The sequence below is a fragment of the Salmo salar genome, chromosome 19 (assembly GCF_965601325.2).
Source record: "Salmo salar chromosome 19, fSalSal1, whole genome shotgun sequence".
NCBI lineage: Eukaryota > Metazoa > Chordata > Actinopteri > Salmoniformes > Salmonidae > Salmo > Salmo salar.
In genome coordinates, this window is record NC_138309.1 from 6769917 (window position 1) to 6902060 (window position 132144).

At 42.0% G+C, this 132144-nt stretch overlaps 1 protein-coding gene across 5 annotated transcripts; it reads right to left on the reverse strand.

Moving 5' to 3' along the window:
* Nucleotides 1-18996: 18996 nt before the first annotated feature.
* Nucleotides 18997-118394, reverse strand: tdrd1 (tudor domain containing 1). 5 transcript variants are annotated; one of them, XM_014157065.3, is made up of 26 exons: nt 118162-118393; nt 117458-117615; nt 101639-101685; nt 101470-101527; nt 101019-101136; nt 100542-100605; nt 89144-89230; nt 88633-88812; nt 88380-88523; nt 84981-85149; nt 84506-84589; nt 82906-83082; nt 71357-71464; nt 70993-71163; nt 70431-70694; nt 58368-58502; nt 51390-51497; nt 51076-51246; nt 37858-38274; nt 32958-33074; nt 32695-32811; nt 23955-24122; nt 23153-23614; nt 22718-22786; nt 22556-22596; nt 18997-19925 (listed from the first exon to the last, which is right to left on the reverse strand). In XM_014157065.3, exons 1-26 carry the CDS (start codon nt 118215-118217, stop codon nt 19863-19865), a joined length of 3753 nt encoding a protein of 1250 aa, XP_014012540.3. In that variant the 5' UTR covers nt 118218-118393; the 3' UTR covers nt 18997-19862. The 5 variants fall into 5 exon arrangements, with proteins under 5 accessions (XP_014012540.3, XP_014012539.3, XP_014012542.3 ...); XM_014157064.3 differs by having other exon boundaries at nt 84957-85149; XM_014157067.3 differs by lacking the exon at nt 32695-32811 and having other exon boundaries at nt 84957-85149.
* Between the last annotated feature and the right edge of the window lie 13750 nt (nt 118395-132144).

A 132144-nucleotide genomic window follows, 5' to 3' on the forward strand; every position in this document is an offset into this window, starting at 1 on the left:
CTACAGCCTTGGTAGACTCAATAACCCTGAAGCTGTGGGAGAAACCAACACTCTTTAAAAGAGATGGGATTCACCCTAAATGCAGGGGTTCCATGATTATCCCCATCAACATAGCGAACTGTTTAAGAGACTGACGGTCTGGCTTTGTTAGTGTTCCAGTCCTCCCCGTCATAAAAAGCAACATTGGACATGGTTATCGTATTATATCCTAAACGTAAGTAACCTAATCTATATTCCTTTAACTGTTAGCTACGAGTGTATTGTCTGCAATAATCATATGCACATATAATTAAATACCACTACTTGCACTGATATTGTCTGCCTTAGGAAGAAGCCCACTGGACTGCCCACTCAGTACCATTGACTCAAATGTAAATGTCACTGACATGTTTACCTCGGATCAGCCTCTCAGAATAGCACTAAAAACAAACAAGCAACCGAGAACAGGACAAAAAAAGCTCATATTAACATATGTAGCCTGGGAAACAAGGTTCATGAAATTGAGAACTTATTAACAACACGAAGCATGAATATTCTGGCCATCTCTGAAACACACTTAGATAATTCCTTTGATGCAGCAGTAGCTATACATGGTTATAGAATATATAGGAACGATAGAATTGCAAATGGTGGAGGTGTTGCCATGTATGTCCAGAGTCATACTCCTGTTAGGCTGAGAGAAGATCTCATATCAGATGATGTGGAAGTAATATGGCTACAGGTTCATCTGCTTCACCTAAAACCTATTCTCATAGGAAGTTGCTATAGACCACCAAGTGCTAAAAGTCAGTATTTGGACTATACAGTACCAGTCAAAAGTTTGGACACACCTACTCATTCAAGTTAGATTTTTTACTATTTTCTACATTGTAGAATAGTAGCAAAGATATCAAAGCTATGAAATAACACATATGGAATCATGTAGTAACCAGTAAACAACCAGAATTACAATTTCATACTCATGTCACAACATCCATAAAGCTAGCCAGCTAGCTGGCTAATGTTAGCTAGTCAGCTAGCTTGCTAAATCGTAATTTTCGTAGATTAACCTCATGACAAAAAAATATGCATAATCATTTGTCTACATTAACACATTTCTCTAAACTGATTTTTTTTGCAGATTTCGTTATGGCGTTATAATCACTTACATTTGCTTCCATCCTAGTATTTTTTGTCAGCCATCTTTGCTGAAGAAAGTCTCCAGCCTTGGGTCGCATAGCGTCAAATTTGTCATGAGGACCACTCGATATGATTGGTCGCCACTGGTGATTTGCATTAAGTTGGGAAAGTTTAACTTTTTCACCGACTCCCACACCGCCTCCCCGCTTCCTGCCGCCCAAAGGTCCTCCGCCCTCTCCGCTTCTCACCACTTTCCTTCCATTGAAAATGAATGGGAGTTAGTGTTTCACCGTGTGGCACCGCTTGCTAGTGAACACCGGGCATTAAAGTAATGATGGACTGTCGTTTCTCTTTGCTTATTTGAGCTGTTCTTGACAAAATATGGGCTTGGTCTTTTACCAAATGGGGCTATATTCTGTATACCACCCCTACCTTGTCACAGCACAACTGATTGGCTCAGATACATTAATAAGGAAAGAAATTCCACAAATTAACTTTAAACAAGACACACCTGTTAATCGAAATGCATTCCAGCTGACTATCTCATGAAGCTGGTTGAGAGAATGCCAAGAGTGTGCAAAGCTGTCATCAAGGCTATATATTTTGATTTGTTTAACACTTTTTGGGTTACTACATGATTCCATGTGTGTTTTGATGTCTTCACTATTATTCTACAATGAAGAAAATAGTAAAAATAAAGAAAAACCCTGGAATGCGTAGCTGTGTCCAAACTTTTGACTGGTATTGTATGTTAGCTAGCTAGCTAACGTTAGTTGGCTACTAATACGTCGAACTTGCCAGTATATTTAACTATATGCTATCCAACTACCCAACATTTATTGAGTTGATTATTCACGTAATTCTTAGCTTAGCTAAATGGTATAGTCGTTGCACGTTCACAAGGGACATTGTTAAATAGGGTGCTTCGTAAATTCGCTCTGGTTATCTGCTCCGATTACAGAGCACTCATCTGAATGTGCCATTTACGAACGCTCAACACCCGTTGAATATGGCCGGTGTGAGTAAATGTCAGTAAAAAAGCATAATTAAATTGTTGCCAGCAGCTCAATTACAGTCACCACTTTAGCTAGCTTGCTAATTAGTTTGGGTGTTTGACTGCCGTTGTGGGGTCAGAATGCTCGGATCAACCATGCTCCTCGGCCAGAGAGGGCAGTGTGTGGTCTGAACAGTCTGAATTTACGAACACACCCGACCAAAGTCATAAGTTGTCTACTTAGTCATTTGTTTTGCTAATAAGCTAGCAAGACGCTGCATAGCAACAGTATCAACTTCCGGTAGAGAGGCGAATTGCTAGGACACTCAACAGAAAGGTTACCGTTCATTTACAGTATACTAAAATGAACTAATAGTATATAGTATATACTCATTAAGTATGTAGTATACAGTATGTTAGTGTCATGACGTTGGCCTCTTTGAGTACAGGGAGGACAGTTGACCCCCTTCCCCCTTGCACCATCCCCCAACCTACCTTCCCCCACCCAGTCCCTGTGGGAAGGAGTGGTAACATTCCAGGAGAATCTCTTGCCACATGGCCCATAGAGACACAGGAAATTCTTCCAACTCACAGAATTGGGGAGCCAAGCGACATTTGTGTTCTGGAGAAGGTATGGAAGATTGGTGAAGAATCCAGCTACGAACTGGTCCGCTTGGTACAATTTTGTGATACTCAGAAGAGACAATATAGCCATATTACCATAAAACGGTTTATATAATAGCCTCAGCCTTGAGACTTGCATACACATGGTTGTATAGAATGTATTAATAAGGATAAAGCTATTTGTAATACATTGAGATGCTATGTACTGATGTTAATGTGATAGAATTATATTTCTGTACCAAGCTTAACTCAGTCATCGGCACGCCCCCAGGGACACAGACGTCATGTGACATGTTCACTATAAAACTATACTCTAATCTACTTTCTTCAGACCCGGCCTCCACTCCATTGCGAGTTGGCCAATAGGTTTGACCATCCAAGTACTCTACTGAAAGTGAACTATACCACGTGGTTAACTTTTAACCTATTGATACCGACAGAATAAGAACAAGTCTTTGATATTAACTATTAGTCTGCAGCTAAGTAAATTATATCATTGAACGCGAAGACCAACGAAACATCCATTCTATGATGACATTAATGAATGTCGCTTTGAAAGATCCATTCTAACCGAGAGAGAGAGAGAGAGAGAGAGAGAGAGAAAACTCTCCAACCGAACGACGCTCCAACAAGGATCCCGACGACACACTGAGCGTAAATATATATTGATTGCAGTTGTTCCCGAATGAGTGAGCGTTCAATTGTCAATTGTTAATATTAATGAACTCTGTGTACCTTCTCAGCTGCCATTTATGACCCATTGTTAACAAGACACCAGCCATGCCTGTTTTAGCTCACTAGGGCACATTACTCTACCAATTCTTTGTGATGATAATTACTGTTTGTATACTTTCTGTGAATTAATTAGTTTAGTAAATAAATGATTTTAAGACAATTGATGTATGGATGACTCTTAGTAAAGACTGATACAACAATTTACGACGTTTGGAATGAGACTGGACGCGAGGTAAAATACACCATTTAAACCAGAAGATAATCGCCCTATACTATAATAGAATATAATATATAATGTTATAATATAGGAAAGTTATATTAGGAAAATTATAACTTTGTAATCTGAATATTTTCCTTGGTGCCCCGATCTCCTAGTTAATTACAATTAAACGATTAATCAGTTTAATCGCGTGATAATAATTACAGGGAGTTAATTGATAAACATGTCTTCAGTTTAATGGTACCCCAAAGACACGACATTAGTATGGGTATTCGAACACAGCTTGGGTATGTGAGTATATTGATAAAATGTGTACGTATGTTTTGATGGCAGGCTTGAAACCTGTTATCAAAACGGATATTGAGGGAGTAGAGGAAAAAAACTGAAGCGTAGTGTGAGGGGTCATTTGTCATTGGAGAAGTGAGTGTACTGGGAAAGGGAGGTTAGGAAATTGGCTAAGTTTTCGACAATAAAATCTATTATATTTAGTGGGGTAACAGGCAGAATCGGAAGCTATACAACTACTACCCATGTCTCTGACCATAGGACCACTAACAATACCCTGATAATGTTACTACATGGCGCCTGGTGTGAAACTAATTTTGGGGTTGGAATAATCTAATCGAAATGCCAGGGGAATGGATTCTAAAATGTAATAAGTGAAAGTGACCAGGCCTTGTGAGTCTCAGAAATCCTTGGGTGGGTTTTAATCTTGTGAGACACTTTATAGATTTATAGAATTGATGAAAGGGAGGAGGGGTCACAAGAAATTAGAGTGGAGTTAATATTGTGAGTAATTGTATGTAGAGTTTTGAAAAATAAATTATGTCAGGCACCAGCATTGGGGTTGCCAAACCTAAAATGACCTTTTAAAATTTTTGTTCATGAGCACGAAGGGCATTGTAGTGTGGTGGTTATGTAAAATCATGGAGGAAAAGAGAGACTAGTGATATAAATGTCTAAGTGTAGTACAGGCTACATAAAGGCTACATAAAGGTTAGAATGGATTAAAATATCAAACAGTTAATGAGTGGTGGGAGGACAGTGGACTCGCTGTGAACCGAAGTTATCATGCTTTGTTTTTGTCTGTAATTTAACAAACTTTTTGTTCACCTGGTAAAGTAACATTAGACGGAAAGACAGAGGTAGAGTATAGTAGAGATTGTAGAGGGAAACAAGTGTTAAACAAGTGTTAAGTGGAAGAGAAATGTGACTCACACCTGGATTCGGTCTTATGTAGCAAATTTGAAATTGTGTTTTTTACATTATATAAAAGTAGCGACTCAGAGCTACAAAATGATATCATACACCGCATTTGAAGAACAATGGGAAAGTAATTTTGCTTTGAAAGTTGATCAACTTGTAAACTCACTCTTGAGAAAAATCGCCTTTGAATGTTTTGCTATCTAGTTCACACCCTCATCCTAAGCTTTAGCCCCACCCATCTCGTTTCGCTCTCGAAGCGCACATTTGACACTCTGGCCGATGATATGTTTACCTCTGCTGGCAACAATTTCATTAAGCTTTTTTGCAGACATTTACTGACACCGGCCATATTCAACGGTGTTGTACAAACGTCACGTAACGTTAGCTAACAAGCCAGACAGCCAACGTTAGCTAGTTAAACAAACAGTACCAACAATGCCACAGTGCTGGAAACTAACCAACCATGTTCAATGTTAGCTAGCTAACATTAGGCTCTAACTAGAACAACACATGGCTCTGGGAAACAAATAATAATGTCAGCTAGGGAGCCAGCCATCTAACGTTAGCTATTTTTTACGTTCAAATGGCTCTCCTGTTAAGTCGTGACTTGCGACATATGCCTAGTTTCCTGAATCGGGTTACAAATGTACTGGGAATTGGTGATTGAGAGGGCTTCTGAGTTAAAGGAAACAGATATGTAGATTAATTGGAAAGTAAATTGGATTAAGATTTAGCAAAGTGAAAACTAACTAAATGTTTTTTCTCTATTAGGAGAGGATGGGGTGTCCCTATCGCTCCCTTTGAAAGTATGAAGGTATCCGGATCTGGCTGTTGAGGGAGCTCCCAAATAAGTAAGGGAAAGGGCCATGGGTTTGTTTGTTTTTGCCCTACGTTTTAACACACACACGAGCACACGCACACACAACCCACCAGTTATGAATATTTTGTTAGGTGGTGTTAATACCATGTTAGATTTATTGTGAGGGGTCTTTTTCATTAGGTTGTAAACCGGTTAAGCAGAATGATGGACATGTTTTACTTGTTTTAAAATAGTTTCAGAAGTACAGGGAAAGAAAAAGGAACGAATATACTTAACCTGTTATGGCTAGGGGGCAGTATTTTCACGGCTGGATAAAAAACATACCCGATTTAATCTGGTTACCACTCCTACCCAGTAACTAGAATATGCATATACTTATTACATATGGATAGAAAACACCCTAAAGTTTCTAAAACTGTTTGAATGGTGTCTTTGAGTATAACAGAACTCAAATGGCAGGTCAAAACCTGAGATTCCTTTACAGGAAGTGGCCTGTCTGACCATTTCTTGAACTTCTTTTCCATCTCTATCTTTTACTAAGGATCTCTGCTCTAACGTGACACTTCCTACGTCGTCCATAGGCGCTCAGAGCCCGGGAAAAAACAGAATGTCGTCATCCCAGCCCCAGGCTGAAACACATTATCGCCTTTCTCAAGTGGCCGATCAAGGGACTCTGGGCTTAGGCGCGTGACCCGACCGCCCCCGTCTTTGTGATTTTTTCCTCTGTTTGCCGAAAAGGAGATTCCCTGTCGGAATATTATCGCTTTTCTACGAGAAAAAGGGCGTAAAAATTGATTTTAAACAGCGGTTGACATGCTTCGAAGTACGGTAATGGAATATTTAGATTTTTTTTGTCACGAATTGCGCCTTGCGCGCGACCCTTCTTTACCATTTCGGATAGTGTCTGGAACGCACGAACAAAACGCCGCTATTCGGATATAACGATGGATTATTTTGGACCAAACCAACATTTGTTATTGAAGTAGCAGTCCTGGGAGTGCATTCTGACAAAGACAACAAAAGGTAATGAAACTTTTATAATAGTAAAGCTGATATTGGTGAGTGCTAAACTTGCCGGGTGTCTAAATAGCTAGCCCGTGATGCCTGGGCTATGTACTTAGAATATTGCAAAATGTGCTTTCACCAAAAAGCTATTTTAAAATCGGACATATCGAGTGCATAGAGGAGGTCTGTATCTATAATTCTTAAAATAATTGTTATGCTTTTTGTGAACGTTTATCGTGAGTAATTTAGTAAAATGTTAGCGAATTCCACCGGAAGTTTGCGGGGGGTATGCTAGTTCTGAACGTCACATGCTAATGTAAAAAGCTGGTTTTTGATATAAATATGAACTTGATTGAACAAAACATGCATGTATTGTATAACATAATGTCCTAGGGTTGTCATCTGATGAAGATCATAAAAGGTTAGTGCTGCATTTAGCTGTCTTCTGGGTTTATGTGACATTATATGCTAACTTGAAAAATGGGTGTCTGATTATTTCTGGCTTGGTACTCTGCTGACATAATCTAATGTTTTGCTTTCGTTGTAAAGCCTTTTTGAAATCGGACAGTGTGGTTAGATAAAGGAGAGTCTTATCTTTAAAATGCTGTGAAATAGTCATATGTTTGAAAAATTGAAGTTTTTGTATTTTAGAGGAGTTTGTATTTCGCGCCACGCCCATCATTGGATATTGGAGCAGGTGTTCCGCTAGCAGAACGTCTAGATGTAAGAGGTTTTAATGGTGTTGAACGACCTTTGTCCTGACTTTCTGGTGAGGCCTGATCAACCTCACTAGAAATGATAGAGACATTGGGTGAGATTTAAGTATAATATGAAGAAGTGTATTGTTGTTGTTGTTTTGGTTGTTCTTGTTCTTGTCTTTGTTTCAATACAAATCTCACTAGATTGGGTTGGGATTTCTCCCTAAGGGTTAGCTCTCTAACTCCCTGACCCGGTAACTCTGCGGTGAGGTCACCAGTATGATAAGGGAGTATAAGCAAATTTGAAAAATAGTATCAACAAGTGTTTTGTTATGCTCTTTGACATTTATCTTAGAAATGTTGGTATTAAGAAAATTGGGAATGTAATAATTTGTCATACGGTGAATAGTTGGTCTGGATTTCCAGAATAAGAAATGTCTTAAACTGTTGTTTTGGTCTGTCCTCTCTCAAAGTTATGGCGATAGTGACTACAGACGGTATCTTGATGCATGGATGGAATAAATCAACAAAAACTGTGTCTTCCACCACTTCTACTGTGAGACCTGAGTCCGAGCCAGCAACCTGTACACAGCATCCAGTCAAAGCTATCAACTGCCTTTTCTCTCATGCCTTTTCTCTCAGGAGTGTGACATGAGTCCACGTGGAGTGATTATGGAGAGAGATCCCGTCCAAAGGAGATCCCGTCCAAAGGACAGTTGCGACTCAGGTGAGAGACATTATAAATGGACATCCACTTTGAACATGTGCCACTGGGAGGACAAACAAACACTATCTGAAGCAGAACATCAAGAAACGCCAGAAAAAGACTGCCGGGAAGGAGGGGGGTGGTCAACTTTGCCTGTATATTGATTTAGTGTTTCCCTAAACTGTTTATTTGGGGTATCATGTTGATTTTGGAGGTCGACACACTGGGAAGCTTATTGTAATTTAGATTACAACGCATTGAGATACCGATCTGTAACCCACGACAGTAAAACAGGGACTGTAATGAGAAAAGTTAATAATGGTAATATATGGTCCATTTGTAAATGTACATTCTAACATCCTGACCAAACTGGACATGGGCATGCGTCCGAGTGTGCCATCGCGCGTGCGTTATTTTGTTCACCCACACCAGAAGCGATTAGGACACGCAGGTTGAAATATCAAAACAAACTCTAAACCAATTATATTATTTAGGGACAGGTCAAAAATCATTAAACATTTATGGCAATTTAGCTAGCTAGCTTGCTTTTGCTAGCTAATTTGTCCTGGGATGTAAACATTGGGTTGTTATTTTACCTTAAATGCACAAGGTCCTCTACCCCGACAATTAATCCAAAGATAAAATGCTAAACCAAATTGATTTCTTGTCATCGCTCCTCCATCCTTCAGGCTTCTTTTTCTTATTTGGACTTTATATGGCTTTTCTTTGGACTTTATATAGCGGTTGGCAACCAACTTTACAGCATTACTACAACCGACCGGAGTGTGGACCTAAGTTCATCTTTCAATCACCCACGTGGGTATATGCTCCTAAAAACCAATGAGGAGATGGCACATGGGTATATGCTCCTAAACCGGACTTGCAGCGCATTGAGTGTCACAAATAGAAGCAATTGGCCACGCAGACGCTTGTGAGCAGTGTGAGTGCAATCATTGAATAACATATACAGTTGAAGTCGGAAGTTTACATACACTTAGGTTGGAGACATTAAAACTCGTGTTTCAACCACTCCACAAATTTCTTGTTAACAAACTATAGTTTTGGCAAGTCGGATAGAACATCTACTTTGTGCATGACAAGTCATTTTTACAACAATTGTTTACAGACAGATTATTTCACTTATAATTCACTGTATCACAATTCCAGTGGGTCAGAAGTTTACATACACTAAGTTGACTGTGCCTTTAAAAAGCTTGGAAAATTCCAGAAATTATGTCATGGCTTTAGAAGCTTCTGATAGGCTAATTGACATCATTTGAGTATATTAGAGGTGTACCTGTGGATGTATTTCAAGGACTACCTTCAAACTCAGTGCCTCTTTGCTTGACATCATGGGAAAATCAAAAGAAATCAGCCAAGACCTCAGAAAAATAATTGTAGACCTCCACAAGTCTGGTTCATCCTTGAGAGCAATTTCCAAACGCCTGAAGGTACCACGTTCATCTGTACAAACAATAGTACGCAAGTATAAACACCATGGGACCACGCAGCCGTCATACCACTCAGGAAGGAGACGCGATCTGTCTCTAAGATATTAACATACTTTGGAGCAAAAAGTGCAAATCAATCCCAGAACAACAGCAAAGGACATTGTGAAAATGCTGGAGGAAACAGGTACAAAAGTATCTATATCCACAGTAAAACGAGTCCTATAATCGACATAACCTGAAAGGCCGCTCAGCAAGGAAGAAGCCACTGCTCCAAAACCGCCATAAAAAAGCCAGACTACGGTTTGCAAGTGCACATGGGGACAAAGATCATACTTTTTGGAGAAATGTCCTCTGGTCTGATGAAACAAAAATAGAAATGTTTGGCCATAATGACCATCATTATGTTTGGAGGAAAAACGGGGAGGCTTGCAAGCCGAAGAACACCATCCCAACTGTGAAGCACGAGGGTGGCAGCATCATATTGTGGAGGTGCTTTGCTGCAGGAGGGACTGGTGCACTTCACAAAATAGATGGCATCAAGAGGGAGGAAAATTACGTGGATATATTGAAGCAACATCTCAAGACATCAGTCAGGAAGTTAAAGCTTGGTCGCAAATGGGTCTTCCAAAGGGACAATGATCCCAAGCATACTTCCAAAGTTGTGGCAAAATGGCTTAAGGACAACAAAGTCAAGGTATTGGAGTGGCCATCACAAAGCCCTGACCTCAATCCTATAGAAAATTTGTGGGCAGAACTGAAAAAGCGTGTGCGAGCAAGGAGGCCTTCAAACCTGACTCAGTTACATCAGCTCTGTCAGGAGGAATGGGCCAAAATTCACCCAACTTATTGTGGGAAGCTTGTGGAAGGCTACCCAAAACGCTTGACCCAAGTTCAACAATTTAAAGGAAATGCTACCAAATACTAATTGGGTGTATGTAAACTTCTGACTCACTGGGAATGTGATGAAAGAAATAAAAGCTGAAATAAATCATTCTCTACTACTTTTCTGACACTTCACATTCTTAAAAAAAAGTGATCATAACTGACCTAAGACAGACAGGGTATTTTTACTAGGATTAAATGTCAGGAACTGTGAAAAACGGAGTTTAAATGTATTTGGCTAAGGTGTATGTAAACTTCCCACTTCAACTGTATGTGTACATTTATTTTGCAACGTTAGCACACGCGACGTGTCCGGTCTGGTCAGCATGTAACCATGTCGGTGTGTGCTAAATTGAAGGTCTTGAATTTGAGTGATAGACTCAACATTAATTACTAAGGACTGTCATTCTACATTTGGGTTGTATAGCCATGATGGGGACATTGATAGTAGGGGTTTTGTTTTACCATGTTATCAGAATTCTAATGTTGAAGTGCATCAATACATATGCTTTCTGGATGATACAGTACAACTAATTACGAACAAAGACAACCGAGGTAATTTACTATTGGAATGTACACTACCAGTCAAAGGTTTTAGAACACCTACTCATTCAAGGGTTATTATTTTTACTCTTTTCTACATTGAAGAATAATAGTGAAGACATCAAAACTATGAAATAACACATATGGAATCATGTAGTAAGCAAAAAAGTGTTGAACAAATCAAAATATATTTTATATTTGAGATTCTTCAAATAGCCACCCTTTGCCTTGATGACAGCTTTGCACACTCTTGGCATTCTCTCAACCAGCTTCATGGAGGTAGTCACCTGGAATGCATTTCAATTAACAGGTGTGCCTTGTTAAAAGTTAATTTGTGGAATTTATTTCCTTCTTAATGCGTTTGAGCCAATCAGTTGTGTTGTGTCAAGGTAGGGGGGTATACAGAAGATAGCCCTATTTAGTAAAATACCAAGTCCATATTATGGCAAGAACAGCTCAAATAAGGAAAGAGAAACGACAGTCCATCATTACTTTAAGACATGAAGGTCAGTCAATACGGAAAATGTCAAGAAAATGTCCATCAAGCGCAATGATGAAACTAGCTCTCATGAGGACTACCACAGGAATGGAAGACCCAGAGTTACCTCTGCTGCAGAGGATAAGTTAGCGATACCAGCCTCAGAATGCTTCAGAGTTCAAGTAACAGACACATCTCAACATCAACTGTTCAGAGGAGACTGTGTGAATCAGGCCTTCATGGTCGAATTGCTGCAAAGAAACCACTACTAAACGACACCAATAAGAAGAAGATACTTGCTTGTGCCAAGAAAAACGATCAATGGACATTAGACCGGTGGAAATCTGTCCTTTGGTCTGGAGTCCAAATTTCGATTTTTGGTTCCAACCACCCTGTCTTTGTGAGATGCGGTGTGGGTGAACGGATGATCTCCGCATGTGTATTTCCCACCATAAAGCATGGAGGGGGTGGTGTTATGGTGCTTTGCTGGTGACACTGTCAGTGATTTATTTAGAATTCAAGGCACACTTACCCAGCATGGCTACCACAGCATTCTCCAGCAATACGCCATCCCATCTGGTTTGGGCTTAGTGGGACTATCATTTGTTTTTCAACAGGACAATGACCCAAAACACACCTCCAGGCTGTGTAAGGTCTATTTGACCAACAAGGAGAGTGATGGAGTGTTGCATCAGATGACCTGGCCTCCACAATCCCCCGACCTCAACCAAATTGAGATGGTTTGGGATGAGTTGGACCACAGAGTGAAGGAAAAGCAGCCAACAAGTGCTCAGCATATGTGGGAACTCCTTCAAGACTGTTGGAAAAGCATTCCATGTTAACCTGGTTGAGAGAATGCCAAGAGTGTGCAAAACTGTCATTAAGGCAAAGGGTGGATATTTGAAGAATCTCAAATATATTTTTATTTGTTTAACACTTTTTGGTTACTACATGAGTAATTTGTTATTTCATAACTTTTTATGTCATCACTATTATTGTACAATGTAGAGGAGTACAAATAAAGAAAACCCCTTGAATGAGCAGGTGTTCTAAAACTTTTGTCTGGTAGTGTATTAAGTGTAAGAAAGTATTTCCTTTTCCCTCTTTCCAAATCATGTTAATGCTTGTTTGATGACAATGCTTGTAAGTCATTTTCTATTAGGTTGAGAATTAAGGGAGGAAATGTCATAGAAAATGACAAAATTAGACACACTATGCTGTCTTCGATCTCGGTTAGTTCTGATATAATTGCCACAGGTCTCAGGTATGTGCAATTCAAATAGATTTACCGACTGGACCAGTGCTCTGTTAATTTAATGTGTGAGCTGATGAGAACTGCGCAAGCGTTTTCTGTGCCAACCCATTGCAACACAAAATAAAATGTCCAGCTGAAAATGGTTCCAGCCACTCACCTCATGTGATTGCATGAGGACTTTTTTAATGAAGTAAAACAAAAGTTAGGCGACAAAGGTATAGTGAAAAGAAGCCAACAAGGGGATTGTCCTCAGTTGGACAAGTTGTAATATTGTCATGGGCAAAGATGAGAAGAACGTTGGAGCGGCCAAATGGACTGTGTTTGTGCAACTCGCTATTCAGGTTTGATGCAATTTCAGCATTAACACTAGAACCACTTGATTTTGGCACACAAATGTTTTCCCCCAAAATAAATAACTACAGTGGCAAGAAAAAGTATGTGAACCCTTTGGAAATACTTGGATTTCTGCATAAATTGATCATAAAATTTGATCTGATCTTCATCTAGGTCACAACAATAGACAAACAGTCTGCTGAAACTAATAACAAACAATTATACGTTTTCATGTCTTTGTTGAACACACCGTGTAAACATTCACAGTACAGGGTGGAAAAAGTATGTGAACCCTTGGATTTAATAACTGGTTGACTCTCCTTTGGAAGCAATAACCTCAACCAAACTTTTCTGTAGTTGTGGATCAGACAAAATGGTTTCAGTTCAGCAATATTCTTGGGATGTCTGGTGTGAACTGCTCTCGAGGTCATGACACAGCATCTCAATCGGGTTGAGGTCAGGACTCCGACTGGGCCACTCCAGAAGGTGTATTTTCTTCTGTTGAAGCCATTCTGTTGTCGATTTACTTCTGTGTTTTGGGTCGTTGTCCTGTTGCATCACCCAACTTCTGTTTAGCTTCAATTGGCGGACAGATAACCTAACATTCTCCTGCAAAATGTCTTGATAAATTGAATTCCTAAGTTTTCCATCGATGATAGCAAGCTGTCCAGGCCCTGAGGCAGCAAAGCAGCCCAAAACCATGATGCTCCCTTCACCATACTTTACAGTTGGGATGAGGTTTTGATGTTGGTGTGCTGTGCCTTTTTTTTTCTCCACATATGTGTTCCTTCCCAACAGCTCAACTGTAGTTTTGTCTGTCCACAGAATATGGAACATCTAGGTCCACTTTTGCAAACTTCAGATGCGCAGCAATGGTTTTTTTGGACAGCAGTGGCTTCTTCCGTGGTGTCCTCCCATGAACACCATTCTTGTTTAGGGTTTTACATATCGTAGACTTGTCAACAGAGATGTTAGCATGTTCCAGAGATTTCTGTAAGTCTTCAGCTGACACTAGGATTATTCTTACCTCATTGAGCATTCTGCACTGTGCTCTTGCAGTCATCTTTGCAGGACGGCCACTTATAGGGAGAGTAGCAACAGTGCTGATCTTTCACCATTTATAGACAATTTGTCTTACCGTGGACTGATGAACATCAAGGCTTTTAAAGATAATTTTGTAACCCTTTCCAGCTTTATGCAAGTCAACAATTCTTAATCTTAGGTCTTCTGAGATCTCGTTTGTTCGAGGCATGGTTCACATTAGGCAATGCTTCTTGTGAATATTTAACTCAAATTTAGTGTTTTTTATAGGGCAAGGCAGCTCTAACCGACATCTCCAATCTCGTCTCATTGATTGGACTCCAGGTTAGCCGACTCCTGATTCCAATTAGCTTTTGGAGAAGTCATTAGCCTAGGGGTTCACATACTTTTTCCAACCTACACTGTGAATAGTTAAATGAACTATTCAATATAGACAAGAAAAATAAACTAATAACACACAAATTATTGTAAGCACACTGTTTGCCTATTGTTGTGACTTAGATGAAGATCAGATAACATTTTATGAGCAATATATGCAGAAATCCAGGTAATTCTTAAGGGTTCACATACTTTTTCTTGCTACTTACTGTACATCCTGCTCCTTCCCTGACTTTTCCTACATGTTTGTATTTTACACTGATAATTTGTCAGAATTTTGAAATCACAAACAGAAAAGTATTTCGAGCCTTTTGACCTATTTTTCCCCACACCAATTCCCAACTTAACCTGCCAAGACATTGTGCTGTAGGGCGTTGGCACCCAGCCAGGCGCTGTGTCTCTCTACTCACGGAATGAATGACAAATGGATAAATGTGCGATAACTGTGCACCTTACTTAACAATGTAATTTAAATTAGGCCTAACTGAATGATGAGGGTGAAGAGGTTGATTTAATTTAGAACAACAATAGTGTAATGATGAATTTGTGTTATGCCTAGTTATCGGCATTTGCGCTCATTTGAATAATTTTGACCTTGCGTCTTGCAGGTTGATACAATTCTCTTTGGCGGTTTACTTTGTAAAAATAAGCTGTCACAGGACTGTTTTATTTACTATAACTCTATTAATAATCACATTTATTGTAAGGGAAACGAAAACATGCTACGTGTTGCAGTAGGCCTTTAGAATAATGCAAAACATATGCTTGACTCTTTCCAAGTTGATGAGCGGGAAACAAATCCAGTCAGCCAGAAACTACACCGAAACTAATTACACACATGAGAGTTAGCCTGTAGACAATATAAAATGTAAAATAATCTAATGAGTGACAATATCAGTTGTCAAATTGTACACGAAGAGATGGGCACATCTTGTAATTGACAGATGCACTTTATCAAATCCTCCTTCAGAGTCACATGCAGGTAAAACATTGAGTTCCATATACATTATACAAAAATAAAAACGCAACATGTAAAGTGATGGTCCCATGTTTCATGACCTGAAATAAAAGATCCCAGAAATGTTTCACACACAAAAAAGCTTATTTCTCTCACATTGTGCGCAAATGGTTTACATCCCTGTTAGTGAGCATTTCTCCTTTGCCAAGATAATCCATCCACCTGACAGATTTGGCATATCAAGAAGCTGATTAAACAGCATGATCATTACACAGGTGCTGTGGACAAAAGGCCACTCTAAAATGTGCAGTTTTGCCACACAACACAATGCCACAGATGTCTCAAGTTGAGGGAGCGCGCAATTGGCATGCTGACTGCAGGAAAGTCCACCAGAGCTGTTGCCAGAGAATGTAATATACATTTCTCTACCATAAGCGGCCTCCAACGTCGTTTTAGAGAATTTGGCAGGTACGTTCAACCGGCCTCACAGACAACGTGTCTGGCATCGTGTGAGAGCGGTTTGCTGATGTCGACATGGTATGGGAAGGCATAAGCTACAGACAACGCAAAACTGCATTTTATCGATGGCAATTTGAATGCAATTTGAGACACCATGACGAGATCCTGAGGCCCATTGTCGTGCCATTCATCCCCCGCCATCATGTTTCAGCATGATAACGGATGGCCCCATGTCATAAGGATCTGTACACAATTCGTGGAAGCTGAAAATGTCCTAGTTCTTCCTTAGCCTGCATACTCATTGAGGAATGGGACAATATTCCACAGGCCACAATCAACAGCCTGATCAACTCTATCCAAAGGAGATGGGGCGGCAGGTAGCCTAGTGGTTAGAGCGTTGGACTAGTAACCGGAAAGTTGCAAGATCGAATCCCCGAGCTGACAAGGTACAAATCTGTCTTTCTGCCCCTGAACAAGGCAGTTAACCCATTGTTCCTAGGCCGTCATTGAAAATAAGAATGTTAACTAACTTGCCTAGCTAAAAGGTAAAAAAAAAAAAGTGGCTACGCTGCCTCAGGGAAATGGTCACACCGGATACTGACTGGTTTGCTGATCCACGCCCCTACCTTTTTTTTTTTTTAAGGTATCTGTGACCAACCGATGCATATCTATATTCCCAGTCATGTGAAATCCATAGGTTAGGGCCTAATGCATTTATTTCAATTGACTGATTTTCTTATATGAACTGTAAATCTTTTAAATTGTTGCGTTTATATTTTTGTTCTTTATAGTATCAGAAAGAGCATATTCTGCAGTTTCTATGACACTTTGTCAAATAACTCAACATTCCAGGAGGTGCAGCCATTTCTGCCTCGCCGCAGACAACACCAAACAGAGCCAACTTAGACAGTGATCCCAACTGCCACAGTGAGACAGGAGTCTGGGAGGGATGGCACGGTTTGGTAGAAAAAAGTGAAGAGTTTGTGACATGCAGATGTTGCTGCACGTCAGAGATTGTACTGTTGCTTATGCGCACAGAAAAGCAAACAGTACGTGGGAAAGGCACACCTGTTAAATGAAATGCATTCCAGGCCTCGTGAAGCTGGTTGAGAGAATTCCAAGAGTGTGCAAAGCTGTCAAGGCAAACGGTGTCTACTTTCAAGAATCTCAAATATTTTGATTTGTTCAACACTTTTTTGGTTACTACATGATTACATTATTTCATAGTTTTGATGTCTTCACTATTATTCTACAATGTAGATAACAGTAACAAAAAAAAGGAATGAGTAAGTGTCCCCAAACTTTTGACTGGTAATGTATATATAAATAAAAACAGTCAGTTAGGGGAAGACACTGAAAATAAATGACCAATAACGTCACGCTGTGAGATGTTAAGTTACACTAAAGCTAGCCTAATATGATAAACAGAGATCAACCACAGACAACACCCACACAAATGGCCTCAGACAGAATCAGTGTTTAAACATCTTGTTACACAGTGTACTTTCTATACATTACAACCCATCATAATTGGCTTGATTTCATTTTTACAGGTAAACCAAGAAATACTTGTGCTGAAGGCCTTGTCTCCTGTTAAAAGCTCTGTTCTTGTTACCCCACTGTACTTGTAAACATAATCATGTTTGAATCACCCCTGTTCTCTGGTTCTAAATAATTTAACCACGATGGGCGTAGTTAATTTCACATATCTGGCTATTATTAAAACCTTTTGGAAAGGGGAGCAAAGACAATGTCTTAACCCCACACACTCGCTCACTTCCAACAGACACAAGAGACAACCTATTGTCTAGTTGTTTGTTGGTGGTTTCAAACGGGTTGGTCTGATCACAGGACAAACCCTTCCTCTCAGCCTTGAGTGCCTAAACTAACCAACGTCTAACGGCACACACAAAACCTACATAAAAAGTGCTTACATACAATGCAAGGTGACCACTTGGTTACCTATTTTAATTACTCCTCAGGACAAACCCCTTCATAAATCGAAGTTTTAAGTAGAGTTCGATGCAAACCGCCCTACTTCTACTACAATATAGAATGGGGTCTAGAGAGGCGCGACTTTGATGTTGAGGTAACAGTGAACTAACAATGTTTATGCAGATTTAGCCTTGGGTTTGAGGTGTTATCTACTGTATACCATGAGTGAAAAGACCATTCAAAAAACAAACCACAACCAACCCATACCATTTCCTCTCAAACCCTATCCCCTGAAATCAGACCCTCACAAACCCTGTTTACAACCGCGGGTGAAACCACCTGGTTATGTATTTTAAATTACCCAATTTTATTACCACCGGACACCTCCCCATCATAAATCAATTCAGTTTGACACAAACCACCCTACACTAACTACTGTGGCAGCCAAGGAAAGTGTTTTGCCCCACTTTACCCAATGCTTCAACATCCCATAGGCCCATTTTTTTTTTACTTTATTGATCGGATTTCGTCAATCGGATGGGATTCAATCTTAGAATTGGGTAGTTCAAAACTGAACATTTTATTCTGATTATTCAATGTTGTAGTTGCATTTTTCAAAACTCCAAGGTAGTGTGATTAGGTTAGTTTTGATGCAGAAAATCTGGAAAATCTTGATCCCACTGGAAGGGTAGATTCAGGGTGGATATAGAAAGTTGAAAGCCACTAAAACCGAGGATTTTAAATGTAACTAAAAACAGGGACATTCTTACATCTGAAAACCAAAGCTTACTAATTTTATTAAAATATTTAATTGTTAAACTTATGGGTATAAGTCAGTTTTTATATTGACAAGTGTCAAAGAAATGAATGTACTTACCGTTTCTTCTGTGCTGCGCAGGCTACACAGAGAAGTAGCACAAGCTGGTAAGGGAAACCGCTGGACTTGCACAAAATGGAATATAACGTTGCGGATGAAGTTCGGAATCACATAATTGCATGTGTACAACATCTAAAGACCTACATCACCATACAGAGAGCGTGTGTTTCTAAAAGCACGTGGGTCTTTTTGGACACCCGCACACTGCACAACGAGCAATGAGGAAGTCTATCACGACTGGGGTTTCTCAAAAACAAGTAAAAATCACACAAAAAAAAGTGTCTTCACCCTTTTATAACATTCCATTAACATAAAAAATACAGATTAGGTTGAAAGAGAGCAACATTCTCCGTTAAAGGTCTTCAACTCAAAATGAACATTGATAATTTGACAAAAAGTAAGATCTACAAGGAGCAAATGAGGGCCCAAATATCTAGCGAAGTTATTTCACACACAGGAAAATAAATATTGTCGTCTTCTTACCTTAGATCAAGCACTAAAACACATTTCTAATTGGCATGTAGTCTGTGACCCGGCTGTTTGGTTATCCATCAAGAAATCCGCTCAAGTAAATGCTTTCCTTTAATGTCACAAAGCCATTCCATATCCCAAACTGAACTTTAATTAAAACAAGTAAATGAGAAACCATGCCTCTTCAACAGATGGTGGAACACTAAATGAGAAGGCACATAATCATGTAATGTTGCTGTGACTTGAGCAATGGGAACAACCTTAAAGCTTGGATCTGAATTCAGAGCTGGATTCTGGATACAGTATATTGAAAAGAAGACTATGGTACCTAACATTACTGATGCATTGACCACATGGTCACAAAACAATAACATTTCCAAGATTGCTTACTTCTGTAAAGTACAATTATGATATAGTTTATGATGAAAGTGTAAAATATGATTAGATTAGCAATTTTAAACCAAAGTTTAAAACTAAGTCCTGATCAAGAGCTGTTCCAACATATATCCATAATGTAAATACTTTTCACAGCCAAGATGCAACATTCACCCACCAAAAACCCTTGAGAGAACATCCCAACTGAACTGCAAAGCATAAATCCCTTAAACTGAATACCTACATGTATTCATGAATATTCCTAGAACATAGAGTTGTGTAGTCGTTGTGTATGGCAGTCACTTTGACCATCCACCTATTTGCTTCATGAGGAACAGAATGTGCTCTTCCAGTTGGTCAATCTGTGAAAGAGAAGGGGGTTCAAAACATGTTGGTTCTACACTTTGGTCAGAAGATGGTCCTTAACACTAGAACCGCCGGGCCTCGAGGCATACTCATCCAGGCCAATGTCACACCCTTGGCGTGTCTATTTTAACAGTCTAATAAATCAATTTAATATACACCATCACAAAGAAACTCATCATTTCGTTTAGGCAGGTCTTAAGAAACAAACTCTGTGGTATCGAAATTCTCACAACGTAAGTGTGTGAAAGACTTATTTAGGAAAAGTCAAGGACGGAGGGTGACATGACTAAAAATGGCAGCAATATTACAATTGTTAAATCACATGACGCTCAAAAGACCATGTTCAAAAGACGTTGGCGGTTCTAGTGTTAAAAGAGCATAAGGTTCAATGAATTTGAGATTTCACAGAAACAAATCAAATCAGAAACAAGGGCCAAATAAACGGATAGCCAGTGCTCAAAAATACATTTCACTGTACAGGTGCATCAAAGCTGGGACTGAGAGACAGAAACTGATTCTGTCACCACTAGCCTTAATCACTGTTCTAGCCCGGCTACCACTCGGTACGCTACCCTTCACCTTATGTACATAGTTATTGAACATTGGTCACTTTAATAATAATGTTTACATTCTGTTTTACCCACTTCATATGTATAGACTGTATTCTAGTCATGGTTCATCCAAAACAACTAGTGCTGCATACAGCTTTTCTAGTCGTGACCAAAAGTTGAGAGAATGACACAAATATAAATTTTCACAAAGTCTGCTGCCTCAGTGTCTTTAGATTTTTTTGTCAGATGTTACTATGGAATACTGAAGTATAATTACAAGCATTTCATAAGTGTCAAAGGCTTTTATTGACAATTACATGAAGTTGATGCAAAGAGTCAATATTTGCACTGTTGACCCTTCTTTTTCAAGACCTCTGCAATCCGCCCTGGCATGCTGTCAATTAACTTCTGGGCCACATCCTGACTGATGGCAGCCCATTCTTGCATAATCAATGCTTGGAGTTTGTCAGAATTTGTGGGTTTTTGTTTGTCCACCCGCCTCTTGAGGATTGACCACACGTTCTCAATGGGATTAAGGTCTGGGCCGTTTCCTGGCCATGGACCCAAAATATCTATGTTTCGTTCCCCGAGCCACTTAGTTATCACTTTTTCCTTATGGCAAGGTGCTCCATCATGCTGGAAAAGGCATTGTTCGTCACCAAACTGTTCCTGGATGGTTGGGAGAAGTTGTTCTCGGAGGATGTGTTGGTACCATTCTTTATTCATGGCTGTGTTCTTAGGCAAAATTGTGAGTGAGCCCACTCCTTTGGCTGAGAAGCAACCCCACACATGAATGGTCTCAGGATGCTTTACTGTTGGCATGACACAGGACTGATGGTAGCGCTCACCTTGTCTTCTCCGGACAAGCTTTTTTCTGGATGCCCCAAACAACTGGTAAGGGGATTCAGAGAAAATGACTTTATCCCAGTCCTCAGCAGTCCAATCCCTGTACCTTTTGAAGAATATCAGTCTGTCCCTGATGTTTTTCCTGGAGAGAAGTGGCTTCTTTGCTGCCCTTCTTGACACCAGGCCATCCTCCAAAAGTCTTTGCCTCACTGTGCGTGCAGATGCACTCACACCTGCCTGCTGCCATTCCTGAGCAAGCTCTGTACTGGTGGTGCCTCGATCCCGCAGCTGAATCAACTTTAGGAGACGGTGCTGGCGCTTGCTGGACTTTCTTGGGGGCCCTGAAGCCTTCTTCACAACAATTGAACAGCTTTCCTTGAAGTTCTTGATGATCCGATAAATGGTTGATTTAGGTGCAATCTTACTGGCAGCAATAGGAAGAGACTTGGTGGTTCCAAACTTTTTCCATTTAAGAATGGAGGCCACTGTGTTCTTGGGGACGTTCAATGCTGCAGAAATGTTTCGGTACCCTTCCCCAGATCTGTTCCACGACATAATCCTGTCTTGTAGCTCTGCGAACAATTCCTTTAACCTCATGGCTTGGTTTTTGCTTTGACATGCACTGTCAACTGTGGGACCTTCTCTCTCACCTCCACAGCCAGTAGTGCCATTCCATAGCTGGTAATTTCATGTAAGATGGTCATTTAATTTTTTTTCTCTCCATTTAAGAATAATAATATTAATAACAAAATGTGGAAAAAGTCAAGGTCTCTGACATTACTCGTTCTGATATTTCCTCATTTCTTATTTTTGGGGGAGACTATGTGTGTGTTTATTTTATTGCTAGGTATTACTGCACCGATGGTTCTAGAAACACACTCATTTCAAATGTACCTGCAAATTTGTATACACGACCAATAAACTTCGATTTGATTGAACAAAATAAATCTAATTCTGGAGTCCTATTTTGAGAGTAAAATATAGCAACAATAGCCTAAAATGAATAACTGGTTTAGGTTACATATCAAAATATCTGAAATCTTTCTTGGATATGTCAGATTAAACAATGTATTTATTGACTTGAATCATACCATCTCATTAGCACTGTGAATTACTTTATACGTTTTTTTTCTACTGCGTGACAAAGCAACAATTACTGTGTGACCAAATCATGGGCTGGTGCCACCACCAGAATATGTTAGTAGCAATAGTGGAAAAATGTGTTTCACCTTTTGCACCAAGTCCCGGCAGCAGCATGGAGAGGCATAATCTGGAGAACAAATACTGGAGTCAGTGCTTATCCAACTTGGAAACCAACAGCTGGGTAAAATGTGCCAATAATGTGTCAAAGTGATCAAGTAAGCAGTATCTGATGAGTCATTTGGACATACCATTCACGCTCTTTGAGCAAGTTAGGCTCTGTGGTTCCTTGGGTTCGGTATTCTTCGGTGCAGCATAATCTGAAAGTACATAAGATTTATATATACAGCTCATCTAAAAGGTTATGTGTAATATTTAATTAGAAGATACTACAAACACAATGAGCAAGATGCAAAAAACAAAACAAATGGTTACATTGCCACAGTGCGGTGACCCTGGAGCAGTGTAGGGGTTAAGTGCCTTGCTGAAGGGCACAACAGCAGGAAATGGCATCTATGATACCTAGAAATACCACCAGATTTTCCTGTCACACATGGGATTCGAACTGGAAACCGTCCAGTTGCAGGCCTGCCTTTCTAACCTCTAGGCTACCTGCCACACACTACAATATCCCTTTGATACTGTCTATTAGTACCACAAGAACACGGATGTCTGAACTGACACACCAGTCACTGGAGCTGTGGCCGGCGTGACTGGAGCTGTGGCCGGCGTGACTGGAGCTGTGGCCGGCGTGACTGGAGCTGTGGCCGGCGTGACTGGAGCTGTGGCCGGCGTGACTGGAGCTGTGGCCGGCGTGACTGGAGCTGTGGCCGGCGTGACTGGAGCTGTGGCCGGCGTGACTGGAGCTGTGGCCGGCGTGACTGGAGCTGTGGCGATGATGGGGGTCTTGGTCTGGCCTGGCTCCTGTCTGGGGGTGGAGGTCTTGGCGCTACCGGTTTGTGTGCTCTGCAGCCCCTCTAGGATCATAGTGTTGAGGTGGCCCCCGCCTCGCTCTATTTGCAGGGTGACTGACAGCAGGTTGGAGTTGCCATCGAAGTCCTGGACAGAGGCCAGCACTCCGTCACTCAGCAGGGCACTGAAGAGCTCCAGGACCTCCACGGGCCACACTGACGGGAAGTGCTCCTTACCTACAGCAGGGCCAAACAGACAGACAACATGACACAGACTGACAGGTATCATCTCAGAGCACTTCTTAAATACAGGGATGAAGACTCAGAAACAAGACGGATCAGTCACACAGGCAGTTGACAGGAAGACACATATCATAGATCATATCCCTTTTTATGTACAGAAAATGAGTGCCACAGAAACTAGACAGACCAGTCACACAGACATACAACAGACACAGATCACATCTCAAAGTTCTCCTACAGGCCCAGACAGACAATGGGACAAGATCACAGCTACAGGGCTAGGCGTTAACTTCAGACTGTGCAGTTGACTTCTGCCATGTGTGGCCCCTCTTACCTGTGAGGGCACAGCGGGCAATCTGGAAAGGGAGCTCCAGGAACTCTGTGGGAATGGGCAGAATGCTGGCGAAGGGGAGCTTCTCGGAGTTGCCGTAGTCTGCATAGATAACACTGGCCTCAGTCGCTGTGGTCTCCAGGAACACGGCTCTGTACCAATTCTTATCACCTGAGGGGTAAAACAACAATAGCTTTCCTCATCTAGAGGAATATGGTCTACATGTACAGCGCTAAAAGGCCACTGAGATTTTGTGTACAAAAATGAGGGATTGAGCCATCCGTTGACAGGTGATGGACAACAGAGATGACTGTCCATAAAAAAACTCAATATGTTTGCCTTTGTACCGTATGCAGCTCATCCAAAAATAGTTGACTTGAAATTAACTTTTGAAGGACAAAAAGAGAATGATTTCATCCATGTTCATGTGGCTATAGTCAAAAGGAATGTGTAGTCCACATTTCATACAATCAGGTCAGTACTTCACACACGCTAGCATCCCCTATATCAGATGTAATATTCAGAAGATTCTGATTATTAGGGATTTTCACATAATCTGAGAATTCAGTAGCTTCTCAGTGCGTCACATAATGAAACAATGGCATTTCAGCTATTAAAGACTATTGGAACACACTTTTGTTGAGAGTTTTTAAGACTATTCACACTTTACCTTGAGTACTTTGACTTTAACATTAGCATTCAATCCCAACCCAGTAGTTACCTGCGCAGCGGAATGCACTCTGCACTCACACATTGTGTCATTACTTCACTATCAGACATGAAATTACCAGCTTTGGCCTGGAATGGCCACTGGCTGTGGAGGCGAGAGAAAGAGGGACAAAGAGAGAACAGACTCTGGTCTTTGATAGATCACCTGGTCTGTCCAATTTAGGAACACCTACCTGTAAGGTGCGTGTACGTTTTGGCCAATTAATATTTCCTATAAGACGACAAGATTAAAAAAAAAACGAGTGAAGTGTAGTTCCTCGTTTATTTAATTTGAATCTGAAAACAAAACAGTATGCTTTTTTGCTTTCATTGTCTAAAGGAAATATTGGATAATGATAAACAGAATAACGAATTTATTATTCAAAATGTTACGTTTTCAATGATCAGTTCTGGTTAAACCCATGCTCCGTAAGTTGTGGCCTTGTGGGTCAGGTGACCAGTCCAAAATGGCCTAGGTCAGTGAGACAGCCACTTCCACAACTTTTACAATCTTTTGCACAAATCAACATGTATCCTACATTTACAGTGCATTTGGAAAATATCCTGACCCCTTGGCCTTCTCCACATTTTATGTTACAGCCTTACTCTAAAATGGATTTAATTAAAACATTTTCCTCAATCTACACACAATACCAAATAATGACAAACAAAACAGGTTCAGAACTTTTTGCAAATGTATTACAAATAAAAAAACAGAAATACCTTATTTAAATAAGTATTCAGACTCTTTGCTATGAGACTTGAAATTGATCATTCTTGAGATGTTTTTACAACTTGACTGGAGTCCACCTGTGGTAAATTCAATTGATTGGACATGATTTGGAAAGGCACACACCTGTCTATATAAGGTCCTACAGTGCATGTCAGAGCAAAAACCAAGCCATGAGGTAGAAGGAATTGCCCGTAAAGCTCCGAGACAGGATTGTGTCGAGGTACAGATCTGGGGACGGGTACCAAAACATATCTGCAGCATTTAAGGTCCCCAAGAACATAGTGGCCTCCATCTTTCTTAAATGGAAAAGGTTTGGAACCATTAAGACTCTTCCTAGAGCTGGCCGCCTGGCCAAACTGAGCAATCGGGGGGGGGGGGGGGGGGGGGGGGGGGCATGGTCAGGGAGGTGACCAAGAACCTGATGGTCAATCTGACAGAGCTCTAGTGTTCCTCTGTGGAGATGGGAGAAACTTCCAGAAGGACAATCTCCGCAGCACTCCACCAAATCAGGCCTGTATGGTAGAGTGGCCAGGCAGAAGCCACTCCTTAGTACAAGGCACATGACAGCCTGCATGGAGTTTGCCAAAAGGCACCTAAAGACTCTTACACCATTAAAAAAGAGATTCTCTGGTATGATGAAACCAAGATTGAACTCTTTGGCCTGAATGCCAAGCATCACGTCTGGAAGAAACCTGTCACCATCCCTAATGTGAAGCATGGTGGTGGCAGCATCATGCTGTGGGGATGTTATTCAGCAGCAGGAACTGGGAGACTAGTCAGGATCGAGGCAAAGATGAACGGAGCAAAGTACAGAGATCCTTGATGAAAAGCTGCTCCAGAACGCTCAGGACCTCAGACTAGGGCAAAGGTTCACCTTCTAACAGGACAACGACCCTAAGCACACAGCCAAGACAACGCAGGAGTGGCTTGGGGACAAGTCTCTGAATGTCCTTGAGTGGCTCAGCCAGAGCACAGACTTGAACCCAATCTAACATCTCTGGAGAGACCTGAAAATAGCTATGCAGCAACGCTTCCCATTCAACCTGACAGAGCTTGAGAAGAACTGCAGAGAAGAATGGGAGAAACTCCCCAAATACAGGTGTGCCAAGCTTGTAGCGTCATACCCAAGAAGACTTAAGGCTTTAATCACTGCCAAATGTGCTTCAACAAAGTAATGAGTCTGAATACTTATGTAAATGTGATAATTCAGTTTAGTATTTTTAACACATTTTCAAAAATGTTTAAAACAAACGTATTTATCATAGTCATTATAGGCTATTGTGTGTAGATTGATCAGGGGGAAAAAACGATTTAATCCATTTTAGAATAAGGCTGTAACATAACAAAACGTGGAAAAAGTCTTAACACTTTCGAAAGGCCTATTGCATTTTGCACACATCCAGCCTATACTGTCCATTGCTTGGCCTTTTCATGTTTTTTTATTTTATTGCTATGCTGTGAAATTAATCTTATCTAAATCAACATGAGCCCATTAAACCGGCTCACAGGAAGACACTTTCGGAACAATTGCCCGACATCGCAATTCAGCGTGAAGAACTTGTGCTGACCGTGTCACTCCAGGCCTGGGTTGATACCAGTTTTGCATGGTGCAGGCCTGCGGGGCGAGAGACTGACAAGAGTAGAGCTTTGATCCTTAACCCGTCGGACCCTAACAATATACAGTGCCTTCAAAGTATTCACACCCATTGACTATTTCCACATTTTGTTGTGTTACAGCCTGAATTTAAAATGGATTAAATGGGGATCTTGTGTCAATGGCCTACACACAATACCCCATAATGTCAAAGTGGAATTAGGTTTTAAGACATTTTTACAAATTCATAAAAAATTAATCTGAAATGTCTTAAGTACTCAACCCCTTCGTTATGGCAAGCCTAAATAAGTTATTTGTCATAGAAACTGCAGAATGATCTTTCTGATACCATACTGAACAAAAATATGAAAACGCAACAAGCAACAATTTCAAAAATGTTACTGTGTTAGTTCATATGAGGTAATCAGTCAATTGAAATTAATTAGGCCCCATCTATGGATTTCACATGACTGGGAATACATAGATGCATCTTTTGGTCACAGATACCTTAAAGAAAATGGGCAATCTGTTCACAACGTTGACATCAGCAAACAGCTCGCCCACACAACACTATACACGTGGTCTGCGGTTGTAAGGCCGGCTGGATGTACTGCTAAATTCTCTAAAACGACGTTGGAGGTGGCTTATAGTAGAGAAATTAATATGAAATTCTCTGGCAACAGCCCTGGTGGACATTCCTGTAGTCAGTTTGCCAATTGCATGCTCCCTCAACACTTGAGACATCTGTGGCATGGTGCTGTGTTACAAAACTGCACATTTCAGAGTGTCCTTTTATTGTCGCCAGCACAAGGTGCACCTGTATAATGATCATGCTGTTTAATCAGCTTCTTGATATGCCACACCTGTCAGGTGGATGGATTATCTTGGCAAAGGAGAAATGCTCACTAACAGGGATGTAAACAAATGTGTACACAACATTTAAGCGAAATAAGCTTTTTGTGTGTAAGGAACATTTCTGGGATCTTTTATTTCAGCTCATGCGAACAAGAGTGATGCACCGATATGAAGTTTTTCGCCGATACCAATATTTTCCTTGCAAAAAAAAAATAAAACGATACCGATATATACAATTTTAGCGGCCTTTTAAGCTTTCTAGTAGTTAAATAGTTAACATAGACGGATGCAGCGGTCTAAGGCATTCATCTCAGGGCAAAAGGTGTATCAGTCCCTGGTTTGAATCCAGGCTGAATCACATCTGGCCTTGATTTGGAGTCCCATAGGGCGGTGCACAATTGGCCCAGCGTCGTCCGGGTTTGCCGTCATTGTAAATAAGAATTTGTTCTTAACAGACTTGCCTAGTTAAATAAAGGTTACACACACACAAAAAAGTTATTTCGTTGGCATTTACATATGTCCCCATTACCACTAAAACAATCAAAACCTATTTCTTGCAGTGCTGTTTCGTTGTTCATTTGTTCAGTCGTTTCATTCTCAAGTTGGATTTCTATCTAACGCCGTTTGGGTCTTTGTCAAAAAAGATACACATCAAATTACACTATTTGTGTGTCAAATAAGCTTGTTGACCAATCAGGACCTGAATATGACTGCACGTCACATAAACGCGTTCATATATTTACGTAGTTATTACACATTGATTACACTATCACTCGTATTTCATATATCACAACGATTGATCGATACGTATGCTATGATGCTAATCAAGATGTCTCACGCACCTACAGTGCTGGTCATAAAAAAAAAGGCTAGCTAGCTCATGGATGCAAAAAAGATCTTCCCCAAAAACGTAGCAAAACGACAATCTGTTTCAGTAGCTATAGATAGCTAGCTAACTATATAGCTAGGTGTCATCTAAAATTCCCCTAATTTATAAGACAGTTATTAGTTGATTAATGGTGGTCGGACCCAGGCTAGCCACAATAGCGGACTTCGCGGTTAGCATTCAAAATAAAAGTATGGCATAATTCTACTATGTATTTATTTGCGTCATTGTCAATGACATACTTTCATTTTGAAGGTAAACCGCAAATTCCACTATTGTGCCTAATCCTTATTGTGGCTAGCTTCACAACACATTACCCCGGTCCGGTCGAGCCTCACTAGCCAGATGAAGCTAGCTGGCTGCTTATAACGTTAGCTTTGGGCAACAGGGTTAAGTAGATGGCTAGCTATTTATTTTCATGAATTGAAGTTCAATTTCAATAGGCGAACAACAAGTGACAACCTTGCTAATACTTACTCACAAGGATTCCTAAATCATTGCTAAGAATAATGAAAATGACTGCAGTTTCTACTGGTCATTGTTTTCAGGCTGGTTGTATTGGTGCTAGCTAGGTACCAAGTTAAAGCTAGCTACCCCAGAAGTTGCGGTCCAACAAATGATGCCTTATTACAAACGCGGTATTGTAAACACATCGTTCGTGGCCGGTGTTTGCACAGCTTTGACAGTGCTACTGTATCTTTTTTGACACGCAAAGGCCCAATCGGCATTCCATAGTATGTATGTCGTGAAGCTAATAGCAGTTACGCTATTACTGTGCAACTCCGGTAAGGCAACATCTGAAAAATAGTGCACTTGGTAGTGTGTAATGGTGCTCGACCAGTCGGCGAAAGCCAACATCACCAACGACAGAGAACGGTTGATTGTTGAGGGCAATGAATTCCATTATCTTGGCTTTAATGGATTTCGTCTTTGCATTGTCTCGCTGAAATTGTCTTACTCTTACAAATGATTGCTCGACTTGTCGACTGCTCGATCCACACAACAGACATTGTGGGCTAGGTTAAGAATGCTGTGTTGCGCAACATTTTACGTGGCGTCATTATGTCATGTACCTACATTAAATAGGTATGCAAGGTAGCTTTGACATCGGTTTTTAAAAATCAGCGTTAAACTAGACAAAAGCTGATACCGATGTTGGCATTTTTAGCTAATATCGGCCGATTCTCGATATGTTCACGATATATCGTGCATCCCTACTTTACATGTTGTGTTTATATACAGAACAAAAAATATAAACGCAACATGTAAAGTGATGGTTCCATGACCAGAAATGACCCTTTCAGCAAGACAAAAACCTTAAACATAAGGCCAAACATACACAAGAATTGCTGACCAAGACAAGCTTGAATGTTCTTAAGTGGCCAAGTAACAGTTTTGACTTAAAAACAGCTTTGCACACTCTTGGCTATCTCCCAACCAGCTTCATGAGGTAGTCACCTGAAATGCATTGTTGAAAGTTAATTTGTTAATTTCTTTCCTTCTTAATGCGTTTGAGCCAGTTGTGTGTGACAAGGTAGGGTTGGTATACAGAAAATATCCCTATTTGGTAAAAGACAAAGTCCATATTATGGCAAGGAACAGCTCAGTTGTGTGGCTCAGTTGGTAGAGCATGGTGTTTGCAATGCCAGGGTTGTGGGTTCGATTCCCACGGGGGACCAGTACGGAAGAAAAAATAAGTGTATGAAATGTATGCATTCACTACTGTAAGTCGCTCTGGATAAGAGCGTCTGCTAAATGACTAAAATGTAAATGTAAACAAGCAAAGCGAAATGACAGTCCATCATTACTTTAAGACATGAAGGTCAGTCAATACGGAACATTTCAATAACTTTGTACGTTTCTTCAAGTGCAGTCACAAAAAAACATTATGCAATATGATGAAACAGGCTCTCTTGAGATAGAAGTTGTTTTTCAGTCTCTCGGTCCCCACTTTGATGCACCTGTACTGACCTCACCTTCTGAATGGTAGCGGGGTGAACAGGCAGTGGCTCGGGTGGTTGTTGTGCTTGATCTTTTTGGCCTTCCTGTGACATCGGGTGCTGTAGGTGTCCTGGAGGGCAGGTAGTTTGCCCCCGGTGATGCGTTGTGCAGACCTCACTACCTTCTGGAGAGCCTTACGGTTGTGGGCGGAGCAGTTGCCGTACCAGGCGGTGATACAGCCCGACAGGATGCTCTCGATTGTGCATCTGTAAAAGTTTTAGTGTTTTTGGTGACAAGCCAAATTTCTTCAGCCTCCTGAGGTTGAAGAGGCGCTGCTGCGCCTTCTTTACCACGTTGTTTGTGTGGGTGGACCATTTCAGTTTGTCCGTGACGTGTACGCCGAGGAGCTTTCCACCTTCACTACTGTCCCATCGATGTGGATAGGGGGGTGCTCCCTCTGCTGTTTCCTGAAATCCACGATCATCTTGAGTGTAAAGTTAATTTCCTGACACCACACTACGAGGGCCCTCAAGTCCTCCCTGTAGGCCGTCTCGTTGTTGTTGGTAATCAAGCCTACGACTGTAGTGTTGTCTGCAAACTTGATGATTGAGTTGGAGGCGTGCATGGCCACGCAGTCATGGGTGAACAGGGAGTACAGGAGAGGGCTGAGAACGCACCCTTGTGGGGCCCCAGTGTTGAGGATCAGCGGGGTGGAGATGTTGTTTCCTACCCTCACCACCTGGGGGCATCCCGTCAGAAAGTCCAGGACCCAGGGTCTCGAGATTAATGATGAGTTGAGGGTACTATGGTGTTCAATGCTGAGCTGTAGTCGATGAACAGCATTCTTACATAGGTATTCCTCTTGTCCAGATGGGTGAGGGCAGTGTGCAGTGTGATTGCATTGTCTGTGGACCTATTGGGGTGGTAAGCAAATTGGAGGGGGTCTAGGGTGTCAGGTAGGGTGGAGGTGATATGATCCTTGACTAGTCTCTCAAAAGCACTTCATGATGACGGAAGTGAGTGCTACGGGGCGATAGTCGTTTAGCTCAGTTACCTTAGCTTTCTTGGGAACAGGAACAATGGTGGCCATCTTGAAGCATATGGGAACAGCAGAATGGGATCAGAATTGATTGAAGATGTCCGTAAACACACCAGCCAGCTGGTCTGCGCATGCTCTGAGGACGCAGCTAGGGATGCCGTCTGGGCCGGCAGCCTTGCGAGGGTTAACACGTTTTAATGTTTTACTCACATTGGCTGCGGTGAAGGAGAGCCTACAGGTTTTGGTAGCGGGCCGTGTCGGTGGCATTGTATTGTCCTCAAAGCGAGCAAAGAAGTTGTTTAGTTCGTCAAGGAGCAAAACATCGGGGTTGGTTTTCTTTTTGTGGTCTTATGATTTGTTTTGTGTTGTTATCCAGATTGAAGGTTATAACACACCAGTTTGTGAAGTGCTGATATTGAATATTACATTTTTATCTTGAGGTGATCGACACTGCTGTGTCCAATCCATTTTTGGGGGTTTCCTACCTCGTGCTTTGACACCTTTGTCAGAGCAATCCTCCATTTAGTCCACCACCCTAGTTCCTCATGTAAGCATATTGCTAATGTTGGCATTCAATTGGTTTCAAAACATCCCAAAAGAGCTGTGTAATCCATCAGTAGAACTCTGTGTACCATAATTCAAGTATTTGGAACAGAACTTAAATTCACTGTCTTTCCAGAAAGAGATTTAGCCATATTGAAACGTTAGGTCAAATCTGATCATAAAGTGAACGTTCACTTTACGATTAGATTTCACCTAACGTTTAAAAAAAATTAGTGCCATTGAGTTAATGAGGTTATTTTATAGTGCCCTTGAAATGGGAAATATCTGATTGTTGTTGAAGCACTGCATGTGTATGCATTGTGTGAGGCACTGAATGGGTGTGTATTTTAGCAGTGAGAGTGCACGTGTGTGTGTGCAAAGTCCTGTCCACAAGGTGATGAAAGTGTGTGTGCGCGCGTGTGAGGGGGAATGACGACTCCTCACCCGAAAACTGGGCACAGCATGCAGCTCCTGGCATGGGTTTGCACTGACTAGGCAAGGCCTTGGTGGTGCAGTACACAGCCAAGTCCATCATCACACTCTGCAGTCTCTCCACATACACTAGACCACACAAACACAAATTAATGTTCATACCGTATACACAGATAATTTGTGGGTGAGTCTGGTGTAATTGTACACCTGTAAAAATTGACATGGATTTCTGTAGACACAAAGAACGAGAGACAGGAGAGAAAGAGAGTCCTCACCATGGCTGGGGTTGAAAAGGTAGAATAGACTGGGGCTGACAACGGCTGCTATGCAAGGCTGGAAGGTCTCATTGCGAGGCAGCTCCACCGTCCTCCAGTCCAGAGGGAATTTGTCTGCTGAGGTAGATATATCGTTCGTCTGATTAGCACTACTAGCGTTAGCATTGATTGACTAATGGTTTCCTTGACTGATGTCCTTGAAAATACAATTATTTCCATAGCTCACAAGTCACCCCTCCACCCCACACATATGCATTAGGGCTGACCCCAATTAGTCGACTGGTCGATTGTTGGTCAACCAGAAACAAAAATATATATGTCAACTAATCCATCGCGGAGGCCTAGACTAAAATCCAATTTATGCTTGATCCAAAATTGTGGCCGAAGGCTCCATATGTGACAATTGCAGAGCCTCGAGAGACACGCACAGGACAAATCGAGCGCCGTACCGCATCGCAAATTCGCTTCCCAAATTTTGTAACAATGCGTAGGGCTCTGTGTAACTCCGCATTGACATGATTGGTTGACGGAAGGTGAGGGTGGTACATCCTGTAGAAAACAAACTTCCTTCATTGCCAACAGCTCTACACTGTTCCACGAAGCTCAAGAAATATGAATGCTCCGACTTCCGCTGAGGCCGTATCACCGTAAATGCTGCATGGACAACGCAGACGTCGGCTTAACCATGCGCCCAGATGCACAATGTAATTCTCTCTCTCCAGAATGCGCTCTTCCGACAATGTGCATATGTGGGAACGCCATCAAGATTGTTGGAAAAGCATTCCAGGTGAAGCTGGTTGAGAGAATGCCAAGAGTGTGCAAAACTGTCACGAGGCAAAGGGTGGCTACTTTGAAGAATCTCAAATGTAAAATATATTTTGATTTGTTTTAACACGATTCCATATGTGTTATTTCATAGTTTTGATGTCTTCACTATTATTCTACAATGTAGAAAACAGTAAAAATAAAAACCCTTGAATGAGTATGTGTTCTAAATCTTTTGACCGATAGTGTATTTAAAAAATCTTTCCAGCGCTCTCCCTTTCAATAACCACTCAGCATGAAAAGGGAAAGATATCATGTGCTGATCAAGAGGAAATGACATAAAATAGGCCAACCTGATTACTTCTTATCAGTGCTTGACTTGGACTGAAATAGGTTCCGGTACTCATTTTGGGTGCTGGTACTGTTTATATTTAGGTGCAGGAGCGCCACAATATTTTTGAGCTAATATTCTAAGAGGAACAGGAGCTCAAGCATTATAAAGCTCCGGTGAGCTCCTGCCCAAGTCAAGCATGGCTTCTTATCCCTTGCACAAATAGCCTACAACTGTGTCTGTCTCGAGCTCACCGGCACTGGAAACTGCTCGGCCAGAATATTTTACACAATGTTGCAAGTTCGCCAGCACAAGCTTCTGGCCGTACCCAAGTTAATAGTTGATACAAGGTTTCAAGTTTGTTACAGACAGGCCCCATGTGTAGCCAATGTGATTTATAGGATAAAAAAAAATAAACAATTAGGCTATATGTAGGCTATTGCATAGTTGGCAATGGAAGTTACTTTTTAGGTTTGTACAATTTTTATTTAGATTGGAATAGAAGTTTGATTATCCACATGACAATGATTGAGATATGAAGACGTTATTATAAATGAAATGAAAATGTGCCTATGAAAACCAGAACTGGCACGCAGATCAGTAGATATGATAAGATAAATTGGCATTCCACTTGAGAAAAGTTGCAGACTCCTCGTGTAGCCTATTACCGGCAACTTAATGAAAGTAATGGCGGAATCTGCGAAAGCCAGCAGGAGCGGGAGAATAGTTGGATCAGGTAAAAAAATAAAAAATATTCTGGTTATCTAGATCTCTGGCGCCCTCGAGACATTGGTCTTATTTCATCAAACCATAAATTCAATGCATATAGTTGATTTTATTAAAACACATAGGGTGTGTCTATATGGAAAAATACACATTTAAAAATGTTAACCAATCGATTGGTCAAGGACAGCCCTAATGTGCACAGACATTAAAATTAGGAAGTCACCCGGAAATGTATGTTAAATTCCAGAATCAATTAAATGTCCCGCTGAATTATGGCATTTTACTGTCCTGTACCGTCAACCTGATGGGAGAAGGCCAAAGCTCTGGTTGAGTGGTTGGTTGGGCTGGAGATTATTTAACAGGCTTTGCGCTGGATAGGACATTTATTTAGGAGTGATATTTTAAGGGATGGGACAGGGTGTCAGATTATTTTTCATGCAGTTTGTAATCCTGTGGGACTGACAATGTTGTACTACTGACTTGCCTAGTTAAATAAAGGTCAAATAAAAAATAAACATTTAGCTGTGATGACTGAGGAAAGAGCTTCAATCACAAAGGGAACCAAACTGTGGTGACTGTGTGAATATTTTTTTTAAGAATAACCTAACCAGGCATAGACCAATTCAGACAGGAATGAAACAATTTAGCAGTTGTGACTGTGGGTAAAGCTTTAGACATAAACACACTAAACAATCATATACTGATTCTAGTGCTGAGCGATTAGTGCTTTTTGGAGGTGGGTTCGATTACGATCAATACATTTTTTTAAACACAATTTGCGATATATTTTTAAACATGAAATGCATTATGAAATAACATTGAATCATTTAAGCTTTTTAATGGAAATTCTAAAAGCCCAAAATAGTGAATGTTCAATTGCCAAAACATTGAAAATATTCCATTGTCTCTGTCAGGTCCACATTGGGTAGACATAAATAGAAAATTACTTTGTAATAATAAAATATTGCAGTTGTGTATATTACTTGGTTTTTATTTGATGATAAGATATTTTTTCCTCCTCAATCTACACACAATACCCCATAATGACAAAGCAAAAACATGTTTTTAGAATATTTTGCAAATGTAATAAATATATAAAAAATGAATTATTACATTTACAGAAGTATTCAGACTCATTACTCAGCACTTTGTTGAAACACCTTTGTGAATGACACTACAAGCTTGGCACACCTGTATTTGGGGAGTTTCTCCCATTCTTCTCTGCAGATCCTCTCAAGCTCTGTCAGGTTGTATGGGGAGCGTTGCTGCACAGCTATTTTCAGGTCTCTTCAGAGACTTTCGATCAGGTTCAAGTCCGGGCTCTGGCTGGGCCACTCAAGGACATTCAGAGACTTGTCACAAAGCCACTTCTGTGTTGTCGTGGCTGTGTGCTTAGGGTCGTTGTCCTGTTGGAATGTGAACCTCGTCCCAGTCAGATCCTGAGCGCTCTGGAGCAGCTTTTCATCAAGGATCTCTATACTTTGCTTCATTTCCCTCGATCCCGACTAGTCTCCCAGTCCCTGCCGCTGAAAAACATCCCCACAGCATGATGTTGCCACCACCATGCTTCACTGTAGGGATGGTCCCAGGTTTCCTCCAGACGTGACACTTGGCATTCAGGCCAAAGAGTTAAATCTGGATTTCATCAGACCAGAGTATCTTGTTTCTCATAGTTTGAGAGTCTAGGTGCTTTTTGGCAAACTCCAAGCGGGCTGTCATGTGCCTTTTACTAAGGAGAGGCTTACGTCTGGCCACTCTACAATAACATGCCTGATTGGTGGTGTGCAGCAGAGATGGTTCTCCCATCTCCACAGAGGAACTCCGGAGCTCTGTCAGAATGACCATGGGATTCTTGGTCACCTCCCTGACCAAGGCCCTTATCCCCGGATTGCTCTGTTTGGCCGGGCGTCCAGCTCTAGGAATTGTCTTGGTGGTTTGAAACATCTTCCATTTAAGAATGATGGAGGCCACTGTGTTCTGTGGACTTTCAATGTAGCAGAAATGTTTTGGTACCCTTCCCCAGATCTGTCCCTCGACACAATCCTGTCTCAGAGCTCAACAGACAATTCCTTTTACCTCATGGCTTGGTTTTTGCTGACATGCACTGTCAACTGTGGGACCTTATATAGACAGGTGTGTGCCTTTCCAAATTATGTCCAAATCAATTGAATTTACCACAAGTGGTGTTTCTACAACTTGACTGGAGTCCAAGGATGATCAATGGAAACAGGATGCACCTGAGCTCAATTTTGAGTCTCATAGCAAAGCCGCTGAATATTATGCAAATAAGGTTACAGTTTAAATCTTTTTCCAAAAATGTTTAAAAACCTGTTTTCGTTTGGTCATTATAGGGTATTTATTGTGTGTAGATTGATTAGGGAAAAACATATTTTAATCAATTTTAGAATACAGCTGCAACTTAAAATGTGGAAAAAGTCAAGGGGTCTGAATACTTTGTGAAGGCACTGTACATACTTATTTTGCCATAACCTTACCACTGTTTCAGGATAAATGATAAATTACTCCTTATCAAACCACATTTACTGAATCATGATTTACTTGTATTGATGGCAGGTGTGTTGGAATTCAAGTTGATATTTCTAAGTTGCGCTTGAATTTATTAGCAACAAATATTGTATGACGGCACGAGTAAAGACAAACAGGAAATATTTGATAAACATGAATTGTTCTTGTAAAAGTGTGTGGCACTGGCAATGTAACTGAATTAATTGGTTCATTGTCATGTAAACTCATGCTGAAATAAAATGAAGAGAAGTGTTTAATCTGAAGGCAAGACATGGACAGACAGATGGACTGTGACATTGCAGCCAATCTTGTGCCATTGTCCAAAAATGTTATTTTATTACACAAGCTAGGTTTCCATCTACTTGTCAACAAATTTTCAATCAAATGATACAGATTTGGTTTTGTCAACATTTAAGAAAGTCCACCGACAATTTGCTGTTTCCATCAGGCCCATCATGAGTTTTTTTATCCAACTTGACTTGTTTAAAAATGGTTGGATGGAAACATGGTTAGTCTATTCTTGATACCGAAAATACAGTAAATCTAACTCACCAGATGCGCTTCCATCGGACCCAAATGGGATGGACACTTTTGCTGGCTGCCGAGCACTAGACTTGCTCTGATTGTTTTTCTTGACCTGCTTCTCAGTGGGCGGCTTATTTTCATTGGTGGCTGCGGGTTTGGGTGGTCCCACACTAGTGGTGGTGTCTCTCTGAATGGCAGGCTTCTGCTGGGGGATTTTAGGGACAGTGGGAGCAGATTTAGCATGGGCCTGACTCTGTCCAGGGGCTTTGGCCAGCTGTTCTGAGAGCAGTGTGGTGGCCACGTTTTGACCACTGCTGTCCAGTTCAAGTCCGTAGCCTCGCTCTGTGATGAAGAGGACACGTGCATGGAGCTGCTGGCCTACACACAGGGCCTGGAAGCGGCCTATAGACTCAGCACTCCACTGGGGGCTCAGAGGCTCAACACCTACAGGGATTGGGGGAAGAGTATTTTATAGTCATGACTCGTTATGTTTTTCCACATTGACATTTGCAAAAGTTTCTCACCATATTTGTATGAGCAGGTTTGAAAACAATTACAAATTTATGAATGAGGATATCATGAACAAAATCCCCAAAATCCTGCAAATATACAAACATGTACATACAATCTCTTTGTGCAAGACCAGGTTAAAAATGTTCTGTATTTACTTAACTGTATTCACTTTTTTTACTGCTCTAGTTATTATTGCTTGGATAACTTTAATACCTTACACGGTCCGCACTGCGCAGAACAGTAATAATTATCACTTTAGTATCACCGTGAATCATTGTAATGGTTGTTAGTGTCAATTAAGTCAGTAAGGTATGGGTTGCCAACTGGAGATTTGACATGAAAATAAAATGTAATTCATTCACACACAGTAATGGTTAATGGTTAACCTGTTGAGGATAGGGGGGAGTATTTGCACGGCCGGATAAAAAACGTACCCGATTTAATCTGGTTACTACTCCTGCCCAGTAACTAGAATATGCATATAATTGTTTGTTTTGGATAGAAAACACCCTAAAGTTTCTAAAACAGTTTGAATGGTGTCTGTGAGTATAACAGAACTCAAATGGCAGGCCAAAACCTGAGAAGATTCCATGCAGGAAGTGGCCTGTCTGACAAGTTGTGTTTCGTCTTGGCTCTTTTTATTGAAGACTGAGGATCTTTGCTCTAACGTGACACTTCCTACGGCTCCCATAGGCTCTCAGAGCCCGGGAAAAAGCTGAACGATATCGAGGCAGCCTCTGGCTGAAACACATTATCGCTTTTGGCAAGTGGCCGATCAGAGTACTATGGGCTTAGGCGCGTGCCTGAGTCGACCGAATGCTTTATTTTCTTTCGTCTGCGTACCTAAACGCAGATTCCCGGTCGGAATATTATCGCTTTTTTATGAGAAAAATGGCATAAATATTGATTTTAAACAGCGGTTGACATGCTTCGAAGTACGGTAATGGAATATTTAGAATTTTGTCACGAATTGCGCCATGCTCGTCACCCTTATTTACCCTTTCGGATAGTGTCTTGAACACACGAACAAAACGCCGCTGTTTGGATACAACTATGGATTATTTTGAACCAAACCAACATTTGTTATTGAAGTAGAAGTCCTGGGAGTGCATTCTGACTAAGAACACCAAAGGTAATAACATTTTTCTTATAGTAAAGCTGACTTTGGTGAGTGCTAAACTTGCTGGGTGTCTAAATAGCTAGCCCTGTGATGCTATTAAAATAATTGTTATGCTTTTTGTGAACGTTTATCGTGAGTAATTTAGTAAATTCACCGGCAGTGTTCGGTGGGAATGCTAGTCACATGCTAGTCACATGCTAATGTAAAAAGCTGGTTTTTGATATAAATATGAACTTGATTGAACAAAAAATGCATGTATTGTATAACATAATGTCCTAGGGTTGTCATCTGATGAAGATCATCAAAGGTTAGTGCTGCATTTAGCTGTGGTTTGGGTTTATGTGACATTATATGCTAGCTTGAAAAATGGGTGTCTGATTATTTCTGGCTGGGTACTCTGCTGACATAATCTAATGTTTTGCTTTCATTGTAAAGCCTTTTTGAAATCGGACAGTGTGGTTAGATTAACGAGAGTCTTGTCTTTAAAATGGTGTAAAATAGTTATATGTTTGAAAAATTGAAGTTTTTGCATTTTTGAGGTTTTTGAATAACGCGCCACGGGATTACACTGGCTGTTACGTAGGTGGGACGATTTGGTGCCACCTACCCTAGAGAGGTTAAGAAAAGCCACGTTCGACAGGATTACCAACAGACTAACCAGATCAAATAGAAAGAAGCCTTCTATATGGCAGACAAATCCGAACTCCTCTCTTGGCATGTCCAGCCCACTCATCTTAGCCAATCATGGCTAGTGGGAAGGTTGCTGACTTTTTCTGTGGCTTAACCAACAGGGCTTGTAATTAACTATTTTATTTGTATTTACAGATGGCATGAAAGTTCATATGTTCGAGAAGGCATATCTGCTCCCAAAAAACGCATTTTGAAAAACAAAAAAACCAAAAAAAATCAATTCATTCAACGGCTCCTCTATGAAGTTGTAACTTGCGAAATATGCCTAGTTTACTGAATCGGGTCATACATATCTATTTTCTAAAAAGGTGTGTGTGTGTGTGTGTGTGTGTGTATTTGCAAAAAAATATATGCGGGATCGGATTGTAACTTCGGATTGTAACTTCCAACAATGTATCTGCAATATTAAAGCTGATCTACCTCCTAAAATAAACAAACTTATAGGATATTAAATTAGCCAGAAGTTTAGTATTTGGTCCTATATTCCTTGCACATGATGACTACATCAAGCTTGTTTATCTACAAAGTCGTTGGATGTATTTGCGTCATACGTGGTCGGACGACATGGTTACTGATGCCTTGTTTTGGTTATGTTTTGCCAAATAGTAACTAAATGATAGTTGCAGTCATTTTCTTCCTAAATGAGTAGATAATGTTTCTGAACACTTCTACATTGAACAAAAATATAAACGCAACGTTTCATGAGCTCAAATGAAAGATCCCATAAATGTTCTGTACGCACATTTCATCTCTCATTTTGCGCACAAATTAGTTTAGTGGGCATTTATCCTTCACCAAGATGAAGGCTAATCCATCCACCTGACAGGTGTGGCATATCAAGAATCTTATCAAACAGTATGATCATTACACAGGTGCATCTTCTGCTGGGGACAATAGAAGGCCACTCTAAAATGTTTGTTTTTTTTGTCACACAAACTAAGGGCTGTTTGATAGTCGGAGTTATTCACACGAGATTTCCCGGGTTCTTATGCTTTATTGCTTAATCCAATGTAAAAAACACAATTTAAAATATTGGCACATAAAACCAAATCCAGCTGGTGAGTCACATAGGGCTAAGATTGATTCATACTACACTGGCTCCGACGCTCGTCTTATGTGGCAGGGCTTGCAAACTATTACAGACTACAAAGGGAAGCACAGCCGCGAGCTGCCCAGTGACACGAGCCTACCAGACGAGCTAAATCACTTCTATGCTCGCTTCGAGGCAAGCAACACTGAGGCATGCATGAGAGCATCAGCTGTTCCGGACAACTGTGTGATTACGCTCACCGTAGCCAATGTGAGTAAGACCTTTAAACAGGTCAACATAAACAAGGCTGCGGGGCCAGACGGATTACCAGGACGTGTGCTCCGGGCATGTGCTGACCAACTGGCAGTTGTCTTCACTGACATTTTCAACATGTCCCTGATTGAGTCTGTAATACCAACATGTTTCAAGCAAACCACCATAATCCCTGTGCCCAAGAACACAAAGGCAACCTGCCTAAATGACTAGACCCGTAGTAGCACTCACGTCCGTAGCCATGAAGTGCTTTGAAAGGCTAGTAATGGATCACATCAACACCATTATCCCAGAAACCCTGGACCCACTCCAATTTGTATACCGCCCAAACAGATCCACAGATGATGCAATCTCTACTGCACTCCACACTGCCCTTTCCCACCTGAACAAAAAGAACACTTATGTGAGAATGCTATTCATTGACTACAGCTCAGCGTTCAACACCATAGTGCCCTCAAAGCTCATCGCTAAGGATCCTGGGACTAAACACCTCCCTCTGCAACTGGATCCTGGACTTCCTGACAGGCCACCCCCATGTGATGAGGGTAGGTAGCAACACATCTGCCACGCTGATCCTCAACACTGGAGCTCTCCAGGGGTGCGTGCTCAGTCCCCTCCTGTACTCCCTGTTCACCCACAACTGCATGGCCAGGCACGACTCCAACACCATCATTAAGTTTGCAGACGACACAACAGTGGTAGGCCTGATCACCGACAACGACGAGACAGCCTATAGGGAGGAGGTCAGAGACCTGGCCGGGTGGTACCAGAATAACAACTTGTCCCTCAACGTAACCAAGATTAAGGAGATGATTGTGGACTACAGGAAAAGGAGGACCGAGCGCGCCCCCATTCTCATTCACACCAGGACAGTCATGAAGAGAGCACGACAAAGCCTATTCACCCTCAGGAAACTAAAAAGATTTGGCATGGGTCCTGAGATCCTCAAAAGGTTCTACAGCTGCAACATCGAGAGCATCCTGACTGGTTGCATCACTGCCTGGTACGGCAATTGCTCTGCCTCCGACTGCAAGGCACTAGAGGGTAGTGCGTACGGCCCAGTACATCACGGTGGCTAAGCTGCCTGCCATCCAGGACCTCTACACCAGGCGGTGTCAGAGGAAGGCCATACAAATTGTCAAAGACCCCAGCCACAGACTGTTCTCTCTACTACCGGAGTGCCAAGTCTAGGACAAAAAGGCTTCTCAACAGTTTTTACCCCCAAGCCATAAGGCTCCTGAACAGGTAATCAAATGGCTACCCGGACTATTTGCATTGTGTGCCCCCCCAACCACTTTTACACTGCTGCTACTCTGTTTATCATATATGCATAGTCAATTTAACTACACATTCATGTACATATGTACATACTACCTCAATTGGCCCGACCAACCAGTGCTCCCGCACATTGGCTAACTGGCCAATCTGCATTGTCGCGCCACCCACCACCCGCCAACCCCTCTGTTACATTACTGCTACTCTCTGTTCATCATATATGCATAGTCACTTTAACCATATCTTCATGTACATACTACCTCAATCAGCCTGACTAACCGGTGTCTGTATGTAGCCTCGCTACTTTTATAGCCTCGCTACTGTTTTTCACTGTCGTTTTTATTTCTTTACTTACCTATTGTTCACCCAATACCTTTTTTGCACTATTGGTTAGAGCCTGTAAGTAAGCATTTCACTTTAAGGTCTACACCTATTGTATTCGGCCCACGTGACAAATAACCTTTGATTTGATATTTCCTGTATTACCCTCCAACCCTAATCACCCCCCCCCCCCCCCAATTGGAGCAAACTAGTGAACATCAACGGTTAGGCCTGTATTTCCAGCTTATACGTACTACATACATTTTATGGACACAGTCTATTTTACAATAGTTTTATTTTGTATGTTTTTAACTCGTCCTTCTTCTACCCTCACCCTCTCCCACATGATGTCCATCCGGTTTGATTTGTAATTTGTCAAATCTTTCAAACTGTGCTCTTTCAAAAAAATAGTACAGGCATAGTATGTTTTACATTAGTTATCTTGTTATTAGTCCCACCCTTCAACACTCCCACCTATCTCTTAACACCATCCATCTCTTAACACCATCCATATTGGATTTCTATTTGCCATATGTTTTTCAACTGTTTGTTTCACAAAAGTTCGTAACCTTTCTATTCTCATTATTTACAATGTGTAGAAACACTGTTGAAGCACCTTTGGAAGCGATTACACCAGAGTCTTCTGGATATGATGCTACAAGCTTGGCACACCTGTATTTGGGGAATTTCTCCTGTTCTTCTATGCAGATCCTCTCAAGCTCTGTCAGGTTGGATGGGGAGCATCGCTGCACAGCTATTTTCAGGTCTCTCCAGAGATGTTCGATTGGGTTCAAGTCCGGGCTTGGGGTGGGCCACTCAAGGACATTCAGAGACTTGTTCCGAAGCCATTCCTGCGTTGTCTTGGCTGTGTGCTTAGTGTCGTCCTGTTAGAAGGTGAACCTTTACACTAGTCTGAGGTCCTGAGCGTTCTGGAGCAGCTTTTCATCAAGGATCTCTGTACTTTGCTCCGTTCATCTTTGCCTCGACCCTGACTAGTCTCCCTGCCACTGAAAAACATTCCCACAGCATGATACTACCACCACCATGCTTCATCGTAGGGATGGTGCCAGGTTTCCTCCAGACGAGATGCTTGGCATTCAGGCCAAGGAGTTCAATCTTGGTTTCATCAGACCAGATAATCTTGTTTCACATGGTCTGAGTCTTTAGGTGCCTTATGGCAAACTTCAAGTGGGTTGTCGGCTGCCTTCTCCCGAGGAGTGGCTTCCGTCTGGCCACTCCACCATAAAGGGCTGATTGGTGGTGTGCTGCAGAAATGGTTGTCCTTCTGGAAGTTTCTCCCATCGCCACAGAGGAACACTAGGGCTCTGCCAGAGTGACCATCAGGTCTTGGTCACCTCCATGACCAAGGCCCTTCTCCCCCGATTACTCAGTTTGGCTGGGCGGCCAGAAAACATTTTCCATTTAAAAATGGAGGCCCCTTCAATGCTGTTGAACATGTTTGGTACCCTTCCTCAGATGTGTGCCTCGACACAATCATGTCTCAGAGCTCTACGGACAATTCCTTCAACCTCATGGCTTGGATTTTGCTCTGACATGCACTGTCAACTGTGGGACCAGATATAGACAGGTGTGTGCCTTTCCAAATCATGACCATTTAATTGAATTTACCACAGGTGGACTCCAATCAACATGTAGAAACATCAAGGACAATCAATGGAAACAAGATGCAACTAAGCTCAATTTCGAGTCTCATAGCAAAGGGGCTGAATACTTATGTAAATAATTTCTAAAAACCTGTTTTCGCTTTGTCATTATGGGGTATTGTGTGTAGATTGTGGCTACTTTGAAGAACCTCAAATATATTCCATATGTGTTATTTCTAGTTTATGTTTTCACTATTACTCTACAATGTAGAAAACGGTACAAATAAAGAAAAACCCTGGAATGAGTATGTGTCCAAACTTTTGACTGGTACTGTTAAGTTTTTCCAGCAGCAGACTACGATCAATAATGTCAAAAGCCGAATTGAGGTCGAACAACCCCCCCCAATCTGTCATCAATTTCTCTGCCAATTGTCAGTCCTTTGTGTAAGTGCTGTACTTGTTGAATGTCCTTCCCTATAAGTGTGTTGAAAGTCTGTGGTCAATGTGTTTACTGTAAAACAGCATTGTATCTGCTCAAACTATTTTTTCCAAAAGGGTTGGGACCAGGCTGTTTGGTCGTCTATTTGAGCCAGTGAAGGGGGATTTACTATTCTTAGGTTGCGGAATGACTTCTTCTACCTTCCTGGCCTGAGGGCACACACACGTTCTAGTAGGCTTAAATTGAAGATATGGCAAATAGGAGTGGAAACATCGTCCGCTATTACCCTCAGTCATTTTCCATCCAAGTTGTCAGACCCCGGTGGCTTGTCATTGTTGGACAATTTTTTCACCTCTTTTTTCACCGGAATTCAAAATTACAATAATTGTCTTTCATAATTTGGTAATTCGTAAAGTATTCAAACCCCTTGACTTTTTCCACATTTTGTTACGTTACAGCCTTATTCTAAAATGGATTAAATAAATCTACACACAAAACGCCATAATGACAAAGTGGAAACAGGTTTTTAGAAATGTTTTCAAATGTATAAAAAAAAAACTGAAAACCTTTACATAAGTATTCAGACCCTTTGCTATGAGACGATTTCCTTGGTAGGCGAGTTCCAGGTAGCACAGGCCATTAGGATAGGGACAGATCCTAAAAAGGCGTGGAAACATCCATCAGGCCAATCGTAGATATGCTAACCCAATACAAAATGAAAATTGCCTTGTTTACAACAGGGTAGGAAATTGAAGAACACCCCTTTCTCTATTAATGAACAATTTCCTCATGAAATAGAGGAGAGGCGACGTGCCCTGTACCCCACTTTCAAAAGGCTTCGAGCAGAGAAGCAGAATGTTCGTCTAGCGATTCATAAATATGTAAATAATCAAATGTTCAAGGACTTGAAGATTACGTGGCTGTGAGTGATAGCTACCTCCTGTTGAAGTAGTCCCCGATACATAGTTGCACCGCACAAATACGGATTAATATTTTTTTTTTTTTACAAAAACTATATTTTTTTGCATGAACAACTTTATTTTGTTTTTATTCATGCATTATGGAACCGTAGACTATGTGGGCTTAAAATAAGGTTGGAATTATGGTAATGCAGAATGGGTACGATGAACTTCCTTTTTTCTATTTAGGCAATATGGAACTTGACTATATGGACGTAATATCAGGTTTTGATTTAGCGGAAGGCGAGGAAGGGTAAGGCTGACCTTTTTCTTTATGATTTATGCATTTAATTTGAAGATGGTATTTCTAATGTACAAAGTAAGTTTTTTTTTTTACTATGATGTGTCCTAATTGTAGAGGTCGGGTATATTATGATACATCTTCATATTTATTAAGTTTTATTATAGGGCTAGGATAAAGGTTTTTATATAATTAAAAACCTGCCTAGGTTCTCTATTGGAATAGGCCTACACGATCCTAAAAGAATTGGCATTACCCTTTTACATTTAAAAAAATATATCTGAATATAAAAACATTTAAAGGACGATTATTCTTCAATACACACCGGCAAATGGATGGATGAGGTATTGTCAACAGGGTTGTTGTCTAGTGTGTGGGGGCTGGTTAACACTGGGATAAAGGGATTCAAGTGGAAGAGACAGATATATTATATATATTTCTATATAAGCTATTTAAGCTACGTTATATATTCTTGATCCTAATGATATAGGCCTAGGTTTAAAACAGCCGAGGTGATAAAGCAACGACCCTGGAATAAAAAAACGTGTAGGGTGGAGAGTTGTGGGTTCGATTCCCACGGGGGGCCAGTAGGAAAAAATAAAAAATAAAAAATAAAAGTATGAAATGAAATGTATGCATTCACTACTGTAAGTCGCTCTGGATAAGAGCGTCTGCTAAATTACTGAAATGTAATGTAATGTAAAATGAGAGAGGGTTGGTTTTACAGGTTTACTCGCTCCGGATTGTCAGTACTACATGTGTTCTTGGCAGTTGTGCAGTGGCCGTGTCGGAATCGATCGTGAGTTTGAACTTGAGTATGCCTTCCCATAAGGGAGTGCCTGCGGTCGGCTCTGGCACAGCCATGGCACGATACAACAGGATATAATGTGACGCCTAAGACAAATTTTTACTTTAAGTTATTAGCAGCCGTTCCATTTTCCTTCTTCCTTTTTTTGTCAAAATATAACAGGATATAATGAGAATGAAATATGTCTTGCATGTAATGGACATAAAAAAGGACTGGTTTTGCGATATATTTAGGTTGCTTGCTCTCTCTTTTTTTACGTCAAGCTGAATCCAATGAACTGAGCAGGCTGGGCTGACATGCTTATAGCCTTGCTAGGACTTTCAAATATGAACATGCATGTATAAGATTGTGCTGTTATTATTAATCTACTATTATTACAATTGTTTTTCAGGACTGTTTTCCATGTTATTTGTTTAGTTCTCTTAGGCATCCTCACAGATAATTATGTTATCATGGGACTGCCAATATTTCCCTCTGGCCAACGCCAATTGGTGGCCAACTGTTTGCCTTAGGACGTAAAGGTGCGTCATGAGTCAGGGAAGTGGTCTGATGGTCTTAGTGACAACAGACCAAGATATGCGGGGAGGTTTTAGTGGGTGGAATATTAGGACAACTGGAGGTTTACAGTTTCAGCTACAGTATGCTTAACAGCGCAAATTATTATGGTACAGCTATGTGGACACTTAATCATCATGGTGCTTTTTAATGGTAAGTTTACAAACATTGGTTGTGTTAAGTATAATTGAAACTTGGGTATCATTATGGTATGTGGGGAAATAAGTACAGCCATTACAATATAATTGTAATGGCTTAACAGATCATACATTTTTTTTCTTTTTCTCTTTTAGGCATGTAAAAATGTAATATCTATTGTTTACAGGAAACTCATTCTACAAATATGGATGAGATTATGTGGAAAAATGACTGGGAGAGAGACATTTTTGTCATGGTCAAACAAACTCAAAGGGGGTGATTATATTTATGAATACAAATTTTGATCCGATTGTACAAACAGATCCGCAAGGAAGATGGATTATTTTAAATATTATATTGGACCAAAAACAGATCTGGCTAATTATTCTATATGGCCCAAATAATGATGATCCACACTTTGTGAAAAATATATATAATAATGTATTGAACTCACAAGCAATGAAATAATCTTTTATTATGGTGGGAGATTCTAATACGGTTTTAAGTACCTCGATGGATCGTAAAGGAAATCCCTCTACAAACTATCACCCTCAAGCACTTAAGGAGATCACGAAGATCATGGATACATTACAACTAGTTCATATATGGAGGCTGAAAAACCCTGACCTAGTGATGTATACATGGAGGAGGCTTAAATCAAGCTAGCTGTCTTGATTACTTCCTAGTCTTGTTCTTGCTGGCATCAAAAGTTTAAAAAAGTATTTAATTGGCCTCCATATAACTCTTACAGAATTACCACGCGGACAGGGATATAGGAAATTTAATCAAAGCCTATTGGATGACAATTTGTTCTGAACTAAGACAAAATAATTCATATTTGACTTTTTTTGTACAACATAGGTACAGCAGAACCCCTTATTGTATGGGACACTTTCAAATCTACTGTTAGAGGCCATTCAATACAATATTCATCATTAAAACAAAAGCAGTTTAGGTCAAATGAGAATAGACTAATGAAATAAATAGAGGAAGTAACAGTGCAGGTAGATGGTACTGGAAACTGTACTATAGGAGGTACAAAATAGTTTAGAGGAAAAACTAAAAGAAATGGAGGTACTTCTTCAAGAACGATCAAGTGTAATGTATTACAAAAATAAAGTGAATTGGATGGAAAATGGGGACAAATGCAGAACATTTTTCTTGAATCTTCAAGACAGAATTCTACCAAAAAGAATTGACAGAAACTCGTTACAAATGGAGTTATCCATGATTTACCAAATTATATTTTGAAAGAGGAAGCAAAATATTTTAAAGCATGTTTTTTCAGTCTCCTCCATTTCCACTGAATGATGTAAGGATTTCTTTCCTAATAATAATAATAATAATAATAAATAACGTAAAATTAACACCTTTACAGAAAGACTGTTGTGAAGGCCAAGTTACAGAAGAGGAAGATGTAATCAAAGATCCATTATTAGCATATTTTAATTACTCTTATAAAAATGGTGGACTTTCAGGTACTCAACAAGGTCTGATTTCATTACTACTAAAACAGGACCCAGGTGGTAAGTACAAAGATCCAGTCCATTTATAAAACTGGAGGCCTCTTACACTTCAATGTTGTGATGCGAAAACCCAGGTGAAATGCATAGCATATAGAATAAAAAAGGTTATACAAGATATTGTTCATTCTGATCAGACATGTTTTTTTTACCTGGATGATACATTGGAGATAATATACGACAATTACTTAAAACAATTGAACATTAATAAACATCAAAGATACCAGGCCTGGTCTTCAGAGCATATTTTTAAAAGGCGTTTGATAAAGTACGAAAAATATAACAGACTGGGACAAAGGTTCACCTTCCAACAGGACAATGACCCTATGCACACAGCCAAGACAACATAGGAGTGGCTTTGTGACAAGTCTCTGAATGGCCTTGAATGGCCCAGCCAGAGCCCGATAAAACATCTCCGGAGAGACCAGAAAATAGTGCAGCAACGCTCCCCATCCAACATGACAGATTTAGATGATCTGCAGAGAAGAATGGGAGAAGCTCCCCAAATACAGGTGTGCCAAGCTTGTAGCTTCATACCCAAGAAGACTCGAGGCTGTAATCGCTGCCACAGGTGCTTCAACAAAGTACTGAGTAAAGGGTCTTAATACTTATGTAAATGTAATATTACAGTTATTTTTTAAATTAGAAATTAGCAAAAAAAATGCTTTGCGATTATGGTATTGTGTGTGTAAAAAACAAAATGTTATCAATTTTAGAATAAAGTTGCAACCTAACAAAATGTAGAAAAAGTCAAGGGCTCTGAATACTTTCCGAAGGAACTCTAGAGCATTTGTGCCAAATCGCATCTGGTCTAAGTGGGGGTTGTAACCAATAGGGTCCATCTGCGATGTCATCTCTCAAAGCAGTCAAACCTGTGTCTCGTTACCTTGCTATGGGGCGGCACGTAGCCTTGAGGTTAGAGGGGCAGGCCTTTGAACCCTGGGTCTCATGGGAAAAATCTGGTGGATGTGAATCGGCAACTGGAGGGTTGCTGGTATCCAATTCTAGATTTAATCTCCTGCCGTTGTGCCCTTGAGCAAGGCACAAGCACAAAAAGGTTTCAAGAAGTAATCTTTATCTCAGGGGAGTGTAAAACAAGGTTCCTCAACACGCAGGTGAGGTTCACCAAACTACACAAACTTTTGACCACCCCCTCCTAGCAGACACCCATCCGGGCACAGACTGGATTGAAAACGAGCTCTCAAGCTACGTTAAGTTACTCATCCTGATACACAGCCTGTTGTGTGTATGGCGTGTCAGGGTTTGGGTACTGTGACATCAAAAAGACAAGTTCCAGTTGTACAATGGCCAAGTAAAGAAGTGTTATATTGGTATTTTGAAAATCTCTTTCCACTAATGTCTAGACCTGTTTCATCTATAATCAAGTAAAGTGTTACCTGAGGGTGTGTTTCTATGATTGTGCATTTGTGTACATTTCAGTGTGTGCTTGTGAGTTTCTATGTTTGAGTATTCAGTTACTTTAGGTGTGTGGTGTGTGTGTCTATGACTGTGCACATTTCAATGTGTGCTTGCGAGTGTGTTTATATAGAAGTATTCCGGTATGATGTGCATGAGTTTGTAACTGATAACATAACAACCACCGGATAATGTAATAACTTATTACATAAAAAAAAAACTGTCAAGTCTGACAATTTAGAAAAGTTACTACTTTAACCGTTGTCTCACACACACACACACACACACACACACACACACACACACACACACACACACACACACACACACACACACACACCTGCTAGCCAGCAGCGGATAGCCAGGAAGTGGTGTTTGAGGAGCTCGGGTGTGATCGCTCTGAGGTGGGCTGGTTCTACATCACTGGTGTTGCCATAGTCCACAAAATACACCCGGGCTTTACTGCCAGCCCACACACCCTGCACCATACCACGGTACCATGCCCCATCACCTGTGGAGGGAGAGCACACACACCAGTATTAATGACTACATTCCCTGCACCAGTGGGAGTAAGAGAGAGGGCCTACGACCCCATATAGTATGATAGATATTCAGTTAGAGTGGCGTTTGATACATCTGGTAGTTTTTTCTTACCAGAGAACAGAGCGCAGCAGGGCTCACCCACACGAGGATTGAAAGGGGTGATGTCTGCCTCACAGTAACGCTTCAGCTCAGCCCCCAGCTCCGCTAGAACCTGCAGGTCTTACAACACAAACATAACGCTGATGAAGCAATGTCAATTACAGTGAAAACAGGGAATGTAACATATAAAAAGGTGAATATAACATGTGTACCATAGTTAACCGTTTCTAACATTCAACAATTTCAAAGACTTTACTGAGTGTTCATATAGGGAAATCAGTAAATTGAAATGAATTCATTAGGCCCTAATCTATGGATTTCACAACTGGAAATACAGAACTGCATCTGTTGGTCACATAACTTTAAAAAAAATAATAAAAAAAAAAGGTAGGGGAGTAGATCAGAAAACTGCCCATACCATAACACCACCAAAACCATGGGCACTCTACTTACAATGTTGAAATCAGCAAACCGCTCGCCCACACAAAGCCATACACAGTGTCTGCTATCTGCCCAGTATAGTTGAAACCGTGATACATCCGTGAAGAGCACACTTCTCCACCGTACCAGTGGTCATCGAAGGTGAGCATTTCCCACTGAAGTCAGTTACGACGCCGAACTGAAGTCAAGTCGGCCTTCCCTGTGGCTCAGTTGGTAGAGCATGGTGTTTGCAACGCCAGGGTTGTGGGTTCGATTCCCACGGGGGGCCAGTACAAAAAAAATGCATGAAATGTATGCATTCACTACTGTAAGTCGCTCTGGATAAGAGCGTCTGCTAAATGACTAAAATGTAAATGTAAGTCAAGACCCTGGTGAGGACGACGAGCAAGCTTCCCTGAGACGGTTTCTGACATTTAGCACAGAAATTCTTCGGTTGTGCAAATGCACAGTTTAATCTGCTGTCCTGGTGGCTGGTCTCAGAATATAGCGCAGATGAAGCCAGTCCAGGTCTTACACATCCGGCGTGGTTACACATGGTCTGCGGATGTGAGGCCGGTTGGACGTACTGCCAAATATTTTAAAACGACATTGGAGGCAGCTTATGGTAGAGAAATTACCATTTAATTATCTGGCAACAGCTCTGGTGGACATTCCTGCAGTCAGCATGCCAATTGCACGCTCCCTCAAAACTTGAGACATCTGTGGCATTGTGTTGTGTGACAAAACTGCACATTTTAGGGTGGCCTTTTATTGTCCACAGCACAAGGTGCACCTGTGTAATCAATGATCATGCTGTTTAATCAGCTTCTTGATATGCCACACCAGTCAGGTGGATGGATTATCTTGGCAAAGGAGAAATGCTCACTAACAGGGATGTAAACAAATTTGTGCACAAAATTTGAGAGAAATAAGCTTTTTGCGAGTATAGAACATGTCAGGGATCTTTTATTTCAGCTCATGAAAAGCTTGTGAGCAACACTTCACATGTTGCTTTTATACTTATGTTCAGTGTACATTGCAATTGTATTGGTGTGGTATAGAAGCAAAGTTTTAACTCAACATATCATCACTTAAGAAACAATATGTCAATGGAAATGCATTCTGAGGTGAGGCTCCCTTATTCTTTTAGTTTTTACCCCTTCTACTCCATTACGTGGTATCCAATTGGTAGTTACAGTCTTGTCTCATCGCTGCAACTCCCGTACGGAGAGGCGAAGGTTGAGCGCTGTGCGTCCTCCGAAACACAGCCACACCATTTGGGTCGGAAGAAACACCGTGCACCTGGCAACCGTGTCAACGTGCACTGCGCCTGGCCTGCCACAGGAGTCGCTAGTGCGAGATGGGTCAAGGACATACCTGCCGGCCAAACCCTCCCCTAACCCGGACGACGCTGGGCCAATTGTGTGCCGCCCCATGGGTCTTCCGGTCGCGGCCGGCTGCGACAGAGCCTGAACTCGATCCAAGAATCTCCAGTGACACAGCTATCAAAAATCGGTCACATTCACATTGTTAGCAGATGTTAATGCTGAGTGCAGTGAAAATCTTGTGCTTCTAGTTCCGACAGCGCAGTATTATCTAACAAGTAATCAAACAAATTCACAACGACTACCTTATACACAAATGTAAAGGGATGAATAAGAATATGTACATATAAATATATGGATGAGCCATGGCCGTGCGGCATAGGCAAGATGCAGTAGATGGTATAGAATACAGAATATAAATATATGAGATGAGTAATGTAGGATATGTAGACGACATTAAAGTGCCGTGATTTAAAGTGACTAGTGATACATTTTATAAATGGATTTAATAAAGGTATTAAAGATGTCAAGAAATTTGAGTCTGTATGTTGGCAGCAGCCACTCTATTTTAGTGACGGCTGTTTAACAGTCTGATGGCCTTGAGATAGAAAAACATCTGTCTCTCGGTCCCAGCTATGACGTACCTGTACTGACCTAACCTTCTGGATGATTTGGGGGTGAACAGGCAGTGGCTCAGGTAGTAGTTGTCCTTGATGATCATTCTTGTCCTTCCTGTGACATCATGTGCTGTAGATATTCTAGAGGGCAGGTAGTTTGCCCCCGGTGATCCGTTGTGCAGACCTCACTACCCTCTGGAGAGCCTTGCGGGTGTGGGCAGAGCAGTTGCCGTACCAGGCGGTGATACAGCCCGACAGGATGCTCTCGATTGTGCAGCTGTAAAAGTTGAGTGTTTATGGTAACAAGCCAAATTTCTTCATCATCCTGAGGTTGAAGAGGCTCTGTTGCGCCTTCTTCACCACACTGTCTGTGTGGGTGGACCATTTCAGTTTGTCCGTGATGTATACGCTGAGGAACTTTCCACCTTCTCCACTACTGTCCCGTCAATGTGGATGGGGGGGTGCTCCCTCTGCTGTTTCCTGAAGTCCACGATCTCCTTTCTTTTGTTGACGTTGAGTGAGGTTGTTTTCCTGACACCACACTCCGAGGGCCCTCACCACCTCCCTGTAGGCAGTCTCATCGTTGTTGGTAATCAAGCCTACCACTGTAGTGTCGTCTGCAAACTTGATGAGATGGAGTCGTGCTTGGCCACGCAGTCATGGGTGAACAGGGAGTACAGGAGAGGGCTGAGAACACACCCTTGTGGGGCCCGTGTTGAGGGTCAGCGGGGTGGAAATGTTGTTTCCTACCCTCGCCACATGGGGCGGCCCGTCAGAAAGTCCAGGACCCAGTTGCACAGGGCGGGGTCGAGACCCAGGGTCTCAAGCTTAATGATGAGCTTGGGGGGCACAATGGTGTTAAATGCTGAGCTGTAGTCAATGAACAGCATTCTTACATAGGTATTCCTCGTCCAGATGGAATAGGGCAGTGTGCAATGTGTTGGCGATTGAGTCATCTGTGGACCTATTGGGGCGGTAAGCAAATTGAAGTGGGTCTAGGGTGTCAGGTAGGGTGGAGGTGATATGATCCTTGACTAGTTTCTCAAAGCACTTCATGATGACAGAAGTGAATCCTATAGGGCGATAGTCATTTAGTTCAGTTACCTTAGCTTTCTTGGGAACAGGAACAATGGTGGCCATCTTGAAGCATGTGGGCACAGCAGACTGGGATAGGGATTGATTGAATGTCTGTAAACACACCAGCCAGCTGATCTGCGCATGCTCTGAGAACGCGGCTAGGGATGCCGTCTGGGCCGGCAGCCTTGCGAGGGTTAACACATTTAAATGTTTTACTCACATTGGCTGCGGTGAAGGAGAGCCCACAGGCTTTGGTAGCGGGCCGTGTCAGTGGCACTGTATTGTCCTCAAAGCGAGCAAAGACGTCGTTTCATTTGTCTGTGAGCAAGACGTCGATGTTTGTGACGGGGCTGGTTTTCTTTTTGTAATCCGTGATTGACTGTAGACCCTGCCACATAGATCTCGTGTTTGAGCCGATGAATTGCAACTCCACTTTGTATCTATACTGACGCTTTGCTCTTTTGATTGCCTTGGAGGAAATAGCTACACTGTTTGTATTCGGTCATGTTTCCAGTCGCCTTGCAATGATTAAAAGAGGTGACTCGCGCAATGATGCCATCAATCCAGTTTCTGGTTAGGGAAGGTTTAGTAGCCACAGTGGGTAAAACATCACCGATGCACTTCTTAACCTCTCTAGGGGATGGGGGACGAAATCATCCCACACTATTCAACAGCCAGTGACAAATCAAATTTAAAACCACAAAATGTCATAATTCAAAGTTCTCAAACATAGGACTATCTTACAGATACACTTCTCCTGAATCGAACCACGCTGTCCGATTTCCAAAAGGCTTTACAGCAAAAGCAAAACATTAGATTATGTTAGGAGAGTACATGGACACACAAAAAAACAAAGCCATTTCCAAGCAACTAGCATGCATCACAAATACCCAAAACACAGCTAAATGCAGCACTAACCTTTGATCTTCATCAGATGACACTCCTAGGACATTATGTTATGCAATACATGCATGTTTTGTTCAATCAAGTTCATATTTATATCAAAAAACAGCTTTTTACATTACCATGTGATGTTCAAAACTAGCATACCCACCGAAAACTTCCGGTGAATTTACTAAATTACTCACGATAAACGTTAACAAAATACATAAATTATTTTAAGAATTATAGATACAGAACTCCTTTATGCAATCGCTATGTCCGATTTTAACATAGCTTTTCGGTGAATGCACATTTTGCAATATTCTGAGTACATAGCTTGGCCATCATGGCTAGCCATTCTGACATCCGCCAACTTCGGGGTCACCTAAACTCAGAATTACTATTAGAAAAATTGGATTACCTTTGCTGTTCTTTGTCAGAATGCACTTCCAGGACTTCTACTTCAACACCAATGTTGTTTTGGTTCCAAATAATCCATAGTTATATCCAAATACCGCCGTTTTGTTCATATGTTCAGGTAACTATCCAAACTGTGACGCACGAGCGCATTGTGAAAAAAAATTCAAAATATTCCATTACCGTACTTAGAAGCATGTCAAACGTAGTTTGAAATCAATTTATGCTACTTTTCTCGTAGAATAGCGATAATATTCCAACCGGGCAACGTTGTACTCATTCAAAGACTGAAAGAAAAAAATGGAGAATTCTCGTGAACACGCATCTCCAGTCTCACTGTCCCCAGGCTGACCACTTACAAACTCTGCTGCTGTACTTTGCCCAGAGACAGCAGACACCCCATTTCACTTTCTGGTGGCTTTAGAGAGCCAATGGAAGCCTTAGAAAGTGCCACGTTACAGCACAGATGCTGTAATTTCGATAGAGATGCAACAGAAGGACAACAAATTGTCAGACAGGGCACTTCCTGCATGGAATCTTCTCAGGTTTTGGCCTGCCATATGAGTTATGTTATACTCACAGACACCATTCAAATAGTTTTAGAAACTGTAGTGTTTTCTATCCAAATCTACTGATTATATGCATATTCTAGTTTCTGGGCAGTAGTAATAACCAGATTAAATCGGGTACGTTTTTTATCCGGCCGCGCAAATACTGCCCCCTACCCCCAACAGGTTAACAAACTATAGTTTTGGCAAGTTGGTTAGGACATCTACTTTGTGCACGACAAGTAATTTTCCCAACAATTGTTTACAGACAGATTATTTCACTTGTAATTCACCGTATCACAATTCCAGTGGGTCAGACGTTTACATACAAAGTTGACTGCCTTTAAACAGCTTGGAATATTTCTGAAAATGTTGTTATGGCTTTAAAAGCTTCTGATGGGCCAATTGACATCATTTGAGTCAATTGGAGGTGTACCTGTGGATGTATTTTAAGGCCTACCTTCAAACTCAGTGCCTCTTTGCTTGACATCATGGGAAAATCAAAAGAAATCAGCCAAGAAAAAGTGGAGACCTCCACAAGTCTGGTTCATCCTTGGGAGCAATGTCCAAATGCCTGAAGGTACCACTTTCATCTGTATAAACACCATGGTACTACGCAGCTGTCATACCGCTCAGGAAGGAGACACGTTCTGTCTCCTAGAGACGGACGTACTTCGGTGCGAAAAGTGCAAAGAACACCATCCCAACCGTGAAGCACGGGGGTGGCAGCATCATATTGTGGAGGTGCTTTGCTGCAGGAGGGACTGGTGCACTTCACAAAATAGATGGCATCATGAGTGAGAAAATGATGTGGATATATTGAAGCAACATCCCAAGACATCAGTCAGCAAGTTAAAGCTTGGTCGCAAATGGGTCTGCCAAATGGACAATGATCCCAAGCATACTTCCAAAGTTGTGGCAAAATGGCTTAAGGACAACAGAGTCAATGTATTGGAGTGGCCATCACAAAGCCCTGACCTCAACCCTATAGAAAATTTGTGCACATTGCCCTATCCCACCTGGACAAGAGGAAGAAAAAGCATGTGCGAGCAAGGAGGCCTACAAACCTGACTCAGTTACACCAGCTCTGTCAGGAGGAATGGGCCAAAATTCACCCAACTTATTGTGGGAAGCTTGTGGAAGGCTACCCAAAAGGTTTGACCCAAGTTAAACAAATTAAAGGCAATGCTACCAAATACTAATTGAGCGTATGTAAACTTCTGACCCACTGGGAATGTGACTAAGGTGTATGTAAACTTTGACTTCAACTGTATACCAGTCCACGTGATCGAAGCAATCTTGAAGCGTGGAATCCGATTGGTCAGACCAGCGTTGGATAGACCTGTGCACGGGCGTTTCCTGTTTTAGTTTCTGTCTATAGGCTGTGAGCAACAAAATGGAGTCATGGTCAGATTTGCCGACGGGAGGCCTTTGTATGCATTGCGGAAGTTAGAGAAGTAATGGTCCAGAATGCTATCAGCCCGTGTCACACATTCAATATGCTGATATAATTTAGGAAGCCCTGTTCTCAGATTAGCTTTGTTAAAATCCCCAGCTATAATAAATGCAGCCTCAGCATGTATGGTTTCCAGCTTACATAGCTAGCACTGCCTTAGACCACTGCGCCACTCGGGAGACCTAGGCTCCCTTATTCTTATCTAGTAAAATCTCACTCCTACTGTGAGATGTTTAGAATGCCTGTACCTTCTTGGTTATATTTGTAGCAGTAGAACTCTCCAGGATTCTCCATCATACTGACCACCAGTGCCACCATCTGGCCCTCAGTAGGAAGCTCAGCATATGTCCACTGCAGCTTCTCTGCCACAGCAGGCTTGGCCACTGCAGGACAAAGAAATGGAATAGCAAAGGTGAGATACTCCAATACAACTGTAAGGCCCTTTTTCTTAGAAGAACAGTATACAAATGCAAGATATCATTGTGGACACGCTTCAAAACTAGCAAAGTTCACCTAGCTTTGATCAATGGCCTTTTCAACAACATTGCATAGTGTCAATAGTTTGGCATGAAGGCTATCTATAGCCTGTCTAGCCAACCAGTTTGTTGTAGCAAAGCCTATCACATTCTTGTTTCATACACAATGTGCAGGGACATGCAGCAGGTATCAGTTAGTTGCTTTCTCAAATGGGAGCCATACATTCATCAGAATTTCACTCAGCTTGACCTGGCTGATAGCAACAGTATCTAAGGGGAACAGGAAGGGTCACTTCTTAGACCTGGCAACTTTGAAGAATCTCTATGAGTATCTCTTCAGCGTGGCGGCAGAGCCCACGGCTCCCACAACAACGCGTGTGCAGTCACCACACATGTGGAAACAAACATGTAAATGCACCTTTTTTAGCCCAATAATGATGTCGGCATAAGACTGCAGTTAAGAATGTTGGGGCAGTAACTGAAAGGTCGCTAGGTCCAATCCCCGAGCCGACTAGATGAAAAATCTGACGATGTGTTCTTGAGCAAGGCATTTAACCCTAATTACTCGTGTAAGTCGCTCTGGACAAAAGCGTCTGCTAAATGAATAATCAAATGTAAATGTAGGAATTGTAGGCTATAGACTTATGGGCACAACGAGAAATATACACGTTTCAACGTACAATCAGGGTTCTCCTTAGGTTATTCTGAGGTGATGCTGATGTAGGCCTATGTTCAAGTTCGAGTGTTTAGCATTTTTCAAAACACCCGTTACTGCCATTTCCTGAAACCTAGATCTTGGGATGGGCAGTATATAGTATTTTACTATATACTGGTGTTGATCTACACACCAGTGTGGATTTTTATTGTACCTTCTATAATGGTAAGTGTGCTTGCTGAAAGCAAGACCACTCTAGCACTCTTGCGTATTATCAGGTGTGCTTGCTGAAAGCCAAGCACAACTTTAGAAATTGTTCATATTATTGGGGTTTCAGCAGCGAAGCCAGTGAAACCCAACTGTATAAGTTGGTGAATACTTTTTCCAGTTCCATCAATTTGATTAATAAAATGCCAATTCCCTTAACCTGTTCCGGCTGGGGGTTCCACTAGCGGAACGTTTCGACAACATCCGGTGAAATTGCAGAGCACGAAATTCCCAAAAAAGTATTATTTGAAATATTTAACTTTCATACAAATCACAAGTGCAATACACCAAATTAAAGCTTAACTTCTTGTTAATCTAGCCACCGTGTCAGATTTCAAAAAGGCTTTACGGCGAAAGCAAACCATGCGATTATCTGAGGACAGCACCCCATCAAACAAACACATGACAATCATATTTCAACCCGCCAGGCGCGACACAAAACTCAGAAATAACGATATAATTCATGCCTTACCTTTGAAGAGCTTCTTCTGTTGGCATTCCAAGATGTCCCATAAACATCACAAATGGTCCTTTTGTTCGATTAATTCCGTCGTTATATCTCCAAAATGTCCATTTATTTGGCGCGTTTAATTGAGAAAAACACCGGTTCCAACTCGCCCAACATGACTACCATTTATCTAATAAGTTTCCTGTAATCTTGGTCCAAATATTTCAAACAACTTTCCTAATCCAACTTTAGGTATTTTAAAACGTAAATAATCTATATAATTTAAGACGGAATACACTGTGTTCAATTGCGGCTAAAATGAATGTGGAGCGAGTTCAGGTCGCGCGCCTCCAAAAAAAAAAAGTACACTAGGCTGGACCCTTGTTCTGAAAAGCCGTACTTCTTCATTTCTCTAAAGAAAAACACCAACCAATTTCTACAGACTGTTTACATCTAGTGGAAGCAATAGGAACTGCAACCAAGTGCCACAAAAATCTAGGTTTCCATAGAAACCTAATTGAAAACACAGTGAACTCAAAAGAGAATGCCAAGAATGTGCAAAGCTGTCATCAAGGTAAAGGGTGGCTACTTTGAAGAACCTCAAATATATTTTGATTTGTTTAACACCTTTTTGTTTACTACATGATTCCATATGTTATTTCATAGTTTTATTTTGTACCTATTATTCAACAATGAAAATAGTAAATATAAAGTAAAACCCTTGAATGAGTAGGTGTGCCCAAACTTTTGATGGTTACTATATATAGATATTCCACACATCCCGCACATCCAGCGAAAAATCCTATCACCATTTGCATAACAAAATTTGATATCAATTTTTTTTTCAAATATAGGACTATTTTATATTGTTTTATAGATATACCTCTCCTGAATCGAACCACGTTGTCCGATTTCAAAAAGGCTTTACAGCAAAAGCAAAACATTAGATTATGTTAGAGTATATCGTAAAAGTAGCCACATAGCCATTTTCCGACCAACCACATGCATCACAAATAACCAAAAAACAGCTAAATGCAGCACTAACCTTTTACAATCGTCATCAGATGACACTCCTAGGACATCATGTTACACAATACATGCATTCTTTTGTTCAATAAAGTTCATATTTATATATAAAAACAGCATTTTACATCGGCGCGTGACGTTGACTATTTTCCCTCAAATGCATCCGGTGAAACAGCGCTACAATTTACAAAATTACTATTCGAAAACATTTTTCAAATGTAATATTGTCATTCTAAGATTTATAGATGAATATCTCTTGAAAGCACCTGCAATGCCAGATTTAAAAATAACTTTACTGGGTAATCACACTTAGCGATAAAAGGGGATGCGATACTCAGAAAATAGGCTAGCAATACAGGTCAGCGCCATCTTGGAACAATCGCATATCAAATCTAGTCTTGTATACTATTGTCAATAATCGCTTACCTTTGATTATCTTCATCAGAAGGCACTTCCAGGAATCCCAGGTCCACAACAAATGTACTTTCGTTCGAAAAAGTTAATCCTTTATGTCTTCTTGTTAGCGCGTTCTGAAGGCTGCACCAAAAGTACCGTCGTGCGCGGGACTCCTCTCTTACCAAAATGGATTAAAAAAAAAAAAATTAAGTTCGTTCAAACATGTCAAACGTTGTATAACAAATCTTTAGGGCCTTTTTCAACCAGAGCTCCAATAACATTCAACGGGGACGATTGCATTGTCTTTCAAAACGTTTCGAAAGGGGAGGGTAGCCAGGGGCGCTGGCGTCATAATGGTGATGGCCCTCTCCATGTGACCACTTTCCACAGACTCATTCTGTCAGTTCACAGTAGAAGGCTCAAACCACTTTGTAAAGACTGGGGACATCTAGTGGAAGCAATAGGAAGTGCTCAATGAACCATAGCTCACAGTGTGATTTTATAGGGAAAGTGATGAAGTTGAGTCCGCAATTCAGAATTCCACATCCTGTTACGATCTGTCTCGGGGTTTTGACTGCCATGAGTTCTGTTATACTCACAGACACCATTCAAACAGTTTTAGAAACTTTAGGGTGTTTTCTATCCACAAGTATTAATTATATGCATATCCTAGCTTCTGCGTTTGAGTAGGAGGCCGTTTAAAATGGGCACAATTTTTTTTCTAAAATCGCTGTAGCGCCCCCTATCCTAGGCGACCGTCAAGAGGTTAACCCTCCATTTGGCAAATCTAACCATAACTCTATCCTCCTGATTTCTGCTTACAAGCAAAAACAGGAAGTACCAGTGACTCACAATGCGGTAGAGGCCCAATGAAGCAAATGCTAAGCTATAGGACTCTTTTCCTATCACAGACCAGAATATGTTCCGGGATTTATTTGATGGCATTGAGGAGTTTACCACATCAGTCAGTGGCTTCCTTAAGAAATGCATCGACAATCTCATCCCAAAGTGCCCGTACGTACATACAGTGCATTCGGCAAGTATTCAGACCACTTCCCATTTTGTTAAGTTACTTATTCTAAAATGCATTAAATAAAATATTTTCCCTCATCTACACACAATACCCCATATTGACAAAGCGAAAACAGGTTAAGATATTTTGCAAATGTATTAACATTTAAAACAGAAATACCTTAGTTGCATAAGTATTCAGACTCTTTGCTATGAGACTGAGAAAGTGTATTTATTATGGATCCCCAATTAGCTGCTGCCAAGGCAAAATGAAGGCAGTTACAACATTTAAAAAAATATTACAATACATTCATTACAAAACTCACAACACTAAGTGTGTGCCCTCAAGCCCATACTCCACTACCACATATCTACAACACAAAATCCATGTGTACGTGTGTATAGTATGTCATCGTGTGTGTATGTATGTGTCTGTGCCTATGTTTGTGTTGCTTCATAGTCCCTGCTGTTCCATAAGGTGCATTTATATCTGTTTTTAAAATCGGATTTTACCGCTTGCATCAGTTACCTGATATGGAATAAAGTTCCATGTAGACATGGCTCTATGTAGTACTGTGCGCCTCCCATAGTCTGTTCTGGAGTTGGGGACTGTGAAGAGACCTCTGGTGGCATTTGTGGGGTTTGCATGGGTATCTGCGCTGTGTGCCAATATTTTAAACAGATAGCTCTGTGCTTTCAACATGTGAATACCTCTCACAAATACAAGTAGTGATGAAGTCAATCTCTCTTCCACTGAGCCAGGAGAGAGATTGACATGCATATTATATAATATTATTATAATGTTAGCGCTCTGTGTACATCCAAGGGCCAGCAGTGCTGCCCTGTTCTGAGCATATTGCAATTTTTCTAAGTCCCCTTTGTGGCACCTGACCACACATCTAAACAGTAGCCCAGGTGCAACAAAATAAGGGCCTGTAGGACCTGCCTTGTTGATAGTGCTGTTATGACGGTAAAGCAGCACTTATTTACGGACAGACGCCGCATCTTAGCTACTGTTGTATCAATAGGTTTTGACCATGGTAGGTTGACTGATCACCTGAACCAGGTTGCAAGCACTGGTTACAGTTTGAAGCTTTTTCATGAGTGGGTAGCTTCATGAAAGACAGTTAATATTTATATCACCCAGAAAATATACCTCTGTTTATATCACATACATTATCAAGCATTTCACACATTATCCAGACACTGACTGTTAGCACTTTGTGGTCTATAGCAGCTTCCCACAAGAATGGGCTTTAGGTGAGGCAGATGGACCTGTAGACATATTACTTCAACAGTAATTAACATTATCCAGACACTGACTGTTAGCACTTGGTGGTCTATAGCAGCTTCCCACAAGAATGGGCTTTAGGTGAGGCAGATGGACCTGTAGACATATTACTTCAACAGTATTTAACATTATCCAGACACTGACTGTTAGCACTTGGTGGTCTATAGCAGCTTCCCACCAGAATGGGCTTTAGGTGAGGCAGATGAACCTGTAGCCATATTACTTCAACAGTATTTAACATGAGATCCTCTCTAATCCTTACAGGAATGTGGTTCTGAATATAAACAGCAACACCACCACTGGCCTTTATCTTTCCTGTAAATGTTATAACCTTGTCAAAGGTAATGTCTAAGTGAGTTTCAGAGATAGTAAGAATATGCCATCTGTTACTAGCAAGTTATGTATTTCATGAACCTTGTTTTTTTAACATATGTTATCATGGGCTAGTTGGTGCACTTTTCTGGGATGCTTGCTAGTTTTCATTGCTTTACTGCGAAGCTTAGCAGAAGTAGACATTCTAATGTTATTTATGTTCATGCCAGGTGAGCTGCACACAGTGGACTTCTACTTGGGCACACCGCCTCTGTTTTTGCACCAGGAACGTCCCAAAATCACAGCTGGCGAGACAAAGGAAGAAATCCTCCCACTCCCATGCTTCACAGGATGTTGCAGGCCTCAGACAGATGGAGATGACCCGCTCGATCATGAGCAGGGACAAAAGGTTGCCGACATCGACTTCAAAATCGTAGGGGAAGGAGTAGCTCCCCTGGCGAACGAGCAACACCGGCCAGTCGACACACAACAGCGATGCATCATGTGAACACTGTCCAGCCACCGGCTCAGAAAAGGTCAACATTCCACTCTGCGTTTCCCCCAGATTCTTACGTCGGCTGTCGACCTGTGCGATCAAGGAAGCCACCACATGCCTATAATCCTTGGCAAGCCAACAATTGCCACATTGGAACTATGAGTGATCCAAATTGTCCCGAAACAAACCATAGTACATACAACTCCTACAGCGCTGGAACCGTTCATTTACCTCTACATACAAAGAGGGCAACATTGGAAAACTCATCTGGGACTAACTTTGTTAGCTTCATGGCTAATGTTAGAGGTTTAGCTAGGTTCGCGTCTCTTTAACCTCTTATGGCTAGGGGGCAGTATTTTCACGGCTGGATAAAAAACGTACCCGATTTAATCTGGTTACTAATCCTACCCAGTAACTAGAATATGCATATACTTATTATATATGGATAGAAAACACCCTAAAGTTTCTAAAACTGTTTGAATGGTGTCTGTGTGTATAACAGAACTCAAATGGCAGGTCAAAACCTGAGAGATTCCTTTACAGGAAGTGGCCTGTCTGACCATTTCTGGAACTTCTTTGCCATCTCTATCTTTTACAAAGGATCTCTGCTCTAACGTGACACTTCCTACGTCGTCCATAGGCGCTCAGAGCCCGGGAAAAAACAGAATGTCGTCCTCCCAGCCCCAGGCTGAAACACATTATCGCCTTTCTCAAGTGGCCGATCAAGGGACTGTGGGCTTAGGCGCGTGACCTGGCCGCCCCCGTCTTTGTGATTTTTTCCTCTGTTTGCCGAAAAGGAGATTCCCGGTCGGAATATTATCGCTTTTCTACGAGAACAATGGCATAAAAATTGATTTTAAACAGCGGTTGACATGCTTCGAAGTACGGTAATGGAATATTTAGAATTTTTTTGTCACGAATTGCGCCATGCGCACGACCCTTCTTTACCATTCGGATAGTGTCTGGGACGCACAAACAAAACGTCGCTATTCGGATATAACGATGGATTATTTTGGACCAACCCAACATTTGTTATTGAAGTGGCAGTCCTGGGAGTGCATTCTGACGAAGACAACAAAAGGTAATCAAACTTTTATAATAGTAAATCTGATATTGGTGAGTGCTAAACTTGCCGGGTGTCTAAATAGCTAGGCCGTGATGCCTGGGCTATGTACTTAGAATATTGCAAAATGTGCTTTCACCAAAAAGCTATTTTAAAATCGGACATATCGAGTGCATAGAGGAGTTCTGTATCTATAATTCTTAAAATAATTGTTATGCTTTTTGTGAACGTTTATCGTGAGTAATTTAGTAAATTGTTAGCAAATTCCTCCGGAAGTTTGCGGGGGGTATGCTAGTTCTGAACGTCACATGCTAATGTAAAAAGATGTTTTTCTATATAAATATGAACTTGATTGAACAAAACATGCATGTATTGTATAACATAATGTCCTAGGTGTGTCATCTGATGAAGATCAAAGGTTAGTGCTGCATTTAGCTGTCTTCTGGGTTTTTGTGACATTATATGCTAGCTTGAAAAATGGGTGTCTGATTATTTCTGGCTTGGTACTCTGCTGACATAATCTAATGTTTTGCTTTCGCTGTAAAGCCTTTTTGAAATCGGACAGTGTGGTTAGATAAAGGAGAGTCTTGTCTTTAAAATGCTGTGAAATAGTCATATGTTTGAAAAATTTCAGTTTTTATATTTTTGAGGAATTTGTAATTCGCGCCACGCCTATCATTGGATATTGGAGCAGCTAGCGGAACGTCTAGATGTAAGAGGTTAAAGCAGTCTTTAACCTGTCAGTTAAGCAGGATTCCGGCGGCCCTACCTGTTAAAAACAAACTAAAACCTGGTTGTTTTAGTTAAAATAACAAACCGAGTGGTTGCTGTTTAGTGTTGTCAGAGACCCGCTGTTGGGAAGCATAGGAGTCAACATGGACAAGAAATTGAGCTCAGGTGCATCCTGTTTCCTTGATATGTTTAAAAAAATTATAATAATTAGAGTCCACCTATGGTGAAGTGAATTGACTGGACATGATTTGGAAAGACGCACATCTCTATATAAAGGTCGTACAGTTGACAGTGCACGTCAGAGCAAAAACCAAGCCACGAGGTCGAAGGAATTGTCCGTAGAGCTCCGAGACTGGATTGTGTCAAGGCACAGGGGGAAGGGTACAAAATGTCTGCAGTTTTGAAGGTCCCCAAGAACACAGTGGCCTCCATCAATCTTAAATGGAAGAAGTTTGGAACCACCACCAAGACTCTTCCTAGAGCTGGCCACCTGGCCAAACTGAGCGATCAGGGTAGAAGGAACTTCGTTAGGGATGGAAGAACCTTCCAGAAGGACAACAATCTCTGCAGCACTCCACCAATCATGCGTGTTATTGTAGAGTGGCCAGACGGAAGCCACTCCTCAGTAAAAGGCACGACAGCCCAGTTGGAGTTTGCCAAAAGGCACCTAAAGGACTCTCGGACCATGAGAAACAAGATTCTCTGGTCTGATGAAACCAAGATTTAACTCTTTGGCCGGAATGCCAAGTGTCACGTCTGGAGAAAACTTGGCCCCATCCCTACGGTGGTGGCAGCATCATGCTGTAGGGATGTTATTCAGCAGCAGGGACTGGGAGACTAGTCAAGATCGAGGGGAAGATGAACGGAGCAAAGTACAGAGATATCCTTAATGAAAACCTGCTCCAGAACACTCAGGACATCAGACTGGGGTGAAGGTTCACCTTCCAACAGGACAAAGAACCAAAGCACACAGCCAAGACAAGGCAGGAGTGGCTTCGGGACAAGTCTCTGAATGTCCTTGAGTGGCTCAGCCATATCCCTGACTTGAACCCGATCGAACATCTCTGGAGAGACCTGAAAAAAGCTGTGCAGCGATGTTCCCCATCCAATCTGACAGCGCTTGAGAGGATCTGCAGAGAAGAATGGGAGAAACAGGGTTAATGGTCTGAACACTTATGTAAATGTGGGGAAGAACGGCGCCGGAAGGGTGGCTGCCTTTTTACGGGCTCCTAACAAAATGTGCTATTTTGTTTGTTTTTCGCATTGTTTAACTTATTTTGTACATGATGTTGCTGCTACCGTCTATTATGGCCGAAAAGAGCTTCTGGACAGCAGAACAGCAATTACCCACCTTGAACTGGACAAAGATTTGTTCTTTAATGAGTCCAACGCTTAGGATATAGCGCTTTCACAAGACAAGGCCCAAATCCCTGTCATTCGCGAGAAGTAAAGGAGAAAACGGGGGCGTAGGTCGGGGTGCTTTGTGAGAATTCGGAGGCGAGTGTGTAAACCAACATGAGTACTATTGGCTAACGTGCAATCATTGGAAAATAAACTTGACAATCTACGATTAAGACTATCCTATCAAAGGGACATTAAAAACTAATATCTTATGTTTCAGAGTTGTGGTTGAAAGAAGACGCAGGTAATATAGAGCATGCTGGGTTTTCCGTGCATCGGCAGGACAGAGCAGCTACGTCTGTAAAGACAAGGGGCGTGGCTTGTGTCAATGACAGCTGGAGCGCAATGTCTAATATTAAAGAAGTATTTAATATAAGGTAGAGTAGCTCATGATAAGCTGTAGACCACACCATTTACCAAGAAAGTTCTCATCTATGCTGACAATAAGACCGCACTCAATGAACTGTATAAGGCTATACGCAAACAAGAATATGCTCATCCAGAAGCTGCGCTCCTAGTGCCCGGGGACTTTAATGCAGGGAAACTTAAATTCGTTTTACCTAATTTCTACAAACATGTCACATCTGCAACCAGAGAGAGAGAAAACATAAATAAATAAAAACTCTAGATCACCTGTACTGCTGCTACTCGCTGTTTATTATCTATGCATAGTCACTTTACTCCTACCTACATGTACAAATTACCTCAACTAACCTGTACCCCCCACACATTCACTCTAACGGTAATCCCTGTATAGAGCCTCGTTATTGCGTGTTACTTTTTATTTTATACTTAGTTGATTTTGTAAATATTTTCTTAACTCTATATCTTGAACTTCATTGTTGGTTAAGGGCTTGTAAGTAATGATTTCACCTGTTGTATTCGGCGCTAGTGACAAATACAATTTTATTTGAAATGGAATATTTCAGTAATTTTTTTTATACATTTGCTGACTTCTATTAAAATCTGTTTTTGCTTTAAAATTATGGGGTAGTGTGTGTCGATTGATGAGGAAAACTAACAATTTAATACAATTTGGAATAAGGCTGTAAACGTAACAGAATGTGGAAAAAGTCAAGGGGTCTGAATACTTTCCAAATGCACTGTATGAGAGGCCTGTGTTTACCACAGTCCTTATTTTCAGCATTTATCCAAAACCCCTAAAAAAAAAAAAAAAAGTATTTCCCCATAGGCTTTGACCAACGAGCCATGGCGGAGTTGGGGTCTGTTTCACCATTTTAACTTTGTTACGCATTTAAATAGTTGAATGATTAATAACACATTTAGGCGACAACTAAACCAGACATCGTTTTTCCATTGGGATTTGGTTGTGCTTTTAGATGGTTGAAAGCATAGTGATGACACATTGGAAATTCAACAAACTTATTGTTGTCTTTTTTAGTGGGTTGTAATCTCAATGATCAACGTCACAACCAAATATTACCCAATTGTCCATGTTGAAATTACATGGTGTGCCCAATGGGCTACTACTACCACTTTTAGGGGCCAATACAAATCATTTCTTAAGTTCTTAAGTTCTTGACCTCAGCTGAATCTGGTAAGAATGCTGTGGCTGTTGAACAAGTTGAGGAGACTAAATTACTTGGCATTACCTTAGATTGTAAACTGTCATGGTCAAAACATATAGATTCAATGGTTCAAATGATGGGGAGAGAGGTCGGTCCGTAATAAAGAGATGCTGTGCTTTTTTGACACCACACTCCAAAAAGAAAGTCGTACAGGCTCTAGTTCTGTCTCATTTTGATTATTGTCTAGTCATGTGGTCGAGTGCTGCAACTAAAGCCCTAGTTAAGCTGCAGCTGGCCTAGAACAGAGTGGCATGTCTTGCTTTCCATTGTAATCAGAGGGTTAATATAAATACTATGCATGCCAGTCTCTCTTGGCTAAGAGTTGAGGAGAGACTGACTGCATCACTTCTTTCTATAAGAAACATTAATGTGTTGAAAATCCCAAATTGTTTGCATAGTCAACTGAAACACAGCTCTGACACACACACTTATTCCACCAGACATGCCACCAGGGGTCTTTCCACAGTCCCCAAATCCAGAACAAATTCAAGAAAACGTACAGTATTATATAGAGCCCTTATTGCATGGAACGTCCTTCCATTTCACTCAAACAGCAAACCTGGTTTCAAAAATCAGATAAAGCAACACCTCGCGGCACAACGCCTTTCCCCTATTTGACCTAGATAGATTGTGTGCATGTATTAATATGGAGGCTACGTGTGCCTTTTTTAAATTGATGTAGTTCTGTCCTTGAGCTGTTCTAGTCTATTAATGTTCTGTATTATGTCATGTTCCATGTGGAACTCAGGAAAACTAGATAAATCTTTCGCGACAGCTAATGGGGATCCTAATAAAATATCAAATTCACCATTGGGCGTTTGTACCCTGGTGCTAATGTGTCTCTTTCTCCTCACTAAATAAATGATATCAATGGATGAACGGACAATAAAGTTGATAATTGTACACGTGACTTCATTCAGTTAATTGAAATTCAATCATGAAGAGGGTGAAATATTTTGTGGTTAAATAAAGAAGGCTCAAACATGAGGTTGCCCATGCATTTACCCCATTGGTTTAATCATTAGCTGCTAGATCACAAACTCTTAACATGATCTTGTTACTAGTTAGCACCATATTGATGACTTTAATACTGAATGAGTACAGCAGAAACACTGCCGTACAGGTTGGCAGGTCTGACTTATAGTTACCATGAGATGATTCTGTCCAGGCTCCTTCAGCCTGCCCCTTGGTGGTGGGCTCTTCGTCCTGATGGTTGGAAGGCAAGGCATAACCAGTGGCGACCAGCATCTCAGCCACATTGCCCTGGGGGTCGCTGGCCTCGTCGATCATGGCCACCAGCGCCATACCCTCCCGCTCGCCCAGGATCTCTACCCGCAGGAATCGGTTGCACACCATCCGCCTGAGCATCAGCACAGTCTCCTCTGACCAGGCCTCTGCTGTGGGACGCACTCCTATAAGGGGAGGGGTGGGATTGTGTGTGTAACAAGCAATCATTTTTATTTGATGAGTTTATAAGTGATCAGGTTAACACCACCACTATCCCTAAAACACAATTTAATGCACTAGAGATTCCTTTGAGTTTGAGACGAAAAGGAATCAAACGGCATGAAATGGCAATACATTTCTTTATTGCTATAACTTTGTTATTGACACCTTGGACAAATGGAATGACACATGAATAGACATTGCCAGAAAAGCAGAAATTCCAGATGAATCAATACATTGACTTGAACACGTAATAGGTCATACCTGCCAGGGCACAAGGGATGGCCTGCATTGGCAGGGCCAGGAGTTCAGAGCTGATGGAACGCAGGCGACTCAGCTCAACCTCCTCTGAGTTGCCAAAGTCAATGTAGCCTACACACACCTTCTCTTCAGAGGAGTAGGCCAGCACTTTGGCCCTGTACCACTGGTTGTCCTCTGGGAAGGTACACACAGAGAGAGATCACTATCAACCGCGATGAGATCATTGGCTGGCAAAGCTCCTCAACCAGGTCAAGATTAAGGATCAAAGGAGAGAGTTCATCATGTGTCCTTTTTCTGACCGTGTATGTGCCCTGAGTGAATGTGAGTATTCTAGCCTGACACAGAATTAGAGAGAGAGTGTCCTTACCATAGAATAGGGAGCAGCACACTGTGCCAGGGGCAGGTCTGAAGTTTTGGCTGGCTGGGACCTGAGAGCAGTGGTCCCTCAGTTTCAGATGCAGATCCTGGATCACACCTGCACAGACATACAACAGTCAGCACCAATGATGCAAGAGACTAAATCACCTCCACAGAGTTACATTCAATTCACTAGGGCACATTCAAGCAAAACATTTTAAACGTTTTTTTTTATCAGTACCTCCTAGGGTTGCAAATAGGGACGCACATTATATCGGAATCGGACGATAATAGCTAAAAATGCCAAAATCGGTGTCGGCCCGATGTCTAGTTTAACGGCGATTTTAAAAACCGATGTAAAAGCTCCCGTGCATACCTATATGACGAAGGTACATGATGTAATGACGCCACGTAAAATGTTGCACTACACGTGCAACACAGCATTCCAAACCTAGCCCACAATGTCTGCTGTGTGGCTCGAGCAGTCAAGAAGTCGAGCAGTCATTTGAAAGAGTAAGACAATTTCAGCGAGACAACTCAAAAGGCGAAATCCATTCACTTCTATGGGCTACGTGGGACACAGCCAGTGAAATATCAGGGCGGCAAATTCAAAAACAACAAAATGTCATAATTCAACTTTCTCAAACATACAACTATTTTACACCATTTTAAAGATGCACTTCTCCTTGATGTAACCACATTGTCCGATTTCAAAAAGGCTTTACAGCGAAAGCAAAACATTAGATTATGTTAGGAGAGTACAGAGACAAATAATCACAGCCATTTTCCAAGCAAGGACATGTGTCAATAAAACCCAAAACACAGCTAAATGAAGCTCTAACCTTTGACGATCTACATCAGATGACACTCCTAGGACATTATGTTACACAATACATGTATGTTTTGTTCGATAAAGTTTTATTTTGAAGGCTAACCGCAAAAGTTCAATATTGTGGCTAGCTTTACAGAAACTTGGCAGATATTTTCTATGGGAAGTTAAGCCCTGGAATATGGGGAATTTTGCTTAAATTCATTAAAAGAAAAGTTCTAACAGCGAACCTTTTTTTGAGGGATACACATTACAATTCTAGGTCTTGTGGCATTATTTGTTTAAACAATATTTCTGTATTCCAAACAGTTTGAAGGGTCCGTGTGTACTTAAAGAACAATCTCTGGCGAGCACATGGAGGGCTGTGCGGCCCCCCAAAGAAATGCCACCCCACACCATGACTGACCCACCGCCAAACCGGTCATGCTGGAGGATGTTGCAGGCAGCAGAACGTTCTCCACGGCGTCTCCAGACTCTGTCACGTCTGTCACATGTGCTCAGTGTGAACCTGCTTTCATCTGTGAAGAGCACAGGGCGCCAGTGGCGAATTTGCCAATCTTGGTGTTCTCTGGCAAATGCCAAACGTCCTGCACGGTGTTGGGCTGTAAGCACAACCCCCACCTGTGGACGTCGGGCCCTCATACCACCCTCATGGAGTCTGTTTCTGACCGTTTGAGCTGACACATGCACATTTGTGGCCTGCTGGAGGTCATTTTGCAGGGCTCTGGCAGTGCTCCTCCTGCTCCTCCTTGCACAAAGGCGGAGGTAGCGGTCCTGCTGCTGGGTTGTTGCCCTCCTACGGCCTCCTCCACGTCTCCTGATGTACTGGCCTGTCTCCTGGTAGCGCCTCCATGCTCTGGACACTACGCTGACAGACACAGCAAACCTTGCCACAGCTCGCATTGATGTGCAATCCTGGATGAGCTGCACTACCTGAGCCACTTGTGTGGGTTGTAGACTCCGTCTCATGCTACCACTAGAGTGAAAGCACCGCCAGCATTCAAAAGTGACCAAAACATCTGCCAGGAACCATAGGAACTGAGAAGTGGTCTGTGGTCCCCACCTGCAGAACCACTCCTTTATTGGGGGTGTCTTGCTAATTGCCTATAATTTCCACCTGTTGTCTATTCCATTTGCACAACAGCATGTGAAATGTATTGTCAATCAGTGTTGCTTCCTTGATTTCACAGAAGTGTGATTGACTTGGAGTTACATTGTGTTGTTTAAGTGTTCCCTTTATTTTGTTGAGCAGTGTATTTAAAAAAAAAAGCATTGTATTTGGCACAAATCATTGACTAAAACCTAAACTACTTGTTGTCTTACCAATTGTCTTACCAGCTGTTGTCTTAGCTAGCTCTCCGAATCAACACCTGTGATTGCTTTATGCCTCGCTTTATGGCTCTCAAATGTCAATATGCCTTGTATAACGTTGTTTAGGATAGTTATCATTGTTTTAGTTTACTGCGGAGCCCCTAGTCCCACTCAACATGCCTCAGATGCCTCCTTTGTCCTACCTCCCACACATGCGGTGACGTCACCCAGCATAACTAGCGCTTCCAGAGATGCAGCCTCTTATCACTCAGTGCCTGGGTTTTCCTCCACTGTACCCGCACCCAACCATACCTGTCTGTACATTATGCCCTGAATCTATTCTACCACGCCCAGAAATCTGCTCCTTTTATTATGTCCCCAACGCACAAAACGACCAGTTTTGATAGTCTTTAGCCATACCCTCATCCTACTCCTCCTCTATTCCTCGGGTGATGTGGAGGTTAACCCAGGCAGTCTCATTTGTTGACTTCTGTAACCGAAAAAACCTTGGTTTCATGCATGTTAAAATCAGAAGCCTCCTCCCTAAGTTTATTTTACTCACTGCTTTAGCACACTTTGCCAACCCTGATGTCCTTGCCGTGTCTGAATCCTGGCTTAGGAAGGCCACCAAAAATTCTGAGATTTCCATACCCAACTACAACATTTTCCATCAAGATAGAACTGCCAAAGGGGGAGGAGTTGCAATCTACTCCAGAGATAGCCTGCAAAGATCTGTCATACTTTCCAGGTCTATGCCCAAACAGTTCGAGCTTCTAATTTTAAAAATGAATCTCCCCAGAAACAAGTCTCTCACTGTTGCCACCTGTTATAGACGCCCCTCAGCTCCCAGCTGTGCCCTGGACACTATATGTGAATTGATTGCCCCCCATCTATCTCCAGAGTTCGTTCTGTTAGGTGACCTAAACTGGGATATGCTGAACACCCCGGCAGTCCTACAATCTAAGCTAGATGCACACAATCTCACACAAATTATCAAGGAACCCAAATCAAAGTTTGTCACAGGCGCCCACAATACAACATGTGTAGACCTTACAGTGAAATGCTTAATTACAGGTTCTAACCAATAGTGCAAAAAAGGTATTAGGTGAACAAAAGGTAGGTAAAGAAATAAAAACAGTAAAAAAAGACAGGCTATTTACAGTAGCGAGGCTACAACAGTAGTGAGGCTACATAATGCAAATAGTCCGGGCAGCCATTTGAGAGTCTGTGGAGTCTTATGGCTTGGGGGTAAAAACTGTTGAGAAGCCTTTTTGTCCTAGACTTGGCACTACGGTACCGCTTGCCATGCGGTAGTAGAGAGATCAGGCTATGACTGGGGTGGCTGGGGTCTTTGACAATTTTTAGGGCCTTCCTCTGACACCGCCTGGTGTAGAGGTCCTGGATTGCAGGCAGCTTAGCCCCAGTGATGTACTGGGCCGTACACACTACCCTCTGTAGTGCCTTGCGTTCGGAGGCCGAGCAATTGCCGCACCAGGCAGTGATGCAACCAGTCAGGATGCTCTCGATGTTGCAGCTGTAGAACCTTTTGAGGATCTCAGGACCCATGCCAAATCTTTTTAGTTTCCTGTGGGGGAATAGGCTTTGTCGTGCCCTCTTCACGACTGTCTTGGTGTGTTTGGACCATTTTAGTTTGTTGTTGATGTGGACACCAAGGAACTTGAAGCTCTCAACCTGCTCCACTATAGGCCCGTCGATGAGAATGGGGGTGTGCTCGGTCCTCCTTTTCCTGTAGTCCACAATCATCTTCTTAGTCTTGGTCACGTTGAGGGACAAGTTGTTATTCTGGTACCACCCGGCCAGGTCTCTGACCTCCTCCCTATAGGCTGTCTCGTCGTTGTCGGTGATCAGGCCTACCACTGTTGTGTCGTCTGCAAACTTAATGATGGTGTTGGAGTCGTGCCTGGCCATGCAGTTGTGGGTGAACAGGGAGTACAGGAGGGGACTGAGCACGCACCCCTGGAGAGCTCCAGTGTTGAGGATCAGCGTGGCAGATGTGCTGCTATGTACCCTCACCACCTAGGGGCAGCCCGTCAGGAAGTCCAGGATCCAGTTGCAGAGGGAGGTATTTAGTCCCAGGATCCTTAGCTTAGTGATGAGCTTTGAGGGTACTATGGTGTTGAACGCTGAGCTGTAATCGAGAATTTCAATAAGCATCTCTATGGCTGGCCATGCGTTCCTCCTGGCTACCCCAACCAACAGCTCCGCACCCCCCGCAGCTACTTGCCCAAGCCTCCCCAGCTTCTCCTTCATCCAAATAGCAGATGTTCTGAAAGAGCTGCAAAACCTGGACCCGTACAAATCAGCTGGGCTAGACATTCTGGACCCTCTCTTTCCAAAATGATCCGCCGCTATTGTTGCAACCCCCATTTCCCGTCTGTTCAACCTCTCTTTCGTATCGTCCGAGATCCCTAAGGATTGGAAAGCTGCCGCGGTCATCCCCCTCTTCAAAAGGGGGTGACACTCTAGACCCAAACTGTTGTAGACCTATACCCATCCTGCCCTGCCTTGCTAAAGTCTTCGAAAGCCAAGTTAACAAACAGATCACTGACCATTTCGAATTCCCCCGTACCTTCTCCGCTGTGCATCCGGTTTCCGAGCTGGTCACGGATGCACCTAAACCACGCTCAAGGTACTAAACGATATCATAACCGCCATCGATAAAAGACAATACTGTGCAGCCGTCTTCATCGACCTGACCAAGGCTTGACTCTGTCAATCACCGTATTCTTATCGGCAGACTCAATAGCCTTGGTTTCTCAAATGACTGCCACTCCTGGTTCACCAACTACTTCTCAGATCGAGTTCAGTGTGTCAAATCGGAGGGCCTGTTGTCCGGACCTCTGGCAGTCTCCATGGGGGTAGCACAGGTTTCAATTATCGGGCCGAATTATAGATAGATATAAACCATGTCGCTCTTGCTGCAGGTGATTCTCTGATCCACCTCTACGCAGACTACGCAGACGACACCTTTCTGTATACCTCTGGCCCTTCTTTGGACACTTAACTTCTTGGTGAAAGGGGGCAGTATTCGGATATTCAGATGAATAACGTGCCCAAATTAAACTGCCTGCTACTCAGGCCCAGAAGGTAGGATATGCATATTATTAGTAGATTTGGATAGAAAACACTGAAGTTTCTAAAACTGTTTGAATGTCTGTGTATAACAGAACTCATATGGCAGGCAAAAACCTGAGAAAAAAATCCAACCATGAAATGGTTTGTAGTTTTTCAGGTGATTGCCTATCCAAACTACAGTGTCTGTGGGGTCATTTTGCACTTCCTAAGGCTTCCACTAGATGTCAACAGTCTTTAGAACTTTGTTTCATGCTTCTACTGTTACCGGGGAGAGAATAAGTGCTGACTCAAGTGGACTGCCTGAGGCAAATGAGTTGTTTACTGCGCGTCACGCAGGCGCGCCACTCCTTTTTCCTCTGTAATGAATATGCTATTGTCCGGTTGGAATATTATCGAATATTTATGATAAAGACCCTAAGGATTTATTGTAAACATTGTTTGACATGTTTCTACGAACGGTAATGGAACTTTTTGATTTTGTCTCGGGTTTTGTGCTCGCGCATTATGCCGTTGGAAATAGAACAAAAACGGAGGTATTTGGACATAAATATGGAGTTTATCGAACAAAACTAACATTTCTTGTGGAAGTGGGAGTCCTGGGAGTGCATTCCGACGAAGATCAGCAAAGGTAAGTGAAGATTTATAATACTATTTCTGAGTTTTGTTGATTCCAGAACTTGACGGGTAACTGTATAGCTTGCTTTGATGGCTGAGCTCTGTACTCAGAATATTGAACAATGTGCTTTCGCCGTAAAGCTATTTTGAAATCTGACACAGCGGTTGCATTAAGGAGAAGTGTATCTATAATTCTTTCAATAACTGTTGTAAATTTTATCAATGTTGATGATGAGTATTTTGTAAATTGATGTGCTCATTCACTGGAAGTTTAGGGAGGAAAAACATTTTCTGAACATCACGCGCCAATGTAAAATGGGCTTTTTGGATATAAATATTAACTTTATCGAACAAAACATACATGTATTGTGTAACATTGAGTCCTGGGAGTGTCATCTGATGAAGATCGTCAAAGGTTAATGATTAATTTTAGCTGTATTTCTGGTTTTTGTGACGCCTCTCCTTGCTTGGAAAATGGCTGTGTGGATTTTCTTGTCTCGGCGCTGTCCTAACAATCTAATGTTATGCTTTCGCCGTAAAGCCTTTTTGAAATCAGACAATGTGGTTGGATTAACGAGAAGTGTATCTTTAAAATGGGATATAGTAGTTGTATGTTTGAGAAATTTGATTTGAGATTTTTGTTGTTTTGAATTTGCCGCCCTGCTATTTCACTGGCTGTTGAATAGTGACGCTAGCGTCCCACATGTCCCAGAGAGGTTAACTAACCTCCAAACGATCTTCAATGCCATACAACACTCCCTCCGTGGCCTCCAACTGCTCTTAAACTCTAGTAAAACAAAATGCATACTTTTCAACCGTTCGCTGCTCCAATCCAAAATTAAATCTAGAATCGGCTTCCTATTTCGCAAAAAAAGCCTCCTTCACTCACGCCGCCATACATACCCTCGTAAAACTGACTATCCTACCGATCTTCGACTTCGGCGATGTCATTTACAAAATAGCTTCAAACACTCTACTCGGCAAACTGGATGCAGTCTACCACAATGCCATCCGTTTTGTCACCAATGCCCCATATACTACCCACCACCGCGACACGTATGCTCTCGTCCGCTGGCTCTCGCTACATATTCATCGCCAGACCCACTGGCTCCAGGTCATCTATAAGTCTATGCTAGGTAAAGCTTCGCCTTACCTCAGCACACTGGTCACGATAACAACACCCACCCATAGCACACGTTCCAGCAGGTACAGTGGGGAGAACAAGTATTTGATACACTTGCGATTTTGTATGTTTTCCTACTTACAAAGCATGTAGAGGTCTGTAATTTTTATCATAGGTACACTTCAACTGTGAGAGACGGAATCGAAAACAAAAATCCAGAAAATCACATTGTATGATTTTTAAGTAATTAATTTGCATTTTATTGCATTACATAAGTATTTGATACATCAGAAAAGCAGAACTTAATATTGGGTATAGAAACCTTTGTTTGCAATTACAGAGATCATACATTTCCTGTAGTTCTTGACCAGGTTTGCACACACTGCAGCAGGGATTTTGGCCCACTCCTCCATACAGACCTTCTCCAGATCCTTCAGGTTTCGGGGCTGTCGCTGGGCAATACGGACTTTCAGCTCCCTCCAAAGATTTTCTATTGGGTTCAGGTCTGGAGGCTGGCTAGGCCACTCCAGGACCTTGAGATACTTCTTACGGAGCCACTCCTTAGTTGCCCTGGCTGTGTGTTTCGGGTCGTTGTCATGCTGGAAGACCCAGCCACGACCCATCTTCAATGCTCTTACTGAGGGAAGGAGGTTGTTGGCCAAGATCTCGCGATACATGGCCCCGTCCATCCTCCCCTCAATACGGTGCAGTCGTCCTGTCCTCTGCAGAAAAGCATCCCCAAAGAATGTTTCCACCTCCATGCTTCACGGTTGGGATGGTGTTCTTGGGGTTGTACTCATCCTTCTTCTTCCTCCAAACACGGCGAGTGGAGTTTAGACCAAAAAGCTATTTTTGTCTCAGACCACATGACCTTCTCCCATTACTCCTCTGGATCATCCAGATGGTCATTGGCAAACTTCAGACGGGCCTGGACATGCGCTGGCATGAGCAGGGGGACCTTGCGTGCGCTGCAGGATTTTAATCCATGATGGCGTAGTGTGTTACTAATGGTTTTCTTTGAGACTGTGGTCCCAGCTCTCTTCAGGTCATTGACCAGGTCCTGCCGTGTAGTGCTGGGCTGATCCCTCACCTTCCTCATGATCATTGATGCCCCACGAGGTGAGATCTTGCATGGAGCCCCAGACTGAGGGTGATTGACCGTCATCTTGAACTTCTTCCATTTTCTTATAATTGCGCCAACAGTTGTTGCCTTCTCACCAAGCTGCTTGCCTATTGTCCTGTAGCCCATCCCAGCCTTGTGCAGGTCTACAATTTTATCCCTGATGTCCTTAGACAGCTCTCTGGTCTTGGCCATTGTGGAGAGGTTGGAGTCTGTTTGATTTAGTGTGTGGACAGGTGTCTTTTATACAGGTAACGAGTTCAAACAGGTGCAGTTAATACAGGTAATGAGTGGAGAACAGGAGGGCTTCTTAACCTGTTGGGGGTAGGGGGCAGTATTTACACGGCCGGATTAAAAAACGTACCCGATTTAATCTGGTTATTACTACTGCCCAGAAACTAGAATATGCATATAATTATTGGCTTTGGATAGAAAACACCCTAAAGTTTCTAAAACTGTTTGAATGGTGTCTGTGAGTATAACAGAACTCATATGGCAGGCAAAAACCTGAGAAGATTCCTTACAGGAAGTGCCCTCTCTGACAAGATCTTGTTCTTCTTGTCTCTGTTTATTGAAGACTGAGGATCTTTGCTGTAACTTGACACTTCCTACGGCTCCCATAGGCTCTCAGAAGGCGGGAAAAAGCTGAATGATGTAATTCCAGCAACTGGCTGAAAAACATTCGCACTTTTGGCAAGTGCTCTATCAGAGGACAATGGGCTGAGGCGCGTGCACGAGTCGACCCCATGTTTTTATTTTCTTTCGTCTTTGAACCTAAAACACAGATTCCTGGTCGGAATATTATCGCTTTTTTACGAGAAAAATGGCATAAAATTGATTTTAAACAGCGGTTGACATGCTTCGAAGTACGGTAATGGAATATTTAGATTTTTTGTCACGAAATGCGTCGTGCACGTCACCCTTCTTTACCATTCGGATAGTGTCTTGAACGCACGAACAAAACAGAGGATATTTGAACATAACTATGGATTATTTTGAACCAAACCAACATTTGTTATTGAAGTAGAAGTCCTGGGAGTGCATTCTGACGAAGACAGCAAAGGTAATAACATTTTTCTTATAGTAAATCTGATTTTGGTGAGTGCTAAACTTGGTGGGTGTCTAAATAGCTAACCCTGTGATGCCGGGCTATCTACTGAGAATATTGCAAAATGTGCTTTCACCGAAAAGCTATTTTAAAATCGGACATATCGAGTGCATAGAGGAGTTCTGTATCTATAATTCTTAAAATAATTATGTTTTTTGTGAACGTTTATCATGAGTAATTTAGTAAATTCACCGGAAGTTTGCGGGGGGTATGCTAGTTCTGAACGTCACATGCTAATGTAAAAAGCTGTTTTTTGATATAAATATGAACTTGATTGAACAAAACATGCATGTATTGTATAACATAATGTCCTAGGGTTGTCATCTGATGAAGATCAAAGGTTAGTGCTGCATTTAGCTGTGGTTTGGGTTTATGTGACATTATATGCTAGCTTGAAAAATGGGTGTCTGATTATTTCTGGCTGGGTACTCTGCTGACATAATCTAATGTTTTGCTTTCGTTGTAAAGCCTTTTTGAAATCGGGCAGTGTGGTTAGATTAACGAGAGTCTTGTCTTTAAAATGGTGTAAAATAGTCATATATTTGAGAAATTGAAGTAATAGCATTTCTAAGGTATTTGAATAACGCGCCACGGGATTCAACTGGCTGTTGAGTAGGTGGGACGATTTCGTCCCGCCGACCGTAGAGAGGTTAAAGAAAAAGTAACAAGTCTGTGAGAGGCGGAATTCTTACTGGTTGGTAAGTGATCAAATACGTATGTCATGCAATAAAATGCAAATGAATTACTTAAAAATCATACAATGTGATTTTCTGGATTTTTGTTTTAGATTCCGTCTCTCACAGTTTAAGTGTACCTATGATAAAAATTACAGACCTCTACATGCTTTATAAGTAGGAAAACCTGCCAAATCGGCAGTGTATCAAATACTTGTTCTCCCCACTGTATATCTCACTGGTCATCCCCAAAGCCAACACCTCCTTTGGCTGCCTTTCCTTCCAGTTCTGTGCTGCCAATGACTGGAACGAATTGCAAAAACTGCTGAAGCTGGAGACATATTTCCCTCAATAAATTTAAACATCAGCTATCTGAGCAGCTAACCGATCGCTGCAGCTGTGCATAGTCCATCTGTAAATAGCCCACCCAAATCTACCTACCTCATCCTCATATTTTTATTTACTTTTCTGCTCTTTTGCACACCAGAATTTCTACTTGAACATCATCTGCTCGTCTATCACTCCAGTGTTAATTTGCTAAATTGTAATTACGCCACTACTATGGCCTATTTATTGCCTTAATTAACTCCTCATGCCATTTGCACACACTGTATATTGACTATTTTTTGCCCTATTGTGTTATTGACTGTACGCTTGTTTATTCCATGTATATCTCTGTGTTGCGGTTTGTGTCACACTGCTTTGCTTTCTTGGCCAGGTCGCAGTTGTAAATGAGAACTTGTTCTCAACTAGCCTACCTGGTTAAATAAAGGAGAAATAAAATGTAAAAAAATAAAAAATTGTAATAAATGGTGTGGAAATTGGTTGGTGACTAAACTGCTTGGAGTAACCATGGATTGTAAATTGTCATTGTCAAAACATGCTGATACAACAGTAGTTAAGATGGGGAGAAGTCTGTCCATAATAAAGCACTGCTCTGCCTTAACAGCACTATCAACAAGGCAGGTCCTACAGGCTCTAGTTTTGTCCCACCTGGACTACTGTTCAGTCGTGTGGTCAGGTGCCACAAAGAGGGACCTCAGAAAATTACAATTGGCTCAGAACAGGGCAGCTGGCCCTTGGATGTACACGGAGAGCCAACACGTAAATCTCTCATGGCTCACTACTTGTTTTTGTAAGTGTTGACATGCTGAATGCACCAAGGTGTCTGTTTAAACTACTAGCACACAGCTCGGACACCCACGCATACCCCACAAGAAATGCCACCAGAGGTCTCTTCACAGTCCCCAACTCCAGAACAGACTATGGGAGGTACACAGTACTGCATAGAGCCATGAATACATGCAACTCTATTCCACATCAGGTAACTGACGCAGCAGTAGAATCAGATTTCTTTTAATAACTAGATACATTTACACATTATGGAACAGCGGGGACTGAAGAGACACAGGAACACACACAAATGATAATACATGCACTCTACACACGTACACATTTTGGATTCCAAATATGTGGTAGTAGAGTAGTGGTCTGAGGGAACACACTTCATGTGTTATGAAATGTAATGTCAAGTAATATCTTAAATTGAAAACTGCCTTATTGTTGCTGGACCCCAGGAAGAGGAGCTGTTGCCATGGTAACAGCTAATGAGGATCCTTAATAAACACAAATAAAGAAATTAAGCAAAAGTGTATAGATGGGTTGTTACTAGGTTGTACTCACTGGCGTTGTCCAGTTTCTGACAGATGATGTCATAAGGTGACTGCAGGTGCGTCACCATGGCAGCGAAGGCGTCTCCCAGTCCCTGGGTCAGAGGGTCAGGTGGCTGTGCCTCCATGTTCTCGTTCTTACCCCGAGACTGGCGGCGGAAGTTTTCCAGGGACGCACTCACCAGGGAGTCTGGAGGAGAGGGGAGCAGAGGGGGACCAGCTACTAAATATTCTTACAAACTGGAATAAACCTTTACCTTTTAAACTCAAAAAGAAACGTCCTCTCACTGTCAACTGCGTTTCTTTTCAGCAAATTAACATGTGTAAATATTTGTATGAACATAACAAGATTCAACAACTGACATAAACTGAACAAGTTCCACAGACATGTGACTAACAGATATTGAATAATGTGTCCAAGAACAAAGGGGGGATTGAGAGCCGGGCTCTTCGCTGGTCATGGCAGAGCACTGACATCCCTGTCTTGCTGGAAATCATGCACAGAACGAGCAGTATGGCTGGTGGCATTGTCATGCTGGAGGGTCATGTCAGCATGAGCCTGCAGAAGGGTACCACATGAGGGAGGAGGATGTCTTCCCTGTAACGCACAGTGTTGAGATTACCTGCAACGACAACAAACTCAGTCCGATGATGCTGTGACACACTGCCCCAGACCATGACGGACCCTCCACATCGATCCCGCTCCCGAGTACAGGCCTCGGTGCAACGCTCATTCCTTCGACGATAAACGCGAATACGACCATCAACCCTGGTGAGACAAAACAGCGACTCGTCAGTGAAGAGCACATTTTGCCAGTCCTGTCTGGTCCAGCGACGGTGGGTTTGTGCCCATAGGCGCCGTTGTTGCCGGTGATGTCTGGTGAGGACCTGCCTTACAACAGGCCTACAAGCCCTCAGTCCAGCCTCTCTCAGCCTATTGCGGACAGTCTGAGCACTGATGGAGGGATTGTGCGTTCCTGGTGTAACTCGGGCAGTTGTTGCCATCCTGTACCTGTCCCGCAGGTGTGATGTTCGGATGTACCGATCCTGTGCAGGTGTTGTCACACGTGGTCTGCCACTGCGAGGATGATCAGCTGTCCGTCCTGTCTCCCTGTAGCGCCATCTTAGGCGTCTCATAATACGGACATTGCAATTTATTGCCCTGACCACATCTGCAGTCCTCATGCCTCCTTGCAGCATGCCTAAGGCACGTTCACCCAGATGAGCAGGGACCCTGGGAATATTTATTTTGTTGTTTTTCCAGAGTCAGTAGAAGGGCCTCTTTAGTGTCCTAAGTTTTCATAACTGTGACCTGTAAGGTGTTAAGTGTCTTAACGACCGTTCCACAGGTGCATGTTCGTTAATTGTTTATGGTTCATTGAACAAGCATGGGAAACAGTGTTTAAACCCTTTACAATGATCTGTGAATTTATTGGGTTTTTACAAATTATTTTTGAAAGACAGGGTCCTGAAAAGGGGACGTTTCTTTTTTTTGCTGAGTTAAGTATAAGACAACACATTTCAGCAGGAATTGTAATCAGAATCCAATTATTATTATGGAACTTGGAAAAACTGTTGCAAAATGGTGACAAAATAAAATTGACACTGCTCACCAACGTCCTGTTCCGCGCGCTTCTTATTGACGTCCTCCCTCACAGCGTAACCTTGGTCCATGAGGAAGGTGCTCAGCTGTTTTCCTGTCAGAGAAAGATATGGTGTTTACATGGCAGACATGAAGACAGACAACGTGAAAAGCACTTCAATAGTCATACAAAGGACATTTTAAAAAGGGGAGTATGGTTACTATATTATGGTGTTAAAGTCAGTTAAGCACTCAGTGATACAAACATGAGAAAAAAATAGAACGATGCAAAGATGAATGCAAAGACATCCATATAGTTCAAAGCGAGACAAATTACGCTGTATACGGCGAGCTGTACTCCAATGGGAGCGCCCAAAAAGATGCTCAAGGTTCCTAAACCTAATCATGCTTATGTTTATTATGGAGAATTAAATGTGGTGATTCATTCTTTCACCTTCTATTATTTACTGTAGCCAACTGACCATAGCCTTCCTGTGATACAGTACCGATAGGAGTCAGCAGGATGTCCACTGCGTAGGTGCGGTCATTCTCCTGTGTGTCCACCACAGTGAGTGTCAGGCTCTTTCCAGCCACCAGCTGTCTCACAGCCATGCAACATACCCCCATCCAGCTGTCAGTCACCGGTGTTATCCCGGCGACACTGCACTCCAAAGCCTGCAAGAGAAAGGTTGTGGTAAATGAACAAGAATAAATGCGCATTTCAAATAAAATAGGGCAGTAAATATTTGGGCCTTGAATGTTACTCCTAGGAAAGAGATGAATTTGGACTAGGAAAATTAACTTCAGTGCACACAATTTAACTTGACTGAAACGTGCCTTCGGAAAGTATTCAGACCCATTGACTTTTACCACATTGTTACGTTACAGCCTTATTCTAAAATGTATTTGAAAAAAATCCCTAAATCTACACACAATAACATATATCGATGAAGCAAAAACATATTTTTTCGTAAATGTATTAAAAATAAAACAAATAACACATTTACATAAGTATTCACACCCTTTACTCAGTACTTTGTCGAAGTACCATTGGCAGCGATTACAGCCTCGAGTCTTCTTGGGTATGACGCTACAAGCTTGGCACACCTGTATTTGGGGAGCTTCTCCCATTCTTCTCTGCAGAACCTCTCAAGCTCTGTCAGGTTGGATGGGGAGAGTCGCTGCACAGCTATTTTAAGGTCTCTCCAGAGATGTTGGGTTCACGTCAGGGCTCTGGCTGGGCCACTCAAGGACATTCAGAGACATGTCCCGAAGCCACTCCTGCGTTGTCTTGGCTGTGTGCTTAGGGTCATTGTCCTGTTGGAAGGTGAACCCTAACCCCAGTCTGATAACCTGCTCAGGACTTCAAAGGTTCTCTCTGTACATCGCTCCTTTCATCTTTGCCTTGATCCTGACTAGTCTCTCATTTCATGCTGCTAAAATACATCCCCACAGCATGACGCAGCCACCACCATGCTTCACCGTAGGGATGGGGTCAGGTTTCCTACAGATGTGACACTTGGCACTGAGGCCAAAGAGTTCAATCTTGGGTTCATCAGACCAGAGAATCTTGTTTGTCATTGTCTAAGAGTCCTTTAGGTGCCTTTTGGCAAACCCCCACCGGACTGTCACATGATTTTTACTAAGGAGTGGCTTCCGTCTGGCCACTCTACCATGAAGGCCTGATTGGTGGAGTGTTGCAGAGATGGGAGAACCTTCAGAAGGACAGCCATCTCCACAGAGGGACTCTGTCAGAGTGACCATTGGGTTCTTGGTCACCTCCCTGACCAAGGCCCTTCTTCCCCAATTGCTCAGTTTGGCCAGGCGGCCAGCTCTAGGAAGAGTCTTGGTGGTTCAAAAGTTATTTCATTTAACATTTTTTTACATTTTTTTTTTTTTACATTTTAGTCATTTAGCAGACGCTCTTATCGACTTACAGTAGTGAATACATACATACATTTCATACTTCATTTTCATTTTGTACTGGCCCCCCGTGGGAATCGAACCCACAACCCTGGCGTTGCACACACCATGCTGGCGTTGCAAACACCATGCTCTACCAACTGAGCCACAGGGAAGGCCTGTGGCTTAACCTCTTGACGGTCGCCTAGGATAGGGGGCGCTACAGCGATTTTTGAAAAAGATTCGTGCCCATTTTAAACGGCCTCCTACTCAAACTCAGAAGCTAGGATATGCATATAATTAATACTTGTGGATAGAAAACACCCTAAAACTGTTTGAATGGTGTCTGAGTATAACAGAACTCATGGCAGTCAAAACCCCGAGACAGATCGTAACAGGATGTGGAATTCTGAATTGCGGACTCAACTTCATCACTTTCCCTATAAAATCACACTGTGAGCTATGGTTCATTGAGCACTTCCTATTGCTTCCACTAGATGTCCCCAGTCTTTACAAAGTGGTTTGAGCCTTCTACTGTGAACTGACAGAATGAGAGTCTGTGGAAAGTGGTCACATAAAGGTTTGGGGGGAAAAAAACAGAAACAATAACACCATTATGACGCCAGCGCCCCTGGCTACCCTCCCCTTTCGAAACGTTTAGAAAGACAATGCAACCGACCCCTTGAATCTTATTGGAGCTCTGGTTGAAAAAGGCCCTAAAGATTTATGTTATACAACGTTTGACATGTTTGAACGAACTTAAATAAAAAAAAATGCATTTTGTTGAGAGAGAAGTCCACGGAGCCCGTCCAGAGGTTAAGAACGGAGGCCACTGTGTGCTTGGGGACGTTCAATGCTGCAGTAATGTTTTGGTACCCTTCCCCAGATCTGTGTCTCAACACAATCCTGTCTCGGAGCTCTACGGACAATCCGTTCAACCTCATTTCTTGTTTTTTTGCTCTGACATGCACTGTCAACTGTGGGACCTCATATAGACAGGTGTGTGCCTTTCCAAATCATGCCTAATCACATGAATTTACCAGAGGTGGACTCCAATCAAGTTGTAGAAACATCTCAAGGATGATCAATGAAAACAGGATGCACCTAAGCTCAATTTCGAGTCTCAGAGCAAAGGGTCTGAATACTTACGTAAATAAATATTTTTATTTATTTATACATTTTCAAAAATGTCTAAAACCCTGTTTTCGCTTGGTCATTATGGAGTATTGTGTGCAGATTGCTGAGGAAATTGTTTTATTTAATACATTTTTAGAATAAGGCCTTTACAAAACGGAAAAAGTCAAGGGGTCTGAATACTTTCCGAAGGCACCGTATACAAAAGTATGTGGACACCTTCAAATTACTGGATTCGGCTAAGTGTATAAAATTGAGCACACAGCAATGCAATCGCCATAGACAAACATTGGCAGTAGAACGGCCTTACTGAAGAACTCAGTGACTTTCAAAGTGGCACCGTCATAGGATGCCACATTTCCAACAAGTCAGTTTGTCAAATTTCAGCCCTGCTAGAGCTACCCCCGTCAACTGTAAGTGCTGTTATTGTGAAGTGGAAATGTCTAGGAGCAACAACGGCTCAGCCGTGAAGTGGTAGGCCACACAAGCTCCCAGAACGGGACAGCCGTGTGCTGAAGCACATAGCTAGTAAAAAACGTCTGTCCTCGGTTGCAACACTCACTACAGAGTTCCAAACTGCCTCTGGAAGCAACATCAGCACAAGAACTGTTCGTCTAGAGCTTCATGAAATGGGTTTCCATGGCCGAGCAGCCACACATAAGCCTAAGATCACCATGCGCAATGCCAAGTTTCGGCTGGAGTGGTGTAAAGCTCGCCGCCATTGGACTCTGGAGCAGTGGAAGTGCGTTCTCTGGAGTGATGAATCACACTTACCCATCTGACAGTCCGACGGACGAATCTGGGTTTGGTGGAAGCCAGGAGAACTCTACTTCTAAAAGAACTGAGGTGAATTTTCACGATGAACTCACACATGGTGGAATAGGTTCAATGCTGGTAGCGAGCGGCTTGATCCGATCCAGTGTCACGTCTTCTTCGTTTCCAAAGTCAATGTAGAGAACGTTAGCATTTCCATCATCTGCAGCTACAGACTGGACAACACCTCTGTACCAGTTCTTGAGAGGGCGATAAGCAAAGGATTAGATAGAGGCTTTAAAAATCCATACTAAGTAATATTTTTACGACTGCATTTTTTCAATTTTCCTAAGTGGCGTTCTTCATCACCTGATCCAAGGAGTATTTGACGGCACAGACCTCTCCGGTGTCGGGCTTGTAGTCTGTCCCTAGCGAGTCGCCGTTGGTCTTCTGCAGTTCCACAGTAATGGCTCTCAGAGCCTCAACCAGCTCTGGCCTTTGGACGTGAATGAAAAACCTACCAGGGCTATGCAGCTCCACCACAGACACCTTAAGCCACAGACAACCAGGAAGAGAGAAGACTTCAGAGTACACAAACACAATGAGACTCAACATACTACATTGATAATGTTGGCCTATGTACCTACAGGACAATCGTCATTGTGTGGGTGGAACATTGAGGTATGTTGGATTAGTTTGTACACCTGTGGATTGTTCTAACATCAGACATCACCATAGCATATTTTCTAAACATGCGTAAAAAATAAGTCATTAATTCTGCCTCTTGAATTCTCTCAACGGTGACATTTTAGGTCAGACTTTTTCCCGGACCTAAACATGACCTCAGGAGGACATTAAAGGAGCTGGCCAGATCACAAACCTGAATTTCCATTCCTTTAGTGATGTCATTCTTACGGAGGTCCCGCAGGTACACTCGCTGGGAGCAAGTCACATCACCATTGTTCACCTGCAAACACCAGGTTACAGATCTCAAAATAATGTTCTCCTCAGTTGACTGGTCACATGTTCTAATAAATTCCATTCAGTTGCCTGTCAAATATATAGTCAACCTTGCACAAATCACTATTTCTTTTAAGTAGAAGAAAAAAAGAAAAAGGGGGGGGGGAGAAATTAATTAAAAACTTAGTTCACATGTACATTTGCTTGATTTACAAAACACACAAGAACAAGAAGAACTGTGTAATTTCACATGTGGTAAAAATAGCGATTGAAAAAAAGAAAACCGAACATTTTGCTCCACATTGTAAAGTGCAAAGGTGCCAATATATTTGACCTCAACTGTACAAGTACAGGAACTACAAAGTGAAAGGTTCAACAATTTGTGAGGGGTAGGAATGGGCGGATTTCTCCATTGACTTCTCCGGCTGTTGTATTGGTAAGCTCAATGTTGAAAAATGTCTCAGTTCTTGGAGCAAAAACGTTGTGCTATCCAGGAGTACGAGTACAGGACATCAATATGCTTTTTCCAAACATTTTAAACAAGCATCAGGAAAGTCTATCATAGTTCATGTGGAATTCAATGACATTATGAAGTGCAGCTCAGAACACCTGAAGATGGATTTCAAAGAACTGATTGGGTCACTGCTTGACACCAGCAAAACCCCCATAATATCTGGCCCTATACCATCCCTAAATTGTGGCATTGAACATTTCAGCAGACTTTTAACCCTCCATAACTGTCTACGAGACATGCAGATGGGTGTGGGTGTAACATTTGACAATTTTGAAACCTTCTGGAAACACAGCTCTTTTTGGTTCCCGGATCATTTCACAGCATTTTAAGACTGCAGAGACAATGACTTATCAATGACCCAAGGCCAGCTCAGTTGAGCCCTACCATTGTGTCGCTGAGTCGTCATAACGCTTCAGCAAATGTACATTATCCTAGGGGCGTTGGAAGACACAATGTAAGTAACCTAAATGTGTCCCTCTTACTGCCCTGAATGCCTCTGCTGATCCCACAGCTATTGTACGCAGTAATCCTGTACCCATGAACAACAGTTATACCGTTAGCACTGAGGCGGTGTGCCCTAGTAGGAAGTGAGGTGCGTGCAGCTCACCCTGCACTAACAAATAACATGAGCATGTCTACTTCTGCTAAGCTTCCCAGTAAAGCAATGAAAACAAGCAACCATCCCAGAAAAGCACTAAAAATAGCCCATATTAACCTCCATGGGCAAGGTGGGACGTTTGTGGCATCGCGTGGCGCGAAATACAAATACCTAAAAAATGCTATAACTTCAATTTCTCAAACATATGACTATTTTACACCATTTTAAAGACGAGACTCTCGTTAATCTAACCACATTGTCCGATTTCAAAAAGGCTTTACAGCGAAAGCAAAACATTAGATTATGTCAGGAGAGTACCCAGCCAGAAATAAACACAGCCATTTTCAAAGCAAGCATATATGTCACAAAAACCCAAACCACAGCTAAATGCAGCACTAACCTTTGATGATCTTCATCAGATGACAACCCTAGGACATTATGTTATACAATACATGCATGTTTTATTCAATCAAGTTCATATTTATATCAAAAAACAGCTTTTTACATTAGCATGTGATGTTCAGAACTAGCATTCCCACCCAAAACTTCTGGTGAATTTACTAAATTACTCATAAACGTTGACAAAATACATAAATTATTTTAAGAATTTATGCAATCGCTATGTCCGATTTTAAAATAGCTTTTCGGCGAAAGCACATTTTGCAATATTCTGAGTACATAGCTCGGCCATCACAGGCTAGCTAATTTGACACCCACCAAGTTTGGGGCTCACTAAACTCAGAATTACTATTAGAAAAATTGGATTACCTTTGCTGTTCTTCGTCAGAATGCATTCCCAGGACTTCTACTTCAGATGTTTTTGTTCCAAATAATCCAGTTAAATCCAAATACCTCCGTTTTGTTCGTGCGTTCAGGTCACTATCCAAAGGGTAACGCGCGAGCGCATTTCCTGACAAGAAAATTCAAAATGTTCCATTACTGTACTTAGAAGCATGTCAAACGCTGTTTAAAATACATTTTTATGCTATTTTTCTCGTAAAATAGCAATAATATTCCAACCCGACAACGTTGTATTCATTCAAAGAGGAAAAGAAAAAATGGCAAGGTCTCGTGAACACGCATCTCCAGTCTCTCTGTCACCAGGCAGTCCACTGACAAACTGTGCTGCTGTTATCTGCCCAGAGACAGGAGACACCTCAATCTGGTTTCTGAAGGCTTTAGAGAGCCAATGGAAGACTTAGAAAGTGTCACGTAACAGCTCAGATAATGTAATTTCAATAGAGATGCAACCGAAGGACTACAAATGGTCAGACAGGCCACTTCCTGTATGGAATTTTCTCAGGTTTTTGCCTGCCATATGAGTTCTGCTATACTCAGACACCATTCAAACAAGAGTCCCACCTTGCCCTGCGAGGTTAACGGGATTTTATCCTCTACAGGTTAAACCAAATTGAACATGTTTCATCATTTATTTGAGGCTAAATTGATTTTATTGATGTATTATATTAAGTTAAATTAAGTGTTCATTCAGTATTGTTGTAATTGTCATTATTACAAATAAAAAATAAAAATAAATAAAAATTAAAAAAAACGGCCGATTAATCTGTAGCGGCCTTTTTTGGTCCTCCAATAATCGGTATCGGCGTTGAAAAATCTAAATCGGTCGACCTCTAATCCCATCAGCTTTCTATTGGCTAGGCCTACTATATTTATTAATCAACTTTCCTAATATTAAGCACATTGCTTCTCTTCACAACAGGAGTATAGCCTACCTGGCTGGCATGAAAATTAACCACGGGAAAAGTGTCCTCCATTTGCTATTTAAGCGCATAGATGACATGTATTTTCTCCCCCAGCCCCATTTGAAAACAGGTGCATGATAATAGTCCATTCTATATCAAAACAAATTTCACACATATTTAGAATGAAGACAAGATTAAAACAAGAACAGTCTGATCAAAATCGAACTGTGTCACATGCGAGGAATACAACGAGTGTAGACCTTACCGTGAAATGCTTACAAACCCTTAACCACCGGCAGGACACACTGCCAACAGCCAGCGAAATACCAGGGCGCCAAATTCAAAACAAAAATCTCATGATTCAAATTTCTCAAACATACAACTATTTTACACCATTTTAAAGATGAACTTCTCGTTAATCCAATCACATTGTCCGATTTCAAAAAGGCTTTACTGGCGAAAGCAGAGCATTAGATTATGTTAGGACAGCACCTAGACAAGAAAAACCACACAGCCATTTTCCAAGCAAGGAGAGGCGTCACAAAAAACAGAAATACAGCTAAAATTAAGCACTAACCTTTGATGATCTTCATCAGATGACACTCATAGGACATCATGTTACACAATATATTATGTTTTGCTCAATAAAGTTCATATTTATATCCAAAAACCGATTTTACATTGGGGTGTAATATTCAGAAATGTTTTTCCTTCAAAAACTTCCGGTGAATGAGCACATCAATTTATAGAAATACTCATCATAAACGTTGATAAAATATTAAACTGTTATTCAAAGAATTATAGATAAACATCTCCTTTATGCAACCACTGTGACAGATTTCAAAAAAGCTTCACGGGGAAAGCACACTTTGCAATAATCTGAGTACGGCACTCAGAAAAAGACATCAAGCAATACAGATACCCGCCATTTTGGAGTCATCTAAAATCATAAATAGCATTAGAAATATTCACTTACCTTTGATGATCTTCATCAGAAGGCACTTCCAGGATTTCCCAGGTCCACAATAAATGTTGTTTTTTTCGATAAAGTCCATAATTTATGTCCAAATACCTCGTTGTTTGCGCGTTCAGTAAGCTACTCCAAATGTAGGAAGCGCGCCAAAAATGTCACGACAAAAAGTTATTTACGTTCGTTGAAACATGTCAAACGTTGTAAAGCATCAATCTTCAGGGCCTTTTAACGTAAAACTTCAGTAATATTCCAACCGGACGATTCCAATGTCTTGAAAAACGTTACGGAACACAGCTACCCCTCACGTGAACGCGCGTAATTAAGGACATGTCATTCTCTCGGTCATCAGACTCCAGGAGGTCTTGTTCGCTCTCTGTTGACTGCAAAAGCCTGAAACACGTTCTAAAGACTGTTGACATCTAGTGGAAGCCTTAGGAAGTGCAAATTGTACCCTAAGTCACTGTATACTGAATAGGCCCAGTCTCGAAAAACTACAATCCACTTCCTGGTTGGATTTTTTTCTCAGGTTTTTGCCTGCCATATGAGTTCTGTTATACTCACAGTCATCATTCAAACAGTTTTACACTTCAGAGTGTTTTCTATCCAAATCTACTAATAATATGCATATCCTACGTTCTGAGCCCGAGTAGTAGGCAGTTTAATTTGGGCACCTCATTCATCCAAACTACTCAATACTGCCCCCGGGCCCAGAAAGGTTAAAAATATAAACTTATGGCACAACATTTGTATCACAACTGAAGTTAGATTAACTAAATCAAGCATATATGAGTACCGGTTTCTTTGTTAACCGCTCAACACAGAATAGCTGCATGTCCGCACTCCCTCAAATCGTTTGGAGAAAATATCCTTTCTATTTTACTCAGCCATGTTCAATTGTATTCTTCACACTATAAAATAAGGCCACAGAATTCTAAGCAAATCCTGCCTGCTAAATTAACTAGTGGAGCAGTGGTCTAAGGCACTGCATCTCAGTGCAAGAGGCGTCACTACAGTCCCTGACTTGCTCAGGATTACTTGCCCAACACTCAAACCACTAGACCACCTGCCGCACGAAATGAGGCAAAAGGAATGGGATTGCTGCACAACCGACTGGCAAAAGTACTGCAAATTGAGAAATCAAGTGACGAAACTGATTAAAAAGAAGAAACTACACAATGAAACAAAGATAAATGACAGAGATATCCAAAAGCTTTGGAGCACCTTAAAATGAAATTCTGGGCAAAAAAGGTAAACTCAGCTCAATCATTCATTGAATCAGATGGCTCATTCATAGCAAATTGATACTGCCAACTACGTTTCCATTGGCAAGATGCCAGCAACAAACAATTACACTAAACATACAAGCATAACTGATCAAATTATGAAAGATAAGCATTGTTATTTTGAATTCTGTAAAGCAAGTGTGGAAGAGGTAAAAAAAAATGTATGTTGCCTATCAACAATGACAAGCCACCGGGGTCTGACAACTTGGATGGAAAATTACTGAGGATAATAGTGGAAGATATAGCCACTCCTATTGGCCATATCTTCCATCTAAGCCTACTAGAAAGTGTGTGCCCTCAGGCCCAGAGGAAAGCAAATCTAATTCCCCTACCCAAGAATAGTAAAGCCCCCTTTACTGGCTCAAATAGCAGACCAATCACCCTGTTACCAACCCTTGGTAACCTTTTGGGAAAAAAATTGTTTGACCAGATACAATGCTATTTCACAGTAAACAAATTGACAACAGACTTTAAGCACGCTGATAGGGAAGGACATTCAACACGCACACAAGTGTGCAAGCGTTGCAAAATAAATGTACACATACATGTTATTCATCACAATGCTCGCGTGGCCAGGCACTAAAATTGAACTTGGTTCTATTTGTGATGCTCAACACACTGCAAGTCCTCTCCCATCTCCTCATTGGTTTTTAGGAGCATATACCCACCCACGTGCCAGTCCCCTAATTAATAAAATTGGTTCAGGGTTTGTTTTGATATTTCAACCTGCGTGTCCTGATCGTGTCTGGTGTGGATGAACAAAATCAACTTGCGCGCCTTGGTCAGCATGTTACACAGGTGACCGATGATTGGCTGAGAGAAATGGATAATAAAAGTGGGAGCTGTTTTGTTAAGACTTCAGTGCGGCTTTTGACATTATCAATCTGCTGATGGAAAAACTTGTTATGGCTTGACACCCCCTGCTACATTGTGGACAAAGAGTTACCTGTAACAGAAAACAGGATGTTCTATAATGGAAGCCTCTCCAACATAATCCAGGTAGAGTCAGGAATTCCCCAGGGCAGCTGGCTAGGACCCACATTTTTGTTACATCTTTACTAATGACATGGCACTTGCCTTCAGTAAAGCCAGTGTGGCTATGTACGTTGATGACTCAACACTACACACTTCAGCAAGTGAAATTACTGCAAAAAACACTAAAGTTGATAAAACTGTTAAAATAATGTCTGAGTATAACATTACTGAAATGGCAGGGGGAACCCCGAGGACAAACCACCCCCCCCCCAAAAAAAGTTGAGCCTACCACAATGCCTGGCACTTTTATAATAGGGCGAAATCGTGCCCGATTGCAGTTCCTAGGGCTTCCACTAGATGTCAGTCTTTAACCTCTCTAGGGTAGGTGGCACCAAATCGTCCCACCTACGTAACAGCCAGTGTAATCCAGTGGCGCGTTATTCAAAAACAATTTTTCAAACATATGACTATTTTACACAATTTAAAGACAAGACTCTCGTTAATCTAACCACACTGTCCGATTTCAAAAAGGCTTTACAACGAAAGCAAAACATTAGATTATGTCAGCAGAGTACCCAGCCAGAAATAATCAGACACCCATTTTTCAAGCTAGCATATAATGTCACATAAACCCAAACCACAGCTAAATGCAGCACTAACCTTTGATGATCTTCATCAGATGACAACCCTAGGACATTATGTTATACAATACATGCATGTTTTGTTCAATCAAGTTAATATTTATATCAAAAAACTGCTTTTTACATTAGCATGTGACTAGCATGTGACTAGCATTCCCACCGAACCCTGCCGGTGAATTTACTAAATTACTTACGATAAACGTTCACAAAAAGCATAACAATTATTTTAAGAATTATAGATACAGAACTCCTCTATACACTCGATATGTCCGATTTTAAAATAGCTTTTCGGTGAAAGCACATTTTGCAATATTCTCAGTAGATAGCCCGGCATCACAGGGCTAGCTATTTAGACACCCAGCAAGTTTAGCACTCACCAAAGTCAGATTTACTATAAGAAAAATTTTATTACCTTTGCTGTCTTCGTCAGAATGCACTCCCAGGACTTCTACTTCAATAACAAAATGTTGGTTTGGTCCAAAATAATCCATCGTTATATCCAAACAGCGGCGCTTTGTTCGTGCGTTCAAGACACTATCCTAAAGGGTAAATAAGGGTGACGAGCATGGCGCAATTCGTGACAAAAAAAATTCTAAATATTCCATTACCGTACTTCGAAGCATGTCAACCGCTGTTTAAAATCAATTTTTATGCCATTTTTCTCATAAAAAAGCGATAATATTCCGAACGGAACAGACACCATTCAAACAGTTTTAGAAACTTTAGGGTGTTTTCTATCCAAAGCCAATAATTATATGCATAATCTAGTTACTGGGCAGGAGTAGTAACCAGATTAAAATCGGGTACGTTTTTTATCCGGCTGTGTCAATACTGCCCCCTAGCCTTAACAGGTTAAAAGAGTTTCAGGCTGGTTTTTGGAAAAATTTCCCAGAAATTGTAGTTTTTCTAGATGGCTCCCATTTTGGCTGTAGTGTTTCCAAGCGCGAGAATGAGAGCGCGTTCTTTGCTATTTTTCTCCGGTAAAGACAATAACGATTCTCCGTCTTAAATTTTATCGTTTATTTGCGTATTAGATTACCTAAGGTTTGATTATAAACGTTGATTGATTTGTTTGGATAAGTTTATTGGTAACGTTTGGGATTCATTTTGTATGCATTTTGAAGGAGGGAAACCGAGTGGATTATTGACTGAAGCACGCCAGCTAAACTGAGTTATGGATATAAAGAAAGGACATTATCGAACAAAAGGACCATTTGTAATGTAACTGGGACCTTTGAGTGCCAATAGAAGATCTTCAAAGGTAAGGCATATATTATATCACTATTTCTGACTTTCGTGTCGCAACTCCCTGGTTGAAAATTATTTGTTATGCATGTGTGTGCTGGGCGCTGTCCTCAGATAATCGCATGGTTTGCTTTTGCCGTAAAGCCATTTTGAAATCTGACACGGCGGCTGGATTAACAATAAATTAAGCTTTATTTTGATGTATTGCACTTGTGATTTCATGAAGGTTTAATATTTATAGTAATTTAATTTGAATTTGGCGCTCTGCAATTTCACCGGAAGGTGTCGAAAACGCTAGTGTCCCACTGATCCTCAAATTAACAAAGAGCTGCAGTTAGTTTCAGAATGGGTGGCAAGGAATAAGTTAGACAAATCATTAACTAAAACCTAAACCTTAACCTCTTGGGGCTAGGGGGCAGTATTTGCACGGCCGAATAAAAACGTACCCGATTTAAACTCGTTACTACTCTTGCCCAGAAACGAGAATAAGCATACAATTAGTAGATTTGGATAGAAAACACTCTACAGTTTCTAAAACTGTTTGAATGGTGTCTGTGAGTATATCAGAACTCATATGGCAGGCCAAAACATGAGAAGATTCCATACAGGAAGTGCCCTGTCTGACAATTTGTTGTCCTTCTGTGGCATCTCTATCGAAAATACAGCATCTCTGCTGTAACGTGACATTTTCTAAGGCTTCCATTGGCTCTCAGAAGGCGCCAGAAAGTGTAATGGGGTGTCTGCAGTCTCTGGGCAAAGTAAAGCAGCTCTGTTACTAGCCTGCCTGGGGACAGTGACACTGGAGATGAGGTCACGAGAAGTCGCCATGTTTTTCTTTCAGCCTTTGCATGAATACAACGTCGCCCGGTTGGAATATTATCGCTATTTTACAAGAAAAATCGCATAAAAATTGGATTTTAAACAGCGTTTGAAATGCTTCGAAGTACGGTAATGGAATATTTTGACATTTTTTGTCACGAAATGCGCTCGCGCGTCACCCTTCGGCTAGTTACCTGAACGCATGAACAAAACGGCGGTATTTGGATATAACTATGGATTATTTGGAACCAAAACAACATTTGTTGTTGAAGTATCAGTCCTGGGAGTGCATTCTGACGAAGAACAGCAAAAGTAATCCAATTTTTCTTATAGTAAATCTGAGTTTGGTGAGTGCCAAACTTGGTGGGTGTCAAATTAGCTAGCCGTGATGGCCGGGCTATGTACTCAGAATATTGCAAAATGTGCTTTTGCCGAAAAGCTATTTTAAAATCGGACACCGCGATTGCATAAAGGAGTTCTGTATCTATAATTCTTAAAATGATTGTTATGTATTTTGTGAACGTTAATCGTGAGTAATTTAGTAAATTCACCGGAAGTTTGCGGTGGGTATGCTAGTTCTGAACATCACATGCTGATTTAAAAAGCTGGTTTTTGATATAAATATGAACTTGATTGAACAAAACATGCATGCATTGTATAACATAATGTCCTAGGAGTGTCATCTGATGAAGATCAAAGGTTAGTGCTGCATTTAGCTGTGGTTTTGGTTTTTGTGACATATATGCTTGCTTTGAAAATGGCTGTGTGATTATTTTTGGCAGGGTACTCTGACATAATCTAATGTTTTGCTTTCGCTGTAAAGCCTTTTTGAAATCGGACAATGTGGTTAGATTAACGAGAGTCTTGTCTTTAAAATGGTGTAAAATAGTCAAATGGTTGAGAAATTGAAGTTATAGCATTTATGAGGTATTTGTATTTCGCGCCACGCGATTCCACTGGCTGTTGACAAGGTGGGACGCAAGCGTCCCCCCTTGCCCAGGGATGTTAACTAAAACGTGTAATAAATGGTGTGGAAATTGAGGAAGTTTGTGACTAAATTGCTTGGAGTAACCCTGGGTTATAAACTGTCATGGTCCAAACATGTTGATACAGCAGTAGCTAAGATGGGGATAAGTCTGTCCATAACAAAGCGTTGCTCTGCCTTAACAACACTATCAACAAGGCAGGTCCTACAGGCCCTAGTTTTGTCACACATGGACTACTGTTCAGTCACGTGGTCAGGTGCCACAAAAAAGTACTTGGCTACATGGAACTCTATTCCACATCAGGTAACTGATGAAAGCAGTAGAATCGGATTTCAAACACAGATAAATATACACCTTATGAAACAGCAGGGACTGTGAAGAGACAAGCACTCTACACACACTTGCACATGGATGTTGTATTGTAAATATGTGGTTGTGGAATGGTGTCCTGAGGGAACACACTGAATGTGTTGGTTAAGGTGTGAAATGTAATGCCATGTAGTATTTTAAACTGTATGTAACAGTCTTATGTTGCTGGACCCCAGGAAGAGTAGCTGCTGCCTTGGCAGCAGTTAAAATGGGGATCCATAAGTACAAATACAAACGGTTATTAAAAAAAAAAATAAAAATGTTTGAGTTGAAATACATTTACTAACGCGTATCAGCTCCATTAATATTCCTTTAACAGCCTCACTAAGTAAGTAGTGCTCTATTCTGGCCCTCACTCTGTAATCTTCTAAGCAACTCGAGTCAGAGCAGTAGTGATGTGCAGTTCGTGAACGATTCTTTAGAGCAGGATTAATATGCTCTCCTCTGGCTCAATGGCTCCCGAGATGTGATCTGACCACCAACTGTATAAGTATGCAGAAAGAAAGATCATGCTGCAGGAAGCAAAGAGAAGAAAACTACATGTTTAGAATTGATAATTGATCGCATGGTGCAAGAATGAATGCAATGAATTGATTATTATCGATGGAAATAGCTTTGTAGAACAAAAACACAGCTTGTCTCTGCTCAACACATTTCAACTCGACAATGACTCATTTGGGGGGAGGGCTGCTGCAGTTTGCAAACGATATTGTGCCAATCTCCCTCGCAGCAGTCAAGCAATTGCATTCCGCCAATAGTTATTCTCAATCGAGGAGTTTATTCAATCAGTATCGCTGAAGCGCTGCGCTGTAGCATGATTGAAATGTAATTTCCGTTTCAGCCAACAAATGCAGTGTCAAGAAATTATCTTATTTGAATGCCTGTCAATCACAAATGTACATTGTTTGAAGCACACTTATAAGTCTGTCACAAATGACAGCTCCAATAAGCCCCCTATATTGAACGAGAGGCTTGTAGAAACATTATTCTTTTGAGTTTTTAGTTCATCGTTCACCGGTAGGGGGTCCTACGTGCTCTGGGCATTACTGAAACAAATTAATCGAAAGATTTATTTTGACTGAACGAGTTCAAAAGATTGAGTCAGTAAAAAGAGCCAAACTTCTCATCACTACAGAGTAGGGCATCAGGAATTTGGCCAATTGAAACAAGTGTGTTTTTCTCCACAGCATCTCAACACAGAAGAAATGATACCTTGGAATCTGACGGTTTCTGCCCATTTCCCATCGGTGAAGCTGGGGTTTCCTTTGGCTTATCACTTTTTGAGATGAAGGGTGTAAAAAAAAAAGTGCATTTTAATAAAAAAAATGTAAGGGACAATCTGCAGTTCAAACAACAAAGCAGACACTATAGTTCTCACCATGTTTCAAGTCTATACTGTGTGTTTGTTTACAATTACATTGTACAAACAATGGATAAAAAAGCTTATATTTTGGGTTCTGATGGAGTATGTTAAACTAAGTCATTTTCTTCAAGAATCAATGGGTATATCACTAATTTAAAAGTCCAGAAATGGATGTAGCAATCGCATACCGCCCTTAAGCTTAACATGACGTTTAAAAAAATTCTGCAAAAAGAAGGGTTAAAGTTGCCTGCCCAGCACTAAAACATCCAATTCAACAAATCACCTTTGATTGAGCCAACAAAGAACATGATTAGTTACATCTTCACCTTGTGGGAGTATCCGGGGTACTGGGCTTGCACATGTGCCTGTGTGCATTCCAGTCCTCTGACTGGCAAGCCACTGAGCAGTAGCAGGTCTTCTTGCAGCGCGTGCAGCGAAGGTTACCTGGAAAAGATGAAGGTTTATTCAATTCTAGCCCAGGTTATAGACCTTGATCAATAGCATCCAACAACTGGCTTTAATGATTTGTGGTGCACTGATCAGTGATTTAAGGGATGCGGATATAATAAGAAATGTCTACCGATTATGGATATACCTTCCAATGCGGGACACGTGCTGCTAAACAGGTACAGTCATTTGAGTGCGACTTAACATGAACGCTTCTCCTATGTTATACACTGTAACAGTAATCCTGTTCACAGTATGCCGTAGAACATGTGGGGCAAAGACAAACAAAGTGATACATCAATGAGAAATTAGCAGGGAAATAAGACCAACCTTGCTGACTGCAGTAGTTGCACAACTTAACAGTGAATGGGGGCATAGAGGCTGTTTTCTACAAGGGCAAAATAACAAATGTTACACATGTCGTCACTGCCTTTCAGGCAGGCGTTACATTTGAGAGATGTAAAATTGATATTACAATTGAAAAATAATAAATGCATACCATAGAGCCGTTTGTGAGTACAGTGGTTTCTTTTCGGCTGGCCTCGGCTTTGACGAAGAAAATAATTATCATTATTTACGTTCTAAAATTACGGTGTTAGGTGAGGCAACAAACAATGGACGCCATGCGAGAATTCTACAAAAAACAGCAGTGATCAAATAAATGTAAAACTACATAACTTCCACATTCATGTTTTCAAATGATTTAAAATGTGTCTGTGTATAACAGAACTGATATGGCAGGCGAAAACCCGAGGACAATCCACCAACAATTATTTTTTTAAGCTCACCTCTGATTACAATGGTTGGGAATATAAAAGGAGGTCCTCCCAGATTGCAGTCCCTAGGGCTTCCACTAGATGGCAACAATCTTTAGAAAGAGTTTCAGGCTGGTTTTTGGAATAATAAGCTAGAATGTAGTTTTTCTAAGTGGCTCCCATTTTGGCTTTAGTGTATGTTGCGCGATCCGGTAAATGCTCGTACTTCGTTAATTATCTCCGGTAATGGTCTCCGGTATTCTCCGTCTTAAATTGTATCTTTTATTTACATAATAGGGTACCTTAGGATTGATTAGGAACGTTGTTTGACTTGTTTAGAAGTTTATTGGTATTAATTTTGTATGCATTTTGAACGAGGGAAACCGGTGGATTACTGAGTCAAGCCACGCCATTGAAACTGACTTTGGGATATAAAGAAGGACTTTATCGAACAAAAGGACCATTTGTTATGTAGCTGTGACCCTTGTGATTGCAAACAGGTGAAGATCTTCAAAGGTAAGTGATTTATTTTAATCGCTATTTCTGACTTTTGTGACGCATCTGCTTGGTTGGAAAAAAATCTGTAATGCTTCAGATAATCGCATGGTGTGCTTTCGCCGTAAATGGGCACAAACCCACCGTCACTGGACTAAACAGAACTGGCAAAAAAGAGCTATTCACTGACAAGTCGCGGTTTTGTCTCACCAGGGGTGATGGTCGGATTCGCGTTTATTGGGAGCGGGATCAATTTGGAGGTTGAGGGTCCGTCATGGTCTGGAGCGGTGTGTCACAGCATCCTCGGACTGAGCATGTTGTCATTGCAGGCAATCTCAACGCTGTGCATTACAGGGAAGACATCCTCCTCCCTCATGTGGTACCTGATGGGGGTCACCTTGGGGTCATGATAGGGGCTGCACCAAATGATTGATGTATTATAATAATTGATTATGCTTATGTTGTATTAATATAAAGGGAAAGGCTATAATACCCCTCCTTCAGTACATCTATAGGGTCCTGGACTACAGATTATATGTAATATATATATTATAAGGTTTAATATTGTTCCACAGTTCTTTTTTAGTCTCTGCCTCTTATAAGAAACGGTCAGAGATGTGCGAGTTATTGCAGTCAAAACAGGGTATCTGTGAGAAGGCGCCTCAAGGCTAAAAGAGATGCATAGACAGAGAACCCTGCAGGGGAGTGAAAGAGACAAGTCAGACATACCACTATACAGCAACTTGGGGAGTGGTAAATTATTGCTGAGCCCTTAGAAAAAACCTGAACTATTGTTCTCCCCTGCAAGTTTGTATAACTGTACATGCATGGGCTTGGTCTCGTGAGTAGAAGGTTTTGACGTACGCAGTTACATCACTAGGGGTTGACTGCAAGCATATTAAAGCAACTTGGACCCTTTCCTATTTTGCAGAACTTACTCGGAAAAATGCGTGCTATGTTCCCGTTGTCAACTTCTGTCTGCAATTGCATTAATAAAGGTTTTTGATTGATTTACTTAAAAATATTGTCTGGTTGCTGATTTCACCAATAAGCAAATTATTGACAAGGAACAAGGACCCTACCCCAACATACCCTTCCTGCAGGCTCATCCTGACATGAGCAAAAAAAGAAACGTCTTCACTGTCAAATGCGTTTATTTTCAGCAAACTTAATGTGTAAATATTTTTAAGAACATAGGATTCAACAACTGAGACAAACTGAACAAGTTCCACAGACATGTGACTAACATAAATGGAATAATGTGTCCCTGAACAAAGGGGGGTCAAAATCAAAAGTCAGTCAGTATTTGGTGTGGCCAGCAGCTGCATTAAATACTGCAGTGCATCTCCTCCTCATGGACTAAACCAGATTTGCCAGTTCTTGCTGTGAAATGTTACCCCACTCTTCCACCAAGGCACCTGCAAGATTCCAGGCATTTCTGGGGGCAATGGCCCTTGCCCTCACTAGAGGTCGACCAATTATGATTTTTCAACACCAATACCGATTATATGAGGACCAAAAAAAAACTGATACCGATTAATCGGCCAAATAATTTATTTGTAATTATGACAATTACAACAATACTGAATGAACACTTATTTTAACTTAATATAATACATCAATAAAATCAATTTAGCCTCAAATAAATAATGAAACATGTTCAATTTGGTTTAAATAATGCAAAAACAAAGTGTTGGAGAAGAAAGTAAAAGTGCCATGTAAAAAAGCTAACGTTTAAGTTCCTTGCTCAGAACATGAGAACATATGAAAGCTGGTGGTTCCTTTTAACATGAGTCTTCAATATTCCCAGGTAAGAAGTTTTAGGTTGTAGTTATTATAGGACTATTTCTCTCTATACCATTTGTATTTCATATACCTTTGACTATTGGATATTCTTATAGGAACTATAGTATTGCCAGTGTAACAGTATAGCTTCCGTACCTCTCCTTGCCCCTACCTGGGGTTGAACCAGAGACACATCGACAACAGCCACCTTCGAAGCATTGTTACCCATCGCTCCACAAAAGCCGCGGCCCTTGCAGAGCAAGGGGAACAACTACTTCAAGGTCTCAGAGCGAGTGACGTCACCGATTGAAACGGTATTAGCACGCACCCCGCTAACTAGCTAGCCATTTCTCATCAGTTATACCAGCCTAATCTCGGGAGTTGATAGGCTTGAAGTCATAAACAGCTCAACGCTTGGAGCATTGCGAAGAGCTGCTGGTAAATGCACGAAGGTGCTGTTTGAATGAACGCTAACAAGCCTTCTGCTTCCTACCACCACTCAGTCAGACTGCTCTATCATAGACTTAATTATAACAAAATAACACAGAAATACGAGCCTTAGGTAATTAATATGGTCAAATCCAGAAACGATCATTTCGAAAACAAAACATTTATTCTTTCAGTGAAATATGGAACCGTTGCTTATTTTATCTAACGGGTGGCATCCATAAGTCTAAATATTGCACAATCTTCAATGTTCTGTCATAATTATGTACAATTCTGGCAAATGAATTACGGTCTTTGTTAGGAAGAAATGGTCTTCACATAGTTCGCAACGAGCCAGGCGGCCCAAACTGCTGCATATACCCACCCTGACTCTGCTTGCACGGAACGCAAGAGAAGTGACACAATTTCCCTAGTTAACTTCTCTAGGATAGGTGGGACGGTAGCGTCCCACCTGGCTAACATCCGGTGAAATTGCAGAGCACTAAAATACTAAATACACCATTCGTAATATTAAACATTCATGTAAATACATGCATCTTACATCCTTTAAAAGCTTAACGTCTTGTTAATCCAGCCGCTGTGTCAGATTTCAAAAAGGCTTTACGGCGAAAGCATACCATGCGATTATCTGAGGACAGCGCCCAGCACACAAGTATTACTAGCATCTTCCAACCAAGCATTAGCATCACGAAAGTCAGAAATAGCAATAAAATAATCAATTACCTTTGAAGATCTTCTTTTGGCAATAGAAAAGGTCCAATCTACACAATAAATGGTCGTTTTGTTCAATAAAATCCATTTTTATAGCCTAACACGAAACATTTTGTAAACGGCTTGTGTCGTGAATTACGTCTCCTTCAACTTTCGACGAAACATTCTTTGTAATTACTCACTAAACTTACGTTTATCTAGTCATGGTTGGTTTCATTGCAATCCTCTGTTAGAAACACAACCAGACTTCATGGTTCTTTTCGCGGGACGTATTGACTGAAAGGAACTGATTTGAAAACACCAAACAATGACATCATTGACACCAATGATATGATCAATGACACCAATGATATGACCAGTGCTTCGTTGATTGACTGTATTTCGGTCCAATGACCACTGATCGTCTTGAAATCTAGCTTGGTATATAGCCAATGAGCTGAGGTAAACGGCAATGTGTAATGGTTATATCCAGGAAGACTAGCCCTTGCTTGAAAGTCGAGCGTAAGGACACTAATTCGCCATTGAAAATGTTACCTGAAGCAGCCACGCTGGTTACGCACAGCAGTATTGTTTCGAGAGCATTTTACGCAGTTTTATCTGAAGAATTATGGCGACTAAATCTGGGAAATCAAACGCAAAGTCTAGGTATACAGATCTATACGATATTATACAAAATTGACAGAGAAAGTGAGACGGAATTACTACAAGATGAGTCAGATAGTGACAATAGTTTTGACTCGCAAACCGAGGAGATGTTCTAGTATGGTGAAGATGCAGTGTTGGACTGGTGAGTACTTCTCATGCTGTTTGAAATTAATAATATCAAATATTATTCACTTGAGTTGTTGGAGATATTACATTTTATTTGCCATATATAAAATATAATCATTAATGAAATGTGTAAAGTACACATGGCTCTACATAGTGGGTAGAGAATGTATGTATGTATGTGTGTATATATTAGATATTTTTAACATTTATTTGATCAAACATGGACTGGAGTAGAATGGAACAAGACCTCACCATAGTGATTTGGTTCCCTCTATATACACTGCTCAAAAAAATAAAGGGAACAGTTAAACAACACATCCTAGATCTGAATGAAAGAAATAATCTTATTAAATACTTTTTTCTTTACATAGTTGAATGTGCTGACAACAAAATCACAAAAATAATCAATGGAAATCCAATTTATCAACCCATGGAGGTCTGGATTTGGAGTCACACTCAAAATTAAAGTGGAAAACCACACTACAGGCTGATCCAACTTTGATGTAATGTCCTTAAAACAAGTCAAAATGAGGCTCAGTAGTGTGTGTGGCCTCCACGTGCCTGTATGACCTCCCTACAACGCCTGGGCATGCTCCTGATGAGGTGGCGGATGGTCTCCTGAGGGATCTCCTCCCAGACCTGGACTAAAGCATCCGCCAACTCCTGGACAGTCTGTGGTGAAACGTGGCGTTGGTGGATGGAGCGAGACATGATGACCCAGATGTGCTCAATTGGATTCAGGTCTGGGGAACGGGCGGGCCAGTCCATAGCATCAATGCCTTCCTCTTGCAGGAACTGCTGACACACTCCAGCCACATGAGGTCTAGCATTGTCTTGCATTAGGAGGAACCCAGGGCCAACCGCACCAGCATATGGTCTCACAAGGGGTCTGAGGATCTCCTCTCGGTACCTAATGGCAGTCAGGCTACCTCTGGCGAGCACATGGAGGGCTGTGCGGCCCCCCAAAGAAATGCCACCCTACACCATGACTGACCCACCGCCAAACCGGTCATGCTGGAGGATGTTGCAGGCAGCAGAACGTTCTCCACGGCGTCTCCAGACTCTGTCACGTCTGTCACATGTGCTCAGTGTGAACCTGCTTTTATCTGTGAAGAGCACAGGGCGCCAGTGGCGAATTTGCCAACCTTGGTGTTCTCTGGCAAATGCCAAACGTCCTGCACGGTGTTGGGCTGTAAGCACAACCCCCACCTGTGGACGTCGGGCCCTCATACCACCCTCATGTAGTCTGTTTCTGACCTTTTGAGCAGACATGCACATTTGTGGCCTGCTGGAGGTCATTTTGCAGGGCTCTGGTAGTGCTCCTCCTGCTCCTCCTTGCACAAAGGCGGAGGTAGCGGTCCTGCTACTGGGTTGTTGCCCTCCTACGGCCTCCTCCACGTCTCCTGATGTACTGGCCTGTCTCCTGGTAGCGCCTCCATGCTCTGGACTCGCTGACAGACACAGCAAACCTTGCCACAGCTCGCATTGATGTGCCATCCTGGATGAGCTGCACTACCTGAGCCACTTGTGTGGGTTGTAGACTCCGTCTCATGCTACCACTAGAGTGAAAGCACCGCCAGCATTCAAAAGTGACCAAAACAGCCAGGAAGCATAGGAACTGAGAAGTGGTCTGTGGTTACTACCTGCAGAACCACTCCTTTATTGGGGGTGTCTTGCTTATTGCCTATAATTTCCACCTGTTGTCTATTCCATTTGCACAACAGCATGTGAAATTTATTGTCAATCAGTGTTGCTTCCTAAGTGGACAGTTTGATTTCACAGAAGTGTGATTGACTTGGAGTTATATTGTGTTGTTTAAGTGTTCCCTTTATTTTTTTGAGCAGTATATAATCTGTGTGTGTCTGTGTATGTCTTGATTTCACAGTCGCAGCGACTGACTGGGAGCCCCCACTGCCAAGGTGCCCATCCCCCACAGAAGCTGGTTCATCCAGGCGGACCCCTGCTGTCTCCGGCTCCACACCTACCCCCACCCGGCCAGGTGTGAAGTCTGTGACAAAGATGCGGAGGTGGGGAAAAGATAAACCTGCAATCAGAGAGGAGGGTCGTTGGCACTCTGTGCTGGAGGAGGGTGTCGAGCCACCTTCTCCAACATTCAGACCGAAAAGGCCACCAGGACCTCAGCTGGACATGACCTCAAAGTAAAGCCCCATTCTTTTTCAGCCGTTTTTCACCTCGTCAGTTGTTGATTCCCTGGTGTTGAACACGAATAAGTATGGTGCTAAGAAGCAGGCAGGCAAGAAAGAGGGATGGAAGCCCATTTCCACGTCAGATCTTTTTTGTTACCGGTCAATGGTCATTTACATGGGTTTTGTGAAGCTGAAAGACTACTGGAAAACTGCTCCCCTCTATCAACTGCCTTTCCCCTCCACTGTCATGTCATGCAAAAGGTTTGACATTCTCACGGGCGCTTCATATCAGTGACCCAGAAGTTGATGAGGACAACGAGAAGAAGCAAGGTTTGATAAGCTCTGCAAAATTAAACCTCTCTACCACAGTATGGTTGAGGCCTGCAAGACCTATTTTCAGCCCACCCAGAACCTTTCCATCGATGAGAGGATGGTAGCCTCAAAGGCCAGAATCAGCCTAAAACAGTACATGCGTAACAAACCAACTAAATGGGGTTACAAACTGTTTGTTTTGGCTGATTCTGCGTGTGCATACACGTGGAATTTTTTTGTTTATGAGGGGAAGAGCAGTTTTGCGACCGGTAAGGGACTCAGTTATGATTCCGTTATGGAGTTATTAGAATTTCAACTGCAGGGGAAGGGCTACAAACATTTTGTGGACAACTTCTACACAAGCCCTACACTGTTCGCAGACATGAGGAAGCTGGATGTGTGGGCTTGTGGCACCATTCGGACCAACAGTGGGCTTTCCGAAAACCAAGGTGAATGACATGCCTAAGCGGGCTGAGCGGGGTACCATGAGATGGATTCGCCAAGATGGCCTGCTCTTTGTGAAGTGGATGGATACCAGAGAGGTGGTCATGTGCTCCAGTATCCATAAGTCCTTCAGTGGAGATCAGGTCGTCAGGCGTGTGAAGGGCGCTACTGGGGCATGGACCACCAAAAATGTCCCCATTCCTGCAGCTATGAAGGATTACAACAAGGGCATGGGAGGTGTGGACCTGTCAGACGCGCTGATAGGTTACTACAATGTTCTCCACAAGACAATGAAATGGTACAAGACGTTTTTCTATCATTTCATCGACATTGATATGGTGAATTCCTTCATCCTCCAGAAGGAAATGGCTAAGAGCTGTGGACTGCCCCCCATCTCACAGCTAGCCTTCAGGGAGCTGCTCATCCAGGAGCTTCCACTGCTGTCCCCTCTACCTCTGTCTCTTCTGCTCCTACAACCAGTGGTGTTCACCTGCCCAAATGCATCTCTGCAGGCATGAATGTGCCTCAGGGCAAAAAGGGCACAGTGGGGAGGCGACGTTGTGCCCTTTGTCACAGGAAATGCCCCATCACCTGCACCACCAGTTCAGTAACCCTCTGCTTTACAGCAGAAAGAGACTGCTATGGGCCGTGGCATCAGCAGCACAATATTGTGTAGAGGACTGAGGGTCTTCACAATATTGTACATTATACATTGAATGTGGATAAATAGTTACCCTTGTTATTTTCAAATTTTTTCAAATCTAGATTTTTTTTGTACATTTTTTTGGGGGGTGTGTTAGAATATCATTTTAGTATTTTGTATATAGTTATTTACATCAGAATGTATCACTGTACCAATTCGGCCACATTTGGGCAACTTGTGTGGGACACCTGGGTGACTACATGCTCAATGTCATGTAGCTCACTCATTCCTGAAGATACTGTTGCCCTCTTATGTTCTGCATAGAAATGATCCCCAGCATCATATCTGAATGTTTGGCTGTTCTTGTTCAGTTGCAAGATGATACAACAACAATAAAAAAAAAACATAACGTATGTTTATTTACTTGTTTTTTGTTCTACCAGATCTATTGCATTATATTCTCCTACATTCAATTCACATTAACACAAACTTCAAAGTGTTTCCTTTCAAATGATACCGAGAATATGCATATCCTTGCTTCTGGGCCTGTGCTACAGACAATTAGATTAGGGTATGTCTTCAGGCGGAAATTGAGAGAGGGGGGGGGGGGGGGGGGGGTATCCCAAAGAAGTTAAGAAATTCACGTTAGCAGGCAATATTAACCTCTATGGGCTATGGGCTACTCAACAGCCAGTGTAATCCCGTGGCGCGTTATTCAAATTCCTCAAAAATGCAAAAACGTATTTTACACCATTTTAAAGACAAGACTCTCGTTAATCTACCCACACTGTCCGATTTCAAAAAGGCTTTACAACGAAAGCAAAACATTAGATTATGTCAGCAGAGTACCCAGCCAGAAATAATCAGACACCCATTTTTCAAGCTAGCATATAATGTCACAAAAACCAAAACCACAGCTAAATGTAGCACTAACCTTTGATGATCTTCATCAGATGACAACCCTAGGACATTATGTTATACAATACATGCATGTTTTGTTCAATCAAGTTCATATTTATATCAAAAACCAGCTTTTTACATTAGCATGTGACTAGCATTCCCACCGAACACTGCCAGTGAATTTACTAAATTACTCACGATAAACGTTCACAAAAAGCATAACCATTACTTTAAGAATTATAGATACAGAACTCCTCTATGCACTCGATATGTCCGATTTTAAAATAGCTTTTCGGTGAAAGCACATTTTGCAATATTCTCAGTAGATAGCCCGGCATCACAGGGCTAGCTATTTACACACCCAGCAAGTTTAGCACTCACCAAAGTCAGATTTACTATAAGAAAAATGTTATTACCTTTGCTGTCTTCGTCAGAATGCACTCCCAGGACTTCTACTTCAATAACAAATGTTGGTTTGGTTCAAAATAATCCATTGTTATATCCAAATAGCGGCGTTTTGTTCGTGCGTTCAAGACACTATCCGAAAGGGTAAATAAGGGTGACGAGCATGGCGCAATTCGTGACAAAAAAATTCTAAATATTCCATTACCGTACTTCGAAGCATGTCAACCGCTGTTTAAAATCAATTTTTATGCCATTTTTCTCATAAAAAAGCGATAATATTCCAACCGGGAATCTGCGTTTAGGTAAACAGACGAAAGAAAATAAAGCATGGGGTCGACTCGGGCACGCGCCTAAGCCCATAGTACTCTGATCGGCCACTTGCCAAACGCGATAATGTGTTTCAGCCAGAGGCTGCCTCGATATCGTTCAGCTTTTTCCCGGGTTCTGAGAGCCTATGGGAGCCGTAGGAAATGTCACGTTACGGAAAAGATCCTCAGTCTTCAATAAAAAGAGCCAAGATGAACAACAACTTGTCAGAGAGGGCGCTTCCTGTTTGGAATCTTCTCAGGTTTTTGCCTGCCATACGAGTTCTGTTATACTCACAGACACCATTCAAACAGTTTTAGAAACTTTAGGGTGTTTTCTATCCAAAGCCAATAATTATATGCATATTCTAGTTACTGGGCAGGAGTAGTAACCAGATTAAATCGGGTACGTTTTTTATCCGGCCGTGTCAATACTGCCCCCTAGCCCTAACAGGTTAACTAAATATGCAGGTTTAAAAACATATACTTGTGTATTGATTTTAAAGAAAGGCACTGATGTTTATGGTTAGGTACACATTTGTGCAACGACAGTGGTTCTTTCACAAATGCGCTCGTTAAATCATCACCCGTTTGGCGTGATTCAATGATAAATTAACAGGCACCGCATCTATTATATGCAACGCAGGACAAGCTAGATAAACTAGTAATATCAACCATGTGTAGTTAACTAGTGATTATGTTAAGATTGATTGTTTTCTATAAGATAAGTTTAATGCTAGCTGGCAACTTACCTTGGCTTCTTGCAGCACTCGCGCAACAGGTAGTGAACCTGCCACGCAGTCTCCTCATGGAGTGCAAAGTAAATCGGCCACAATCAGTGTCCAAAAATGCAGATTACCGATGGTTATGAAAACTTGAAATTGGCCATTGCGATTAATCGGTCAACATCTAGCCCTCAACCTCCGATACAACAGGTCCCAGACTTGCTCAATGGGATTGAGATCCGGGCTCGTCGCTGGCCATGGCTGAACACTGACATCCCTGTCTTGCAGGAAATCACGCACAGAACGAGCAGTATGGCTTGTGGCATTGTCATGCTGGAGGGTCATGTCAGGATGAGACTGCAGGAAGGGTACCACATGAGGGAGGAGGATGTCTTCCCTGTAATGCACAGCGTTGAGATTGCCTGCAATGACAACAAGCACAGTCCGATGATGCTGTGACATACCGCCCCAGACCATGATGGACCCTCCACGTCCAAATCGATCCCGCTCCAGAGCACAGGCCTCGGTGTAACGCTCATTCCTTCGACGATAAACTCGAATCCGACCATCACCCCTGGTGAGACAAAACCGCGACTCGTCAGTGAAGAGCACTTTTTGCCAGTCCTGTCTGGTCCAGCGACGGTGGGTTTGTGCCCATAGGCAACGTTGTTGTCGGTGATGTCCGTGGAGGACCTGCCTTCGAACAGGTACATATCCATACATACATACATACGAGTATTGTTTTCTTTGGCAACTGTGGTATAAACGCCTCTGTTCTGTACATTACCTTGGAAAAATGAACTCTGCCAAGGGACTCAGCTCCACCTTGTGTCGCTGCGTTGTATACTATTTCCAAGGTAATGTAAAGAACGTAGGCTTTCATCCCTTGCGGATTTGTTTTCCTTTTTTCAATCCGCCCATATGAATTTGCATATTCAGTACTGCATTTGCATAAACTCGTATAAAACGAGCATTCTAATTTCATAAATTGTTACCAACTGTTTTGCATGAAGCATGAAGATTTGTTAATATGACAAATCTACCTGAAAATATTGGTCTTAATTTACTGTAATTATGTATTTCATACTGCCTCAATTGTATTTTAAGTGCCACATTTGCATAATATTGCAGTTTAATTTTAATACTTAATTTTTTATCAGCTCTTTGTTCTACATCAGCCATGAAAATGTCAACAATATGAAAAATCTATTTTGAGATATTGGACGAAACGTGTTGAAATAAAGAAACCAGACAGTCAGTAACGGCACCAAATTACCTAGTAGTGATGCACCAATATGACATTTTTGGTCGATACCGATATTTTCCTTGCCAAAAAAACCCTGATACCGATAACTGATATTTAAAATTTTAGCGGCCTTAAGCATTCTAGTACAGTTAACTATTTAACACCTACAGCAGTCTAAGGCACTGCATCTCAGTGCAAGAGGCGTCACTACAATCCCTGATTCGAATCCACGCTGTATTCACAGCCGTACGTGATTGGGCGTACCATAGGGCGGCGGACAATTGGCCCAGCGTCATCCAGGTTTGCCGGGGTAGCCGTCATTGAAATAAGAATTGGTTCTTCAATGACTTGCTAATTTAAATAAAAGGTTAGACACACACACACAGACCAAAAAGTTACTATGTTGGCTTTTACACATGTCCCCATTACTAGTAAAACAATCAAAACCCATTTCTTTCACTTACTTGCTGTGCTGTTTCGTTGTTCAGTCGTTTCATTCTCAACCAGGATTTCTATGGAACACTGTTTGGGTTTTTGCGTGTCAAAATACACACTTGTCAAATAACGCCATTTGACCAATCAGGACCTGAATATGACTGCACATCACGTAATAATTTAACGCGTTCATAATTTTTTTACATAGTTATAACACTATCACTCGTATTTCATATGTCACAATGAGACCAATGCTATGATGCTGATAAAGTTGTCTCACGCACCTACAGTGCTGGTCATAAAAAAAAAAATCTAGCTACCTTATGGATGCAAACAATGTTCTTCCCCAAAAACATAGCAAACTGACATCTGTTTCAGTAGCTATAGTTAGCTAGGTGTCATCTAAAATGAGCCTAATTTCTAAGACAGTTCTTATTTGACTAATAGTGGTCCGACCCATCTATGTGAAGCTAGCCACAATAAGGATTAGCCACAATAGTGGACTTTGAAGTTAGCCTTCAAAATAAAAGTATTTGTATTCATTTACATCACTGTCAATGGCATACTTTTATTTTGAAGGCAAACAGCAAATTCCATTATTGTGCCTAATCCTTATTGTGTCTAGCTTCACAACGCGGTCCGGTCGAGCCTCACTAGCCAGATGAAGCTAGCTGGTTGCTTATGTTAGCTTTGGGCAACAGTGTTAAGTAGCTGGCTAGCTATTTATTTTCATGAATTGAAGTTCAATTTCAATAGGCGAAGAAGTGGCAACCTTGCTAATACCTACTCACAAGGATTCCTAAATCATTGCTAAGAATAATGAAAATGACTGCAGTTTCTACTGGTCATTGTTTTCAGGCTGGTTGTATTGGTGCTAGCTAGGTACCAAGCTAAAGCTAGCTACCCCAGAAGTCCAACAAATGATGCTTTATTACAAACGCGGTATTGTAAACACATCGTACGTGGCCGGTGTTTGCACAGCTTTGACAGTGCTACTGTATCTTTTTTGACAAGCAAAGATCCAAACGGCATTCCATAGTATGCATGTCGTGAAGCTAAACAGCAGTGACGCTATTACTGTGTAACTCCGGTAGGGCAACATCTGAAAAATAGCGCACTTGGTAGTGTGTAATGGTGCTCGACCAGTCGGCGAAAGACAACATCACCCACGACAAAGAACGGTTGATTGTCAAAGGCAATGAATTCCATTATCTTGGCTCTATAAGAGGTTAATGGATTTCGCCTTTGAGTTGTCTCGCTGAAATTGTCTTACTCTTACAAATGACTGCTCGACTTGTTGACTGCTCGATCCACACAACAGACATTGTGGGCTAAGTTAGGAATGCTGTGATGCACGTGTAGCGCAAAATTTTATGTGGCGTTATTACGCCATGTACCTACGTTATATAGGTATTCGAAGTCGACCGATTAATTAGGGCCGATTTCAAGTTATAACAATCGGTATTTTTGGACATCGATTTCCCGATTATTATATATATTTTTTTACACCTTTATTTAACTAGGCAAGTAAGATTAAAAACACATTCTTATTTTCAATGACGGCCTAGGAACGGGTGTTAACTGCCTTGTTCAGGGGCAGAACAACGGATTTTTACCTCGTCACCTCGGGGATTCGTTTTTACAACCTTCCGGTTACTAGTCCAAAGCTCTAACCACCTGCCTTACATTGCACACCATGAGGAGCCTGCGTGGCAGGCTGACTACCTGTTACGCTAGGGCAGCAAGAAGCCAAGGTAAGTTGCTAGCTAGCATTAAACTTATCTTAACCTTTTAGGACGCCTCACCAATATCCAATGGTAAAGCGCGGCGCGAAATACAAATACCTCAAAAATGCTATTACTTAAATTTCTCAAACATATGACTATTTTACACCATTTTAAAGACGAGACTCTCGTTAATCTAACCACATTGTCCGATTTCAAAAGGGCTTTACAGCGAAAGCAAAACATTAGATTATGTCAGGAGAGTACCCTGCCAAAAATAATCACACAGCCATTTTCAAAGCAAGCATATATGTCACAAAAAACCAAAACCACAGCTAAATGTAGCACTAACCTTTGATGGTCTTCATCAGATGACACTCCTAGGACATTATGTTATACAATACATACATGTTTTGTTCAATCAAGTTCATATTTATATCAAAAAACAGCTTTTTACATTAGCATGTGATGTTCAGAATTAGCATACCCACCGCAAACTTCCGGTGAATTTACTAAATTACTCACGATAAACGTTCACAAAAAACATAATTATTTTAAGAATTATAGATACAGAACTCCTTTATGCAAACGCTATGTCAGATTTTAAAATAGCTTTTCGGCGAAAGCACATTTTGCTATATTCTGAGTAGATAGCCCGGCCATCACAGGCTAGCTAATTTGACACCCACCAAGTTTGGTGCTCACTAAACTCAGAATTACTATAAGAAAAATTGGATTACCTCTGCTGTTCTTCATCAGAATGCACTCCCAGGACTTCTACTTCAACAACAAATGTTGTTTTGTTTCCAAATAATCCATAGTTACATTCAAACAGCTCCGTTTTGTTCGTGCGTTCAGGTCACTACCCGAAGGGTGACGCGCGAGCGCATTTCGTGACAAAAAATGTCAAAATATTCCATTACCGTACTTCGAAGCATGTCAAACACTGTTTAAAATCCAATTTTTATGCCATTATTCTCGTGAAATAGCGATAATATTCCAACCGGGCGACGTTGTATTCATTCAAAGGCTGAAAGAAAAAAAATGGAGTAGTCTCGTGGACGCACATCTCCAGTCTCACTGTTCCCAGGCTGTCCACAAATTCTCTAACAAATTCTCCTGCTGTTCTTCACCCAGAGACTGCAGACACCCCATTACACTTTCTGGCGCCTTCTGAGAGCCAATGGAAGCCTTAGAAAATGTCACGTTACAGCAGAGATGCTGTATTTTCGATAGAGATGCCACAGAAGGACAACAAATTGTCAGACAGGGCACTTCCTGTATGGAATCTTCTCAGGTTTTGGCCTGCCATATGAGTTCTGTTATACTCACAGACACCATTCAAACAGTTAAAACTGTAGAGTGTGTTCTATCCAAATCTACTAATTATATGCATATTCTAGTTTCTGGGCAGGAGTAGTAACCAGATTAAATCGGGTACGTTATTTATCCGGCCGTGAAAATACTGCCTCCATCCCTAACAGGTTAACCCCTACACTGCTCCAGGGTCACCGCACTGTGGCAATGTCTTGGGCAATGTAACCATTTGTTTTGTTTTTTGCATCTTGCTCATTGTGTTTGTAGTATCTTCTAATTAAATATTGCACATAACCTTTTAGATGAGCTGTATATATAAATCTTATGTACTTTCAGATTATGCTGCATCGAAGAATACCGAACCCAAGGAACCACAGAGCCTAACTTGCTCAAAGAGCGTGAATGGTATGTCCAAATGACTCATCAAATACTGCTTACTTGATCACTTTGACACATTATTGGCACATTTTACCCAGCTGTTGGCTTCCAAGTTGGATAAGCACTGACTCCAGTATTTGTTCTCCATATTATGCCTCTCCATGCTGCTGCTGGGACTTGGTGCAAAAGGTGAAACACATTTTTCCACTATTGCTAACATATTCAGGTGGTGGCACCAGCCCATGATTTGCATGGCCATTATGAATATCAAGCAGCCATTACAGTTAAATAAATCCAGGAGCTGTATTTCAAAATGACATTTTCACTAATCAACTATCATTTGACACATTGCATAGCACATTCATACAAATACCATCCACGTTGGAGCTCGCTAGAGGCCGGTCTGGCGTTGGGCCAGGGGCACTTGGGGTTGCAGTGGCACCTGCTGGGCTGGTTGACGGCCTCCTCAAAGGCATGTTGGGTTGCACTATGTTTTGGAAAGTTCCACGGTTCATGATCATGCTGTCAAACCTAAATCAAAGAGCATATTAAAACAGTCTTAGCTACGTTGTTGAAACATTACCATAATCACTACAACTTTGATTTGGCACTTCGTTTGCGAGCAACCATGTAGCTAGCCAAGTTGTTTGACGAACGACTACTAGCTAGCCAACTGGTGGTGAACGTAGTTATTTTCCTCAGCCTATCATCGTGGCAAGTTAAATGTGCTTTCGAAATATAGCTAGCAATATGTGTCCCAATATAACTAGCTAGTTAAGTGACCTTGAGTTTGCGCCATATCATTGGAAGACAACTCTTCAATTAGTCTAACTATCTAATCACTAGTTAACTTGCTAGTAAATTAACTATTTAGCCATCTACTGTAACGTTAACTAGTAACGAAATGAACTGGCTAACTCAGCGAGACGCTAGCCGATTATTTTGTAGCTAAACACAAAGGCTGCATAAACACTAATTGAAATATAAGCCATTTATAGTGTAAACTTGAAATACGTGAATTTTTCCAATGAAAACATAATTCCTTCTCCTGTCATTTCGTGCTAAATGTGAATGTACCTGTCTTTGGCTGTCACACGTGGTGTTGTGCCTTCTCGTTTCTGATGTCCACCCATGCGTAGACTAGACAATGTCCACGCGCTGCGCTCCAAAGTTTGCGCGTGACAAGTTGCTCTTTTTTGTTCTATGTCTATATACCAAAAAATATATATTTATTTGTTTGGTATATACTTTGATGATGCTATTTAGATCATCTATGCACTCTCGAGCCCTTTTGTTAATTAAAGAGGCAGTAGGGTAGACAAATTAATGGTGTTCGTTTTTCAAATGTGTCCTTTATTTAACCTGTCCAGGTGAGATATTTGGGGCGTTCATGTGCTGTCGGAGTTATCGGAAGTTCGTAGTTCTGACTGTGAAGTTTCACCAGAACGACCCTCCAAATTGTAATTTCAAGTGGCAAACTGAGGAAATATTGTTTATGTTCCAATATGCATACTTGTATTTTGTCTAAAGCATATTCATCGGTTGCACCTCTGTCGGTGCACGCGATACAATTGCAATCTGCCGATATAATTGTCAACTATTATTAGAAATCAAGCGATATGAATAAGACAGTGGGGCGCCGCCTGACCCACAAGTTGGTCAGAAGGTTCAAATCAACGTTTCATATCGTGGTGTAGATGTACTGTACTAACAATGACACAATAACGCGAGATCACATTTCCAGCATGCCGACACCCAGACCTCCCTTGCCCGCCATAGGAAGCAAAATGGTAATTGATAAATAATAAGTGAGCATTGCATTGGCACAGCTGGCTAGCTTTACTGGCATTGCTAGCCCGTGGTCCCGTTGCTAGCCATCGGGCCCGTTCCAGGTTGCAGGTCTACACAGGTGCGTTCATTGCAAGGCTACGTACGCTTGCTTTGCAAGCCCACGGGCGCGTCGCTGGTCGGGTGCGTTCCAGTGGTCTTCATTGCTTCATAACTTCTGGGTGTATTATAACGGATACTTAACGGAACAGATTAGCATCATTTGTTCAGATTATTTGATTATTTATTGGCTTCTACTTTTATAGAATTGTTTTACAAATCCCAAATCACTATTGCAGGGCTGACCAACTCTGTTCCTTGAGCTACCACCCTGTAGGTTTTCGCTCCAAACCCAGTAATAACTAACGTGATTCAACTTATCAACCAGTTAGTTAGGAGCGCTAGATAAGGGTTTGAGCAAAAACCTACACTCCCATTCAAACCCAGAGTCCTATACTGAATTTCCCCAGACTTCCAAGACAAGATTTGGAAGGATGGCAACGCGAGGCTAGTGTTTAACATATAACCACATGCTGGTGGTGTTCCTGCCTGATTACCTTGAAGACGTTGCATTTTATCAACTGATGGTTGTGCTCCATGTCATCTACTGTCGGGCATTACATTCCTATATCATAGGATGTGGTTAGCTGATATGTTAAACACCTATCCAAGCTTTGTGAGATCTGACAGGCGTTTGCAATGTAGTCAGGCAGGAATGGCACCCATATGATATAGCGGAGCGGTATAGCAATCTAATGCCCGACTGCACAGTTGATGACCTGACATGCAAATGACGTGCTATGCAACTATTGGTTAATGCAATGCATTATCTGCAATTTGGTCGGGGCCTGGAACATGACCCTCAACTAGCTGAATCAGGAATGTTAGGTTAGGGTTGGACTGAATACCCACAGGACGGTAGATCTCCAGGAAGAGCGTTAGATAGATCTGTTGTAACCTATGTGAGTACTAGGTTGTATTTATTGGTGTGGACCGTAGCAGAATTCCCCTTTTCAATGGAAAACTAAAAACAAGCCTTTCTTATAGGACAAGTTCAGTTAGTCCCTGAGTACTAGGTCATCTAGGTCGGCCATCGTTGCCCGATGGCCGACCCAGATCAAAAGGAATAATGTGATGGACTGGTCGTGGTCTCCCATCTCATCTGTGTGTAGTGTCTTTAGATTGGTCTGTTACACTGGTCACAGCAAGACTCTTTATTGCCACTCTTTATTGCTCCTGAGACAGGAGCTTGGGCTGAGGGTGGAGGTTGGGCTGAGGCAGGAGGTTGGGCTGAGGCAGGAGGTTGGGCTGAGGGTGGAGGTTGGGCTGAGGCTGGAGCTGAAGGTTGGGCTGAGGCTGGAGGTGGGCTGAGGATGGAGGTTGGGCTGAGGGTGGAGGTTGGGCTGAGGGTGGAGGTTGGGCTGAGGATGGAGGTTGGGCTGAGGCAGGAGGTTGGGCTGAGGCAGGAGTTTGGGCTGAGGCAGGAGGTTGGGCTGAGGATGGAGGTTGGGCTGAGGCAGGAGTTTGGGGGGGTGGAGGTTGGGCTGAGGATGGAGGTTGGGCTGAGGCAGGAGGTTGGGCTGAGGGTGGAGGTTGGGCTGAGGGTGGAGGTTGGGCTGAGGCAGGAGGTTGGGCTGAGGCAGGAGGTTGGGCTGAGGCAGGAGTTTGGGCTGAGGCAGGAGGTTGGGCTGAGGATGGAGGTTGGGCTGAGGCAGGAGTTTGGGGGGGTGGAGGTTGGGCTGAGGATGGAGGTTGGGCTGAGGCAGGAGGTTGGGCTGAGGGTGGAGGTTGGGCTGAGGGTGGAGGTTGGGCTGAGGCAGGAGGTTGGGCTGAGGGTGGAGGTTGGGCTGAGGCAGGAGGTTGGGCTGACGCAGGAGGTTGGGCTGAGGCAGGAGGTTGGGCTGAGGCTGGAGGTTGGGCTGAGGCTGGAGCTGGAGGTTGGGCTGGAGGTTGGGCTGGAGCTGGAGGTTGGGCTGAGGCTGGAGCTGGAGGTTGGGCTGAGGCTGGAGCTGGAGGTTGGGCTGAAGCTGGAGATGGAGATTGGGCTGAGGCAGGAGGTTGGGCTGAGGATGGAGGTTGGGCTGACGCAGGAGGTTGGGCTGAGTCAGGAGGTTGGGCTGAGGCTGGAGGTTGGGCTGAGGCTGGAGGTTGGGCTGAGGCTGGAGCTGGAGGTTGGGCTGAGGCTGGAGCTGGAGGTTGGGCTGGAGGTTGGGCTGAGGCTGGAGCTGGAGGTTGGGCTGAGGCTGGAGCTGGAGGTTGGGCTGAAGCTGGAGATGGAGATTGGGCTGAGGCTGGAGGTTGGGCTGAGGCTGGAGGTTGGGCTGAGGCTGGAGGTTGGGCTGAGGATGGAGGTTGGGCTGAGGCAGAAGGTTGGGCTGAGGCAGAAGGTTGGGCTGAGACTGGAGCTGAAGGTTGGGCTGAGGCTGGAGGTGGCTGAGGATGGAGGTTGGGCTGAGGATGGAGGTTGGGCTGAGGCAGGAGGTTGGGCTGAGGGTGGAGGTTGGGCTGAGGCAGGAGGTTGGGCTGAGGCAGGAGGTTGGGCTGAGGGTGGAGGTTGGGCTGAGGCTGGAGCTGAAGGTTGGGCTGAGGCTGGAGGTGGGCTGAGGATGGAGGTTGGGCTGAGGCAGGAGGTTGGGCTGAGGGTGGAGGTTGGGCTGAGGGTGGAGGTTGGGCTGAGGCAGGAGGTTCGGCTGAGGCAGGAGGTTGGGCTGAGGCAGGTGGTTGGGCTGAGCCTGGAGCTGGAGGTTGGGCTGAGGCAGGAGGTTGGGCTGAGGCAGGAGGTTGGGCTGGGGCTGGAGCTGGAGGTTGGGCTGAGGCAGGAGGTTGGGCTGAGGGTGGAGGTTGGGCTGAGGATGGAGGTTGGGCTGAGGCAGGAGGTTGGGCTGAGGCAGGTGGTTGGGCTGAGTGTGGAGGTTGGGCTGAGGGTGGAGGTTGGGCTGAGGGTGGAGGTTGGGCTGACGCTGTAGCTGGAGGTTGGGCTGAGGCAGGAGGTTGGGCTGAGGCAGGAGTTTGGGCTGAGGCAGGAGTTTGGGGGGGTGGAGGTTGGGCTGAGGATGGAGGTTGGGCTGAGGCAGGAGTTTGGGGGGGTGGAGGTTGGGCTGAGGATGGAGGTTGGGCTGAGGCAGGAGGTTGGGCTGAGGGTGGAGGTTGGGCTGAGGCAGGAGGTTGGGCTGAGGGTGGATGTTGGGCTGAGGCAGGAGATTGGGCTGACGCAGGAGGTTGGACTGAGGCAGGAGGTTGGGCTGAGGGTGGATGTTGGGCTGAGGCTGGATCTGAAGGTTGGGCTGCACCAGGACCTGTGTCTAATTCCCTAGAGGTTGGTAATAATATATGTATGTACACAGAGTATGATAAACATTAAGGACACCGGCTCTTTCCACGACATAGGTGAATCCAGGTGAAAGCTATGATTCCTTATTGATGTCACTTGTAAATCCACTTCAATCAGTTGAGATGAAGGGGAGGAGACAGGTTAAAGAAGGATTTTTAAGCCTTGAGACAATTGAGACATGGATTGTGTATGTGTGCCATTCAGAGGGTGAATGAACAAGACAAATGATTTAAGTGCCTTTAAATGGGGTATGGTAGTAGGTGCCAGGCGCACTGGTTTCTGTCAGGAACTGCAACGCTGCTGGGTTTTTCACGCTCAAATGTTTCCTGTGTGTATCAAGAATGGCCCACCACCCAAAGGACATCCAGACAATTGTGGAAAGTTTTTGAGTCAACATGGGCCAGCATCCCTGTGGAATGCTTTCGACACCATGCCCTGACGAATTGAGGCTGTTCTGAGGGCAAAAGGGGGGGCGGGGTGCAACTCAATGTTAGGGAAGTGTTCTTAATGTTTCATAAACTCAGTGTTATGTTATGTAGTTACAGTGTGTATGTTTTGGATGTTATGAATGATGCTTGGCTTAGTTCAATACTCAATTCCAGATAAACAACAGTGCACTGCACTTGACTTTGCACAGCAAATGTGTACTGCATGAGTAAAAGAGTAATTGTAGTCAATGACCAGAATCTTTGCTGGTGTAGAAAGAGTCAGTTCAGAATTCGATATTGGGTAAATGTGTGGAAACTCATTTACCACACTACGTAATGAATGAGGTGTTTCAGTGCAGACACTGTATTAAAAACACATGTTTGACGGTATTTATTCCAAATGTATTGTGAATGTAGCCAACAAGTCAACCTATATTTTGTCTTTGATTATGAAGAACATACTTTAATACCTTACAATTTATTACTCTGTATTTATTTTCTTCCAGACAATGAACTTCATTATTACTTAGCCACAATGAATTGTTTTTTAATAAAAAGTGTTATTCAACATTGTGTTGGGTGGAATTACATTGATAGATCTAGTGAACATTGGATAAGCAACACTGAACTGCACTGGTTGGGCGTGATGGAGAGAAGTTGTCACTACAAGCCTTACATCAAAGTTGTCTGAAGCTGAATGGAAAGTGCTATGCCCTGACCAGTTATTCAAAAGAAAATCCTCGTGTCTAATTTACATAAGGCTGGTTAACTTACCGTCGTGGACCCAAAACAAACACATTCTTCACATTTATAAACTACCTTTTTAAAGTTTTATTGCAACCATGGTGTTCATTTTTACTGAAGCGTATACAGTATATCAAATAACATGACAATGATCCACATCATATGGGTAAGGACTGTTCTATACCACTTTGCCCAACACTTGATACCCCAGAGCTTGGTATGATTTGTATTATTATGATAGGGCTCTGAAACCCCTAGCGGATTGGCTTCAGACTGAGCATTTCACACTGGAAATAGCTGCCGACAGTGAACTCAAGTTAGGGGTTATATTTAATGTCAGACTGTTCTATACCACTTTGCCCAGCACGTGATACCCCAGAGTTTGTAAATAAAACCTTTAAAGGTTGGTATGATTTTGTAACGCCCTGGCCAGAGAGAGGGGTTTTTTGTTCTTTATTTTGGTTAGGCCAGGGTGTTACATTGGGTGGGCGTTCTATGTTCCTTTTTCTATGTTTTTGTATTTCTTTTTTTTGGGCCGTGTGTGGCTCCCAATCAGGCACAGCTGAAGCTCGTTGTTGCTGATTGGGAGTCACACATAAGGAGCATGTTTTTCCTTTGGGTTTTGTGGGTCATTGTTTCTGTTAGTGTTTGCACCTGACAGGACTGTTGGTTTTCTCTTTTCTTGTTTTTGTATAGTGTTCACGGTGTCCGTTTAAATATTAAATATGATGAACACTAACTCCGCTGCGTTTTGGTCCACTCTCTCTTCAGACAGCCGTTACAGATTTGTATAATTATGATAGGGCTCTGAAACCCATAGCGGATTGGCTTCAGACTGAGCATTTCACACTGGAAATAGCTGCCGACAGTGAACTCAAGTTAGGGGTTATATTTAATGTCAGACTGTTCTATACCACTTTGCCCAGCACGTGATACCCCAGAGGTTGTAAATAAAACCTTTAAAGGTTGGTATGATTTATATTATTATGATAGGGTACTAAAAGCTATAAAAAAAAAAGCTATGGCTTGAAATAATGCTTGAAACGGAGCAAGCCATTCATTCGCCTATATGGAGAACTCATGTAGCACAATGGAACGAGCCACAATTGAAAGTTATGGTGTAGTTTACAATGCACTGCTGGAATGGGTTAAGTGTATATTCGATTCATAAAACTATTTTCATTGATACACTGGGTCACATTTATTTGGATAGTCCGGATTTTTCATCTGTAGATGCTCTACAGACAGTCATACTATTAATAAACTATGTGTTCTGCCCTCACAATGTGTAAGCTACAAAGCTTGGCAGACAGCGTACACTCTTCCAATAAAGAATCAGGGAGACACTGGTACCGTTAAGAATCTTTAGTAGAATATATTTTGTTTGTAAAACTGTAACAGATACAGAAAGGAGAAAATGTATTAGAGAAATTACTATATACATTCACAAAAAATGGATACAAATAAAGAACAGCATTTCTATCATGAGCTAGCAGCAAGAAAATAAGCTGAAAGGAATTTTATAATATCTGTACATTATAAGAACACCTGTAATTACAAAAGTACAATGATTCATGTTTTGCATTAGTTTGAGATTAAGAATCAGTGGTAGACACTTTGTAAGTGGATGAAGAGGTCAACTGTACAAAAGTCATATGCCTGTTTGTTGAAACTATACTTTCAGTTCCTGTTGATACTAAACTCAGCAAAAAAAGAAACGTCCCTTTTTCAGGACCCTGTCTTTCAAAGATAATTCATAAAAATCCAAATAACTTCACAGATCTTCATTGTAAAGGGTTTAAACAATGTTTCCCATGCTTGTTCAATGAACCATAAACAATTAATGAACATGCACCTGTGGAACGATCATTAAGACACTAACAGCTTACAGACGGTAGGCAATTAAGGTCACAGTTATGAAAACTTAGGTCACTAAAGAGGCCTTTCTACTGACTCTGAAAAACACCAAAAGAAAGATGCCCAGGGTCCCTGCTCATCTGGGTGAACGTGCCTCAGGCACTCTGCAAGGAGGCATGAGGACTGCAGATGTGGCCAGGGCAATAAATTGCAATGCCCGTACTATGAGAAGCTTAAGACAGCGCTACAGGGAGACAGGACGGACAGCTGATGGTCCTCGCAGTGGCAGACCACGTGTAACGACACCTGCACAGGATCGGTACATCCGAACATCACACCTGCGGGACAGGGACTTTCATAAATTAGGTGCATTACCGCCACCGAACTCATTCGTCTTTCAGTCACCAACGTGGGTATAACCAATGAGGAGATGGTACATGGGTACCTGCTTCTATAAACCAATGAGGAGATGGGAGAGGCAGGTCTTGCAGTGCGATCTGTGTCACAAATAGAACTGACTTCTATTTTAACCCTTGGCAACGCAGACGCTCATTTGGCGCGCGTGAGAAGTGTGGGTGCAATAATTGAATAATATAGATTTCTAAATTTATTTTGCATGTGACGCGAGCGGTGTAGTCAGGGTATTACAGTGAATTAAGATGGAATCTTGACGTAACTTATACGTCCTACAAAGCCAAATTAGGGTTTCCATCAAACAAATTATCTTTGCGGAGCTAATCTGATGTCGTAAAGTAATTGAAATATGTTGCATGAGAAAATGTATTCTGTTTTTGTTAAATGTTGTGGACAGAAAGAGGCTCTATCATTGTGAACTATTAGCTCCCATCAAGATGTATTTTTTCCCTTATGAATTGACGAATGGAATTTATTTGGCGCATGTTAATTTCAAAGTCATGGTCGTTTAATAAGTGTGAAGCAGAGGTTGCTCTTAATAATATAGAGTAATATTGTTTGGGCAGACTACAATGAAGACAATGCCTTTTAATAATTTGAATGGACATATGTTATTAGTTATTAATGGTTTTTGGATAGACTACTAATGCCATGTTTTTAGTCCGCTGGTGAAAGTGAGTCGTGCTTGCTGGGCTATATTGGGCTGTAAGGGATGCAGTAAAGGGAACTGGCCTGGCCATTTTTGTTTGTTTTTGCCATATGGTTTGCAAATACCCACTCACAACACATTTGTTATGAATATTTGTTAGTGGTGTTAATAAACTGAGCAAAAAAAAGAAACGTCCTGTCACTGTCAACTGTGTTTATTTTCAGCAAACTTAACATGTGTAAATATTCAACAACTGAGACATAAACTGAACAAGTTCCACAGACATGTGACTAACAGAAATGGAATAATGTGTCACTGAACAAAGGGGGGGTCAAAATCAAAAGTAACAGTCAGTATCTGGTGTGGCCAACAGCTGCATTAACCTCTATGGGCTAGGTGGGATGCAAGCGTCCCACCCGTGGTGCACTCCATCAACAGCAGGTGCATTTCAAGAGCGGCAAATTTGAATCCAAATAAATGTCAAAATTCAAATTTTTCAAACATACAACTATTTTACACCCTTTGAAAGATAAACATCTCCTTAATCTAACCACGTTTTACGATTTCAAAAAGGTTTTACGGCGAAAGCATAAATTTAGAGTATGTTAGGACAGTGCATTTACAAGAGTTGTGTGTAATGTTTTGTCAATTCAAAGACAGGGTCACCAAAACCATAAAACCAGCTAAAATGATGCACTAACCTTTTACAATCTCCATCAGATGACACTCCTAGGACATTATGTTAGACAATGCATGCATTTTTAGTTCTATCAAGTTCATATTTATATCCAAAAACAGCGTTTTACTATGGCATTGATGTTGAGGAAATCGTTTCCCTCCAATAACCGGCTGTCAAGTCAGCACCACAAATTAAATAATTAAAATTAGAAAACATTGGTAAAATATTATATTGTCATTTAAAGAATTATAGATTTACATCTCTTGAACGCAATCAACTTGCCAGATTTAAAAATAACCTTACTGGGAAATCACACTTTGCAATAATCTGAGCACTGCGCCCAGAAAAATACGCGTTGCGATACAGACTAGACGTCATGTTGGGGAGATCTAAAATCGAAAATACTATGTAAATAATCCATTACCTTTGATTCTCTTCATCAGATGTCACTTCCAGGTATCACAGGTCCATAGCGAATGTAGTTTTGTTCAAAAAAGCTCATCATTTATGTTCAAAAATCTCCGTCTTGTTAGCACATGATCTAAGCCCGCCGGACTTCACTTCATGAACGAGGGGAAAAAATATATTTACGTTCGTTCAAACATGTCAAATGTTGTATAGCATAAATCATTAGGGCCTTTTTTAACCAGAACATGAATAATATTCAAGGTGGACGAATGCATACTCTTTTATAACGTATTGGAACGAGGGTACCCAACATCAACTCGCGCGCCAGGTGTCTAATGGGCCATCATCGTTCCATGGCTCTTGTTCGGTCAGATCTCCCTCCAGAAGACTCAAAACACTTTGTAAAGGCTGGTGACATCTAGTGGAAGCAATAGGAAGTGCCAAAATATTCCTCAGCCCCTGTGTTTTTCAATGGGATAGGTTTAAAGGTAATACAACACATCAGGTATCCACTTCCTGTCAGAAAATGTCTCAGGGTTTTGCCTGCCAAATGAGTTCTGTTATACTCACAGACACCATTCAAACAGTTTTAGAAACTTTAGAGTGTTTTCTATCCATATATAATAAGTATATGCATATTCTAGTTACTGGGTAGGATTAAATCGGGTACATTTTTTTTATCCAGCCGTGCAAATACTGCCCCCTAGCCCTAACAGGTTTTAAGTACTGCAGTGCATCTCCTCCTCATGTATTGTACCAGATTTGCCAGTTCTTGTTGTGAGATGTTACCCCACTCTTCCACCAAGGCACCTGCAAGTTCCCAGACATTTCTGAGGGGAAGGCCTTAGCCCTCACCCTCCGATCCAACAGGTCCCAGACGTGCTCAAATGGGATTGAGATCCGGGCTCTTCAATGGTCATGGCAGAACACTGACATTCCTGTCTTGCAGGAAATCACGCACAGAACGAGCAGTATGGCTGGTGGCATTGTCATGCTGGAGGGTCTTGTCAGGATGAGCCTGCAGGAAGGATACCACATGAGGGAGGAGGATGTCTTCCCTGTAACTCACAGCGTTGAGATTGCCTGCAATGACAACAAGTTCAGTCCGATGATGCTGTGACACAACGCCCCAGACCATGACGGACCCTCCACCTCCAAATCGATCCCGCTCCAGAGTACAGGCCTCGGTGTAACGCTCATTCTTTCGACGATAAATGCGAATCTGACCATCACCCCTGGTGAGACAAAACCGCGTCTCGTCAGTGAAGAGCACTTTTGCCAGTTCTGTCTGGTCCAGCGACGGTGGGTTTGTGCCCATAGGCAACGTTGTTGCCGGTGTTCTGTTGAGGACCTGCCTTACAACAGGCCTACAAGCCCTCAGTCCAGCCTCTCTCAGCCTATTGCAGACAGTCTGAGCACTGATGGAGGGATTGTGCTTCCCTGGCGTAACTCGGGCAGTTGTTGTTGCCATCCTGTACCTGTCCCACGGGGTGATGTTCGGATGTACCGATCCTGTGCAGGTGTTGTTATACGTGGTCTGCCACTGCGAGGACCATCAGCTGTCTGTCCTGTCTCCCTGGAATGCTTTCCCAACAGTCTTGAAGGAATTTGAACATATTCTGAGCACTTGTTGGCTGCTTTTCTTTCACTCTGCAGTCCAATTTATCCTAAACCATCTCCATTGGGTTGAGGTCGGGAGATTGTGGAGGCCAGGTCATCTGATGCAGTACTCCATTACTCTCCCTCTTGGTCAAATAGCCCTTACACAGCCTGGAGGTGTGTTTTGAGTCATTGTCCTGTTTTAAAAACAAATGATAGTCCCACTAAGTTTAAACCAGATAGGATAACATATCTCTGCAGAATGCTTTGGTAGCCATACTGGTTAAGTGTTCCTTGAATTCTAAATAAATCACAGACTGTGTCACCAGCAAAGCACCCCTGTACCATCACACCTCCTCCTCCATTCTTCACGGTGGTAACCACACATGCGGATATCATCCGTTCACCTACTTTGCGTCTCACAAAGACACGACGGTTGGAACTAAAAATCTCAAATTTGGACTCATCAGACCAAAGGACAGATTTCCACCAGTCTATTGTCCATTGCTCGTGTTTCTTGGCCCAAGCAAGTCTTTTCTTCTAAATTGGTGTCCTTTAGTAGTGGTTTCTTTGCATCAATTCGATCATGAAGGCCTGATTTACGCAGTCTCCTCTGAACAGTTGATGTTGTGTCTGTTACTTGAACTCTGTGAAGTATTTATTTGTCCTGGCATTTAAATCTAATGAACTTATCCTCTGTAGCAGAGGTAACTCTGAGTCTTAATACGGACTTAACAAATAGTGCTATCTTCTGTATACCACCCAAAGAAGACGTGATGAGGAATAAAGTTCCACATAGAAGTGGTTCTTCTTAGAAATTGTTTTATTGATCTTAAATGTATTATTTAAGGTAGGAAAGTTCAGAACATTCAGCCCACCAATCATAACTGTTCATAACAACAGTTTTCCTAATGTAATGAGTACGGTTTCTCCACAGAAAGTTGAAAAGCATCTGGTCTGTCTCTGCTTTTTTTACTGTCAAAATATAAAGATAGAGCAGCGGATGTTATTCTAGAGATACCCTCAGACTTGATTATTACATCTCTTCCTTTTAAAGATAAGTCCTGCTATAGCCATTGATATAGTGTCTTCTGAGTTTTTAGAATAACAGGGTTAAAATGTAGGAAGTCTCTAGACTGCTGATCCTTAGTAATGGTTATGCCTAAATATGTAAGTTCTTCCTTCCCAGGAATACCATAATATGAGGGTGTTACAGTCTTTGACAGCCATGAGTTCACATTTATTAATGTTAAAGACATAGAATCCTTTCCCAAAGCATCTGGTCTATCACATTGATCGATATGGGAATACTAGCTTCTAGCTTAGACAAGCTTCTTTCAGAAAAAGTGTAGCATCGTCAGCCAGCTGGCTTATAATAATTTCTTTACCAGCTATGGATATACCTTTATTTATAGAAACTGTAAGAAGTTGGGTGACTAATAAAAACTGAGACAGTGATTGGTTAGGCAAGGTTGTCCTAAGTCCTCCTCCTTAACTCAAATCTACAGTGCATTCGGGAAGTATTCAGACCCCTTAACTTTTTCCGCATTTTATTACGTTACAGCCTTATTCTAAAATGGATTAAATCAAAAATAAATAATGACAAAGTGAAAACAGGTTTTTAGAAATGTTTGCAAATGTATTAAAAATAAACAACTGAAATACCTTATTTACATAAGTACTATGAGACTTTGCTATGAAACGTGAAGTTGAGCTCAGGTACATCCTCTTTCCATTGAACATCCTTGAAATGTTTCTACAATTTGATTGGAGTCCACCTGTGGTAAAGTCAATTGATTGGACATGATTTGGAAAGGCACACACCTGTCTATAAAAGGTCCACAGTTGATAGTGCATGTCAGAGCAAAAACCAAGCCGTGAGGTCGAAGGAATTGTCCGTAGAGCCCCGTGACAGGATTGTGTCGAAGGCACAGATCTGGGGAAGGGTAGCAAAAAATGTTTGAATCATTGAAGGTCCCCAAGCACACAGTGGCCTCCATCATTCTTAAACGGAAGAAGTTTGGAACCACCAAGACTCTTCCTAGAGCTGGCCGCCCGGTCAAACTGAGCAATCAGGGGAGAAAGGCCTTGGTCAGGGAGGTGACCAAGAACCTGAAGGTCACTCTGACAGAGTTCTAGAGTTCCTCTGTGGAGATGGGAGAACCTTCCAGAAGGACAACCATCTCTGCAGCACTCCACCAATCAGGCCTTTATGGTAGAGTTGTCAGGCGGAAGCCACTTCGACTCTGTCAATCACCACATTCTTATTGGCAGACTCGACAGCCTTGGTTTCTCAAATGATTGCCTCGCCTGGTTTACCAACTACTTCTCTGATAGAGTTCAGTGTGTCAAATCAGAGGGCCTGTTGTCCGGACCTCTGACAGTCTCTATGGGGGTGCCACAGGGTTCAATTCTCGGGCCGACTCTCTTCTCTGTATATCAATGATGTCGCTCTTGCTGCGGGTGATTCTCTGATCCACCTCTACGCAGACGACACCATTCTGTATACTTCTGGCCCCTCTTTGAACACTGTGTTAACTAACCTCCAGACGAGCTTCAATGCCATTCAACTCTCCTTCCGTGGCCTCCAACTGTTCTTAAATGCAAATAAAACTAAATGCATGCTATTCAATCGATCACTGCCCGCACCTGCCCGCCCGTCCAGCATCACTACTCTGGACGGCTCTGACTTAGAATACGTCTACAACTACAAATACCTAGGTGTCTGATTAGACTGTAAAATCTCCTTCCAGACTCACATTAAGCATCTCCAATCCAAAATGAAATCTAGAATCGGCTTCCTATATCGCAACAAAGCATCCTTTACTCATGCTGCCAAACATACCCTCGTAAAACTGACCATCCTACCGATCCTCGACTTCGGCGGTGTCATCTATAAAATAGCCTACAACACTCTACTCAACAAATTGGATGCAGTCTATCACAGTGCCATCCGTTTTGTCACCAAATCCCCATACACTACCCACCACTGCGACCTGTACGCTCTCGTTGGTTGGCCCTCGCTTCATACTCGTCGCCAAACCCACTGGCTACAGGTGATCTACATGTCTCTGCTAGGTAAAGCCACGCCTTATCTCAGCTCACTGGTCACCATAGCAGCACC

Excerpts from the sequence above, each read along its gene's own strand:
- tdrd1 (XM_014157064.3), bottom strand. The coding sequence starts at position 118,217 with ATGGGTGGACATCAGAAACGAGAAGGCACAACACCACGTGTGACAGCC. Across the intron at positions 83,083-84,505 it reads GCGCGCGGAACAGGACGTTG|ACTCCCTGGTGAGTGCGTCC; the intron begins GTGAGCAGTGTC and ends CCTCTCCTCCAG. Across the intron at positions 51,498-58,367 it reads CTACAAATATAACCAAGAAG|ACCTGCAGGTTCTAGCGGAG; the intron begins GTACAGGCATTC and ends TTGTGTTGTAAG.